At 46.6% G+C, this 141,468-nt stretch overlaps 3 protein-coding genes and 2 pseudogenes across 19 annotated transcripts; 2 read left to right on the top strand and 3 right to left on the bottom strand.

Moving 5' to 3' along the window:
• Positions 1-215: 215 nt before the first annotated feature.
• PPP2CA (protein phosphatase 2 catalytic subunit alpha) lies at positions 216-33,385 on the top strand. Its single transcript, XM_002744587.8, has 7 exons — positions 216-534; positions 23,015-23,224; positions 27,567-27,740; positions 28,891-28,980; positions 29,468-29,629; positions 31,110-31,228; positions 31,809-33,385. The coding sequence occupies exons 1-7, from the start codon at positions 433-435 to the stop codon at positions 31,879-31,881; spliced, it is 930 nt and encodes a 309-aa protein (XP_002744633.2). The 5' UTR covers positions 216-432; the 3' UTR covers positions 31,882-33,385.
• A 6,577-nt stretch (positions 33,386-39,962) lies between these two features.
• On the bottom strand, positions 39,963-40,846 carry LOC128931322 (small ribosomal subunit protein uS2B pseudogene; annotated as a pseudogene).
• Positions 40,847-44,786: 3,940 nt separating this feature from the next.
• Positions 44,787-45,822, bottom strand: LOC100895080 (vacuolar-sorting protein SNF8 pseudogene; annotated as a pseudogene).
• A 9,925-nt stretch (positions 45,823-55,747) lies between these two features.
• SKP1 (S-phase kinase associated protein 1) lies at positions 55,748-84,666 on the top strand. 5 transcript variants are annotated; one of them, XM_008991210.5, is made up of 8 exons: positions 55,748-55,860; positions 58,300-58,352; positions 58,772-58,868; positions 64,684-64,757; positions 71,861-72,004; positions 74,718-74,858; positions 75,840-75,901; positions 82,263-84,666. In XM_008991210.5, exons 3-7 carry the CDS (start codon positions 58,772-58,774, stop codon positions 75,873-75,875), a joined length of 492 nt encoding a protein of 163 aa, XP_008989458.1. In that variant the 5' UTR covers positions 55,748-55,860; positions 58,300-58,352; the 3' UTR covers positions 75,876-75,901; positions 82,263-84,666. The 5 variants fall into 5 exon arrangements, with proteins under 5 accessions (XP_008989458.1, XP_035146734.1, XP_078220960.1 ...); XM_035290843.3 differs by lacking the exon at positions 58,300-58,352; XM_078364834.1 differs by lacking the exon at positions 82,263-84,666 and having other exon boundaries at positions 75,840-76,742.
• A 618-nt stretch (positions 84,667-85,284) lies between these two features.
• Positions 85,285-118,328, bottom strand: TCF7 (transcription factor 7). Of its 13 annotated transcripts, none has more exons than XM_054251977.2 (12): positions 117,875-118,328; positions 117,643-117,709; positions 116,997-117,121; positions 95,147-95,255; positions 94,249-94,336; positions 92,437-92,529; positions 91,054-91,170; positions 90,472-90,634; positions 90,255-90,362; positions 89,724-89,772; positions 88,527-88,599; positions 85,285-87,252 (listed from the first exon to the last, which is right to left on the bottom strand). In XM_054251977.2, the coding sequence occupies exons 1-12, from the start codon at positions 118,121-118,123 to the stop codon at positions 86,955-86,957; spliced, it is 1,539 nt and encodes a 512-aa protein (XP_054107952.1). In that variant the 5' UTR covers positions 118,124-118,328; the 3' UTR covers positions 85,285-86,954. The 13 variants fall into 13 exon arrangements, with proteins under 13 accessions (XP_054107952.1, XP_035146728.2, XP_035146732.2 ...); XM_054251979.2 differs by having other exon boundaries at positions 87,138-87,275; XM_054251978.2 differs by lacking the exon at positions 85,285-87,252 and adding an exon at positions 87,478-87,619.
• Between the last annotated feature and the right edge of the window lie 23,140 nt (positions 118,329-141,468).

Here is a 141,468-nt window from a genome sequence, read left to right on the forward strand (position 1 = left end):
ACCCGCCCTCCGGGAGCCACGCCCTAAAAGCGAAGGCGACTGTTACCAGCCGGCTAAGTCGCGCCTGCGCTTTGACCCCCAGTTAGCGCCCCCAACTCCGGTAGTGCGGCCGCCGGGGCTGGGCATCGCAGTTGCGCAGCTCGCTCCCGGTCCCTTTTCCCGTCCGCTCCCCGCCACCTCCTAACGCCGGCGTGACGTCACCACGCCAGGCGGCCGCCATTACAGAGAGCCGATCTCTGGTGCCGGAGCGAGCGGAGGAGGAGGCGCAACGGCCGACGGCCGAGTATTGCGGTGAGAGCCAGCGGGCCAGCGCCAGCCTCAGCAGCCGCCAGAAGTACACGAGGAGCCGGCGGCGGCGTGTGCGTGTGGCCCGTGTGCGGGCGGCGGCGCGGGAGCAGCGCGGAGCCACAGCCGGCTGGGGCGGGAGGCATCATGGACGAGAAGGTGTTCACCAAGGAGCTGGACCAGTGGATCGAGCAGCTGAACGAGTGCAAGCAGCTGTCCGAGTCCCAGGTCAAGAGCCTCTGCGAGAAGGTGAGGTGTAGTCTGGGTTCAGGCAGCAGCCGTGGGGCAGACCCCGCCGAAGAAAGGGAGGCCGTGAGGAGGGTGCAACATGGCGGAGGCCGCCGGCCCGGGCCCCCCGAGTCACCGAGACCGGCGCCCAGCCCGGCCGGCGGCGGCACCCGAACGACCCGGCGCCCCCTGCCTCCCGCGCAGGGATTGGTTGTCGCCGCCAACGCCGCCTAAAATGGCGCCGTTCACCCGGGTCTTGGGCTTTTGAGTCTCCCGGCCTTGGCGCCAGACGAAGTGGCTGGGGTGGGGGAGCGGAGACCCTGTGGGTCAGCATCAGGGACGGTTTTGAGGGTGAGCGGGCTTAGATTCTGCGGCCTGGGAATGGGACCTAGACTTCTCCGGTGGGCTAAGAGGCTTTCCACTTGTACCCAAGGCCTAGTTAGGTCCAAAGCTGTCCAGAGGTACTGTCCCCAAAGGCGGTCTTGTTAGGCCATATCCCAGAACATATGTAAAGGTCACACATCTTTAGTACCCCTGGGTGGTTTGTATTAAACTCATCAAGCGGTCTTCTCCAGAAACCAAAGTGAGGGTGTCTTTAAGAATTTTAAAATTATTCCCTTAACCTAATTTCTACGAAGGTCATGGTAGTTGGAGGAGTGTAACTTATTTTTCATAGTTGGAAGAAATGGGGAATTTGGTAAGTCATAATACATGAGGAGCTTTTGGACTGGAAATCAAGTGTCAGTTGAATATGATTTATTTGCTGACTCAAAGCCTTCTCTAAGCTTAACACACTTGGCATTTTGCCATTTATTTTAAAAATCAACAAAATGGAAGAGCGGTAAATTTTGTATCTTCTCTTTGTTGCAAAAGTTAACTTGATAGAATTTTGTGGTTGCAAGTAGTAGTATTAGTAATAACTGTCGACTAAGATTGTATTCCAAACATTGTGCTTAGTGTTTAAATAATGTCTCACATGCATTGAAAATAGAATGTTGTAGTCCACTTAATAACACTTAAATTTTATATTTTGTATTAGCTAATTCTGTTTTGTTTTCCCCTGGGATTGGGGAAACAGGTAGCCAATTTAGTTATTAGCTGTATGTTGCATTTTTAAATTCTTGTAACTCAGTTTTCTAGAGTACACAAAAATGCTGATCTCTGCTGTGAACACTTTTAAACTTCTCTTTTCAAAAATAACTTTGCAGTATGTCACTTTAGTACAGAATAGTGGAGTATCATACTATCATTTTGTATTAGTGAAAAGAATTAATGGAGAACTATTATCCTGATTTGTTTGTGGTGTGATGTGAAAATTAGATTCATGAGTTTGGTGTATGTGTCCATGTTTTAGAAACCATGTTATGAACAATTGGAATTTAAGTACGTCGGATTTAGATTTATTTCTCCCAAGCATGAACAAAACTACTACTAGTTGATGAGGTAGCACATCATCTTGGAGATGTATTTTAATGGTAGCAAGGTATTGAATCTCCTGTTTCTTTACCAACCTCACATCAAATGAGGTTGGTATTTATTTTAAAGGTTTAAAATTGGCCTGAGATTATACAGTCAATTCCTTTTTAAATTAGTAGTGTGTTTAATATTGAGCACCTATTGAAGCTCCAAGATTGCATACTCTTTTGAGCGGAATGAAAATAAATGAAGACTAAGTATGCTTATTGTTGAGGAACTATGAATCTAGTTGGAAGGAAAAGCATGGTATGGAAATGTGTGGGAGATAGAGCATGGAAGTAGAGGGTTTGTGTTGGAAACTATGGAAGATAATAAGATAATACTGGATGCTAAAGTGGGGTGGGTGAAGCTAATGCATCGTTATTACTTTCCACATCTTTGTAAAACTAACATATAGTGAAGTAAATCTCCATTGCTTGCTCAGCTTACGCAAATTTTAGTTCTGAGTGCCAAAAAAGATGGAAATAATATTTGAGAGTAGATGTTAGATAAAAGTTTCCGTGGAATGGGTCCTTTTTGGTGGACATCATTATACGACCTTAATACTGTTTATAACTTGTAATTATTTCAACTTTCAGGAGCTTATTCAAACCAAATTAATTTGAAGACAGGTTTTTGGGTATGTGAAACCCATGAACTGATATTTTTTGTTCAAGTCTTTCTAGTAAAACAAAAGCTGTCTCTCACTGTTTATATTTGTGTGCCAGTGGCATCTCTGGGTGAAAGGTGCATATATGCTTTTTGGTGTGATTGCCTTCTAAAGAGTAATTTTGAAAATATTGAGGGCTAATTTTTTTGATTAACATATAATAGTAGTATTTTGGGAGGAAAAGATAGTTGTTTGAGAATAGTTGGCAATTTCTTCACTTACAAGAAGGAACGATAATATAAAAAAGCCTTCTACCCACCTAAAGATGCCTGATTTAAATGAAAGACTTTAATAGTAAAGGTAGATGTATACTGTGAGAAGTCATTGTTACTAAAAAAAAAATCCTGAGGCCATTATTTTGTTATCCCATCAACAATTAGTGTTACATGTTCAAACCGGGAGAAATCTAAGTATGCACTTATAGACAAAGGCAAACATGGTTTTTTATGTTATTGACTAGCTAAAAAGAATCTTAAGATGTGATTAAGGTTTATATAAAAGCCAAGGCTGTTAGTATATAGTAGATTTTGTCATCTCGAGGCTCATAATTTGTTGATAGTTTAATTTGGTGTGCAGTTTTGTCTCAGGCTCAGTTCTATAGTCAGTGTTACATCTGTATAACTGGTATGGCATGTTTCAATCTACAGATTGAAAGGAGTAAATAATATCAACTTGTTTTGGCATTAACTATAGTGAACAATCTTTTATTATGTGACTTCAGCTTTGGTTTAGCTTGAGTATGATTCTTGGCTTTGTGCTTACCAAACATGTGCAGAATGTTGTTTGATAGCCAGATTTTTTTTTCAAAGTTCTTTACCTAGGTATGCTGTTTTCCACTGCTCTGCAAGTACTATAAATAAAATGCTGTCATTAGTCATTAAACTGCTTGCTTCTATTTAGATGAGATGAAAGGTCCTTGACCAAGATGACATTCTTCAATGAAATGGGTAATATGTTTGTACATTTCATTTTAAAGGCTGTTTGGCTCATTTCCATAGAATTGATTTGAATTTTGAGGACAAACAGGTGGGAGAAGCATGTTACAGAACATTATTTGTATCATATTTTTGTGGGATAGTTATTGTCCTCAGTTATAGATATAAACCAAAGACTAAGAAGGTAAAGTGACTTGACTACAGGGGCTAAAAGTGAGATTGCCAGGGCTTATGGAGTCAAAGCCTAATGTTTTGGTATTGTTTCACAGATCCACTTCTCTTTTCAGAGGTAGTGTTAATAATGAAAGATGTAGGTGAATTGGGAGCAAGTTAAATTGTGAAGTCAACATTTTGTAAAATGAAACTTTTTTTTTTTGAGACAAGGTCTTATTCTGTCACCCAGACTGGAGTGAAGTGGTACAAGCTCACTGCAACCTCCACCTCCCAGGTTCAAGCAATTTTCCTGCCTCAGCCTCCCTAGTAGCTGGGGTTACAGGCACCTGCCACTGTGCCTGGCTGAGATTTGTATTTTTAATAGAGACGGGGTTTCACCATGTTGGCCGGGCTGGTCTTGAACTCCTGACCTCAGGTGGTCCACTCGCCTCAGCCTCCCAAAGTGCTGAGATTACAGGCTTTAGCTACTGTGCCAGGCTGAAACATTATTTTTATTTTAGTTTCTTGAAAGCTTCCTATTCATGTCATGTACTGTTGTCCCACTTTGTCCTGGAAACAGTAATTATTACTCAGTTTAGGATGTAGCTGACAACATTTGCCCCTCAAATAAGATTGGCGAGATGAAAACCCAAGAGCATTTCTCTTGTATTCTCAGTATAAATCATGATCCAGAGATGGAGCTCTAAAGTATACTAATAAAGTATAACTGGCTTTTTATATTGTTCATTGCAGCTTATAAAATGCCTCTTCGGCTGGGCACAGTGGCTCATGCCTGTAATCCTAGCACTTTGGGAGGCCGAGGTGGGCAGATCATGAGGTCAAGATATCGAGACCATCCTGGCTAACACGGTGAAACCCAGTATCTACTAAAAATACAAAACAATTAGCCACAGGTGGTGGCATGTGCCTGTAGTCCTACCTACTTGGGAGGCTGAGGCAGGAGAATCACTTGAACCAGGGAGGCTGAGGTTCCAGTGAGCCGAGATCGCACCACTGCACTCCAGCCTTGGGGGACAGAGTGAGACTCCATCTCAAAAAAAAAAAAAAAAAGCTTATTTTCATTCTCATAGCTTCAGTCAGTTGTCATGCATGTGTGTATTTGTTTCATGGTCTCCTAGGCAAAAAGCAGTACAGTTAGTTTGGGGTTGACTTCATGAGGTAACAGAAAAGGTGAACATTCCCACTCTTCAGATACACAGGTTCCCCACCCCTCACTGTGTTCTCCATTGGGCAGAATTCCATGTTTTCAAAAAATTGGCAATAGGACTAAGTTGAAGCTTGTGTACTTTAGAAAGAATGATGGACCCTTGAGGAGTATGTGGGATAACATTTGTACCAGACTGGTGTGGCCCTGTTTTATGGTGGCAGATATGTTCCCTGTTTCATTGTAAGTCAGGTCCGAGTTACCTGTGGGATATCCTTTGCTTAATTTGGAAGGGATAAGTTAGGAAAACCAAGAGGCTGGGTTTGGTGGAGTCTTTTATCAGGATGCTGAGGAGAGAGGCAAGGTTATATGTGACAGGGAGGCACTATTTACTCTTTATACTTTGACCCATTTCTCTTACTTCATTATCCTTGCCTGAAAAAGCTGTCAACCTCCATTCTCCTACACGAGCAGATTTGAGTTGGATGAGAACTATGAAGGGGGATGATTTTTGTTTTTGTGAGTGTTTTGTGTGTTTTTTTTAAGACGTAGCCCAGGCTGGAGTACAGTGGTATGATCTCAGCTCACTGCAACCTCTGCCTCCCAGGTTCAAGTGGTTCTCCCGCCTTAGAACTTCCCACGTAGTTGGGATTACAGGTGTGCACCATCACACCCAGCTAATTTTTGTATTTTTAGTAGAGATGGGGTTTCACCGTGTTGGCCAGGCTTGTCTCAAACTCCTGACCTCAAGTGATCCAGCCATCTCTGCCTCCCAAAGTTCTGGGATTATAAGCATGAACCACTGGGCCCAGCTTGTTTTTATTTTAAATGGCTTTTCTTTTGGCTTCTGGGACAGAAGTGGTAGACCAGGTGAAGAAGGGAGAGGTCTCTAGTTGCCAATAAATGGCTGGGAGGTGGAATTTGAAAGAATGGTAAAGAACAACCTGAGGATTAACTGCTTTTTTTTTTTTTTTTCCTTTTTTTCTGTTTTTGAGATGGGAGTCTCGCTCTGTTGTCCAGACTGGAGTACAGTTGCACGTTCTCGGCTCACTGCAACCTCTGTCCCCTAGGTTCAAGCAATTCTCCTGCCTCAGCCTCCTGAGTAGCTGGGATTACCGGTGTGTGCCTCCACACCTGGCTAATTTTTGAATTTTTTGCCATGTTGGCCAGGCTGGTCTCAAACTCCTGAACTCAAGTGATCTGCCTGCCTCAGCCTCCCAAAGTGCTGGAATTACAGGTGTGAGCCACTGTGCCCACCTGACTGCTTAATTTCTTCACAGTGCAATGTTATTGCTTATTTATATATTGGTCTGATGTGGATTGTGGTTTACAATGGATGAACAAGGCAGTGGCACAGATACGTGTATATCGGAATCTGGATATTTTCTAAACTACGCTTGACCAGTTGGCCAGTCTGTCTTGTACCCTGTGTTGCCACTTCTGCCTTAGTCATTTAATTACTTCTACAGATGGGAATTTTCACTCTCCTAGTATTGGGGCTGGAAGAAGGTTGCAAACCTCTGTCCTAGATTGTTTCTGGGAGACAAGCAGTAGAACGTGTTTACCTGGGCAAAGGCATGCAAAGTGTGGTTCACAGAAGTAATGGAGCGTCAGTGATGCTATTGTGTGACAGTGTACATTTGTTTTTGGAACCAATATTTAATAAACCCCCCATTGTATGCATTATTGTCACCATTGAGTTTTGTCTAAAAAGCGTTACATTATTCTCATGTATAAGGATTTCTTAGTTTGGTTTTGCTCTAATTAATACAGTGTTAGATTAGTCAGGAGATTGACTTTGTAGTTAATTCTAGATAGGGAATGTTTTGAAAAGCTTGAACCAGTCAGTGGTGATCAGGTAACTTATTTTTCTGCCACTCATCTGTAAATGAACAGTAATGCCCAGTATCTAATTCTTTTGGTTGGCTTTAATGTAATAGGCTTAAGAAAAATGCTTTAGGATGGAGTAGAATTTTAGTAATGGAATCAACCTTATAGACCATCTAGGCTAATTCATCTTATACAGATGAGGGAGGAAACTGAGACCCAGAGTGATTGAATCTTGTTCATGATGTATTATTGTGACAATTTTTAAATAACTACATATATAGCAACATTTCTCAGTTGTATAGTAGATTAAAATTTTTTTTTCCTATGCAGGAATGATTGGGAATATTTAATGCATTCACATATGTAGGTTAGGTGGTAAAGATTGAGGTTAGTCTTTTGTGTATATGAGACATAGGGCTTTAAGGATCTTTCCTTTTGGTCAGAGTTGAAGGTGATTATATTGCAGAAACAGATGGGGAAACTCACAGATTACAATTTTAGAATAATCCCTCATTCCCAACATTTTTCCTTCATTTAGGTCCTAAGCCTTAGAGCAAAACAGAAAATACTAGTTCCTAGAATATTACCTGGAGGAGTAAACTTTTAAAGTATAACCAGACTGGTCATAAAGAAGATTGAAATGTTTTATGAAATATTGCTGGTATCTGTTCAGTGTGGTTAATGAAAGACAAGTAGTTAATGCACTGCATAATGACATTTTGGTCAGTGGTGGACTTGTATATGATAGTGGTCCTATAAAATTACAAGGGAACTGAAAAATTCCTATCACCTGTAGTGACCCTGTAATGTCATAGTGTAACACTTCATATTGTCTGTGTTTAGTTACACAAATAACATTGTGTTAACAGTTGCCTACAGTATTCAATACAGTAAATGCTGTACAAGTTTGTAGCCTAGGAGCAATGGGCTATCCCATAGCCTAGGTTTGTAATCTATACCATCTAGATTTGTGTAAGAACACTTTGTAATGTTCGCACAACTGAATCATTTGATGTGAACTGGTGGTTAAACAACAACACATAATTAATATGAAGAATGGCTTGCTAGTTGAAGGAAATTAACTCAAGACTCATTTGCTTCCAGGGCTAGTAATGTGTCCTACGTTATTTATCACCCCACCCCTCAAACTCTAGCCCTGTAAACTAATTTATCGCAAATTTTAGGGTTTTTTGCACAGTCATCAAAATGACCTATCAAAGAAACCAACAACCTTTCATCTTGACATAAAAACAGTATGAGGCAAAGTGAAATTCTCTTGGGATTTTTTTTTCTTTTTTTTTTTCTGTCTGCTTTCAGAAGAATCTCTTGGGATATTGAAAGGTTTTTTTGCCTGTGAATTTAGTAATTTCACTTCTTAAGAGTTTTCAGGTCAGGCGCAGTGGCTCATGTTTGTAATCCCAGCACTTTGGGAGACTGAGGCGGCCAGATCACGAGGTCAGAAGTTTGAGACCAGCCTGACCAATACAGTGAAACCCTGTCTCTTTGAAAAATACAAAAATTAGCTGGGCATGGTGGCAGCCACCTGGGTAGGGAGGCTGAGATAGGAGAATCATTTGAACCCAGGAAGCGGAGGTTGCGGTGAGCTGAGAGTGCACCACTTAACTCCATCCTGGACGACAGAGCTCGACTCCATCTCAAAAAAAAAAAAAAAAAAAAAGTTCTCATTTGTCTTTAATTCTTAAACTGAAAAGTAAATTTCAAAAATTTATTGCAGCTGGGTGCAGAATTCAAGGAGAGAGAGAGAGAGAGAGAGAGAGATATTAATTGCTTTTTTCCCCAGCTTCTCTTCTATGTCTTTATATTGGTAGAAGTGTCAAACTATATGGTAAGGATATGAAATGTTAAATTTACTTGACCTAGAGTTGCAGTGAATGTTAGAATTAATCAGTCATTTATTTGTTTTGTTTGTTTTGAGACTGAGTTTCACCCTTGTCCCCCAGGCTGGAATGCAGTGGAGCAGTCTCAGCTCACTACAAGCTCTGCCTCCCAGGTTCAAGCGATTCTCCTGCCTCAGCCTCCTGGTAGGATTATAGGCACCTGCTACCACACCCAGCTGGTTTTTTTGTATGTTTAGTTGAGACGAATTGCCATGTTGGTCAGGCTGGTCTTGAACTCCTACCTCAGGTGATCCACCTGCCTTGGCCTCCCAAAATGCTGGACTTACAGACGTGAGTCATCGTGCCCAGCCAGTAGTCGGATTTGTAACAATAAAATTATGTTCAAAAATGGAGTTTCCTTTGTCAAATAGTACTAGTACTAACATTGTAAAGAGGTTATTTGTGTCTGTTGTTGAGTTTGATCCTTCAGGGGAGACACGTTAGGTCAGCATTGACATTTTTCCACCAAGGGCAAAATTTATGATATAAAAACTTTATTTCTGCCTAAGCATGGTGGCTCATGCCTGTAATCTCAGTGCTTTGGGAGGCTGAGGCTGGAAGCTTGCTTGAGACTAGGAGTTTGAGACCAGCCTGGGCAGGAAATACAGTGAGACCACTGTTTCTACAGAAAAAAAAAAAAAATAGGTTTTTTTAGTTAATTATAGATCATTGATCTGTGATGAAACTGAACGCTTTTCCCTCAGGATATTCTGTGTTTGAATATCTTTTTCTTTTTCTGGAAACTGCCTTTTTTTTTTTTTTTTGAGATAGTCTCAACCTGTTGCCCAGGCTGGAGTAAAGTGGCACGATCTCAGCCCACTGCAACTTCCACCTGGATTCAAGTGATTCTCCAGCCTCAGCCTCCCAAATATCTGGCATTACAGGCATGCACTACCATGCCTGGCTAATTTTTATATTTTTGGTAGGGGAAGGTTTCACCATGTTGCCCAGGCTAGCCTCAAACTCCTGACCTCAAGCCATCCACCCCACCTTAGCCTCCCAAAGTGTTGGGATTATGGGAGTGAACCACTGTGCCTGGCTGAAACCACTTTTAATATATTATATCTTTAGGAAAATACTTTTAGTTACATCATGATGTCTTTCACCCTAGCTAACAACAAAAATGAATTTTAACCCTAAAGATGGGAAGTAGTATTTGAAGCAAGTTATTTCTTGGTATACTTTAGTGCTGGAATTGGTACTGCTATATGATTAACTGTTTTTGAGACTAGAAAACATTTTGCTGGAAATCTGATTAAATTACCTTAAAAATCAAGCTTGGGGCCAGGTGCCGTGGCTCACGCCTGTAATTCCAGCATTTTGGGAGGCCAAGGCTGGCGGATCACGAAGTCAAGGGATCGAGACCATCCTGACCAACATGGTGAAACTCTGTTTCTAATAAAAATACAAAAGTTAGCTGGACATAGTGGTACATGCCTGTAGTCCAGCGACTTTGGAGGCTGAGGCAGGAAAATTGATTGAACCTGGGAGGCGGAGGTTGCAGTAAGCAGGAATCATGCCATTGCACTCTAGCATGGTGACAGAATGAGACTCTGTCTTAAAAAAAAAAAAAGAAAGTGGTGGTTGGGTGTTTTCCCTGGAGTGTAGTGGCAAGAGTACTCTGTTGTCCATCAGAACCACTTGCTGCTCTCAGATGGCCATGCTGTTGAATGGCATAATCTGATTTGGATGGAGTACCCAAGTCCTCCAGACTTGAAGAATAAGGATTGTTCTCTCAGTTTCATCTTTTCTCTGAGAAAGCACTTGTTCAGGAAATGTTATCTGTTTTCAAGGAATGAGAGTCTGCTTAGGAATTATTATATACGTTAAACATTGGTGAGCGGTTTTTAAAGAATTAGAGGGTAGGCCTGGTGATTTACGCCTTTAATCTCAGCACATTGGGAGGCTGAGGCAGGAGGATATCTTGAGCCCAGGAGTTCAAGACCAGCCTAGGTAACATAGTGAGACCTCGTCTCTACAAAAAAAAAATATATTATTTATTTATTGAGATGAAGTTTGCTCTGTTGCCCAGACTGGAGTACAGTAGCGTGATCTTGGCTCACTGCAACCTTTGCTTCCTATGTTCAAGTGATTCTCCTGCCTCAGCCTCCCAAGTAGCTTGGGACCACAGGCAAGCGCCAACATGCTCAGATTTTTTTTTTTTTTTTTTTTTTGGTAGAGATGGGGTTTTACCACATTGGCCAGGCCTATCTCGAACTCCTGACCTCTAGTGATCCGCCTCCCTCGGCCTCCCAAAGTGCTGGGATTACAGGCATGAGCCACCGCACCTGGCCCTACAAATAATTTTTAAAAAGAAACTAGCTGGGCATGGTGGCATGCCTGTGGTTCCAGCTACTCTGAGGCTGAGGCTGAGGATTGCTTGGATCCAGGAGAGATCTAGACTGCAGTGATCTGTGATCATGCTACTGCACTCCAAGCCTGGGCAATAGAGCAAGAACTTGTCTCAGAAAGGTAAATAAATAAATAAAAATTAGATACCTCTCAAGCCCTAGGTCCTATTTCATTGATTTTTTTTTTTATGTAGGGTTCCAGAATACTTCAAAGTCATTATTAAACATTTAAAGTTAATGTCATAATATTAACTATGCAGGTTTAAGATGCTGATATAAAAAGAAGCTTGAGTAGGGCCGGACGCGGTGGCTCAAGCCTATAATCCCAGCACTTTGGGAAGCCGAGGCGGGTGGATCATGAGAGATCGAGACCATCCTAGTCAACGTGGTGAAACCCCGTCTCTACTAAAAATACAAAAAAATTAGCTGGGCACGGTGGCGCGTGCCTATAATCCCAGCTACTCAGGAGGCTGAGGCAGGAGAATTGCCTGAACCCAGGAGGCGGAGGTTGCAGTGAGCCGAGATCGCGCCATTGCACTCCAGCCTGGGTAACAAGAGCGAAACTGTCTCAAAAAAAAAAAGAAGCTTGAGTAGGTGTCGTGTAATCCTAGGATTAAAATACAGATTTTAAAATGAAAAACTCTTTGAAAGTGGCAAGGTATGATAACTTTTTTTTTTAACAATTGTAGGAGAAAAATTACAAAGCATAAATGGGAGCCGGGCGCGGTGGCTCACGCCTGTAATCCCAGCACTTTGGGAAGCCAAGGCGGGTGGACCACGAGCTCAAGAGATCGAGACCATCCTGGTCAACATGGTGAAACCCCGTCTCTACTAAAAATACAGAAAATTAGCTGGGCATGAGTAATCCCAGCTACTCAGGAGGCTGAGGCAGGAGAATTGCCTGAACCCAGGCGGAGGAGGTTGCGGTGAGCTGAGATTGCACCATTGCACTATAGCCTGGGTAACGAGCGAAACACGAACTCAAAAAAAAAAAAAAAAATGGGCATAGAAAATTTTTGACTATATATTTTAAAAATGAGAGAAGCAGGCTGGGCGCAGTGGCTCATGCCTGTGATCCCAGCACTTTGGGAGGCCGAGGCGGGTGGATCATGATGCCAGGAGTTCAAAACCAGCCTGACCAACATGGTGAAACCCATGTCTACTAAACATACAAAAATAAGCTGGGCACGGTGTTACGTAGCTGAAGTCCCAGCTACTTGGGAGGCTGAGACAGGGCAATCGCTTGAACCCAGGAGGCAGAGGTTGCAGTGAGCCCAGATTGTGTCACTGTACTCCAACCTGGGCGACAGAGCAAGACTGTCTAAAAAAAGAGAGGGGAGAGAGAGAAAACCAAAAAAGTTACTTTAAGTAACAGTTTAAAATAGTTTGTGCAAATTCTTAAGAACATCATCTAGCTCTCAATGATTAGATGTTCAGAAGCATGCATGCATAACTTTTATAATAGAAATAACTGATAGTAAATAAACATGGAATAAAAAGTTTGTATTCAGAAATGAAAAATGCCAATTAAATTGGTGAGATCACATTTTGTATCTGAAATAGCTGAGAATAAGTATATTCTTTCATTTATTGCATAACAAATTGGCATAATTGAGTTTTGTAGTACACATGAAACAAAGTTAATGCTATTTTGCCCTGTCATCCCACAATTTAAAACTTTCTGAAATGAAATCATTCAGATAAGCAATAATACTGGACACGTATTGGTCTATTTAGGAGGATATAATGTAGTTTTAAGTAATCACTGTAATGTAGAAAGTTCAGTTAGTGAGTATGAAATTTTAGGACACAAAATAAGATGCTGACTCGTTATAAATAAGAGACCTCTGTGAGTAAAAACTGAAAGATAATAGAAAGGAGAAGAGTTCTGGTTGGTAAGAATAAGATAGTTACATATCTTACAGCTTTCATTGAAATAATCTCTTAATATTTTAATGTTTTCTCATCGCCCCCCCCCCCCTTTTTGGAGAGAGTCTTATTGCGTTGCACAGGCTGCAGTACAGTGGAACGATCTCAGCTTACTGCAACCTCCATGTCCTGGGTTTCAGCAATTCTTATGCCTCAGCCTCCCAAGTAGCTGGAATTACAGGCGTGAGCCACTGAGCCTGGCCTTTTCAGCCTTTTTTAATGCAAAGAATTTTGACATGGTTGTAATCATTTTGTGCTTTTATTTATTTATTTTGAGATGGTGATGTTGCCCAGGCTGAAGTACAGTGACATCACCATAGCTCACTGGAACCTTGAACTCCTGGGCTCAAGCGATCCTTCTGCCTCAGTCTCCCTAGCAGCTGGGACCACAGAGTACACCACCATGCCTAGTTAATTTTTATTTTTTGTGGAGACAGGTTCTTGTCAAGGTGCCAAGGCTGATCTAGTACTCCTGAGCTCAAGCAGTCCTCCTGCCACAGCCTTCCAAGTAACTTGCACTACAAGTGTATGTACCACTATGCCCAGCTAATATTTTACTTTTTTTTTTGTAGAGATGGGGTTTTGGTATGTTTCTCAAGCTGAGCAATAATTTTGAAAGGAATCTTTTTTCTGAGCAGTAGATCTCAACGATGAACTTAAAATATTCAGTAATCCATGCTGTAAGCAGATATGCTGTCATCCAGGCTTTGTTCTTCCATTTATAGAGCACAGACATAGTAGATTTAATGTAATTCTTAAGTGCTAAAAAACGGTTTAGCACTTGAGAATACTTTTCAGAATGGTGAACGAGCATTGAACTTCAACTGAAAGTCACCAGCTGCATTAGCCTTTAAGAAAAGTCAGTCTGCCTGTTGAAGGTTTGAAGCCAGGCATTGACTTCTCTAGCTAGTAAAGTCCTAGGTGACATTTTCCACTAGAAGGCTGTGTCATCTAAATTGAAAACCTGTTGTTTAGTGTTGTCATGTTCATCACTGTCTTAGGTAGATCATCTGGGAAACTTGTAGCTTCTGTATCAGTACTTGATGATTCATCTTGTACTTTTATGTTATAGAAATGGCTTCTTAAACCTCGTGAACCAGTCTGCTAGCTTCAAGCTTAACTTCTTCAAGCTTCCTCACCTCTCTTAGCCTTTATAGAATTGAAGAATTAGGACCTAGCTCTGAATTAGGCTTTGGCTTTTAAGTGAATGTTGTGGCCGATTTGATTTATCCACACCACTAAAATGTTGTCCATATCAGCAGTAAGACTGGTGTAGGGTTGATGGCCCCACAGGGTCGTGGGGTGTGCCTTATGCTCTGCTGAGGCGTAGGATCTGAGAAATAAAGAGACGGGACACAGAAGTAAAGGAAAACGCAGCTGGGCTTGAGGGGCCACACCATCTATGAGCGGAGTCAGGCAAGGCCCCGAATGTCCAGAAGCATGAGTATTTATTGTGTGTAGGTTAGGGGGCAAGGCAGTGAGTGAAATAATCTTTAAGAATAGTGATAGGGTTGTGAGCAATAAAACAAGGGTCCACCCCCATTAGGTCACCTAGGCTAGGAGGTGGACGGTGTGCAGCAAGGGGCCCATTCCCATGAAGGCAAGGGCCGTGTGCAGTAAGAGGTCCTCCCCCATTAGGTCACCGAGGCTTGAAGGTGGACCGTACGCAGTGAAGAGGGTGCAGTGTGCAGTACTTATATTTATGGGCAAACTATTCTAAGAAGATTTATGGGGGGGATGCTTTAAGTCTCACAGTAGTGACAGAGCTGTCAAGGTTACCGCCACCTGCTGTCAGCTTCCAATGAGTTCTATGGGAAGATACTTTTCAAGCAGCACAGTAGCAAGAGCTAATAAAGTTCACAGTCACCAAGGTGGATTGCTGGTCTGAGGGCAGCCTTCCACAAGAACTGGAGCAAGGTCCTACAACTCCTTTGTCAGGAGGAGTGGCTCTTGCCCCAAACCTGCCATACAGAGAGTATCTTTACAATACTGAGCGCTGCCGCCTGGGCCATGGATTCTTGTCCTGCTGTAACTGTTTTTCCCTTAAATCATGCTCTGCACTGTATCCGCTGTAGGCATTCCTCCGATTATAAGCTGCTTATTCCTTAATTCATGCTCTGTACTGTGTCCACTCTAGGCATTTCTCCGATTATGAACTAAGATATAATTATATGTAGGTAGGGAAATATTCTTTAGGCACTCATACTATCAACTCTTACATGATTATATATAGAGGATTATATAAAGGGATTCTTCAAGCCCTAATTTTATAAACTAATATATGGTTATATAAAGGATTATATAAAAGGAAATAGCTGAGTAGTAACACTATAAGTGAGGTAGTCTTCAAGCCCTAACTGTGCCAGGGTTCTGCTTAGGTCTCTTTCCTCAGTGCCCATATGGGGGTTACCCACAACTGGCTTTCTTACCATTCATGTGTTCACTGAACTAGCACTTCTAATTTCCTTCAAGAACTATTCCTTTGCATTTATACCTTGGCATTTTAGTGCAAGAGACCTAGCTTTAGGCCTGTCTTGAGTTTCCATGTGCCCTCTCCTTACTAAGTTTAATTATTCCTAGCGTTTTATTTAAAGTGGGAGATACAGAACTCTTCCTTTCACTTGAACACTTGGAGGCCATTGTAGTGTTATTAATTGGCCTAATTTCAATATTGTTGTGTCTCAGGGAATAGGGAGGCTCAAAGAGAGGAAGAGACAGAATGTCTGGTCAGCAGTAGTAAGAGTACACACATTCATTAAGTTTATTGTCTTATGGGCACAGTTTGTAGTAAAGTCCTCAGCGATGTCTTCTTTTGCTAGTGCCACAAAGCAATTACAATAGTAACATCAAAGATCACTGATCACATATCACCATAACAGATACAATAATAATGGAAAAGCTTGAAATAATTTTAGAAGTACAGGATGTGACAAAGACAAGAAGTGAGCACATGCTGGTGGGAAAATGGTGCTGACAGACTTCCTCCACATAGGGTGGCCACAAAGCCTTGATTTATAAAAAATACAGTATATGCAAAGTGCTGTAAAGTGAAGCACAGTAAAATGAGGCATGCCTATAGTTACTGTATGCCCTTAAGGAAATTACTATTATTACTATTTTTAAGACAAGTCTGTCACCCAGGCTGGAGTGCAGTTGCACAGTGTCTGCTCACTGCAACCTCCACCTTCCGGGTTCATAGGATTATCCTGTCTCAGTCTCCTGAGTAGCTGGGATTAAAAGTGCCTACCAGCATGCCTGGCTAATTTTTTTCTATTTTTAGTACAGATGGGGTTTCACCATGTTGTCTAGGCTGGTTTCAAACTCCTGACCTCAAGTGATCCATGTGCCTTGGCCTCCCAGAGTGCTAGGATTACAGGTGTGAACCACCGTGCCTGGCTGAAAATTATAAATAAGTGGTTGGTTAATCTGTTACTGGTTCATGTGTTTTTTTTTGAGATGATGTCTGGCTCTGCAGCCTCTGCCTCCCGGGTTCAAGTGGTTCTCCTGCTTCAGCCTCCCAAGTAGCTGGGATTACAGGTGTCCACCACTATGCCCAACTAAATTTTTGTATTTTAGTAGAGACAGGGTTTCACCATGTTGCCCAGGCTGGTCTCGAACACCTGACCTTGTGATCCGCCGGCTTCAGCCTCCCAGAGTGCTAGGATTACAGGCGTGAGCCACCATGCCTAGTCGGTTCATGTACTTTTCAAAATTGTGGGTCACTGGGCATGGTGGCTCACGCCTGTAATCCTAGCACTTGGGGAGGCCGAGGCAGGTGGATTACCTGAGGTAAGTAGTTTGAGATCAGTCTTGCCAACACAGTGAAATCCTGTCTCTATTAAAAAAAAAAATTAGCTGGGCATGGTGGTACACACCTATAAACACAGTTACTCAGGAGGCTGAGGCAGGAGAATCGCTTGAACCCAGGAGGCAGAGGGTGCGGTGAGCTGAGATTGCCATTGCACTCCAGCCTGAGTGATGAGCAAAACTGTGTCAAAAAAAAATGTCTTCCTTGAAAAACAGCATGGGCGATTTATGAGGTCTAGTTTAAGCCTGATTTGTTTGTAATTTCATGTTACTATGGTGATGATGATGGCCTGTATTCAAGAATGTTGAGTCTGTGGGTCATTTATCTTACAACTGATTGTTTTATAGTAGATTGGAAATAAAGTTACGGGATTTCTGAATCTAAACCAGCATGCTGAGAGGACATTGGTAATAAGATAGTGTCCTCTGTGGTATACATGCCTGTAGTCCCAGCTACTCTGGAGGCTGAGGTGGGAGGATTACTTGAGCCTGGAAGATCAAGACTGCAGTGAGCCATGGTGGTACTGCACTGCAGCCTGGACAATAGAGCAAGACCTTGTCACCAAAAAAAAAAAAGATTTAAAAAGTATCCTCAAAGATTGCTTTCCTTCAAGTGAATCTCCATATTTTTTGGATTCTAGGGCAGAATGTTAACTTCGCACAGTTAATTGTGATAAGATCTTATTAAGAGAATAGCCTAATTCCAGTGTTAACCTTGTTCTCAGAAGTTTGTACCAAATCTTGGTTTGCTTGAATTTGTTCATTTTAGTCTATACCATATGACTGAATTTCAGAAGGGTTCTGATAAATCGAAACCAGTATGGTACTAATAACATTCTTTTTTTGAGATGGAGTCGCGCTCTGTCACTCCAGCTGTAATGCAGTGGCATGATCTCAGCTCACTGGGTTCAAGCAATGCTCCTACCTAAGCCTCCGAAGTAGCCGAGATTACAAGTGTGTTGTCACCATTCCTGGCGTTTTAGTAGAGCTGGGGTTTCAGTACATTGGTCAGGCTGGTCTTGAGCTCCTGACCTCAAGTGATCCATCCTTGGCCTTGGCCTTCCAAAGTGCTGGGATTACAAGTGTGAGCCACTGACCTTGGCCCTAATTACATTCTTTTAAAAATGATTTTTTTCCCAGATGTTAATCATATTAGCTAAGATATTTGAGGTCCTGGAAAAATGTTTTAAGGGAAGCAAAAGGTTTGGTATGTGTGTTTTGCTTTTGCTTATCCTTTAGTTCATAACAGGTGACATGAGACTTTATAGAAGTCAAAGTGCCAGAGTAGAAAGGTGATTATTAAAAATAAAAAAATCTCAAATGTAAATTAAGTTGTTTTAAAAGTCTGGTTCTACCATTTACTTTGAATATTAAAGAGATTAAAGAGTTGAGATTGTATAGCCACCTTTGAAAATGATGGTTGCTAAAGGTCTGGAGGTGATCCATAATGCCACTCTTAATAGGTGCTTTCAGGATTTACAAGGCCTAACTCCTTGTAATAGCACAGCTATCTTTGTTTTATTAAAAAAAAAATATATATATATATATATATTTTTTTTTTTTTTTTGAGACAGTTGTCTACCAGGCTGGAGTGCAGTGATGTGATTATGGCTCACTGTATCCTTGACCCTTCTGGGGTCAAGTGATCATGGCTGACTGCATCCTTGAACTCCTGGGCTCAAGCAATTCTCCCAACTCAGCCTTTTGAGTACCTGAAATTGCAGGTGTGCACCACCATGAATGGCTAATTTTTTATTTTCTGTAGAGAGGGGTCTCATTATGTTGTTGCCCAGGCTGGTCTCTGAACTCCTGAGTTTGTGAGCAGTACTCCCACCTCTGCCTCCCAAAGTGTTGGGATTACAGGCATGAGGCGCCGCATTTGCCAAAATTACACACACACACACGCATATATTTAAAGGTGGAGTCTTGCTCTGTCACCCAGGCTGGAGTACAGTGGTGTGATCTTGGCTCACTGCACCCTCTACCTCCTGGGTTCAGGCGAGTCTCATGCCTCAGCTTCCCATGTAGGTGAGATTATAGGCATGCACCACAACGCCCAGCTATTTTGTATCTTTAGTGGAGACGGGGTTTAACCATATTGGCCAGATTGGTCTTGAACTTCAAGTGATCCACTCAACTCAGCCTCCCCAAGTGTTGGGATTACACCGCTCCCAGCCCAAAACGATCTTTTAAATGAATATTTGTAGGTTTTATTGTTGTAGTGTTCTGGTGTAGTCTGTTTTATTGTAGTAACTATCTGAGAGCTGGTAAGTTGAGACCATTAAAAAAAAAACAAACCTAAAATCATGCTTAAAACTGATTCTTTCCAAGGTTGCATTTTTGTTAAAATCTACTTAATAGTTGGCTGGGTGATTTTTTATTTTTATTTTTATTTTTTTCACTCTGTCCTGGTCTGAGGGATGATTGCTTCTACATACCACTGTTAGCGCCAGTATTTAATTATGCTTGTTCTGGTCTGTGAAGTTTGGTAGGAAGGGAAGAAAGAGCTTTGGTTGGCTGTCCTAGATTCACAAGTCAAAACTTTCACTTGAGTTAACTTTTTAATTTTATTTTAAAGGACAGTTTGCTAATTCAACATTGAAAAAGCAAACTACTAGATAAACTAGTTTACTCATAGTATCTTCTCTCAGGAAATGTGCCTGCATTTATATACAGAGGAGAAAATACTAGGGAGATATATTGCTGTAGTTTCACACCCCTCTGCTTTGTAATTGGTGAGGGGATACTCTGCATCCACTATGAGAAATTAACTAGCTCTCTCGATAAATGTTATATATTATTGAATATTGTTAGAAAAGCAGGCTGCTGAACAATATTGTTTCTAGTTTAAAATGCAAGGAAAACGATTGTTTTTGTAGACATGCATATATATATGTAAAATTTGTAAACAACGTTTTAAAAGGATATACAATCTCTGATTTTTCCATTTAATGATGGTGCGAAAATGATAGACATTCAGTATGCTCCTCAGTTTATGATGGGGCTATATCCAGATAAATGTATTATAAATTGAAAACATTCTAAGCTGAAAATGCACTTTTGATTTGCTTATATTTATGACAGGTTTATCTGGATGCAGCTGTGTTATAAATTGAGGAGTGTCTGTACATCAAAATTTCATTGGTTTCTTTGTCCAAAGGGGGTGGGATTGTATAGAGAGGACATTTCTTTTTTGTCTATGCCAAAATTTTTAATTGTTTATCATTATGATTTGCTTAAATTGAAATAAAAGTAACAGCAGTTAGACTTAATTTTCCTTTCATGATTTGAATAGAAATTTTGAGTCAATTGTAGTAAGGAACTTTCAGGCAGTCCTAAAAGTCAACTTTTTATTATTCATACAGAAAATACCCTTACAGGTAAACAGGTATACACCGATGTACATTAACATTTAACTTCTGATAGATTTAAATGTGAAAATTACATGATAGCAAGATTTACATGCTATGTAACCGTTTTCTTTTTCTTTTCTTTTTTTGAGACGGAGTCTTGCTCTCAACAGGCTGGGATGCAGTGGCGTGATCTTGGCTCACTGCAGCCTCTGCCTCCCAGGTTTAAGCGATTCTTCTGCCTCAGCCTCCTGAGTAGCTGGGACTACAGGCATGTGCCATCACTCTCTGCCAATTTTTGTATTTTAGTAGAGATGGGGTTTCACTATGTTAGTCACACTGGTCTTGAACTCCTGACCTTGTCATGATCTACCTACCTTGGCCTCCCAAAGTGCTGGGATTACAGGCATGAGCCACCCGCACCTGGCCTATCATCTATTTTCTTACGTCATGCCCTTTTAAGACTTCTGAATGACTTGAAGTTTCTTCACAGTGTAGGACTTACCATTTCATTCAGTTATTTTCATTAATACATAATAGGTGCTAAAAACACTAGATGTGGTATTAATGCCAGACAGATTTTGTAATGGAATATGCCTAGTGAATTTGTTTTTTAGTGATAATAAATCAGGGGGTGTTGGAATTACTCTGGAGAGAAAAATTTCAAAATGAAGTAGAATTTAATAATAATGAGTTGTACGTATTTCTTAAGAGGTATCTTGGACCGGGTACAGTGGCTAATGCCTATAATCCAGCTCTTTGGGAGGCAGAGGAAGGCAAATCACTTAAGCTCAGGAGTTTGAGAACAGCCTGGACAGCGTGGGGAAACCTCTTCTGTACAAAAAATTAGCTAGGCATAGTGGCGCACACCTGTGGTCCCAGTTATTCATGGAGGCCAAGGTGGGAGGATCACTTGAGCCTGGCGGGTGGAGGTTACAGTGAACTGAGATCATGCCATTGTACTCCAGGCTGGTCTCAAACTCCTTGGCTCCAGCCATCCACCTGCCAGAGCCTCCCAAAGTGCTGGGATTACAAGCGTGAATCACAGTGTAAGCCGGAAAAAAAATTTCTTTTTGAAGCACAGTGGAAATTTCTTCTAAACTTGGTAAAATGTTAGATCACTTTAGAGATGTCAGTGGTTCGTGAGTGTCTGAAATAGGCTCCCAAAAATGTTTGAAGATTTGAAAATAGTGGTTCTTTAACTTGGTTGCACATTAAAGAAAGGAGGGGTGGGGATGCTTAAAAATTATTATTGATTTGATATCATTCGCCAAAATTCTGACTTGATTAGGGGAAGGGATAGGCATTGGAGTTTTATTTTTGTTTTTTGAGACAGAGTCTTGCTCTGTTGCCCAGGCTAAAGTGCAGTGGTACAATCTTGGCTCACTGCAACCTCTGCTTCCCAGGTTCAAGCAATTCTGCCTCAGCTTCCCAAGTAGCTAGGACTGCTGGCATGTACCACCATGCCTAGCTAGTTTTCTTGTGTTTTTAGTAGAGACAGGGTTATACCATGTTGGCTAGTCTGGTCTCAAACTGCTGACCTCAAGTGATTCACCCTCCTCGGCCTCCCAAAGTGCTGGGATTACAGATGTAAGCCACTGAACCTGGTCGCCATTGGGGTTTTTAATGTACAGCTAAGATTGTATGCCACTGTCTTGAACCCAGTTCTTGTCATCTGTGGTTGTCCTGGCTCTTTAGCAACAATTCTCTGTGGTAATTTGTTTTGATATCTTATGTAAAATGGTCTCCTCCAGTTACCCTCTCCCTTTCCTTCGTGCCACTTAACACAGTGTACTTTTTGCTTGGTTACTTGTTTGTGGTCCTTCTCCCCTCTACTGCAGTAGGAATGAGCCATCTTGTTCACCACTCTATGTCCAGTTGCTAGCATGGGGCATGGGGCATGGCACATAGTAGTCACTTAGATGGTTGAGCACGTGATTTTCTCACAGGCATGAGCCACTGTGCCTGGTTAAAAACATGTTTTGTTTTTTTGTTTTTTTTGAAAAGGAGTTTCGCTCTTGTTACCCAGGCTGGAGTACAATGGCACAATCTCGGCTCACTGCAACCTCCGCATCCTGGGTTCAGGCAGTTCTCCTGCCTCAGCCTCTTTAGTAGCTGGGATTACAGGCACACGCCACCATGCCCAGCTAATTTTTTGTATTTTTAGTAGAGACGGGGTTTCACCATGTTGACCAGGATGGTCTCAATCTCTTGACCTCGTGATCCATCAGCTTCGGCCTCCCAAAGAAAAACATGTTTTTTAAAAGTTAAACAGGGCCTAGATGAGGTGGCTTGTGCCTGTAATTCCAACACTTTGGGAAGACGAGGCTGGAGAATCACTTGAGCGCAGAAGTTCAAGAACAGCCTGTGCAACATGGTCAGACCCCATCATCTCTACAAAAAAGTTTGTGAAAATTAGCCAGCCATGGTGGTGTGTATCTGTGGTCCCCGCTACTAAGGTGGGAGGATTCCCTGAGCTGGGAAGGTCCAGGTTACAGTAAGCTGTGATGATACCACTGCACTCCAACCTGGGTGGTGACAGAATGAGACCCTGTCTCAAAAAAAAAATCCTTGAGTGCCACATTGTATTTGAACTCTAAAGGTAAAGAAGTAGGTACCTGAATGACTTGTTCTGTTTTCATTGATTTTATATGATTGCTAATAATGATCTCGTTAGTATTTAATTAGATGGCAATTTGATAGGTTTAAAAAAAAAACCTCCTAGTATTGATGATAGGAATAGGTTGTGCACCTTTATGCATATTTGCTTTCCTAGCTAACGGTGAGATAGCTAATGGATTATAGTCATAACTCACTTATTGTAATGGGATCATAAATGCTGCAATTTTATCTTGTACTGAGTCTGCCCCTTAAGCTACATTAAGTGTAAGTAAACGTATCTTTGTTAATATTGTTTAATGCCAAATGTATTGCCTTATTTTTGTCTCCCATCTGTAGGCTAAAGAAATCCTGACGAAAGAATCCAATGTGCAAGAGGTTCGATGTCCAGTCACTGTCTGTGGAGATGTGCATGGGCAATTTCATGATCTCATGGAACTGTTTAGAATTGGTGGCAAATCACCAGATACAAATTACTTGTTTATGGGAGATTATGTTGACAGAGGATATTATTCAGTTGAAACAGTTACACTGCTTGTAGCTCTTAAGGTAATTTCAGTTTTATATTGGGGCATGTTGAAGTGGGTAAGACAGTCCTCTTGAATGTTTTTTCCCAGTTTTCTCCCAGATACAAATTACTTGTTTATGGGAAATTTTGTTGACAAAGGATATTATCAGTTGAAACAGTTACACTGCTTGTAGCTCTTAAGGTAATTTCAGTTTTGTTGGGGCATGTTGAAATGGGTAAGACAGTTCTCTTGAATGTTTTTTCCCAATTATTTTCTCTATCTGAATGTTAAATTTTAAAACAAAATTATACATTTAGGAAATATATATGTTTGGGTTTTGGACTTGCAAATCATAGGCATCTGCATTCTGAGTAAGGGGATGGTACAGAATCAAAAGGAAGGGAATGAATGTCTCAGTCACATTATTTGAAAAAATAGGCCAGGTGCAGTGGCTCATTCATGCCTGTAATCCTAGCACTTTGGGAGGCCGAGGAACGCAATCACCTGAGGTCAGGAGTTTGAGAGACCAGCCTGGACAACATGGTGAAATGCTATCTCTGCTAAAAATACAAAAACTAGCTGGGTGTGGTGGCACGTGCCTGTAATCTTAGCTACCCTGGAGGCTGAGGCAGGAGAATTGCTTGAACTCGGGAGGTGGAGGTTGTGGTGAGCTGAGAGTGTGCCACTGCACTTCAGCCTGGCAACAGAGGGAGACTCCATCTCACAAAAGAAAAGAAAAACGTTAGAGGACTGACCAAATAGATATTTAAGGTCAGTAAATTGGAATATGGAGAGGAAATGTAATTATATTTGTGTTTTTAGGTAACTTTTGAAGTATTATAAATATATAAACATACCAGATGTCAAAATGTGTACATCAGCTGGTCACAGTGGCCCATGCCTGTAATCCCAGCACTTTGCGAGGTTAGGACAAGGTGGGCGTATTGCTTGATGTCCAGGAGTTTGAGATCAGCCTGGACAACATGACCCTATCTTCAAAAAAAAAAAAAAAAATTGGTCGAGTGGGGTGGCACAGGCCTGTAGTCCCAGCTACTCAGGGGAGAGTTGGGGGAGAGTTGCTTGAGCCCAGGAGGTCATGGCTGCAGTGAGACGTGATCTTGCCACCCTACACTCTAGCTTGGGTGACAATGAGACCCTGTCTTAAAAAAAAAAAAACTGAGGAAGAAGTTCAAGAAAAATGGAGTTTTTCTGAGGAAGAAATTCAATAAAACATTTTATCTAAAATTTAACAGTGAATATGTACATAATGTTTATTTAAGTTGAATATTTTTCAGCCATTAACAGTGATGTAATAATCTAGAATAGACTGGGTGCAGTGGTTCACGCCTGTTATCTCAACACTTTGGGAGGCTGGGGAAGACTGGGAGGATCAGTTGAGTCCAGGAGTTCATGAACAACCCGGTTAACATAGACCCCATCTCAGCAAAAAGTTTGGGGAAAAAAACCAAAAAACTAGCCAGGTGCAGTGGTGCCCACCTGTAGTTCCAGCTATTCAGGAAGCTGAGGTTGGAAGGATTGCTTGAATCTGGGAGGTCAGGGCTACAGTGAACCATGATTGCATCACTGCACTCCAGCCGGATGGCAAAGCAAGACCCCTGTATTTCTGGAAAAAAAAAAAAAAAAAAAATCTAGAACTGAAGAAAGCAAGTTCCAGATTTACATGTGTTACATACCAGTTGTAGCTTTGCAGAATGTACCAATGATCTGGACATGAAGCAAAAAGTGGTAAACGGCTTTTAGGGACGCAGGTCTGTCGGCCTTTGCTTTGAAGGAAAGTGTTTGACTTTACCCAAAAATCTTGGGGAGGTTTTTTTTTTCTCTCCTTGGTAACAGATTCATTTTTATTAAAGAATATTCAAAATGATAAAATGGCTGTCACAGACTTTTCTAATATTAGAGAAGCAATGAGATGTGGATTTAGCAAGAGCTGAATGTATAGTGATGAATATCTGAATTGTGTAGAGTGCTACAAAACATTTTTGGAGGTCATTATCTTCTGCATCTGTAAAATGAAGGAGTTGGACTAGATGGTGGAATGTTTCTGCAGTGACACTAAATACTATGAAAGGAGCTAACCTGTGCTAAAAACCCAGGATGAATCCTAGTGCTCAAAGAGGAATGAATGTGCTACCTTTAAGAGTTTATGCAAGCAGCCTGGGCAGTCTAGTGAGACCCTATCTCTTCAGAAAAAAATTTTAGCCAAATACAGGGACATGTGCTGTAGTCCTAGCCGCTCTGGAGGCTGAGGTGAGAGGATTGCTTGAGCCTAGGAATTTGAGGCTGCAGTGAGCTATATCACACTGCATTTGAGTCCGGGTGACAGAGTGAGACCCTATCTGGAAGAAAAAAAGACTAATTCATGAAGGTGTAATTGGCTGAATTATAGCCCCCAAAATTCATTTGTCTAAGTCCTAACCCACAGCACCTCAGAATGTGACTGTATTTGGACAGTTAATTAAGGTAAAGTCGGGTCACATGGGTAGACCCTAATCCAGTGTAAGTGGTGTCCTTATTCGAGATAAGGACACTGGCAGATGGGGAAGAAGATAAGCCAGATGGAGAAGATAAGCATCCATAAATCAAGGAAAGAGGCCTTCAGAAGAAACCAACTCTGCTGACACCTTGATCTTGGACTTCTACCTCTGGAACTGTGAGGAAATAAATTTCTGTTGTTTAAGCCACCTATTTTCTGATTCTTTGTCGTGGCAATCTTAGCAAGAGTACCTGGGGAACGGATGTTCCTTTAAGTAAATGGTGCTGAAACAAATGGATCAAAATGTATGGTAGAACTAAACATAAGAGCTAAAGCTATAAAATTTCTAGAATAAATCAGAAAATCTTTGTCATCTTAGGTTAGGTAAGATTCTTAGATATAACAAAAGGATGATCCATAAAAAATGGAAAAATTGGACTTTATCAAAATTAAGATTATTTTTCTTCAAAATATGACACCAGAAAAAAAGTATTTGTATTCGGTTTTTTTGTTGTTTTTGTATTTTGAGATGGAGTTTTGCCCTGTTACCCAGGCTGGAGTGCAGTGGCATGATCTCCACTCACTGCAACCTCTGCTTCCTGGGTTCAAGCAATTCTCCTGCTTCAGCCTCTCAAGTAGCTGGGATTACAGGTATGCATCACCACGCCCAGCTAATTTTTTGTATCTTTACTAGAGACCGGTTTTCTGCATGTTGGCCAGGCTGGTCTCGAACTCCTGGCCTCATGATCTGCTGACCTAGGCCTTCCAAAGTGTTGGGACAGCAGGCGTGAGCCACCCTGCCCAGCCTCAAATACACACACACACTAAACTTCTATAGCTCAATAAAAGATAATTTTTAAATGGGTAAATGGGCAAAATATTTGAATGGATACTTCACCTAAGAAGATGATACATGAGTGGCCAATGAAGATGCTTGATATCATTCGTAATCAGGGAAATAAATACTAAAAACTGAGATACTCCTTCGCACATATTAGAATAGCTGTAATCAGTAAGGTAAATAATACCAAGTGTTGGTAAGTACCAGAGATTAAAGTCTTCATGCATTGCTGGTGGGAGTATAACATGGTCTAGCCACTTTGAAAACTTTTTGTTTCTCAAAAAGTTAAACATTACCACATGACCCAAGTGTTAAATTTGTAGGAATCTTTCCAAGAGAAATGAAAGCATATGTCCACAGGAAAACTTCCATGCAAATGATTATAGCAACATTGTTCATATTAGCCAGAAACCCTGGTATCTTACCTGTGAAGAGAGAAACAAAAGAAATGATATAGCCATACATGGAAGGACTGTGCAACTATGAAGAGGAACAAACCACTAATCTATGCTACAACATAGCCTCAAAAATATTTTAAGTGGTATTTATCCAAAAGATACAAAAGACTACATTTTGTATTCCATTTATATGACATTTCTAGAAAAGACAGACTAAGACAGAAAGTAAATCAGTGGTTGCCAGGAGCTAGAGTGGGAGTGGAGAGTGACTGCAGACAGGCAGGAGGGATCTTTTCAGGATAATGGAAAGGTTTTAAAACTGGATTGTGGTGATTGTTGCGTAACCATAAATTTTGGAAAAATTATTGAACTGTAAAGTAATTTATGTGTGGGGTTTTATATTCCATTGATTATGCTTGGTATAAAGTTGGTGATAGAGGGAGTTTGATTTTAGTTGAGATGAGGTGAGCAAACACCCCATGGGGATTTAAAAACTTTGTAGAGCTGTGGTTTTGGTTCAGTATGATAGAGGTTGTGTGCTGGTTCTTCAACAAAATTGTAATTCTAGATTTTTTTCTATAGAAAGTTTCCTGGATTGTCATTGGTTCTTGAAAGCTAGTTGATTATGTTTTCCATTTTGTTGTTTTAGGTTCGTTACCGTGAACGCATCACCATTCTTCGAGGGAATCATGAGAGCAGACAGATCACACAAGTTTATGGTTTCTATGATGAATGTTTAAGAAAATACGGAAATGCAAATGTTTGGAAATATTTTACAGATCTTTTTGACTATCTTCCTCTCACTGCCTTGGTGGATGGGCAGGTATGTGGATCTTAAAACTCCTTGCTGGTTATTTCAGACTCTGCTTTCTTTAATGTTGAGGTGCTCATGACCCTTTCCACTCTTTCTTTCTCTCCTTCCTTCCTTCCTTCCTTCCTTCCTTCCTTCCTTCCTTCCTTCCTTCCTTCCCTTCCTCCCTCCCTCCCTCCCTCCCTCCCTCCCTCCCTCCCTCCCTCCTCTCTCACCCAGGCTGAAGTGCAGTGGTACACACTCTGCTCACTGCAACCTCCACCTCCCTGGGTTGAAGCAATTCTCTGCCTCAGCCTCCTGAGTAGCTGGGATTCCAGGTCCCCGGCTAATTTCTTTGTATTTTTTTTAGTAGAGACAGCATTTCATCATCTTGGCCAGACTGGTCTTGAACTCCTGACCTTGTAATCCACCTGCCTTGGTCTCTCAAAGTGCTGAGATTACAGGTGTGAGCCACTGTACCCAGCTGACTCCACTCTTACACCACTTTGGGAATATAGTTTAGTAGAAATTGATAACATTCATTCAAACTTTAAAAAAATTTTAATCTGACAAATAATTGTGTCCGGTTTTTTAAGTGCATTATTATTTATATCAGGCACTGAACTATATGGTGGGATCACAGAGGTGGATGGTGTAACCCGTATATCCTCTCAGACTGTTTTTGGACAAGCCTGGGAGATGTAAGGAGCTAATTATTGGTTTAGGTAGATGTGTACACAAAAGAACTTACAAGAAAATTTTTTGAGTGTGAAGACGTTAGTGTCTGGCAGGGAGTAGGAGTAATATCCAAGAAGTTTTCTCAAAGGAGCTGTTAAAGGTGGAGTCTGGGTGTGACAGCAATGGTCTGTTAGGAAGAATGGGAGTGTACTCAGTAGTTCAGAGTGGGCTGGAGCAAAGATGTACCCTGCAGAGTCAACCCTCATTCAGGCAGAGCTCAGAAACACCAGTGGGGCCCAGTGATGGGGGCACCCAGCTCAGTTTTTTAAAATTTTATAGAGACACAGGGTCTTGCTGTGTTGCCCAGGCTGGTCTCAAACTCTGGGCCTCAAGCAGTCCTCCTCCCTCAGCTTCCGAAAGGGTTGCAGGCATGAGCCACTGTGCCCAGCCAAGAATGTTTACCAATTTTTTAGGTGAGGTTAACATTTTAAACCACTCGTTTCAGATATTCTGTCTACATGGTGGTCTCTCGCCATCTATAGATACACTGGATCATATCAGAGCACTTGATCGCCTACAAGAAGTTCCACATGAGGTATGACTTTTATTTGATAATACGTTTTCTGAAAAGATTTTAGGGAGTGGAGAAGTTTAATTGTAAGTTAGTTCATTATATGTATTCTCTCATTTAATTCTCAAAAACAACTTGAGGTGTGAGCATTCTTTCTGCCCTGTTCAGAAGAAGCTGACATTAAGAAATCTGCCAAGATCACAATAGCTATGGAGCTTGGTTTATTAGGACCTAGGTTGTCTGTTTCATAGCTCTGAAATTTGCATAATATAGGCAGATTAATAGGGCATGTTGCTGTTGGGTCCCATGGATGTCAGCTGTGTCTCATAAAGACTGCTAGAAAATACATCTTATTTGATGCAGATGTGTGACTTCAGTTGTACAATCTATTAGCATTTTCCACAAACATCACTCAAAAAGGGTGACTTAGGTGCTGCTTCTGTTAAATTACTCAAATACTGTGTTAACCATGTTTGTTAAAGGCAGTTTATAACTTGAAGTTACTTTTTAGGGTCCAATGTGTGACTTGCTGTGGTCAGATCCAGATGACCGTGGTGGTTGGGGTATATCTCCTCGGGGAGCTGGTTACACCTTTGGACAAGATATATCTGAGACATTTAATCATGCCAATGGCCTCACGTTGGTGTCTAGAGCTCACCAGCTAGTGATGGAGGTATGCTCTGTTCTTTGAAATACGACTTGCTTCTTAGTAAACTTAAGGAAAGATATTAGGGAATTTTAAATTAATGACTTGTGAGAAATTCCATTTATTCCTTCTGATGAGTTTGCCGTTACAGCCTGAGCCTTTTCAGTAGATGGCACACAAGAATTAAAAGCTCAAGCTTTTGATTACAATTAATTAACCATTAACATGTTTTCAGAGAATTCTGAATGGAAGTGCTTTGGGATTTAAGAGTGGGAAAGTAAGATGTAGGGAGTTGGAGTGTGTGTATAATATTTTATTATCCCACTGTTTATTCCATATATTTAACATGTATGTGTGTAGGAGAGACTGGAAAGAAATACACTAAAATGTTTTAAATGGTCCTTTGGTTAGTAGGATTACAGGTGATTGGAAAGAGACTAGTGTTCCTTTTTTTTTTTTTTGAGATGGAGTCTAGCTCTTTTGCCAGGCTATAGTTCAGTGGCGCCATCTCGGCTCACTGCAACCTCCACCTCCCAGGTTCAAGCAATTCTCCTGCCTCAGCCTCCCAAGTAGCTGGGATTACAGGCATGTACTGCCATGCCTAGCTAATCTGTGTATTTTTAGTAGAGACGGGGTTTCACCTTACTGGCCAGGATGGTCTCGATCTCCTGACCTTGTGATCCACCAACCTTGGCCTCCCAAAGTGCTGGGATTACAGGCGGGAGCCACCGTGCCTGACCAAGGCTAAGGTTCTTGACATGGCACACTGATGAGCATATTTTAAAAAATAAAGTCCTAATTAGTTTAATACTAGTATAACTCTGTGGGTATTGATAAAATCTGACTTTGCTAAAGATAAATTTGTGAACAGTACTAAACAAAAAGTAACAGAAGTAGCTCGTACATTCAGATGGATGGACTTTGAGGAAGCAAGGCTGGAAAGACTAGAGGCATGTCTCATTTGTTCCTGGGCAGTGAACCACACACTAATAGGCCTTTACCTATGACAAGAAAATTAGTGAGGTTATGGTCTCCAGGATTAGGTGTCTACCTCTCTAGGGAATGGCCACATAAATACTTATTCTTAAATCAGGTTTTAAGGCCACTGCAGTAGAAGAGGCTAATGAGACACTACCATTTTCAGCAAGTCAGATGCATAAGAAGCAGTTTATTCTTCGGTGGTTGGTGTTGTTTGTTAAAGGCTTTTTTTTTTTTCCTTTTTAGTACTAAAAAACTGAGTTTTATAATTAGGGGAAAAACAAATACATGTGTGTCTTACAGGTTGTATAAAAAGGGTTATTTACAGATTGTATAAGGGATATTTACAGGTTGTATGAAAAGGGATTATTATTACCGCAAATTCATAAGTCATCCAGAAAAAAAGCATTAATGTTTCTTAAGCCTCTTTGGCAGGGGTGGGAATGAGTAGAGATTTTCCCTTGAGTGAAGTAACATTTAGTTGTAAATAAGGGAGTAAAGTAAGATATTTATCTCATTTTCCTTGTAGGGATATAACTGGTGCCATGACCGGAATGTAGTAACGATTTTCAGTGCTCCAAACTATTGTTATCGTTGTGGTAACCAAGCTGCAATCATGGAACTTGATGATACTCTAAAATACTCTTTGTAAGTACTTCTACCTGCCTGAACAGTTGATTGAATTGGTAAATATGTAGGTTTTTATTTTGTTTATTTTTTGAGAGAGGGTGTCACTGTATTTACCCAGTCTTGTCTTGAACCCCTAGGCAGAAGTGATCCTTTCACTTTGGCCTCCCAGAGTGTTGGGATTACAAGTGTAAGCCACGGTGCCCAGCTTGAATACATAGTTCTAAATGGGATGTTTAAAGTTTAAGTGATTGTGCTATGCTAGATTCCAACTTTTATTTTTAAGGTTTGTTTTTCTTTTTAATGGACTTACATTGAAACACACCAACAGGAACTTACTATGTATAGAACCTAGTATAAATGACTAGGTTTTTCACTTTTGAAATCATGTTTTCATAAAAGCATAGTTTCTCTGACTGAAGTTGCTTGACGCTTTCAAGGGGAGTACAGTTAACAGACTATTATCATTAGGGTTCTATTACAGTGAGACAAGCTGAAATTTGATAGGAAGTATAAAGTGTGGAAGACTCATGTTCTTGATTTAAATTCTCAATACATGGATGTCTTAGAACATAAATTATGAATATGTCTTGTTTTTCAGCTTGCAGTTTGACCCAGCACCTCGTAGAGGCGAGCCACATGTTACTCGTCGTACCCCAGACTACTTCCTGTAATGAAATTTTAAACTTGTACAGTATTGCCATGAACCATATATTGACCTAATGGAAATGGGAAGAGCAACAGTAACTCCAAAGTGTCAGAAAATAGTTAACATTCAAAAAACTTGTTTTCACACGGACCAAAAGATGTGCCATATAAATATACAAAGCCTCTTGTCATCAACAGCCGTGACCACTTTAGAATGAACCAGTTCATTGCATGCTGAAGCGACATTGTTGGTCAAGAAACCAGTTTCTGGCATAGCGCTATTTGTAGTTACTTTTGCTTTCTCTGAGAGACTGCAGATAATAAAATGTAAACATTAACACCTCGTGAATACAATTTAACTTCCATTTAGCTATAGCTTTATTCAGCATGACTGTAGATAAGGATAGCAGTAAACAATCGTTGGAGCTTAATGAACATTTTTAAAAATAAGTACCAAGGCCTCCCCTCTACTTGTGAGTTTTGAAATTGTTCTTTTTATTTTCAGGGATACCATTTAATTTAATTACATGATTTGTCTGCACTCAGTTTATTCCTTACTCAGATCTCAGCCCTATGTTGTTCTTTGTTATTGTCAGAACCTGGTGAGTTGTTTTGAACAGAACTGTTTTTTCCTCTTCCTGTAAGACAATGTGACTGCACAAGAGCACTGCAGTGTTTTTCATAATAAACTTGTGAACTAAGAACTGAGAAGGTCAAATTTTAATTGTATCAATGGGCAAGACTGGTGCTGTTTATTAAAAAATTAAATCGAGTAAATTTTAGAATTTGTAGACTTACAGGTAAAATAAAAATCAAGGGCACTACATAACCACTCTGGTAACTCCTTGACATTCTTCAGATTAACTCCAGGATTTATTTGTATTTCACCTACTACAATTTGTCACATTGTTGGTGTGCACTTTGTGGGTTCTTCATGCATATTTACTTGTTTGTAAGAAAGAAAATCTGTGCTGCTTCAGTAAGACTTCATTGTAAAACCATATAACTTGAGATTTGAGTCTTTGGGTTTTGTTTTAATAAAACGGCATGTTTTCAGGTAGAGCTTAACAAACTAAATGATGTGTTTACTTAGTGCAGTTTCTGGTTATGAATATTATATTGCTATGTATATTATATGGACTCTTTAAAATGATTGACAGATTGGCAAATTTCTAACAAATCTTTGTACATTGTTAAGTCATATGTTCTTAGAGTTAAATCTGTCTCAGATAAGAAAGTTGTTAAAGCATTAGTCTGTGTCAAGTTCTTTGAGTGATACTAGTGAAACCAAATGGAAACTATTGTTGGATCATGGTTTAGTCTGATGTACATTCACCCAAAGACAAAAATGGTACTTGAAGTGGCAGTGTTCAGCATTTAACGAGTTTTTCCCCCTTTTATCCTTCGAAGAGGATTAGATATTAAAAACAGTTCTTCAGTGGGAACTAATACTTGATATTTTAACCTGCCAGAGTAAATAAGAACACTTAATCATACTTGTGAGTATAGTAAATAAAAATTTTCTTCCTTTGTGCTGTGTTGAATCTGGAACCAAAAGGGAAGTTATAGCATATCCACTTTCTAAGATGCTTGAGGAATACATACATATTTAATGTCTTTTCTGACCTAATTGTTAGTATTTTTGGTGGCTTGTGGAGTTAATTTTCCAAAGCAAAAGGCCATTAAGGTTTCTACATTTCATTTCATTCTTTTCCTTCACAAGAAATACATTGTGTGTGTGTGTGTCTTTTTGTTGCTCTCTCACTTTATGCCCTTTCTCCAACTGAACAAATAGCCTATCTGTGTGCAGTGGTTTTAATCAACGCCCAAGTAATCTAGACACCAAGCAGCTATTTTTCAGGTCCTATGATACCAGAATTGACTAAGGAATATGTATATTGTAATTGACATGTGGCGTAACGTCCAGGCACAAACTCTCTTAAATTTTGTGGTTAGCATAATGGGGCTTGTGACAAGAGTAACTTGGTTTTAAAATAGTTGTTTAATTATAGAGACTGACTGAGCTTTGGCTGTCTGAACTAGAAAGTGTTAGTACCCTACCTTCTTTTGAAATGGCTGTGGTAAGGAAAATGGTAAGTATGGTGATTTTCTTTAAAATACATATGGTTGGTTGGGAATCACTAAGTTGGGTGTTAGTTGTTGGTTTCTCAGTAGCATTAGAATAGGATTTTCATTAATAAACTTTTACAGAGCTTTATTCTTAGAAACAGGCCGGGTGCTGTGGTTTTTGCCTATAATTGCAGCACTTTGAGAGGCCGGGGCAGGCGGAGCACTTGAGGTCAAGAGTTCAAGACCAGCCTGGCCAACATGGCAAAACCCCATCTCTACCAAAAAAAAAATACAAAAATTAGTGGGGCGTGGTGGCATAGCACCTGTAGACCCCGGTATTCAGAAAGCGAAGGTGAAAGGATCACCTGAGCCCAGGAGGCGAGGTTGCAGTAGGCCAAGATTGTGGCACTATATTCCAGCCTGGGTGACAGAGCCAGACCCTTTCTCAAAAAAGGATTCTTAATCTGTATGGGTTTTTTTGTTGTTTCTTAAGATGGAGTGTCACACTGTCACCAGGATGGAGTATGGTGGTGCAATCCTGGCTCACTTGAACCTCAGACTCCCTGGTTCAAGCTATTCTGCCTCAGCCTCCTGAGTAGCTGGGATTACAGGCACATGCCACCACACCCAGCTAATTTTTATATTTTTAGTAGAGATGGGGTTTCACCATGTTGGCCAGGATGGTCTCGATCTCCTGATCTCAAAATCTGCCCACCCCGGCATTCCAAAGCGCTGGGATTACAGGCATGAGCCACCATGCCTGGCCTGTAATAGGTGTTTTTAAAATTTGTCAATATTAGAGTAGTTTCAAGAAGGACTTAGCTCAGGAAAAGAATAGTTATTTCTGAGGTTCTAAGCTTTGTTGCCTACAGAGATTCTGATTTAAATTGCTGGAGGAGGGCCCAGGCATAGGTAGGTATTTTTAAGTTTCCCAAGTGATTCTAATTTACATCTAGGGTTAAAAACGCAGCTGGGCACTGTGGCTCACTCCTATAATCCAAGCACCTTGGGAGGCTGAGGTGGATGGATAACCTGAGGTCAGGAGTTCAAGACCAGCCTGGCCAACATGGTGACATCCTGTTTGTACTAAAAATGCAAAATTAGCCAGGCATGGTGGCAGGCGCCTGTAGTCCCAGCTACTGGAGAGGCTGAGACAGGAGAGTCAAGTGAACCCTCAAGGCGGAAGTTGGCAGTGAGCCGAGATCGTGCCATTGCACTCCAGCCTGGGCAGAAAGCAAAACCCCACCTCAAAAAACAAAAGCACCTCACTGCTGTTTCCTAACTACAAACAAGGAAATTGAGATACATAGTGGTGGGTGGTGGTTCATGGATGTTGCTAAGGAATTAAAATGTACCATGTGACTCTCAGTGGTGACTTACCTGTTGAGTGTAAATGTATGGTTAATGTGTTCTTAGAAATAGGCATATAGTAACAGTAAGGCTTGTTTGTTTTGAAATAGGTTTTGGCTTGTGAGCTAAAGCTGTTTTTCATTAAAGCCTTAGCCTGCTCTTATTTTTTTTTGAGATGGAGTTTGGCTCTGTCGCCCAGGCTGGAGTACAATGGCCAATCTCGGCTCACTTTAACCTCCGCCTCCTGGGTTCAAGCGATTCTCCGGTCTCAGCCTCCTGAGCAGCTGGGATTACAGGCGTGTGCAGCCACACCCAGCTAATGTTTTCTATTTTTAGTAGAGATGGGATTTCACCATATTAACCGGGATGGTCTTCATCTCCTGACCTCGTGGTCCGCCCACCTCAGCTTCCCAAAGTGCTGGGATTACAGGCATGAGCAGCCTTGCCCAGCTGTCCTTACACCTTCTTTTGACATATTTCTAGTCTTCATAAACTTTTTTTAGTTTAGATTTTTTTTTTTTTTGCCTTCACAATTATGCATCTGTTTTAGCAAATAGCCCTATGAAAGTTGTAGATGTATTATTTTGCGCATTCCTGGTGATCTTTTTTTTTCCAATTATAGTTTAAGTTAAATTTTAGGAATATAAGTATATTTTATTTCTACTTTTTATTATATGTAATTGCACAAGTACTATTGTCTAGACAAAAATGGGATGTTGCTAACAGCATTGTTGGCTTGTAGGCAGTGCTGTCCTGTAAATAGATTGAAATGTATTTTTATCAGCTGGTATATAAATCTGAGGGAAGAAAAATGTGGATTGTGTTTGAATTGTTTAAAAGTTGAACATACAAAGAGATAAGTGGCAACCACGTAAGTGAGATACACAACAGACCCCAGTTTGATTTATATTTCCTGTCATGCCTGGACCCTCTTTTCCAAGAGTGAAAGAGGAAATATAGCTAATGAGTGAATTCTGAAAAAGGTCATATGCTTTTTTAAGGAAAAGTACAAACCCTCATGTCTGAGGTTGAATTTAAGTACAGCCAGCCCTTCATTCCTTATTCAAGGGTTCCCTAAGGATTCAGCCAATCGTGGACTGAAAATAGTTTTGGGGAAAAGGAACCAATAAAAACCAATACAGTGGCCAGGCATGGTGGTTCACACCTTAAATGCCAGCACTGGAAGGCTGAGGCAGGCGGATCATTTGAGGTCTGGAGTGTGAGACCAGTCTGGCCAACATGTTGAAACCATGTCTCTACTAAAAATGCGAAAATTAGCCAGGTGTCGCGCACGCCTGTAATCCCAGTTAAGCAGGAGGCTGAGGCAGGAGAATAGCTTGAACCTGGGAGGTGGAGGTTGCAGTGAGCCAAGATTGAGCCACTACACTCCAGCCTGGGCAACAGAGCAAGACTTCATCTTAAAAAAACAAAAACACGCCGGGCGCGGTGGCTCACGCCTATAATCCCAGCACTTTGGGAGGCCGAGGTGGGTGGATCACAAGGTCAAGATGGAGACCATCCTGGTCAACAAGGCGAAACCCCGTCTCTACTAAAAATACAAAAATTAGCTGGGCTTGGTGGTGCGCGCCTGTAGTCCCAGCTACTCGGGAGGCTGAGGTAGGAGAATTGCTTGAACTCAGGAGGCGGAGGTTGCGGTTAGCCGAGATTGCGCCATTGCATTCCAGCCTGGATAACGAGCAAAACTCCGTCTCAAGAAAACAAAAACAAAAAAACACGCTATTAGAGTGTAACAACTACTTACATGGCAATGGCAGTTTCATTGTTTTAGGTATTATGAGTAATCCGTAAAGTACAGCCAGCCTTAAGCATCCACGGGGTTGGCATCAATGGATTCAACTAACCTTGAATTTAAAATGCAGTGTTTTTTTTTTTCCCTCCCTGAGGCGGAGACTCTGTCACCCAGGTTGGAGTATACTGGTGCAATCTCTTGATCCCTCTGCCTCCCAGGTTCAAGCAGTTCTCCTCCTGACTAGCTGGGATTACAGGTGTGCGTTACTATGCCTAGCTAATTTTGTATATTTAGTAGAGATGGGGTTTCACCATGTTGGCCAGGCTGGTCTGAAACTCCCAACCTCAGGTGACCCACCAGCCTCTGCCTCCCAAAGGCTGGGATTACAGGCACAAGCCACCATGCCTGGCAAAAAATGCAGTGTTCTTGAATGCAGAACCCACTGATAAAGGGGACTGACTTCCAGACTTGAGTATCCACGTGAGGTGTCCTGGATCCAGTCTCCCAAGAATAGTGAGGGATGACTGGTTTGTATCCTCAACAGGCTTGGGAGAAATAGCTAGGACTTTGTTTACTCTGCCTACAATGCTGCTAACACAGCAAACCACTGCTCCTGGCTAATTTTACTACTTGGGTCTTTTGGGGATCTATCTTGAGATAGCCTCAGCTATGGTGTACAATGTCCTCAACCATTCACTGTTGTCCCTGGGAAGGACTTTAATGTGTTCTTCCCACTGGGTGCAGTGGCACACGCCTGTAATCCCAACACTTTGGGAGGCCGAGGCAGGTAGATCACTTGAGGTCAGGAGTTCAAGATGAGCCTGACCAACATGGTGAAACCCTGTCTCCACTAAAAATACAAAAATTGGCTGAGTGTGATGGCACTTACCTGTAATACCAGCTAGCCAGGAGGCCGAGGCTAGAGAATATCTTGAACCTGGGAGGCAGAGGTTGAAGTGAGTCAAGATTACACCACTGCACTCCAGCCTGGGTGACAGAGCGAGACTGTCTCAAAAAAAAAAAAAAAAAAAAAATATATATATATATATATATATATATATATATATATTTATATTTAAAAGTGTTCTTCCAATAAAAAGTTTAGCTGTTCTTTCTTAGCGTGGTGGTAGGCTGTTGCCACCAATAAGTGAACTATCTAGTGGTAAAGGCCAGAATTGTGGTGATAGGAAAGGAAGTTAAGAGTGTTTCTTGCTCCGTAAAACATTAGGAAGACCACAGTGAAAGCTCTCATTAAAGCTGTGAGAAATGCCCAAAGCTGTTGAGTACCTCTACCTTAGCATACCATCTGATCTGCGAGGAGACTTACCATCAGGCTTTTTGCAGTTCTAGAACTACATTGGAACCTGAAGATAGGAGCAAGAGCTAGTAATTAGGTTTGATAGGCCTAGTCAAGGGACAGCTTTAAGGGCAGGTATGTCCAAATGTTTCAGGAAGTAGGTTACATGGTGTGGTGAAATAAACCAGATGTAACATTTGTGATGCGCTCTTGCTGTTGAGTCCAGCTTTCAACATAAGTCCCTTTGCAGTGAAGGTCTTGGGTATGTGTTGCATACAGTAGGCAAAGGAGCAGGAGGAGAAGCTGTATAATGTATTTGGTCTTCAACAACATTCTTTGTTTTCCAGAACCACATTCATCTCTACCTTGGTCGAAATGCATAAAACTACCATTTTAATTTTAATATTTTCAATGATCTGTGACTAAGATTCAAATGCAAAGACAAACCCAAGACCTAGCTCACCGCTTCCTCCTCAGAGCTACACTGGAACTGGTTGTATGGCAAAACTGCTAGGGAGATGGGCAATTTAAATATGAGTCAGGGGCCGAGTGCATGACTTGTAATCCAGCATTTTGGGAGGTGGAGGTGGGCAGGTCACCTGAGGTCAGGAGTTCGAGACCAGCCTGACCAATATGATGAAACTCTGTCTCTACTAAAAATACACAAATTAGCCAGGCATGGTGTCATGGGCCTGTAATCCCAGCTACTCGGGAGGCTGAGACAGGAGAATCACTTGAACCTGGGAGGTGGAGGTTGCAGTGAGCTGAGATCATGCCATTGCACTCCAGCCTGGGCAACAAGAATGAAACTGTCTGAAAAAAAAAAAAAAAAAAAAACAGGAGTCAAGATTTTTGGGATGGCAGTATAACTCTCACAGCCTCTGGAAGGATCCAGGTCATGCACGACCTGGTATGGCCTCTTGGCCTGTTGCCACCACACCAGTTTTTGCCCTTAATTTTAGTCTTGGCTCTGGGTTTCTTTAGTATATTAGTGATTGCTTTATTGGTCTTTGGGTTTTTCTAGCTTCACCACAGATCCTAGGAAAAAAAACATACTCTAGAAGTGAGAAGCCAGGATTTTTAAAGTAGGTCTGGGAATATGAGTAGACATCTTTTGGATTTTCAAAATGTGTTTGCTTAAACCACCTTTTGGCGGCAGTTAGACATTTCTGCTATCAACCTGAGTGGCAGATGGCCTACAGCGTTTGGTATGTTAAAAGAGTACAGAGTAAGTGAGTCATGGCTTCTGAAATACATCGATTTGACGTTGCAGTCCTGAAAAGGCAATAGCTGACATATCCTGAACCAGCTTGGGTTTTCCAGTGCACTCAATGCTGAAACAATTGCTGTAAAGTGTTGAGTTGAATTCAGAGTGACTAGGAGAGTATAGCTACTGAACGTTCAATCTTTGAAATGACAGAAATAGCTGACGCTATTGTCTAGCACTGAGCATTTCCATGTGCCAAGCATGTTAACATGGATTATTTTCTTGAGTCTTCTCAACTCTGTTGAAAAGGGCAGAGGAGGTTTCGCTATTCAGGCATTCTGACCGCAGAGTTCCTGATTTTCAGGAAGCATTAGGTTTCACTTGCCTTTGCTGAAATTCTTTTTTTTTTTTTTTTTTAGAAACTTGATGTCTATTTTCCATGAATCTTATATGTTGTTTAAGAGGCCACACAAGAACAGCTTAAGACCATTCAGTGGTTGCTCCTACCCATTCAGTGGCCTGAGCAGTGGGAGCTGCAGACCAGTCTTCAGTAGGGAACTGCTGGATAGGCACAGAGGGCACCTGCACACCCTCAGACCAGTCGGCAACCTCAGGCTGAGTAGCAGTGAACTCAGGAGGTGGAGCAGTCCATTCACCCTGAAATTCCTCCTTGGTCACAGCCTTTTCGGCAGCAGTCTGCTTTACTTTTTCAATCTCTTCAGGATCTCTGTAGAAGTAGAGATCAGGCATGACCTCCCACGGGTGTTCATGGGAAATGGTGCCACGCATGCGCAGAACTTCCCAAGCCAGCATCCACCACATCAAACCCACCGAGTGAGCTCCTTTTTTGTTGCATGGGATGGCAATGTCCACATAGCGCAGAGGAGAATCTGTGTTACACAGAGCAATGGTAGGTAGGTTAACATAAGACGCCTCCATGACAGGCTGGTGGTCAGCCCTTGGGTCAGTGACCACAAGCAGCCATGGCTCCCAGAAGGCTGCCTGGATCTGGTTGGTGAAGGTTTCAGGAGTAAAGCGGCCAGCAAGTGGAGTGGCTCCGGTGGTAGCAGCAAACTTCAGCACGGCCCTCTGGCCAGTATTCCTGGAGGATATAACACTGACATCAGCAGGGTTTTCAATGGCAACAATGGCACGAGCTGCCAGGAGAAGCTTCTCCCAGGTCCTCTTCAGATTTATGATGTAGATGCCTTCACTTTTCCTTTTATAGATACACTGTTCCATCTGGAAGTCAAGGTTGGTGCCACCTAAATGGGTTCCTGCTGCCAGGAACTTAAGGACATCAAGAGCTCCAGACATTGTGAAAGTTTCCCTTTAAGTTACGATGGGAATCCAGAACAATGCCGTTTGGATCCCTCAGCAGGTAGCATGGAAAAGCTGAAATTCTTATTAATGGTGTTTGAAGTGTGGGCAAGTGTGTACACAGCTTTAAGGTTTAGATATGTGGCTCAGCCCTATTCAGGAAGCTAGGGTGTGATGGGCCCTTTGGGGAGTGTGGTGAGGAAGGCTTGCGTACTGGGCCTTTTGAGTGTTGGCCAAGTCAAGTAACCTGGTTACAGCATTCTCAGGAGTTCATGGAATGACCTTTGTGTCTCAAGGGCATTCATTTGAGAGTTTGAAGGGGAGTTAGGTGAGGTTCAGCTTAACCATCACAGCCTAACAATTACTCTTGAAGATAAAGGAATTTTCACAGTGGACCCAGATTAACAAATACACTAGAGGAAAACCAGAAGGTATATATGAAGTGGAACACCCCATCCCCAACTTTTAAAAGTTCATCTAAGTGACATAATTCCTCCATATTTTGTCTGAATGCCTGACTAAATTGTGGGTTTTCTTGTAGCTGAGGAATGACATAAGTTTTTTAGACTCTTTTATAAACTTCTGGGATTTTGTACAAGAGTGCTGGGAACTAGTCAGCTCTTTAGGCTGACAGTTGTAGTAATGAATGAAGTGTCTTCCCTAGAAAGCAGACTCAGATGGAGAAAAAAAAAAAGAATTGTCATGCTAGCCTGTCATCACCTATCTTCCCCTCCTTCTGAAGACCCTTAACTTGTAATCTGGGAGGAGCCAGAAGCCAAGACCAACTTACTTTCTTGTCTGGTGTCCTGATGGCCAGTTAACAAATTCTGATATGGAAGACTTGACCCTATAAACACTGCCCATCACTAATCTGTATGAATGCTCATTCTTTCTAAAACACGGATTTTTTCTACTTTTATTATTATAAAATACATACTTATAGTAAAGCAATAGAGATGAATATAAAAAAGTTTCTTCTCCAACCTTATTGGTCTGAGGTGGTTACTACTAATGATTGTGGATGTTTTCACAGTCATATCAGCAAGTGTGCTGTGTGTAGGGTGGTTGTGCTCTAGTCTTCCTTCATGATCATTTGTATTAAATTGCTCCTCTGGAGCAATATTCCTTGCCCTTTTAAAACAAATGGTAACAGACACCATTTCCATACATTGCATATTTTCATTTAGCATCTTGGGTATTAACCAGTGTGAGCTTTTATTTTACTAGTAAGTACTGAGTTGGTGGAATTATGATGCATTCCTGAAGTAGTTAAACGGGAGGCAAAACTAAGTAAATTCACCAGCTTGTTAATGTGTGGCTGTGGTTAGGCACAGCTCCAATATAGGGTAACCAGTTGACTGGGTTGCTTAGGACTTGAAGGTTTTCCGGGAAGCAGAACTTTCAAACCAGAACAGTTGGTCACCCCAATGTGAGTTCTCTGCCTATATGTTAATAGGCATAGAAAGAGCCTTTCCCACCATCATTAACCAGACAAAATCCAGGCTGTACTTTGCCTCTCAGCTGGATCTCTGTGGGGGAAGTGGTAACTGGATGAATTTACTCAGACCTGAGCTCTAAGACTATAGCTGCCTGGACTGCAGTCTTGGGTCCACAGGAACCAGTCTTTGCATTAAAAGCCTATGACTGAGGCCAGGCAGGGTGGCACACGACTGTAATCTCAGCACTATGGGAGGCCAAGGAGGGTGGATCACCTATGTTTGGGAGTTTGAGAACAAGCCTGGCCAACATGGTGAAACCCCTTCTCTATTAAAAATACAAAAACTAAATAAGCCAGGCCTTGTGGCGGGCACCTGTAATCCCAGCTACTCAGGAGGCTGAGTCAGGAGAATCATTTGAACCCAGGAGGTGGAGGTTGCAGTGAGCAGAGATTGTGCCACTGCACTCCAGCCTGAGCAACGAGAGCGAAACTCCATCTCAAAAAAAAAAAAAAAAAAAGGTCTATGACAGAGACCCCCAACTCCCAAGGTTCCAAGCCTTCTGCTGTTGTGTATCTGTGAGGATTCCAAGGCTTCTTAAGTCTCAAGGCAAAGAACAAAAAGGCAAAGATCTAAGAGGGAGAATGAGGATTAAATTGATAAGAATAGGAAGAAAGTGGTGAAGCAAGGCAGGTGTGTGTTGAGGGGTGAGAGGTTCTAGCAAGAGTCTCAGCCAGGGTGCATGTAGTAAGGGGCAGCTGCCATCTGGGAGAACACAGCAAGTGAGGGCAAGAAAAGATGTTGCCATGGTATTTGAGTAACTTCCACAGGGTAATTAAGGTACCACTAGGCACCAGCTGAGCTGAGTGGTATTCAGCAGCTACTTACTGTGCACCTGTTACGTGCCAGGTGTTATTAGGCACAAAATGAAAACAGTGGTGTACAAGACAAAGTGCCCTTGTGAAGTGAAGACCCAAGAGAGAGAAATAGAAAACTCCAATAGGAATAACGTACTCTGAAGAAAATGCAGGATAGGAGGCAAGAGGGTAAAAGGAGGTACCCTTTTAGTCAAAAATGTGCACATACTGTTATGCACATTGCCTACTGCCCAACTCAACTTTGTGAATTTTGACAAATTTTCTGGCTGATGGCAATAGTATGTCTTGATGTGGTAGCTGTTAAATGTTTAAAATAAGTTTAATATAAATGTAATGTACTATTCAGGCTGGCGGTCTCTGAGGAGGTAACAGAGCTGAGACCTAAAGGATGAGAAAGAGTTATTCTTTCTCACCAATCTGCATTAGATGCTGCTTATCACAAGGTGACAAATCACTTGTTTTGAAAGAGAACGCTGAAGTGTAGTTTGTAGAAAGGCACTTCATATGACCTGATAACCTTCGAGATTTCTGCCATCCAGGGCAGTCATGGGAGGCTCCTGGTTGGGAGACTACTATAGTCCAGGCTGAGCTGTTCTGACCAGAGCCTGCTGCCTACACCTGAGGGGCAGAATGTGACTAGAGGACTGGACACAGCTGTACTGGTGGGACTCACGCAAATGTCAGATGGGCCATAGTTACTGCCACACAGTCCTCTACACTTGCTGAGATTCTTGGGCTTCAAAAGGACTGATTAACACAGACTCTTCTGAAATTGCCACCTCCTTCCTGTACTCTAGAACACTGATAACCTTGCCTACATTAAAATTTCAGGGCACAATTGATAGTGTTCCTCTCTTCTTCCTGCCATCACATCCAACAACCTTTTATTTATTTATTTATTTATTTATTTATTTATTTATTTATTTATGAGATGGAGTTTTGTACTTGTTGCCCAGGCTGGGGTATAGGGCCATGATCTTGGCTCACTGCAACCTCTGCCTCCTGGGTTTGAGTGATTCTCCTGCCTCAGCCTCCTGAACCTCCTGAATAGCTGGGACTATAGGCAATGCACCACCATGCCTGGCTAATTTTTTGTATTTTTAGTAAAGACATGTTTTCACCTTGTTGGCCAGGCTGGTCTTGAACTCCTGACCTCAGGTCATCTGCCTGCCTCAGCCTCCCAAAGTGCTGGGATTACAGGCATGAGTCACCCAGCCCAGCCAACATCCAGCAATCTTTCTGCAGCTGTACCTCTAACCTTGGCCTCTTCAACTGGATAATTATTATCAGCATACAACATGGCTCTGTATCTTGAATCCTAAAGAGACTCTGACTTCACAGTCCCTTTAACTGCCTGTCGTTTTTCTATACTGCTCTTAGCAAAACTCCTTGAAACAAGTGTGTCCTCTGTCCACCTTCTCATGTCACACTTTTCTCAACATACCACCCCACCAAAATTACGGCTCTATCAAGGTGATTTTCCCATTGCCAAGTATAGTAGATATTTTTTCTGACTTTAATTTTGTTTTTAGCATTTGAAATGATTGACCAAAACAATTTCCCGGATATAGTTTCTTTCCTTACCTACGATTACATTACATTTGCTTGTTTTCCTACCTTTTTTTGTTTTTTTTTTGAGACAGGTTCTCCCAGGCTGGAGTGCAGAGGCATGATTATATCTCAAAGTGGCCTTGACCTCCCGGACTCAAGCAATCTTCCCACTTCAGCCTCCAGAGTAGTTGGGACCATAGGTGTGTGTTACCATGACCAACTAATTTTTATTTTTTTTTCTGTTTTTTTTTAATAAACAAAACTGCCCAGGTTTATTCGCCAGTAGGCCCTCCTCCTTCTCCCTGCCTGCTACTGTGTGCCCTTCCATGAAGTCAGGGGAAGGCTTCTCCGGCCTCCTCAGCTGTAATCTCCCGGGAGCAGAGGTCAGTGAAGAGACCTGGCAGCCGGTAGTGGGCCTCCCCTGGGGCCTGCAAGTCCAGCCACACCAGCCTTTCCTTCAGCAGGTGTTGCAGGACTTGCCGCACTCACTCGGTCTGCCATTTAAGACTGGCTTTGATCTTACTGACAGTCATGTAGCCATTTTTCTCTGGCAGATGCAGCACCACGGTGTGATCCATATTGAGCTCAGCTGGAACAGACTGAATGAGGTAAGTGCCACCTACAGGGATGATGCCTAAGCCAGTCCCAAGTGCCTTTAGTTTCCTGATGGCCCTGATCAGGTCGTCTTGACTGACATCCTGGGTGAACTTGCCCCTTCCCTTCAACACCTGTTGATGTAGTTCCTCCAGAGTTATCAGACCTCCCTTCTGATGCTTCAGCACCAGGCACACTTCAATAAATTTGGACATCTAGTTCATAAAAGTCCCCCATGTCCAGCATCTCAGACCAAAATCCTTTTCCAGAGGCCAAAGGATCCATGGCAATGGTTGCACACATGTCCTGGAACTGCATACGGAACTCATAATTCTTCCGGATCTCCTGCTTGTGCTTGCTGGCAAATTCCTCCAGGTTGGTCTTGAACATGTCCAACTGCTTTGACAACTGGGCTAGCTGGTTCTCAGCCAGGACCATCCCTCGCTCCTTATACTTGGCCTCTGCAAGTTGTTTTCTTGGCAATGGTGTCAGCTCCCACCCCGCAGCGGTGCATCCTTGCCCTGGGCCCTTGGGCCACCCAGCTGCCAGGACCCCACGTCTTGGTGTCCTGGACTCTGCCTCTGGCCAATTTTTAAATTTTTTGTAGAGACTGGATCTCACTATGTTGCCCAGGCTGGTTGTGAACTTTAGAGTTCAAGCAATCCACCTGCCTCAGCCTCCCAAAGTGCTGGGATTACAGGTGTAAGCCATGGCACCCAGCCCCTCCTAGCTTCCTTACTGCTGCTTTCCAGACTCCTTTGCTAGTTCTTCCCATTCTCTAAATATGGAAATGACCCAAGGCTTAGTGCTCACACCACTTTTTCTCTCCTCTTCCGTGTGAGCTCATCTAGCCCTGTCTATGCTAAAGAGTCCCAATTTGTATCCTTAGCCCAACTTCTCCCTTACGCTCCAGTTATATATTCAACTGCCTGCTTGACATGACAGATGTCTAACATGCATCTCAAACAATTCCTTATCTCCCAAACACCTTCCACCCCAAATCCTGGTGTTTTCTATTTTAGTAAATAGTACCACCATTCATGCAGTTATCCTTGACACCTGTTTCTCTCATCCTCCACATGTGGTCCATCAGCTACACCTCCAAATACATCTTTCTCCTTTATCTCTACTGGCCCTGTCCTAGTCCAAGCCTTCTAAAAGGTCTTGCTGCTTCTTTTCTTCCACCCACTACAATTCATTCAATCACAAGAGCGCTCTTTCTATACTGCAGAGCGGATCCTGCCTGCCACATGCTGCTTAACCTCTATCACCTGAGGCTACCACTTAATGAAAATGGAATGAAGTGTCTGGGCACAGTGGCTCACACCTGTAATCCCAGCACTTTGGGAGGCTGAGGCAGATGGATCCCTTGAGGTCAGGAGTTTGAGACCAGCCTGGCCAACATGGTGAAACCCCATCTCTACTAAAAATACAAAATATTTGCTGGGCATGGTGGCAGGCACCTGTAATCCCAGCTTCTTGGGACGCTGAGGCAGGAGAATGGCTTGACCCTGGAGCCGGATGTTGCGATGAGCTGAGATTGCACCACTGCAGTCTAGCCTGGGTGACAGAGCGAGATTTCATCTCAAAAAAAAGAAAATGGGATGAAATTCCACTTTCTTCATTCACGGGGCTCTTCATGATTTGGTTCTTACCTGCTCTTCTGCCCTTATCTGTTCTCACTCTCCCCCAATTCATTAATCTCCAACCATGTTAGCCATGCTGTTCCTGGAACATACCAAGCTCATTCTTAGAGACACTTCTTTTATCTCCTTCTGTGGCTGGGGCCTTATTATGCAGGTTTCTGGTTAAATGTATTGCCCTTCTCTCCCTTTCTAACCCTGCTTTGTTTTCTTCGCAAATTTATCCACCTAACATTCTCTTATTTGTGCATATCACATCGAAACCACTAGATGGTAAGCTCCCCGAAGGCAAAAGTCCTTCTCTTGTTTACCACTGTCTACAGCATGATAGGGAGAGGGTGCTAAACAAACATTCATTGAATGACTGACTGGCATAGTCTATACCAGCAGCTTTCTGGGCCTAGACTCAGAGATGCTCTCTGCCACTCAGTGGTCCCTTGGCAGACAGGCCTTTCTGACTGGGCAGTCAGCAATCAGGCACTCTACTTGTAGGACATACTCAGGTTACATTTGATTATCTCATTGATGATCCCAGTCTAGCTCCTGGGATGTTCAGCAACTCAGGGCCTGCCTGGAGCTCCATGGGTGGCTGACTGGTTGGGCTTTGCAGAATTTTTAAATTGCCCTTTCTCTCTAGTAGTCTTTGCTCCAGTGTGCTGGTCCTGATGACATATTGGTGCTGTGGTCCTCTGGGCGGAAGAGTAGAGAGACATAGTCGGTGATGATAGGTCATGCCTGCCATTGTTTTCTCGTCTGGGAAGAGTCCTTGCTGCATTGTACTGCACCGCCCTGCTCCTGTGACTTCCTGGCCCTGCTACCAGGTCCTGCATTTCACAGGCCTCTGTCAAACTCTCCATTTCACAGAGGGACACTGTGTCCCAGATGGCTGGAGGCTACTTCCATGGTCACACTGTGGACATGGGATTAAGAGGCACTAGCATTCAGCTTCTGGTGGCCAGACTGGGTTTCTGGACAGGACTCTTCATCCTGGAGGGGAGAGAGGGCAACCTTCGGAGGGGCCAGAGGGCAAGCCTGTAAGAGGGCAGGCTCAGTGAAGATGCACCCTTGGGACAGCCACCTGGCTCTCTGGCACCATCTGCTGGCTAGAGCCAATCAGTACTGGTAATTCTTGGGGGTTGACCTGAACGACAGACTAAAGCAATCCTGTCCCCATCCCTGCCTTAGCCTGGGCCCAGCATGACAACTCTGAGCACATGGTGGGCACCATGTATCCCCATAGTCGTTCCACATTGGAGAGAGGTGGGTGTAGCCCATGCTCCTCCATGAAGTCAGACTTATCTGTGGAGAGTTAGCCAGACCTAGGTTCAAATCCCACATCCCCACTTTCTTGCTCTATGGCTCTATTACTTAACCCATGTCAGCCTTGGAATATCTCCTGTAAAATGCAGATTATAATAGTAACTACCTCCTAGGGTTGTTGTGAGATTAAAAGATTATAAAGAAAGAGCTTAGCTGGGTAATCTGGCAGGCCCATGCTCCAGAAAGATTAGTGGTTGTGCTTAGAGCCATGATGATTTGGGAAGTATCACTGTTCCGTCCCTGCTTCATGGGTAGGCCCACTTTGGCTTGCCAAAACCCTCGAACCTAGTCTAGGCCCAACAGAGTCTAGGGTTCCTGATATCTGATGGTGTGTGGTACAGATGTGAGTCAAGAAATGTTTTCCTCCATCACTTAGGTCTAGATGCCTCTTCTGCCTAGAGAGTCCACAGCAGTTTCCCAAGGGCAGGTCCATAGTCCATCAGGAAGGTATTGCACTGGCTGGCTCTGATAGAGGAAAGGAAGCTATAGCTTTCTGTAGCTTTCTCAAAGGTCTTAGCTGAACTCTTGGGCCATGGGCAGATAAGTCCTCTCTGTGGCGTTGCAGAAATTCCTTACCTTCCTTCCCGATATCTCCTGTATTCCTCCAGCCTTGGCTGTGAAGAGTTGGGCAGCCATGTGAAGGAAACACTCCAGGGACTCAAACTTCCTTCAGGAATTGACACTGGCTTCATGTTAAGGATGTTACATGCATTCATACATTGTCACTTTCTCCCCCCAACAACTTTCTTTTTTTTAAAATGGAATCATACTCTGTCACCCAAGCTGGAGTGCAATGGCACAATCTCAGCTCACTGCAACCTCTGCCTCCTGGGTTCAAGCCATTCTCCCTCCTCAGCCTCCTGAGTAGCTGGGATTACAGGCACCCGCCATCATGCCCAGCTAATTTTTTTTTTTTTTTTTTTTTTGTAGAGATGGGGTTTCACCATGTTGTCCAGGCTGGTCTCAAACTCCTGACCTCAGGTGATCTGCCCACCAAAGTGCTGAGATCCCAGCCTCCCAAAGTGCTGGGATTACAGGTGTGAACCACCACACCTGGCTTTTGTCTCCCTTTTCTACTGAGCTGTGATTTACATGCAGTAAAATATATAAATATAATATATTTTTTATATATATATTTTTAATATATATATATTTTCATGGCTCAGTGAATTTTTTTATGTGCATACACTCATGAAACCACCATCTGGATCAAGATAGAAAATGTTGACCAGGCATGGTGGCTCACACTTGTAATCCCAGCACTTTGGGAGGCCAAGGTGGGAGGATTGCTTGAGCCCAGAAATTTGAGATTAACTTGGGCAACACTGGAAGACGCCATCTCTTAAAAAAAAAAAAAAAAAGCTGGGCACAGTGGCTCACACCTGTAATCCCAGCACTTTGGGAGGCCGAGGCGGGTAGATTACCTGAGGTCAGGAGTTTGAGACCAGTCTAGCCAACATAGTGAAACCCCGTCTCTATTAGAAATACAAAAATTAGCTGGGCATGGTGGCAGGCACCTGCCATGCCAGCTATTCGGGAGGCAGAGTCAGGAGAATCGCTTGAACCCAGGAGATGGAGTGGGTAGAGTGATCCCAGATTGTGCCACTGCACTCCAGTCTGGTCAACAAGAGTGAAACTCCGGCTCAAAAAAAAAAAAATAGGCATTGTGGTGGTGTGCACCTGTAGTCTCAACAACTCAGGTGGCTGCAGTGGGTAAATTGCTTGAGTCTGGGAGATCAAATGCAGTGATTGCACCGCTGCAAAAAAACAGAAGAAAAAAAGAAATATTTAACATTCCAAAACTTCCCTCATCAATACTTGTCACCTGCCGAAGGTAATCATTCTTTCTTCTCTCACAGCGGATTCATTATTGCCTGGGGTTTTTTTGGTCTTCGTTTAAATGGACTTACACGATCAATATTCTTGTGTTTAGCTTTTTCTGTTCAGCATTGTCCATGAGATTCATCCACAATGTGTTTATCAGTAGGTTCTTTTTCATTGCTGTCTAATATTCCATTAAGTGAATACCCTACAGCTATTTTTTTCATTTTATAGTTGATTTGTTCTTTCTTGACTCTTATAAATAAAGCTGCTATGAACATTGTTAAACATATTTTTGGTGGACGTAAGTACTTATTTCTGCTGAGTATATATCCAGAATTGGAGTTGCTGGGCACTGGGTACATGTATGTTTAGCTTTAGTAGATACTGTCAGTTATACAGTATACAGGGCCTCAGGACACATTTGTACTCCCACCAGCAATGTATGAGAGCTCTGATTGTTCCACTTCCTTGCTAATACTTGGTATTGTCATTCTTTTAAGTTTAGCCATTCTGGTGACTAAAATCATTGATTTTCACAAAAATCCTGTGATATGTTGGTCTTGTTATAATCCCCACTATACAGACAAGGGAGATGGGAATCAGCAAGGAGAAGCCACTTATCCCAGATCACACAGGACATTAGCAGCAAGCAGGCAACAGCAGGTCTGTGTGACTCCCGTACATCTGTGGCTGCAGTGTCTGCAGGAATTTTTTTTTAACTTTTTAACTTTTTTTTTTTTGCAAAAGTGTTTCACTCTGGTACCCAGGCTGAGGTGAAGTGGTTCGATCTCGGCTCACTGCAACCTCCACTTCCTGGGCTCAAGTGATCCTCCCACCCCAGCCTCCTGAGTAGCTGGGATAACAGGCATATACCACTGTGCCTGGCTAACTTTTGTAGTTTTTGTAGAGACGGGGTTTCGCCATGTTGCCCAGGCTGGTCTCCAACTCCTGGGCTCAAGTGATCTGCCCACCTTGGCCTCACAAAGTGCTGAGGTTACAGGCTGAGGTTACCGTGACTGACCTGCATGAAATGTTAAAGTTGGAATATTTGAGTGTGTCAAATATTCTCTTATTTTCATGATTACTTTCTACAGCACTTATTTCCGTTTGATCGCAGAAATAGAATCTGGTCACTTCCTGGCAAATTCAGTCAAGTCAGTGCATGATCAAGTCATTCCAGGGAGTCCTCAGTGGAGGGTTCTGTCCCTCCATTCCTATCCAGGGGCACGGTTACATTCTGTGGAGGTCATGTGGTCATGGCAAGGAGTGGGAAGTGAGGGAGTTAAGGTCGTCCAGTCCTTGGTCAACATCATCTTCCTCTACTGCTCAGGGAGGCAGGCCGACTTCACCTCTGTCAGTTGTGGGTTGTCATCTGTGGTTTCTACTGTGCCCACAGATGTCTGCATTTGTGCCATGGTCTCTGGCTTGGACTGTGGCTTTAGTGCTCCCTTTATTATGTTTATTATCCCAGAAGTTCTTTCCTGGTCATCTGCCCCATCTCAGCAACCTCATGTTGTTCTAGGGCCTCAGGACACATGTGAATGCTTTCTGGATTCTCACACATTAGGTGTGGGCCTGAGATGCTCCCAGGGCCCCCTGCTTAGGCACACCTGGCTGCCACTTCTACTTGACTGCTACTATGCTTTCTCATCATGGAAGATTATTTAGACCCTACCCACAGACAGCTTCTCCTCTCTCTCAGAACCTCCAAACCTATCTGGGATCCTAATCCCTCCTTATCCCTGGGTTGAGAGGATAGGAAAGTGAGAGAGAGTCCCTTCTCAGAGACCCACACTGGAAGCTAACTGCATGCAGTGTTCTCCCCACCCCAAGCCTGACATCATACCTTCTTTCCAACTCTTTGAACAGAGGAAGGTGAGGCCCAGAGAGGTGAAGTAAGTTACACAAGATCACATAACAGAGGCAGGTGGTCTGACTTCAGAGTGGCTATGCTTACCCCTGTATTACAGGACCAAAACTGAGAGAGTTGGCACACAGGATGCAGCCAGGGGACCCTTAACCATGTGAACCGAATACTTCCTAGCTTCAGCATGTATTCAGTTACTTCCTAACTGAATACAAGCTGTCCTATGGAACAGAACACATATCTAAGTCCAGAGTCTGTCCCATGGATGGGTGCATAAGAAATGGAATGCGAACGGAATTCTGGGCTGCAAAGTCCTGTTCATTTATTAATTTTGAGTTGGAGTCGTGCTCTGCTGCCCAGGCTGGAGTGCAGTGGCATGATCTCCACTCACTACAGCCTCTGCCTCCTGGGTTCAAGCGATTCTCCTGGCTCAGCTTCCTGAGTAGCTGGGATTACAGGTGCCTGCCACCACGCTAATTTTTTTTCTTTTTTAGACGGAGTCTTGCTCTGTCTCCAGGCTAGAGTGCAGTGGAGCAATCTTGGCTCATTGCAACCTCTGCCTCTTGGGTTCAAGTGATTCTCCTGCCTCAGCCTCCCAAGTAGCTGGGATTACAGGCACCCACGACCACATCCAGTTAATTTTTGTATTTTTAGTAGAGACAGGGTTTCACCATGTTGGCCAAGATGGTCTTGATCTGTTGACCTCGTGATCTCCCGCTTTGGCCCCCAAGAGTGCTGAGACTACAGGCATGAGCCACTGTGCATAGTCCAGAGTCCCGTTTAAGATTCACTGACAGGGTTGCTCCTCATAGGAATCCTCCTGTGAATGCTTTCGAGCAACAAATAACTCCAGGGAGTTATTAGATTGAAAGTGGACCCAGGAATCTGCATTTTTCTTGACTTGAGCCAATTTACTTTTAAAGTTAAAAAATTTGAATGTGTAATACATTCATGTGAACTGATACCCCAAAGGTAGAAAGGGATATAAGGTGAAAAATGAAGACTTATAAAGGGAGATCATTTCTGGAAATGAATTCATCATAAAAACTGAATTTTCCCATCTGGAATATTTGATTCCAAGGCCTTTAGTTTCCCTGGAGGTAGTATGCTGGGAACAGCTGTAAATTAGAAAATGTTCTTGCATTTGAGGAATGGGGCTAAGGTTCACTGCCTGGGCTGTGATGGCAGATATGTGGCTGGGGCTGGAGTGATGGCTGGGAAAGGCTCTTTGGTTTTCCTTCCTTCCTCTGTAGGACAAGGGGTTTTGATTACCCCTTGGTGTGGAGCATGTGGAGTGATTGGAGTAAGGGTGGAACCTCAGCTTCCTCAGGGCCAGCTCTGGAAACCTATGTGCCCCTGCCCCTCACGCTCACACATGTATCCAGCCCTACCAAGGGAACTCTGTGGTGGCCAGTCCTTTCTGACCTGGGCTGATCACTATGGATAGGTGATTGGAGATGAGTCACTTCCAGCCTGTCCCACAGTGCTGCAGCTGCTTTGGCTCTCCCAAGTGGAAGATTTGAGGGAAGGTAGGGTTGATCCAGAAACTGTGGAGCTAAACCAGTCACTTCCGACAAACACTGTTGGCTCCTTCCTGGCAGTCCTTCACCACTGAGACCCTACTAGAGAGGTTTATGCACTTACTCTGGGCTTGAGGATCACCTGGAGAACTTGTTTAAAGGGCAGCAAAACCTGCCCCTGGGGAGTTATTAGATTGAAAGTGGACCCAGGAATCTGCATTTTTCTTGACTTAAGCCAACTTATTTTTAAAGTTAAAAAATTTGAATATATAATACATTCATGTGAATCGATATCCCAAAGGTAGAAAGGGGTATAAAGTGAAAACTTATTCTCACCTGTCCCTTAGTGACCTAGTTCCCTTCCTCTGAGGTGACAAATTTCTTGTGTATCTTTCCTGAGACAATCTGTGCATATAGTATCATATACAAGCAAATGAAATACGTCTTATTTTTTTTTTAGACTGGGTGTCACTCTGTCACCCAGGCTGGAGTGCAGTGACACCATCTCGGTTCACTACAACCTCTGCCTCTTGGGCTCAGGTGATCCTCCCACCTTAACCTCTGAAGTAGCTGGGACTACAGGCACACACCACCATGCCCGGTTAATTTCTGTTTGTTTGTAGAGATGGGTTTCACCATGTTGCCCAGGCTGGTCTCGAACTCCTGAGATCAAGTGATCTACCCACCTTGGCCTCCCAAAGTGCTGAGATTACAGGCTCACAGTGAGCCACCATACCTGGCCCCAAAATCTGTTTTAAAAATGAGCATTTCTTAGTGATTCTAATAGAGGAGATTCTCAGACATATTTGGAAAAACATATCCCTACCTTTATGGCAGACCCTGTGCTGGGCCCCTGGGCGAGCTGTGTGACCTGACACTGCACAGTCCTGCTTAGGATGCTCAAGGAGAGTTTATAAGGTACCACCATGCATGCCATAGGCAGGGGAGCAAAGGGGCTCCAGTGGGCCCTGCCTAGGAGGCCTGAAGCTGGAGCTGCTGAGGGCACGGCTGTGCTGCACAGAAAAAGTCTGAGAGCTGCAGGCCTTTCATCTTCTGTCATCAGCTGTGGCACCTGGCAGACACTGGATACCACGGGTTGTAGACAAAGACTTGGTAACTCAAAGAGCTGCTTGGCCTTCCTACCCCGTCCTGTCCCAGAGGCACTGTACGTCTCTGGTTTCTTCAAGGGGCCCTGTGTGGAAGTATCTTTTGTCTTTCTTTTGTCAGGGATACCATCACGTGCCTGATGGCTAGGTGAGCCTGGCGCCCAGTCTCCTAGGGCGGGGAGGGTAATGTTCCCGAGCAGGGCGGGTTGGGGCTTTCAAACTACTCCCTTTCCTTTATAGCTGGCTTCATCCTATCATAGCTTCACCTCATCATAGCTTTCCTAGGAGCACCCCAGACAAAACAGTTCTGTCCAGGCTGGGCCCTGGCCGCCTGGTTCACTGAATCCCCAACACCACGCCTCGCATGCAGGGCTCAAAGTATGTTTAGTGAGTGGATACCTATTGCTAGATGGAGGCCTTCTCTCTAAATTTGTGGTTTCTCTACAACGATGGCTATTTTTGGCATGGAAGCCTCTTCAGAAGTCAGTAGGAGGAAATAAGGGCTAAGAGCACCTAAGTCTAAAGGTTCAAATCCTAGCTCTGTCACTTAACCGTTCCGAACCTGTTCCCTCACTGTAGATGCGAAAAAGCTATCACTATTTCACCTCGGAAGGTTACTGTGAAGATTGAAGGCTGGAGAAGATGTATCACTTCAGTAGTAAAACACACACAAGCGCCCCCACCCCAGGAATAAACCCCCGCGCGGACACACACACATACACTTCAGGAATAAACACACGCGCGTACACACACACACACACAGCCCCTCCAGGAATGAACACACAAGCGCGCGCACACGCCCCGTTTTGTTGTTCCCAGGAACACACACATAGGCGTAGGCACACGCCCCGTTTTGTTTTTTCCACGCTTTTTAACTAGGGTCTTTCACTTGGCTTAGGGCACCCCTGCCTGAAAGACCTTTCTAGGCCAGCTGGAGCTCGGCACCCAGTTGAGGAGAGAGCGCGGCGCTTTCAGGACTGGGAAAAGGCGAAAGCTCTCCCGGCTCCCCGGCTCCCCAGCCCTTCGGCCCGCCGCCTCCCGGCCTGGGCCCGCCCCGCCATCCCCGGCCTACAGTCAGGCGATGTCCGTGGCCAGCCCAGCCTCTGTGTGACGCCGCGCGCCCCGGGGTCCTTAGCGCCTGCGCGCTCTCCTATAAAGCAGACGCTGCGCCGCGCTTCTGTAGTGGCTTGGTCCCTAGCCTTTCTCTTCCTTCGGGGAGGCCTTGCGGCTCTCGTCAGCCTCCGGCCAGCAGTCTCCTTAACACCGAACACCGTGAGTAGTCGCCCGCTGAGCTGGAAAAGGTTGTGGCGCCCGGATTGCGTGCTGGTTGGCCTCACCATTGCGGTTTGGGCCTGCCTGCGGCGGGCGGTGACTGGGCCTGGCCTTCACTCGGGCCGGGTGGATCGCGTATCGACCCTGTTCTTCAGGAGACACAGTCGGGTCCCATTCACCCGCCCCGCCCCCTAGTCAGCGAGGCCTTCTGTGGCCGCGCGTCCTCACGGCGCTCCTTGAGTGTGAGTCGAAGCCCGGGCTGGGCCTTCTCTGCACCGGCCGTGCGTCAGCCGCCGCAGAGCTCAATTGCAAGGCCCAGACTGCGGTCGGAGGCCTCCCTTGGCCTTAGGCCTGTTGTCCTGAGGACCAGGGCGGGGGTGGCGGCGGGGTTGTGAATGGGGGTCCCTTGGCTGTCTTGAGCGTGGGCGTGTGTCGGTGTCTGGTTTTTGTTGTCGTCGGGAGGGAGAGCGGTGGTGGTGGTCTGAGGCCGCCCGGTTCCTGGCTCCCATCCTTTCACTCCCGTGTCTGGCGTCACTAGCTACCGGTCCTGGCTAGCCGTGTGCGGGCTCCGGGTCTCTGCACATAGCCACTTGCTCCTTCTAAATATTTATCCGCGTTATGTTGCCACTACTTGGAGTCGTTGAAATAACTGTTGTGATAGCAGATACTATCGTCATAGTGGTGTGACTTGTAGGAGCCTGTAAATTCGACGTGTCTGGCTTTTAAAGATATAGGACGTCTACCTGCTCTGGTTCACTTTTAATGGAAACTTCACGTTTGGGTTTTAGGGGCATGCATTTTTCGTCAGAGCGTCAAATAGAATGTATCTGTATCATAGAACAATACAGTCTCCTCCACTGCAGTCTAAAAAGAGGTGTCCGAGTTTCGGGTCACCTAAAACGCAGGTTCCCCCCCCCATGATGTGATAGAACCCACTTTATACTGGCCATGGAGAATTATTTACAAGTGCCAGGAGCCTTTAGGCCTCTTTTTTAGAATGGAATTGTTTTGAAAGCATTTCAAATTAGAATTTCATCCATTACTTAAAAATTTAGCACTTACTTTAGCACCAAAACTTATCTTTGAGTTTAGTCTAGTATTACAAAGTGCATCGAATTACAGATTAACCGATTGCCTACCTGCTGTTTAGTAAGATCTCAACTCCCTTAAGAGTAACCCAATCCACGAATTTGACTGTGACTAAGCACTTATCTTGAGTTATTTGAAAGAAATATGAAACGGTTGTCTTGCTTTTAGAGTAATTTTACCAACTTCATTGTTAGACGTGGTTCTGTACTGTTCATTTCAGTACTATGTAATATAAAAATTACACGTTTAAATGTTTTGTAATTAAAAATTGGGCCCACGTTAAAATATTTTCTTTTGGAGATACCTATTGTCTTGTCACAGGAAGGGTCCTCTACTCTGGGCCCTTCTCCATTGAGCGGGACAACTGCATTATTGGCAAGCACTAAGCAACATGGAGAAGCAGACATGTCTGTGAACTGCAAAGTGAAATCTGATTCTCTCCAACCATGGATGAGTGAGAGTAGGGTATTTTAGTGACTGGGTTTAAAACATGCTTTACTTTTTTGCTTCCTTTGCCTAACAGCCTGTCTGCTTTGGGATTGGGGACAATTGTCTCAGAGAAGCTGAATGAATATTTTAACTGATGTAATAGGTTATAAGTCTTTGAACATAAAACGGGTGTGATGTATGTTTTAAAAGCCAAATCATACACTTTTGTGAAAATATATGCAGTTTTTAATACATAACACCTAAAAAGCTTCAGAGGTGCTATAAGTTAATAGTGATATCACCGGATTATGAATACTTCAGAAGCATGGGTCTTTTGAAAGTTGTATGTGAATTTTAAGAGGCCTTGAATTAAGCTGTACCGGGTATTGCTATACTCTTGTTGTTGTTTGTATGTTTTCCTTTTTTTTTTTTTAGAATTTGAAGATGGTAAGAAATTGTTGGACTTTTAATTTTAAAACATAAAATTAAATTTAAAGCATAAAAGAGGTTATTAATACCTATTTTTAGATTGCATTCCAGCCTGGGCAATAGAGCAAGATTCCTGTTCTCTCTCCCCCTTTCTCTTTCTCTTTAAAAATAAATAAATAAATGCCTTTTTTTTTTTTTTGCCAGAACTTAAGTCCTTTGAAATTAATTGCTTAACTTTTCATGTAAGATTGTATCTTTTTCCTAATGACTCATCATTAATCTGAGTTAATGCATGCATTTTCAGAGCAAGTAATAGGTTGTTATTATGGAGATCTTGCTGAGAGATTTCAAAGATGGTTGCCTAGACAGTCAGTACTGAAAGATAAAAAGGGCCCTGAATTTAAGCTTCCTACTAGATTTAGGGAATTGTACTCACATCTGCTTATCTTTAAATTATTTTATTCTTTTGTATATGGTCTTGCATTGCCTCAGACATAAATGAGCATATTCTGATCTACTCTTGGGATCTGAACTCATTTTCACAGGTAGGTCTCACTGCAGGGGAAATTTCTATTTTATTTGGTAGCCTTGTTTATTTTCAACTGACCTTCCTTAGGTTTGCATGTGGTTAATTGTGGCAGTTAACTATTCAAATGGACTAGTTCAGTATTCAGTGGGAGATGAAAGACAGGCAGAAAGCAAATAAGTATGTTTTATTAAATTTATACCAATAGTGAGTTCAGTGGGGCAGGCCTTAAAAGCTGCTGTTCCTAGTAGTTTGAAAAAATTTCATAGAAATCCTTGCAGGCTAACCTGTGAATAACTACTGACAGCAGTGCTTTACAGGGTTATATATTGTAGGCCCTTAGAACTTTATGGTCAACAAGTTTAAGGCTTCTGATGGACTATAGTTGATGAAATATGTAGAACTCTCAAAATTTACATTTAATATACTCTTTTTTAGATGCCTTCAATTAAATTGCAAAGTTCTGATGGAGAGATATTTGAAGTTGATGTGGAAATTGCCAAACAATCTGTGACTATCAAGACCATGTTGGAAGGTAAGTTAATTGGAAAACCTAGGTGGGAGGAAATGTGCAGTTTGAGATAATTTGTGAATATCAAATTTATATGAGCAGCAAGCTGTCATAAGGTGCTTGAGAGTATGAACAGGTAAAATTTACGTTTTTTTTTTTGAGACAGTTTCGCTCTTGTTACCCAGGCTTGAGTGCAATGGTGCGATCTCAGCTCACCGCAACCTCCGCCTCATGGGTTCAGGCAATTCTCCTGTCTCAGCCTCCTGAGTAGCTGGGATTACTCATGCTACCATGCCCAGCTAATTTTTTGTATTTTTAGTAGAGACAGGGTTTCACCATGTTGACCAGGATGGTCTCTATCTCTTGACCCGCCTTGGCCGCCTCCCAAAGTGCTGGGATTACAGGCTTGAGCCACCATGCCCAGCCAAATTTACATTTTTTCTTTATAGTATAAACTACGTTTTTCTGATACAGGTCATCTTTTCTGCATTGTCCGAATTAGTGAGGTTTTTTTTTTTCCCCCTCATTTAATGGATAAAATCATAAGGTAAAAAACGTTGAAGTCATTGCCAAGCCTTAGGCTATGGTTGGTTTGTGTTCAAGTAAATTTGGATTCACAGGCTCTAGTGATAGAAATTAAAACCTTTGGAAAAAAGGTACCTTCCTATAATGGTAACTGAATAGAACACCTTATTTCAGTGGAGGGAATGAGCTCCGTGGATTGCTATGTAGATTTTATTTCTTTCTTTATTTGGGACTGAGTCTCACTCTTGTTCAGACTGGAGTGCAGTGGTACAATCGTGGCTCACTGCAGCCTCAACCTTCTGGGCTCAAGCAATCCTCCCTCCTCAGCCTCCCAAGTAGCTGGGACTAACAGGTATGTGCCACCACATCTAGCTGATTTTTTTTTTTTTTTTTTTTTTTTAAGATCTAGTTTCACTCTTGTTGTCCAGGCTATTCACTCTTGTTGTCCAGGCTAGAGTGCAGTGGCGTGATCACAGCTCACTGCAACCTCTGCCTCCCCAGTTCAAGTGGTTCTCCTACCTCATCTCCTGAGTAGCTGGGATTACAGGCATGTGCCACCACACCCAGCTAATTTTTTATTTTTAGTAGAGATAGGGTTTCTCCATGTTGGTTAGGCTGGTCTCGAACTTCTGACCTCGTGATGGGCTTACCTCAGCCTCTCAAAGTGCTGGGATTACAGGCGTGAGCCACCGTACCCGGCTGAATTTTTTTTTTAAACAAGCTTTCTGTTTTCTCTGTGTTATTCCTCTGAAACTGCTACAGAATTATATGTGCAGCACAAGGAAGTAAGTTAGAAAACAGGTCTTGAAACTTTCACTAGTTAATGTGGATCTCTTTTTAGTATTACCAGTGGGCTGATACAAATCAATGAAAAAAACTTAGTAGTATTGAGTGTTCTTTAGTATACTATGTACTAAAGAATGTCAGAGGGTTTTTTGTGTAGGGAAGATCTGCAGCTTATAAATGCTTAAAGAGGAGGGTTATATGCTAAGCATTGATGCTGGTGAAAAGAACGTAAGTGAGACATGACCTTTGCTCTTGAAGAATTTATAAACCAGGAGGGAGGCCAGACACAAACAAGGCAAACTTGTCACATGGTGTAATTAGTGCATTGATAAAGTTGTGTGCCAAGTGGCACCGTGGGAGCATCTTGGCTAGTGTTACTCTTCAATCTGGAAGAGATTGCAGTATGTAGTACTGGTGGGGTGCTTTTTTTTTTTTTTTTTTTTTTTGGGGGGGGGGGACTAGAGTTTTGCTTCCCAGGCCAGAGTGCAATGGCATGATCTCAGTTCACCTCAACCTTCACCTCCTGGGTTTAAGTGATTCTCCTGCCTCAGTCTCCCGAGTAGCTGGGATTACAGAGTAGCTACACCTGGCTAATTTTGCATTTTTAGTAGAGATGGGGTTTCTCCCTGACCACTGCCAGGCTGGTCTCGAACTCCCGACCTTAGGTGATCTACCCACCTTGGCCTCCCAAAGTGCTGAGGTTACAGACCTGAGCCACTGCACCTGGCCGAGGTGGTATTTCAGATGTAGTAAAATTAGGATGTTTGGGGAGATAATTCTGAAGTAAAGTAGACAGGATGTCCTAGGGAAAGTAAAATTAAGGTTTTTAGTTGGGGTGAGATGGAATTGTGATATTATAGTTGGTAGAGCTGAAATGGGTTTGAGAGGATAGTAGAGTAGGATTTGTGGAAGCTAAGGGAAAAGAGGGCATTTCTAGGTGACTAGGGTGATTGCCACATTTATATACTGTAGACTGGTCCTTAGAATTTCATAGTTAATAAGTTAGAGGACTTCTAGCAGCAGATACTTAGGTGTGGTAGAGGCAGAAGCTGAATTGCAGGGGCTGTGACTTCTGTTTTCTGGTAAAAGCTCAGAATTCTCTTCAGTAATTGGTACCAATCATGTGATCCTTAAAGTCCTGTATCCTGGTAACTTACCTACATAGATCACTTCTATTAAGTTGTAAACCCCTTGGCACATCCCACAGTGACTGTTCATCAAGTGCCTGTTGAATGAAGGAGTATGTTATGCTCACTAAAAAAAAGTAAAAGCAATCCGAGTGTCCCTAAAAGGCAGGTAAGTAAGGCTTTTTCAAGAAGATGTAGAAACTGATTAGAATTGCTCCCTAAATACTTGCTTTGGCAACGAAAGTGTTATTTATTTTATCTTGGTGCCTGAGACACTGATCTGTCCTGTGCTGCTTCAAAGAAGCATTTGCCAATTTAAAAAATGTAGGGCTTCTTGAAAACTTAGCATGCCAATTCGGATCACTGAAATAAGTAGACTGATAGGCAGTTAGCAACAATAAAATTATTCTTTTACTCCATCGCTGTTGGGAATCAGAAGTGAATGGTTTTATCCTAAGTACCAGTGGCTTACATAAGATTCTAGCCTCTTGAGGACTGGAGTCTTTTGAATTTGGCAGCTTATTTCTTTTCTTGTTTTCCCTCTGCAGTATCTCTGGTTATGGGTTTTATGTGACTTAGAAAACAAAATAAAACCTTTCAATCCACAGGACAATCAGAAGTGAGAATCTTGGCACGTTTACATGTGGATTAGGCGATTAGTTCAGGTCCAGGGTGTAGTATCAAGATACAGGTGTCTTTCAGAAGTCCCTGAAACTAAATAGCTTAAAGGAATGACTTGCTACTTGTGCATTTAGTCCAAAAACAAAAAATATTGCATATCCTTAGTTTAAATGCTAGAGGACTTAAAGAGGATTGCTTGAGCCCAGGAGTTCAAAACCAGCCTGGACAACATAGCAAGACCCTGTCTCTACAAAAAATAAAAAATTAGCTTTATGGTCCTTTACAGTCATAAAAGCCTTATTTTTAATGTGAGTTAAGCCTCATTCCAAATTACATGTGGATCTAAACAAGCTGGTCTTCTCTATGTTTCCTCTAATATCGTAGTTCTCCAGACAAAAGTGTTTTACATTTTATAACTTATTTCTCTCAACTGATTAAAAAGATTACATACTTGTTCAGAAAAGACATACGCAACTTGATCCACATAGAGCTTTACATGAGACATTGTCATTTTACAGTATTACTCTAAACTGAGATAGGATCAGGGATAGGAATTGGTGGGAGGGAGAAAAGAGGGGAGATGAGTGACTCCATCCATGCAAGATAACATGAATTATTTTTGAATCTACTCTCATCTTTAACATTCCACTGGAACTACTTGTTAAGCTCAGTGAACTCTGTCATCAAGTGCATTGTCTGCTTTCATTTCTTACCTAGACTTGTTGACATCATTTGATGCTTGATCATTCTCCTTTTTTTTTGTTTGTTTTTGAGGTGGAGTCTCTCTCTGTCACCTAGGCTGGAGTGCAGTGGCGCAATCTTGGCTCACTGCAACCTGCGCCTCCTGGGTTCAAGTGATTATCCTCCCTCAGCCTCCCGAGTAGCTGGGATTATAGGCGCATGCCACCACGCCCAGCTACTTTTTTGTAGTTTTAGTAGAGACGGGGGTTTCACCATGTTACCCAGGATGGTCTCGGTCTCCTGACCTCATGATCTGCCTGCTCTGGCCTCCTAAAGTGCTGGGATTATAGGTGTGAGCCATCACACCTAGCTGATCATTCCCCTTTTAACTTGGTTTCCAAGATACCACTTACTAGTTACCTCACACCCTTCTGTTTTCTGATCTTTAAAGCCTGCAGTACCCTATGGTTCCTCCTTGGACCGCTTCACTATATCTGTACACACTCATTCGGTTGATCATAGTCCATAGTATTATAAACCATCAATACACCAATTCCCAAACTTTCTTACAGTTCTGATCTCTTATCTTGATTTCTGAACTTGAATATACAGCTGCCCTTGGATATCTAATATTTCATATTTATGAAACTAGAGCTCTTGATCCTCTCTTACTAAAAATAATAGTTCCTTCAACAGCCGCCCCCTTATCAATTGGTGGCAACTTCATCCTTATCATGCCATAAACCTTAGTGTACACGGACTCTTGTCACATTCTATTGTCTGTACTTCCAAATACAGACAGAATTAGGTAATTTTTTACCACCTCCTTAGCTTCAAACCTTGTCCAGGCTATCATCTTGTGCCTGGATTATTGATAGCCCCATAATTGTGTCCCTTAACATATGTTCTTTAACTTCCTTACACATAATGTTAACAGTTTCTTGTATATCTTCTGGGAGATATATGTATATATAGAAGCATATTTCTGTTTTGTCAGTGGCTGCATGATCTGGTGTGTATGTATGTATGTATACACACACATCTGTGGGTTTCAGATTTGAATAGATTGAGATTTTATTACCTTTAATAGTTTTCATTATTTTACTTTTTAAAATACAGTTCATCTGGAGAATTTGATAATAAAGATTAAGGAAAGCGTCTATCTTTAATTTTTTTCAGATGGCCGCCCAGTCATTCAAGCCCAACTTACAAAATCACTTTTCCTTCTAATTAAGAGCTTTTATGTATTCCTTTATTGGTCTACTCACACAAGTTTACATAGTTTTGGGTGGCTCATGGACTCTATCGTTAGGAGCCACCAATTTTTAAATGCTCCTAAGAGAACTGTTCTTAGTAAAGTCCTTTTTATATTCTTTCAGACATGTCTTTTAAGTCCTCTCTTGGTATCCATGGGGGGATTGGTTTCAGGACACCCCTGTATATACCATAATCCACCAATACTCAAGTCCCTTATAATAAAACAGTATAGTATTGGCATATAACATATGCACATCATCTTGTATACTTTTTTTTTGAGACAGAGTCTTTTTCTGTCACCAGGCTGGAGTGCAGTGGCGCAATCTCAGCTCACTGCAGCCTTTGCCTGCTGGGTTCAGGCAGTTCTGCTTCAGCCTTCTGAGGAGCTGGGACTACAGGTGCCAGCCACCATGCCCTGCTAATTTTTGTATTTTTAGTAGAGGTGGGGTTTCACCATATTGGCCAGACTGGTCTCAAACTCCTGAACTTGTGATCTGCCTGTCTTGGCCTCCCAAAGTGCTGGGATTACAGGCGTGAGACACTGCATGGGGCCCCATCTCGTATACTTTAAATCCTCTCTAGATTACTTAACAATACCGAATACAATATAAACGCTATGTGAATAGTTGTTGTATTTTTTAGGGAGTAATGATAAGGAAACAAGTCACGTTCAATGTAGACATAGTCATCCTTTTTTCCAATATGTTTAATCTGTGGCTGGTTGAATCCACTGATGTGGATCTCATGGATATGGGGGCTGACTCTTGTTTTGAGGCATAGACTGGTTGGTATAAGTATTAAAATGGAATTAGGAAATAGTAACTGCCTTCTGGTTTTCTTAGATTTGGGAATGGATGATGAAGGAGATGATGACCCAGTTCCTCTACCAAATGTTAATGCGGCAATATTAAAAAAGGTAAGGTCTTTAAAAGAGTTTATTCTGCTTAAAATATAATACTAATTGATTAATATAAGTAATTCAACAATCTATATTAGAATTTATTGCTTAAAATTACTTTTAAATTTGAGTGATGTTTGTATGTTCTTAAAATACATAGAAATGTCTGCTTCTTTGCCACAGTTGACTATTGTCATTGATTGGGCATCTGTACTACGTATAGCTATGCAAACACTTCTCTAGGAAGGATATCTGGATCACAGATTGTAGAATATCTGGATCACAGGATGGCTTATATACCTAAATTTTGATAGATATTGTTAAATAGTTTTCTAGAAAGATACCACTTCTATAGCATGGTGGAATTGAATCATGACTACCTTTCTTAGATTTGTATTTTTGAAATGGCTAAAGTCAAAATAAAAGGAATATATAACACTTTGTTCCAATTTCTGCCTTCTCTATTCCAGTCCCCTTCGAGGTAGTGATTTATCCTTTTAGTATTTTGTAATACAGGTATTAACAAATAAGTATGTTCCCCCCCCATTCTTAAAGTAGCAAACTATACATTTCTGTGGGTTTTTTTTTTTTTTTTTCATATAACGAAAGGTGATTTGTCTATGTTAATGCATGGCATCTTTTTTTTAAATTTTTTTGAGATGGAGTCTCATCCTTTCACCCAGGCAGGAGTGCAATGGTGTGATCTTGGCTCACTGCAACCTCTGCCTCCCGGGTAGCTGGGATTGCAGGCATGCGCCGCCATGCTTGGCTAATTTTTTTGTATCTTTAGTAGAGACGGGTTTTCACCATGTTGGCCAGGCTGGTATCAAACTCCTGAACTTGTGACCCACCTGCCTTGGCCTCCCAAAGTGCTGGAATTACAGGCATGAGTCACTGTGCCTGGCCAGCATCCTTTTTTGTTTTTTCTCTAACTTTTGGTGTGATTATGACTCTGAGTATCTGTTGAAGTTTATTCATCCAGGCCCTATGAATATTTTAATTGTTAGTCTTGTACATTAGCATATTTAAATTACTGCAATACAATAGTACATGCTTAGCAAAAAGATAAAATTTTTATATTAATATTTTTCACTGAATGAGAGTGCCTTAAAAGGAGTGTAAGAATTATGTGTTTTTGTGGTTCTTTTTTTTAATTGATCACTTTACCTTGTGTTTGAGCATAATCAGTTCCCCGTATTGAATAGGATTTTAGTGTTTGAGGGCATACAGCTGTGTAATAGAGTGAGTTATTTCATTGGATGATAAAGAGCAGCCTTTTTCCACATTGGGGCAAAAACTGTCTAGACTTAGAACTGGGGATGTTCACCTCCGGTTGTCCCCTTCTTTCAGGATTTGTTAAAGGTCACTTAATGCTTTCTTAAGGACTTGAGAGATGCAGTTGCATTGCATGTTTTCCCATAGTCTTACCACATTGATTATTGTATTACCAGTCTTTTTAATTCTCCCTAGACTGGGTAAAAAGTGATTCTCTGTGCCCAGATGTTTTTGTTTGAGACAGAGTTTCACTCTAATGCCCAGATTGGAGTGCAGTGGTGTGATGTCAGCTCACTGTAGCCTCTGTCTTCTACGTTCAAGTAATTCTCTTGCCTCAGCCTCCTGAGTAGCTAGGATTACAGATGCCTACCACCATGCCCGGCTAATTCTTGTATTTTTAGTACAGACAGGTTTTCGCCATGTTGGACAGGCTGGTCTCCAACTCCTAACCTCAGGTTATCTGGCTGCCTTTCAGAGGTGCTGGGATTATTGGCATGAGCCACCATGCTCAGCCAACCTGAATTTTTTTGTTTTTGTTTTTGAGACAGGGTCTCACTCTGTTGCCCAGGCTGGAGCACAGTGGTGTGATATTAGGTCACTACAACCTCCGCCTTCCTGGTTCAGGCAGTTCTCTTGCCTCAGCCTCCCAAGTAGTTGGGATTACAGGCGCCTGCTGCCATGCCCAGCTGAGTTTTGTATTTTTGTAGAGATGGGGTTGCACCATGTTGGCCAGGCTGGTCTTGAACACCTGACCTCAGGCAATCTGCCTGCTTCAATCTCCCAAAGTGTGAATGTTTTTACGTGTATTACTGGCCATTTACATTTTCTGCATTGTCTGTTTTCATTTTCCTGTTTTCCTAATGGACTTAAAAAGTGGTAAAAATACATATGACGTTTATCATTTTCAGTTTTTAAAAGTGCACCATTCAGTGACATTAATTACACTCACAAGTGTTGTGCCGCTGTCACCACTAACCATCTTCAGAACTTTATCATCCCAAACTGAAACTCTGTATCATAACTCCGCATTTTTGTACACTCCCTTCCCCAAGTCCCCTAGATAATCATTATTCTACTTTGGGTGTCTGAATTTAGCTATTCTGGGCACATCATATATGGAATCATATAATATTAGTCATTTTGTATCTGGCTTATTTCACTTAGCATAATGTTTTCAAGGTTCATCCATGTTGTCTAATGGGCTTAAAAAATTGTGGTCAAATATACATAACAAAAGTTACTATCTTAACCATTTTCTCTTCTTTTTTTTTTGAGATGGAGTTTTGCTCTTATTGCCCAGGCTGGAGTGCAGTGGCATGATCTTGGCTCACCGAAACCTCCACCTCCTGGGTTCAAGTGATTCTCCTACCTCAGCCTCCTGAGTAGCTGTGGTTATAGGCGTGCACCACCATACCCAGCTAATTTTGTACTTTTAGTAGAGACTGGGTTTCTCCATGCTGGTCAGGCTGGTCTCCAACTCCTGACCTCAGGTGATCTGCCCACCTCAGCCTCCCAAAGTGCTAGTATTACAGGCGTGAGCCACCATGCCCAGCCATCATCTTAACCATTTTTTTTTTTTTTTTTTTTTTTTTTGAGAACAGAGTCTCACTCTGTTGCCCAGGCTGAAGTGCTGTGGCACAGTCTCAGTTCACTGCAGCCTCCACCTCCTGGGTTCAAGCAGTTCTCCTGCCTCAGTCTCCCAAGTAGCTGAGATTACAGGCATGTGCCACCATGCCCAGCAATTTTTTGTATTTTTTATAGAGTTGGGATTTCACCATGTTGGCCAGGATGGTCTGGATCTCTTGACCTTGTGATCTGCCTGCCTTGGCCTCCCAAAATGCTGGGATTACAGGCGTGAGCCACTGTGCCTGGCCATCTTAACCATTTTGAAGTGACAATTCAGTGGTATTATTTAATAGGCTTTTTTTTTTTTTTTTTTGGAGACAGTGTCACTCTGTTGCCCAGGCTGTAGTGCAGTGGTGCGATCTCACTGCAACTCCGCCTCCTGGGTTCAAAGGATTCTCCTGCCTCAGCCTCCTGAGTAGCTGGGATTACATGCGTGCGCCACCACACCTGGCTAATTTTTGTATTTTTAGTAGAGACAGGGTTCTGCCATGTTGGTCAGGCTGGTCTTGAACTTCTAACCTCATGATTTGTCCGCCTCGGCCTCCCAAGGTGTTCGGATTACAGGTGTGAGTCACCGTGCCCTGACTCTAATAGGCTTTTTATAAGAACTCTTTTAAAAAGTTTCTACCAGTTTGCTTATCTTAGTTAATTTATTTTATGATTTAGAGGGTTTATTTTATCTAGTTAGATCTCTTTTTTTTTTTTTTTTTTTTGAGACGGAGTTTCGCTGCTGTTACCCAGGCTGTGCAATGGCGCGATCTTGGCTCACCACAACCTCCGCCTCCTGGGTTCAAGCAATTCTCCTGCTTCAGCCTCCCTTGTAGCTGGAACTACAGGTGTGCGCCACCATGCCCAGCTAATTTTTTTGTATTTTTAGTAAGAGACGGTTTCACCATGTTGACCAGGAATGGTCTCGATCTCTTGACCTTGTGATCCACCTGCCTCAGCCTCCCAAAGTGCTGGGATTATAGGCATGAGCCACCGAGCCTGGCCAGATCTCATTCTTTATGATTTCTGAATATGCCTTACAAGTAACATTCTATTTTATACTAATGAAAAATGGTTCTAAAAGGATCTTTGCTTGTAGTCATTCAAATGCCAGGTACATTCAGATGCCATTCAAAAGCTGGGGGTATAGCAGTGAACCCAAAATCCTTATGGAGTTTATGATCTGAAGGGTTGGGGAAACATACAACATTAGAAATATATCAGATGGAAAAGCTATGGAGAATGAAGAAGGGAACGGGGAACATAAAAGGGTGAGTAGGTGAACAGTAAGCTATTTTAAAAATAAAGATAGGAGATTCCTTACTGAGAAGATGATCTTTAAACAAAGAAATGTGAATATGTGGCGGGGGAAGGATTCTTGGATTTGGGAGCAAGTGCAGTGACCTTAAGACAAGAGCATGCCCTGCCATTTCAGGAAAGACAAGGATTTTAGTGGAAGCTAGAGCACAGTGACCAAACAAGAAGGAAGTAGATAAAATCAGAGTTAAGGGGCTGGGTGATTTAGGGCCACTTGTGAGAATGAGAAGTGTTTGGTTTTTTGTTTTGTTTTGTGTTTTTAAGATAGGGTCTCACTCTGTTGCCTAGGCTGGAGTGCAGTGGTGCAGTCATGGATCATTGCAACTCTACCTCCCAGGTTCAGGTGATCCTCTCACTCCAGCCTCCTGAGTAGCTGGGACTACAGGCGCATGCCACCACACCTGGCTAATTTTTGTATTTTCTATAGAGGTGGAGTTTCACTGTGTAGCCCAGGCTGGTGTGGAACTCCTGGGCTCAAGTGATCTGTCTCCCTTGGCCTCCCAGATTGCTGGGATTATGGGTGTGAGCCACCACACCTAGCTAAGAAGTTTTTTTTTTTTTTTAAAGCCTGTTTGCATTGAATGTATATTGTATTTTGAATAATAATTACATGATGCCAAAACTGAAAGTGTACAGTAAAATTTCCCATCGTTGTCTCTTATCTGATGGGAAACTATTCCCCCCAGAAAGTAATGTGGCATTTTTTATTGTTTTTCTTTTTTACTGGCGCTACCCGTTGTGAACGTAGGCAGGCATTAGTTTCTTATATATCCTTTAAAGAGTTTTTTATTTTTAAATTTTATTATTTTTTTATTAGTAGTGGTAGTAATTTTTTTTTTTTTTTTTTGAGACAGAATCTCTTTCTCTCTTGCCCAGACTAGAGTGCAGTGGCGCAATCATGGTTTGCTTCAGCCTCAACTTCCTGGGCTCAAGTGATTCTTTTTTCTCAACCTTCTGAGTACCTGGGACCGTAGATGTACGCCACCGCCCCTGGCTCATTTTTGTATTTTTTAAAGAGACGGTTTCACCATGTTACCCAGGCTGGTCTCGAACTTCTGGGCTTAAGCATCTCTCCCACCTTACCCTCCCAAAGTGCTAGGATTACAGGTGTGAGCCTCCTCGATCAGCCTATTTATTATTATTATTATCATTTTTTTGTAGAGGTGGGGTCTTGCTACATTGCCTAGGCTAGTTTTGAACTTCTGGCACTCAGCAGTCCTCCTGCCTCAGCCTCCCAAATTTCTGGGATTACTGTGCCTAGCTTTAGAGTTTTTAAAATGCCCAGATAAGCAAATATTAATTGCCATTTGTTCCTTTTATATTATTGGAATACTGCTTAAGAAGTTTCATTAAAACCCTTTGCTGGTTAGGCATGGTGGCTCATAACCTGTAATCTCAACACTTTGGGAGGGCAAGGTGGGTGAATTGATTGAGTTTAGGAGTTTGAAACCAGCCTGAGCAACATGATGAAACCTTATCCCTACAAAAACAAAATAAAAAGATGAGCCAGGTGTGGTGGCATGCACCTGTAGCCCCAGCTACTCGGGAGGTTGAGGTGGGAGGATTGCTTAAGCACAGGAGGTCGAGTGAGCCATGATTACGGCACTGCATTCCAGCCTGGGTGACACAGTGAGTGACGCCTTGTCTCAAAAACAAATGAACAAAAAACCCTTGCTTGGCTTTGCCTTATTGAAACTGTTATTTCTTTCTTTTTTGTTTTTTTGTATCCTGGCAATATAATTTCTTGGCTCTACTATTTTCTCTCAGCATTGTTTATTTCTCCAACATTTTCCTATGAAAACGTTTTAACCATACAGAAAAATTGAAAGAATTACACAGTGGACACCTATACGGCCACTGCCTAGATTCTACAACTTAAAACACTTTAAGTATTGATTTTGGTCTTTATGTTGGTATGTAGGTAATCAGCTTCCTGAAACTTTATGAAGTCATTATTCTCTTATTAAGGGAACTTTGGGGCTTTTGCTGTTTTGTTGTTGCACCATATAGTCTTACAGATGTGTCTGGGGTATTTGGAATTTCCTGGTTACAGTATATGCACATATTCAGCTTTACTAAGGAGTGCTGGATTAGTATAAAATGGGTTATACCAATTTATACTCGAGTTCGTGTTTCCTTTCCACTATTGTCCAACAATTAGTATCAATTTCTTGATTTTTTTTCATTCTAGAGAAGTATCTGTAGTGTTAGTTTTGCTTCTAAGAAGTTGAGTGTTCCTTACATTTGACTACTCAGTTTTCATTTATTGCCTGTACATATCTTTAACCCATTTCTCTATAGTGACTTTTAAAATATTTTATATTCTCTAGGCTAATCATTGTTCTACGTTTTGGAGATATCCTCCAGTCATTGTCCTGTCTAACTTTTCTTTTTGCATAGAAACGTTTTTTTTTTTGAGATGGAATGCAGTGGTGCCGTCTTGGCTCACTGCAACCTCTGCCTCCTGGGTTCAAGTGATTCTCCTGCCTCAGCCTTCTGAATAACTGAAATTACACCGGCCACCATGCCCAGCTAATTTTTTGTATTTTTTTAGTAGAGACGGGTTCTACCATGTTGGCCAGGCTGGTCGCATCTATGACCTTGTGATTCGCCTGCCTCAGCCTCCCAAAGTGCTGGGATTATAGGCGTGAGCCACCACGCCCAGCTGCGTAGAAGCTTTTTAATGTGGTCAAGTATGGTACTCTGTCTACATGGCTTGCTTTTATCTAATAAGATCTTCTGCCTTCTAGGGTTATAAAGATTCTTCAAGCTTCATTTTTGCTTTTCAAGCTTGGCTGTTAATTGCTCAAGTCAACCTCTAGCTAGTTATTATCCCAACATAGAGATAAGTTGTCCCAGCAGTGGAATGAGTACCTTTGACAAAATGCCACTGAAGAATCAACTTGTTGTTGTAGGTCATTCAGTGGTGCACCCACCACAAGGATGACCCTCCTCCTCCTGAGGATGATGAGAACAAAGAAAAGCGAACAGATGATATTCCTGTTTGGGACCAAGAATTCCTGAAAGTTGACCAAGGAACACTTTTTGAACTCATTCTGGTAAGTTTTTTTGTTTTAATTTTTTAAATTTTTATTTATTTATTTATTATTATTTTTTTTGAGACGGAGTTTCGCTCTTGTTACCCAGACCGGAGTGCAATGGCACGATCTGGGCTCACCGCAACCTCCACCTCCTGGGTTCAAGCAGTTCTCCTGCCTCAGCCTCCGTAGTAGCTGGGACTATAGGCATGCACCACCATGCCCAGCTAATTTTTGTATTTTTAGTAGAGACGGGGTTTCACCTTGTTGGCCAGGAATGTCTCTATGTCTTGACCTTGTGATCCACCCACCTCGGCCTTCCAAAGTGCTGGGATTATAGGCGTGAGCCACCGCACCCGGCCTTGTTTTTTTTTGAGACGGAGTCTCGCTCTGTCGCCCAGGCTAGAGTGCAGTGGTGTGTTCTCGGCTCCCTGCAAACTCTGCCTCCCAGGTTTAAGCAGTTCACTCCACCTCCCAAGTAGCTGGGATTACAGGTGTGTGCCACCGTGCTTAGCTAATTTTTGTATTTTTAAGTAGAGATGGGGTTTCACCATGTTGGTCAGGCTGGTCTCAATCTCTTGACCTTGTGATCCACCTGCCTCAGCCTCCCAAAGTGCTGGGATTATGGGCATGAGCCACCATGCCTGGCATCTGGTAAGTTTTTTTTAACATATAAAATAGCTCTATTCCAGAGCCTTTAAATATTACTTCTTACAGATTTAAAATTTGCTAACTTCATTGACACTGAATTTTAATACTCTGAATTAAAATGTAATGCCATATTTAAATCCACATATCAGTAACACACTAAATGTAAATGGTCTAAACACAGTTAAAAGGCAGAAATTAACAGATCAAAAAAGCAAGATTAGCTATGCTGTCTGTAAGAAACCCACTTTAAGGAAATAGACACACCTAGGTTTAAAGAATGAAAGAAGGTAAACTATACTGACATGAATCAAAAGAAAGCTGGAGTGACTATGTTAAAATAGATGTGGAGGCAAAGAATATTACTAGGGTTAAAGGGGATTATTTTGTATCGTTAAGGGGATCCATTTTTTAAGAAGACATAACAATCATAAATGTTTATTTGCCTAGAAGAATTTCAAGAAGTGAAACAAAACCCAGAAGAACTCAAAGAAGTCCACAAATTTGCAGTCATAGAGCTTTCAGTACCTCTCTCAATTAATATAACAAGTAGACAGAAATCATGATAACTTGATATAACACTATTGACCAACTTAATGGACATTTATAAAACATTTTATCTATCTATATCTATATATTATGTATCTGTTTGAGACAGTCTCACTCATCACCCAGTCTGGAGTGCAGTGGTGCAGTCTCTGCTCACTGCAACCTCTCCTCCCGAGATAAGTGATTCTCCTGCCTCAGCCTCCTGAATAGCTGAGATTACAGCCACCTGCCACCATGCCCAGCTAATTTTTTGTATTTTTAGTAGAGACGGGCTTTCACCACATTGGTCAGGTTGGTCTCGAACTCCTGACTTCAGGTTATCCACCTGCCTTGGCCTCCCAAAGTGTTGGGATTACAGGTGTGAGCCACTGTGCCTGGCCTAAAACATTATATGTAACGATAGCAGAATACATATCCTTTTCAAGTGTATATTACCAAGATAGACCGTGTTCTGGGCCATAAAACAAGTCTCAGCCTGGAACAGTGGCTCACACCTGTAATCCCAATACTTTGGGAGGTCGAGGCATGTGGATCACTTGAGGCCAGCAGTTTGAGACCAGCCTGGTCAATATGATGAAACCCCTGAATTAGCTGGGTGTGGTGTCACACACCTATAATTCCAGCTACTTGGGAAACTGAGGCAGGAGAATCGCTTGAACCTGGGAGGCAGACGTTGCAGTGAGCCGAGATTGCACCACTGAACTCCAGCCGGGTGACAGAGTGAGACGGTGTCTCAAAAAGAAAAATCTCTATCATAAAAGGATTTACGCCATACAAAGTATGTTCTCTGCAATGGAACTAGAAATCACAAACAGAAAGGTAACTGGAAAAATCTGCAGCTTCTTTAAAACTAACACATTTGCAAATAACCTGTAAGTCAAAGAAGAAATAAAAAGAATTTGTATTTTGAGCTGAATAGAAATAAAACACATGAAAAATCTGTGAGATGCAGCAAAAGAAATACTTAGAGGGAAATTGATAGCATGAAATACCTATATTATTAGAAAAGAAAAGTTTCAAATCAGTGATCTAAGCTTCCACCTTAAGAAACTAGTAAAAGATGAAATTAAATACAAAGCAAACAGAAGAATTAGAATATATAAGGGCAGAAATCAGTGAAATAGAAAATAGGTAATAAAGTCAGTGAAACCAAAACCTGTTTTTAAAAATCAGATCACTAAATATAATGCTATAACTGCTTATTGAACTCTTTAAGTGTGGACAAATATTTTTGTCAAGATCTGATGTGGTATTTGTCAAGATCTGATGTGTGTCTGTACACACATACACAACAGTAGTGGCCATTAACATTTGAGCTAATACAGTTTGGTTAAGGAAGCAGAAGGATTCAGCATCATAGAGATGTAACAAAGGTCACATAAAAGTCTTTCATGGAGGAACTTATGAGTGATTTATTCTTCTCCCTTTAATAAAATTATCATTTTAAGCTTTATTAGACATGGAGTTTCAATCATTAACTTTAGATTTAGTTTAAAACATCAAGTATACTTTAAGGAAAACAACTATCTCTTTACAGGCTGCAAACTACTTAGACATCAAAGGTTTGCTTGATGTTACATGCAAGACTGTTGCCAATATGATCAAGGGGAAAACTCCTGAGGAGATTCGCAAGACCTTCAATATCAAAAATGACTTTACTGAAGAGGAGGAAGCCCAGGTAGGTGGCACACAGTTTTGTCTCTGATCGCATGCTCTTAAAAAGGGACTAAAGCCTGTAATACACCAGAAAAGAGGTGACTGTATCAAGTAGTCTTGATACTTGAGGGATACTAGGTAGTTTCTGTGTCTTAAACATACTCTTACTGTACTGTCTGTATGAGTCTAAACACTTACATGATACTGCATTTTTTTTTTTGAGATGGAGTTTTGCTCTTATTACCCAGGCTGAAGTGCAATGGCGCGATCTCGGCTTACCGCAACCTCCGCCTCATAGGTTCAGACAATTCTCCTGCCTCAGCCTCCTGAGTAGCTGGGATTACAGGCTCGTGCGACCATGCCCAGCTAATTTTTGTATTTGTAGTAGAGACAGGGTTTCACCATGTTGACCAGGATGGTCTCCATCTCTTGACCTCGTGATACACCCACCTCGGCCTCCCAAACTGCTGGGATTACAGGCGTGAGTCACTGCGCCCGGCCGATACTGCATTTTTAAGCATAAGAACAATTAGTTTTCAACAAGAGGAGCTCTTTCTTGTAAATGTGTTAACAGTTACTAGTTCTGGCATCTGCAGCTTTTTGTATAGACCATACATATCTGACTTCAGAAAAGCAGGCCCTAGAGAAGTGTATGCTAGGGCACTTGAGAGCAACTTAATGAGGGGAGGAAATGAAAAAATAGATCAGAATGATTTTGTTGACATGACTACAGACTGAAATTGTGTCAGTTAACTAACTGAATTTGCTCTGTCAACTTTAGTAAACTGCCCATTGTCTTTATTTTGTTCAGAATTTCAGCAGGGCAGAATAAAAACCTTGGGAGGCAAAAAAAGGAAATCCAGAAGTGTAGTCTCAGTCTGGTGTTCTGATTTTCCATCTATTCTACTGACTCACTGGCTATCGATGAATCAGTAGGTAGTATATTTAAGTCTTAGGAAACACTACTAAAGTTAAGGTACTTCCTTATATCCATCTCTTTTAGGTACGCAAAGAGAACCAGTGGTGTGAAGAGAAGTGAAATGTTGTGCCTGACACTGTAACACTGTAAGGATCGTTCCAAGTACTAGTTGCACTGCTCTGTTTATAATTGTTAATATTAGACAAACAGTAGACAAATGCAGCAGTAAGTAAATTGTATTAGCAGAATATTGTCCTCATTGCATGTGTAGTTTGAGTACAGATTCCAAATCTATGGCTGAGTTTCTTCTAATATGATTGAAAGTTTCTTTTTTCTTTGCTCTGAATAAAACTGAACTGTGGGTTCTCTATAAGTGGCATTTTGGGCTTTCCCTCTTTTTTGTAAAGCAGTGTCTGCCTAGTTTATTGTCCAGTTAACTTTAGTGACCTTTTAAAAGTTGGCATTGTAAATAAAACAACCTGCAAAAAAGTTATCTGGAATAGAATTAACAAAATATTATCTTTATTCATGAGTTGGAAACTGCAAAAGGCTTCTTGAAGTAAATGTTCTGAGTGGAGTTACTAGGATGTCTTTCAGCCTCCTGCAGGCAAGGAGTACCACCATATTGATTAGCCTGTATTTAGCAGGGCTCCTCCCTTCATTGCATCTGAGGACTTGTCTTCTTTTTCTTTAATTTTATTTTTAATCCTCTTAGCTTTAAATATATTGCCTAGAGACTCAGTTACTACACAGTTTGTGGTTTTTTGGGAGAAATGTAACTGGACAGTTTGTTAGCTTTTCAATTAAAGACACTTAACCTATGTGGGATGTCATCTTTTTATAATCAGTGTTCCCATGTGGGGAAAATTATTCACACTACTTGCATGTAAAAATAATTTAACTTTTAACATTAAAATATGTGGTAAAATTCAGAAAACATCCATCATGAATGCAAGATACTTTCAATAAAAAGTAAGTTATATTGTAGATAGTTAAGTTTGCTTTTGTGGACTTAAATGTGTCTCTTCACTTAAATGGGTTGAATTTGTATATATTTGTTTAGCTTGAAAAGAGTTTATATTTTAGCTCACTGGAGGCTGCTGACATAAGCATAACTTCTGTCTCTTCTAATTGTTATTTATATGCTTAACTGGAGCCAGTAGTTTAATTCTTAACACAGAATTACTCTGTCATTGTTTCCAGCTTGCCTTCTACAATAGAATGAAGTTTTTGTTGATGGCTTGAGATGGCTTACAAATTTTGATTTTTTTTTTAATTTCTTGTGCTCCCTTTTTTTCTTCTTCTTTTTCCAGTTAATGTCTGTATTCACATGTAATCTTGTTTTCTCTTCACATTCACTGAGTAATTTAGGCTCAGATTATCCCTTGGCAGTAGTTTGCCTTCATCTCACCTTTCATTTGCCCCAAATTTACCTTATTTAATATTAGTCCCATGTGTTGTCTCAATTTCCATTTGTTCTGTACCAGAGATAGGAAACTATAATGTATGTGGGTCAAATCAGGTCCATAGCCTGTTTTTGTAGTCTTTGAACTAAAAATGGTTTTTATGTTGTAAAGTGTTGTTTAAAAAACACACACACACAGCAGAAACTGAATTTAGAAACACACACACACACACACACACACATACACACACACACACGAGAACCTGAATTTGACCAAAAAGCCTAACATATTTACTATCTGGCATTTACAGAAAATGTTTGCCAACCCCTGTGACTACTTTTGGATTCCTGGTTCCCTTTACTCTTGGGAAATAAGCTTGTTTTCTTTAAGACAGAGTCTCGCTCTGTCCCCTAGGCTGGAGTGCAGTGGCGTGATCTTGGCTCACTGCAATTTCCGCCTCCTGGGTTCAAGCCATTCCCCTGACTCAGCCTTCTGAGTAGCTGGGATACAGGCACATGCCACCACACCCAGCTAATTTTTGTATTTTTAGGAGAGATGGGGTTTCACCATCTTGGCCAGGATGGTCTTGAACTCCTGACCTCGTGAGCCACTGTGCCTGGCCAGAAATAAGCTTGTTTTCTATTTGTCCTGGTTTTAGTGGGGAGGGTGGCAGTGTACGCTCCCAGCTGAATTGTCTCATCTACCAATTCCTTTATAATGATCAACTTCTGCAAAAACCTTATCCACCTCAAGTATCCTTAGCAGCTGGGCATGGTGCCTTATGCCTGTAATCTCAACATTTTGTGAGGACAAGGTGGCAGGAGGATCATTTGAGCCCAGGAGTTTGAGACTAACCTGGGCAACATAGGAAGACCCCTTCTCTACGAAAAGAAAAAAAAAAATTGGCCGGGCATGGTGGCTCATGCCTGTAATCCAAGCACTTTGGAGGCCAAGGCGGGCAGATCACCTGAGCTCGGGAGTTCAAGACCAGCCTGACCAACATGGTGAAGCCCTGTCTTATTAAAAAAAAAAAAAAAAAAAATTAGCAGGCATGTGATGCGTGCCTGTGGTCTCAACTACTTGAGAAGCTGAGGTGGGAGGATTGCTTGAGCCTGAGAGGTCGAGGCTGCAGTGAGCTGGCATTGCACTACTGCAATCCAGCCTAGGCAGCAGAGTGAGACCTTATCTCAAAAACAAACAAAAAGTATCCTTAGCAGTATTATGACAAACCCAAATCTTCACTGAAGGTCCAGGATTAGTGCCATATATCATGTTTAACTTGTAAAGGAGGTATCACCTTCTAAGAAACTGGAGCTTGTTGTTATTGCCATTTGATCTGTATAATACACAGGAGTTGTTAGAATTATAGGAGTAAATGTCACTATTTACAGTTAAAGGATATTGGATCTTTCAGAAAGATTGGATGGACAGACAATATAGTAGTTAAATTTTTGTTTCTTTCTTGACTTTCTGTAGTCTGTAATCTTTAAACAATAAACAAAAATTCCTGGTAATCTTAAACTTTTACATCAATAGAAATCGAAGAGAAAATAGGCCATTTGTGACCATTGTGGACCCAAATAAATCATGGACGTATTATTAAGAAGCCCTTTTCAATCTGGCTGCACCATTCTTATACTACCCTTTTTTTTTTCCTATTCCATGCTGTATTGCCTGTTATTTCTTTAATATATCTACTATAACTTTTCTAGGCTCTCACCTGGAGTGAGTGGTCCTTTCTCATTATCATAGCAGCCAAACCTCAGTCTTCAAAACTGTACTGATTTCTGCCTACTCTCTTACTCCCAGCCATTCTTCTAAACTAAAATTGTGGCATTAAGTCATACCTTGAGGCTGGAGTTTCAGTGTCTGTATGGCCTTGAGCAAGTTGGAAATAGTAGGTAGTATGGTTTTATAGATCTAGTGCAGTCTGCTTTATATTAGTTCCAATATTTAATTGGAAGTCGCTTGACAGCAGGATGTATCTTGTATTTAGCAGCACTACATGAATTTCAATATAAGTAACATAAGCGAAAGGTCCTTGTGAAATGCAGGCACAGGGCATAATGAAAAGAAGAACAGTTTTTAAAATGCATGAGATGGGAGAGCAGGTTTGGAGAGTAGTTACTCATGAATTAAGATGTTCTCTAATTACTGTTACAGTAGTAGAGGAAAGGAAACTCTTGATTAACCTTAAGGGTCAATTAGGAAATGACCTTTATTTCACCAGGAAAGAGAATTGAGGGGAAGAAGGTATTTGGCTGATTTGGGTGATTGAAGAATGTTTGTGAGGTTCCTCTGTAAACATGGAAAATGCATCCTGCTTCCTGCAGTGTACTGCTTTTAGTGATGAAGTCCTTTCAAGGACCTTATGTCAGTCCTTTGACTTCTTGCCTTTTCATTGATTATGTCACTTGTGATCTAAAACCAAAATCTTCCTGAATGTTAGCTTATGACTTTCTCCTTAACATTGTCATGGCAAAAGATGTGCCCCTCAAACAAATTATAATTTTTTTTTTTGGAGACAGTCTTGCTCTGTAGTGCAGGCTAGAGTGCAGTGGCGCGATCTCGGCTCACTGCAATCTCCACTTCACAGGTTCAAGCAATTCTTCTGCCTCAGCCTCCCAAGTAGCTGGGATTACAGGTATGTGCCACCATGCCCAGCTAATTTTTTCGTATTTTTAGTAGAGATGCAGTTTTACTATGTTGGCCAGGCTGGTCTCAAATTCCTGACCTTGTGATCCACCTGCCTCAGCCTCTCAAAGAGCTGGGATTACAGGTGTGAGTCATGGAACTGGCCCTAATAATTCTTAAGTTGTAGAGGCAAGTTACTCTTTTGAAATGCTGTTGTGTTAGCTTACTTTAATAAATCTCTTGATGTGTAAAATAGATAATGCTTTACAGTTCTTATATTTTTCCAAAGATTCACAAAATCATCCTGCAGCTCCCCATGCGAGATCATAACTATGACTTTTTACTCTATAACTGTTATAATATACCCACTACTGGAAGTAAGAGCTATATTGTGACTTGGTTGGATCGGTAACTGCAGCCCTGTAACATGACATCGTAGTAATGCTGAATTTATCTTAAAATGAGCTAGGGAGGGAGTAACAGTGAGTCACTCTGGGCATGTGACTTAGGGCAGGCAGATTTTCCAAATAACTTTCAATTTTACTTTAAAAATTGGCCAATCCTGTGGGTGTGTTCTGATCCCAACGTAAATTTTTTAAAAATTACGTAAGTTGCCTAGGCTCTCAATAAGGCAGTTTGGAAATATGAAGTGGTTTCCACCAGAAAAGAGAGATTTGAGAAAGCAGCAAACTTCTTGCTCTGAGCACCCTTTACAAGCTGAATTTTTGCTTGCCAGCATTACCATTGGAAGATTTTTTTTTTTCACTGCTCCTTGCAGAGTAGGGCTACCCCACAGGCATTGTGCCCAGAGCCTGAAGAGCTTTTTAATTCTTACACGAGACAAGGTCTCACCTCTGCCGCCCAGGCTGGAGTGCAGTGGTGTGATCACGGCTCACTGCAGCCCTGAACTCCTGGGCTTAGTCCTCCCGCCTCAGCTTCCTGAGTAGCTGGGACTACATGTGTGTGCCGCCACGCCCAGCTAGTTTTTGTATTTTTTAATTTTTTATAGAGATGAGGTATTGCCATGTTGCCCAGGCTGTTTTTGAATTCCTGGGCTCGAGATCCTCCTGCCTCAACCTTCCAAAGTGCTGGGAATATAGATGTGAGCCACAATACTCACTGATTTTTCTTTTTTCTAAATAAAGCTCAGTGTACATTTTAGTAGTAAGGAATCAACCAACTAAGTGTTCTCCCTACAAAGTTTGAGGATTTGAAAAGTTAATCTTCCGTTATCTGGATCTGAAACCAATGTGAATAACTTTTTAAGCTAGGAAGAATAAGAAGATTGCAAGCAAAGGGAAAGCTTATAAAATGGTTGAATCCTTATAGTTCTGACTTCTCCTTGGTAGAAAGCATTAGACATGCTTTCCCTCTTGGGAGCTGGGAGCTTTTGGTGTAATTCAGGAGACAAGGCATAAATACTGCTGGGAGGGAGTGGGTAAATAATAAAAATGTTGCTGTACAGAACAAGATTAAGAACAGAACTGAAAGGTGCTAGGAAAGGTTCTGTAAAGTTGGATTTGTTTGGGGGTAGAGAGATGCCATAGTGAGGAAAAAACAGTGCTCAGTCGGGAACTAACAGCAGAAGGTTGGGTATTGGTACATTTCCTTGAGAATATGGACTGTAAAGAGAAATTAGGGTGGGATTAGTGATACTACTTTGCTGACAGTAGTATTTTATCAGTGTTTATTCATGAGACCCACATTAGGCAGGGCAATTTTTGAGTGTTTGAATTAAATTCTAATTTTTGTTGTTGTCGTTGTTGAACTAAACCATTCCTTTGAATGTTGGGTCCTGATGACTTTTTCTTGTTTACTGTTGTTAAAAATCATTACCTCCAGTGGTCAAAGAGAATGGGTAAGAGAACTGGCTGTGCATATCAAGATGAAGTATGGTGTAAGAAATAGTTTAGAGCATGTCCTTTGGCCCAAGAAAAGTTGGGTAAATGTTAGCCTTTCTGATGAGGTGTTAGTGGAGATGATCATTGGTGGTGGCAGAAAAGTGTTGTTGAAGGTGTTCTTGCTTGACTCACTTCCAATGCAAGGCATAGTTTGAGTGATAGATGATTAATTCATTGATGATGTACTCGTTGCCTTGCAGTCTTGTGTACTGTTGGCTACCTCTGGTCTGTGTGCTAGTATAGAGTAGCATTCTATGGGAGGAATGTAGTTGCTCACAACAGTGTTTGCTTCCACATCTGTAGTTCTTGTAACCTTCTGATACCTCTTAACTTTAAATTTTCTGCCAGTATTTAAGTATATTCAGATGTTATGATATCTCTTAGCTTTAAATTTTCAACCTGCTATATAGCAGCCTCTGATTGCACACTGAGGATCAGCTTATTTCATTAAAGTGCTCTTATTTTGAATACCTCCCACCTATTTGGTGAAAATTCCTATTTGTCCTTTTTTTCCTGAGTATACCATTTCATAACCTCTAACTCTGCCTTCTTCAATTGCTTTGCAGATTTTTCTGTTCGAGGAAGCTTACTGAAAGGGGTGGGAAAATAGAGGAGCTGTACTCTGTACCCTGAAGCTACTCAAGCAGGGTTTCCAGAGTGGCTTTTTAAAAAATTTTTAATTTTTTTGGTGAGTAGAACCTAGCTTTTCCTCTTCCCTCCTGTGCCCCCCAAGCCCCCCACACTGCCTCCTGACATTGATTGCACATGCCTGAAAGAACAAGGCTTCAGATAAAAGAATGAGAACACCTGAATGAAAAAGGAAGACTTACTTGGTCTAGAGCCCCTGGTGAATATGAAAGAAGTGTTGGCCTGGACTATCTCCTGCGTAATTCACAGCTGCTCTCGTCTTCAGAAGTGAAACATCCCTTACCTTCTATTGCTAGTGACCTAACCTGTGAGGACTGCTAGGGGATAGGATAGTTTCCATCCCAGGACATCTAAGTTTTCCCTTTCCAGTTAACATGCCTAATCCCATGCTGTCTTGAAGAGCTTGAAAATCCTTCCTGACCTGAGCCAGGCTTTTATTTTGGGGACTGCCTATGAGAACATCCCTACCATCTGTGTTCCTTGTTTTCAGATTTCCTGCCATTAGAGTATTTTCACATGCTGCCAGTAATGGTTTGTTAGTAGCTCCAAACCATTGGAGAGCTCAGGAGTCTGAATTTGAAAGATGCCCACAGGATGATTTGAAAAGGTGATCACAATAAGTCGGGATTGGGGGAGTTGATACATGCAGGGTGTGCTTGGGTGGGCAGCTGTTTCAAAGACCCTTGGTGAACTCTTAAAGCCCTGAAGAGCTTAAAGAAAGCTCTGAAGAGATCTGAGAGCCATGCATAAGCGTCCTTTCTAACCCCAAAGAAAAGCCAACTTAGCCTTTTTATACAATTAACTAGATTTGGGTCTTAAATTCTTCTACTTTGATATATAGGCCTAAGAAGTAGGAGTTTCACATGGCTTTGTTACTCTTGCCCCTTCTTTTCTGTGCTGTTTTCTGAGAAATGGATGCAGGAGCTGATTCCCTTTCTTCCTTTCTGGAACAGGATATAAAGAACCATTCTGCTTCCCTTTACTTATGGCCTTCCTGGCCAGGCTTACTGTATACTGAACAGAGCTAGGCAGCCATGCTTCTGAGCCAGCAATTGGGGGTCCACAGCCAAAAGGAATGGGAGACCACAGGAACCATTCAAAAGATAGTTATGTGTCAGAATAAGAGTCCAGCTGTGGGGTTCTGTTAAAGGAGACACCTTCAAATTGGGAGACATAGGCTTTGTCCACTTGCTGGGCTGAACCCTCACCATATCCACTGAGCATAAAGTGGCGAGCAGGTGTACCAGGGGAGGGTTGAACGTGTTTCAAGCACATTGCAAGTCTGCTAGTTGTCTGGAAATGTTCAAGGGAGTCTAGGGTATCTTGTCCTATAATATCTCAGAAAACAGGGTTGGTTGGTCCTCAGCTGACAGTGAAGGGGGCACTGGTATGGTATTAGAAGTTGAACTTGTGAGGTTGCAGTCTCAAGTCACCCTCTGGCCTCATAGGAATGCACCAGGGTGATTTGGAAGAATCTGTTTCCTTTATGAAGTCAGATTTTTAAAAAACTGATTTGATTTAAACAACATTGCAAAGGCTTCTCTGCCAGTACACAAAGACTGCATTGTTCATGTACCCTGTGTACTCTAAGATACCAAATCAGATGCAGCAACCTGATCTTGCATAAGCCCTGGCTAGAATGTAGGTTTTTTTGTTTTTTTTTTTTAAACTAGGCCAGTAGCCAGAACAGAATTCTTTAAAATGGGACAGATGTCCAGAGAATGGCTAGTGTCCTCTAACACTCTCCCAGAAAGAAGCAAGTCTAGGGTTACAATGTCCAGTGGCCTACTTTAAATAGACACTACTCTGGAAGATTACTTTCTTTATAAATACCTTTAAACACAAAATCCAAAAAATATAACTCAGTAGAATGATAATGACAATGCAGATGGTGGCCCATGTGAAAACACTTCTTGCCCAACATTTATCATCTACTTGTTCACCTACTGAGATGCCTTCAAGACACCTTTTACATTCATGATAGATCTCAGGAAGATAGCAGTGTACTTGGTGGAAACTGCCATGTAAAAAGTGGGTTGTAGGGTGCTAAACAGTTAAGTACACATGGATATACGGAATGGAATAGACATTGGAGACTTCAAAAGCTGGGAGATGAAAGGGGGATGAGGTATGAAATTCTACCTGTTGAGTACAGTGTACACTATTTAGGTGCACGGTACACTGTTTGGGTGAGGGGCACACTAAAAGCCTGGACCTCACCACTACACAATATATCCATGTAACACAGCTGTATTTGTACCCCCTAAATGTATACAAATAATGTAAAAATAAAGTGCATATGGTGGCTCTAGTGTCCACCAACAGTGTGTATGATTTTTTAAAAAGCGGGTTGTAGATTTCTCAAACTTTAAGGCTTGTGTGAAAATATGAAAAATACTTTGTGTCTTAACAGATACAATTGGGAGGAAAGGATGCTATTAAAATATCCTTTAGGATTTTGTGGTGCTAATAGGTTATAAAAGACTCCTATTTGGTCTTGTTTTCTTTGAAATAGGATATGCACTTGTGAAATGTTTTCTCTCTGCCCCGAGAGGAAAATGGAGCCTAGTGGTTAAGTGTACCTATTTCAGGTGGGACTGTCTTTTCAGGCTGCATGGGCGGCAGTTTCCAATTCATTTATTATATTAACACTGGGGAACAGGCTGGCCTATATCATTGTGGAGTCAGAGGATGGGGGGGTTTAAGAGCAAAGCTTGGAATGGGAGTATGGGCCTAGCTATCAGGGGTGAGGCAGGCAGGGCCCACACCCCTTTAGGGGAAATGACAAGTGTAATCCTTGGTTTCTGCAGGTTGAAGGTTTGGAAACGTGCACCCTAGGGAACAAACTCCAAGTTTCCTGACTGGAGAAGAAAAGGAAAGAATACCATGTTCTGTTACTTGAGACAGCTTATTCCTCAGCGTCAGGTTTTGAAAAACAAACCCAGTAAAAAGTTATCTTTATTCCCATGTTTAAAAAAGTTTTTCTATGATGATGCATTAACAATACAAAAATACTTTGAACACTACAATAATCTTTTTTTCTCAAGACTTCTTGCAGTGTTAACACTAGAATATGTGGTCTTTGGAGTCTGAGAAACCAGTGGCTAAAGTAGGAACTAAAGGCTTTTTTTGAGGGTTGTATGAGTACATGGACAGCCTTTTTTTTATTTGTAAGACGGAATCTCCCTCTGTTGCCCAGGCTAGAGTGCAGGTGTGTGATCTTGGCTCACTGCAACCTCTGCCTCCCAGGTTCAAGTGATTTTCCTGCCTCAGCCTCCTGAGTAGCTGGGATGCCAGACACACACCACCATGCCTGGCTAATTTTTATGTTTTTAGTGGAGATGAGGTTCTGTTGGCCAGTCTGGTCTCAAACTCCTGACCTCAGGTGATCTGCCTGCCTCGGCTTCCCAAAGTGTCGGAATTACAGGCGTGAGCCACCACACCTGGCTGGACAGCCCTTTTTTCTTTGGATTCAGGCTACACAGGGTGAGGAGGCAAGAAACAAAAATTTAAAAACTTGTTTTTCAAGGCTCAGGGTTGAAGCTTGGCTCAAAAATGAGTTAAAGTAGGCTGTGATGAAGACCTGTTGTCCACCACTGGAGGTTTTCTGGGCTCCTTGATTTAGCTGTAATGGTCCTCTGTCCTGCGGCCCCATGGGGAAACTGCAGCTGGCCCATGGACTGAATGCTGGAAGACAGGCTCTGGCTGTTGTGAGGTTTTGGGTTTGCTGTCTCACAGCCGCCCAGGAGCTGGCTGGACTGCCATGGATGAACTGGAAATGGAATTGTGAAAAAGGCTCTCTGAATGGGGAGGGGTGCACACTGAATTTGGGCCATGACTTCTCGTAGCTGTTGGTGACAAGCCTGGGACCTTGGTATCAGAGCTTCTTAGGCTAGTGAGTTTCTCAGGAAACATTTCCAAGTAATTTGAACGACAGCCAAATTACACCCTCCGCTCCCCAACTTGCCTGAGAAGGTAGTGTCAGGTTATTTCTGTTACTTAGGTTGACAGGCCTAAACTTAACCTATTCAATCTGCCTCCCGACCCCTGCTTCTTGCAAGCTCCTGAGAACATAGAAGCTTCCTCTGGTCCAACTTATGAGTAGCAGCTGGTTTTTTATAAATAGAGCTTCTCCATTTCCTTAAAAGAGAAGGGTTGTCATCTTGAGCTTTGTGTTAGATAAACCAGCTCATTCTTGGTCCATGAAGTATCTGTATGGGGAGGATGTGGCAGTGGGGGATAGGGGAGATGGGTAGAGAAGGTAGCTAGGCTCAGTTCAGCCCATCTCTGACCTATAGCGGAAAAGCTAGGGAGGCAGAGGCTTCTGGCTGGCAAGACAGATGGTAAAAAGAATAGATGCAGGCAGCCATAGCTACAAGATATGCCCTTAATTAGGTGACACATCAACACAGATCTGATTCCTACCACTTGGAGCAGTTTGAATCGATGATGTCAGGTTCAGGCAGAAGTTGTGCAGCCTCTGAAATCTTCAGGGTCTGGACCCTGAAATAGAGTTAACAGGACCCCTGGCTGATATCCATGCAGTCTGGGTCTCTCTTGCTTCCTCTCAGTGGGTAGGCTCCTGGAGGAGGCCAGGTGTCCTGTACCTGCTAGGCCGCCTGTCTCTGAGATTCCTGTTGCTGTACCTGTGTACTCTGCAAGGCGCTGCGGGGGGCCTGTGGGGGCCCTGGGGCTGGGAGGCTGAAAGCAGTGGAGAGATCTGGGGATGTAGGTGCCGGCTCCGCAGGGCTAGCAAGCAGTTCTGTGGGAAAGTGGGGCAGCAGATGGTATGAGGGTGAGTCCTGGGGAGCTGGGGACCTGGGACAGCCTAGAGCACTGTCATCGGAAGGAACGGGGCTGGGGTAGCGGCCTTCTCCGGGTAAGTACCGAATGCATTTCTTTTTCCTCCTAGGAATAGTGAAGAGAGTTATCTGTAAACAGAGGGTGAATTCATAGTCATACACACAACCAAAAAATGCTGCCTTTGCATAGGCCTGGCTGATTTATTGTCGTCTCTTCCTATGACTCGTGTGATAAGTCAGTGTCCTCAGACTGCCAGCCTGGTCGGCCTGGCCCAGACCTAGGACAGGTGCAATTCCCAGAACAGCGGGCTTTTTGTAACTAGGGCTGTGGGACACCTCCTGTTTTCTAGGGGAGTCATCTCCCAGTGCCAGCCTTGAGCTTCTCCAGGTTTGTGGGAGTCAGATCTGCACTAGGTCAAGGGGCTGCAATGCCTGTGGCTTTCTTGCTCAGCCATCCCAGTCCTCAGGCTGGGCTAGAGGAAGAAGACATGCGCAGTGACTCCTCTTGTCCATTACCATCCTTGAGTTCTTTGGGCCAGTTTGTCTCCGATGGAATGGATGGAATAGAACTTCCTCTGAAGACAGGGTTGTTTCCCACATATGTGCATACATATGTGGGTACACAGACACACTCCAAACTCAACTCCTCTTTGCTCTCTAATAGGGAGTGTGATGGGTGCTCTGAGGGCCTGGACAAGTGTTCCTTAGAGCCAGTGGCCTTACTGCCTGGAGTACCCTCTGTCTTAGCTCTGCCAGGCCTGGCCTGAACCTGAGGAAACTTTAACCACTTGGTGGGTAAACCTTGTCACACCCACAAGTATTTCTCTGTTGTACAGTGAAACACATGGGCATAGTGCCATCAGGCCCATTTCTCAGACAGCCCAGGGTACCCTGGCTCTTCTTCCCCAGCCTCCCCAGCCCTCTGGTCTCAGTAGGTGCAAGATAGCAGGTCACAAGGATGCCTAGCAACTAGATAGTTCTGTATTTTCACCTTGTTTTCAGATTAAGGGCTCAAGATGGTACAGGCAGGGATCCCACCTTGAAGTGAGGGAGCTGATGGGCCATGATAACTTTGAGGCCTGGGAGTGGACTCCAGGCCCCCTGAGTGGTGTTTGAGCCATCTGTTTGCTACCTTCTTGAGTCTGTCCTTCCTTTCTGGAACATCATGTCTTTTCACTTCTGCTGCACTTAGACCCAAGCGGTCTTCTCCATACACTGTGTTCAGCATTTACTAGTAGTAGGAGGCCTGAGCTCCCCAATATGCTAAGTGTGCTAGTGGGCTGAGGGGCCAAAGGAGTGGGCTGCAGGCCCAGTGGAACATGTGCAGAGTCAGGGAAGCAGCTTAAAGCAAAGGGAGAACAATGGTGGGGACAAACCCACCTGCACGGACCACACCAATCCGTCTGCTGGTTGAGGCCAAAGCGAGCACGGCATTTCTTAGGCGAGCCAGGGTCTGCTCACAGCCATGCCAGAGGGGCAGAGCAGGGCAGAGGGCGAGCAGGCAGCGGGGCAGAGCAGGGCCCAGAAAGAAGAGGTAACATCAGTGTTAGCCAGTTACAGACACCCTATAGCCCCCATAGACAGAGTGGGCCTCTCCATGGCACAGCCAGCCCCAGTGGGAGCCCGAGAGCTCAGAGCCAAGATGTCAGGAAAGGTGGGCATCCAGCTAGACAGTAGAGGCAGTGGGAAGAATGGGTAGGAGGGGGTCCTGTCAGTCTGGCTCATCTCCGTGGCTTGTGGGGTCCTTGCAGCATGGAGGTTACAGAGGGGCCCAGGGAAGACCATGGAGATCCAGCCTCTTCTGCCTTAGGGCTACCCACCTCCTCCCCAACTCCCTACCCATTTTATCCTGTTTTTCTTCATTCTTGACCTATATTCCCTCAAGGGATAAGGCTGAAGGCTGTAGCTGACGCCTGTTCTACACACTTCCAGATGGAAGGAAGGGCCCATTCTTTGACTTGGAAAAGGAACTCTGCTCTGCTTTGTCCCAGTCCTTGCCTCCAGCTTCCCCATGTGGGGACAGCATAGCTGAGAAAATCATGGATGTGGAGTCTTAAGTTACCCCAGGGGCAGGAATTCACCCACAGGAAGGAGGCCTGCAGCAGGGTATGGGCTTCTCTACACAGAGCACTTTGCACAGCCATGAAAGATGTTGGAGTAGGGGTGACAAATTGCCAGGCTTCAGCCGGCAGGCTGTGTGACTACTAGGCCTAGTCATGGGGCCTGGCTCAGCCTCTCCCAATCTCAGCAGAACTAGCTAGGACACTGGGCTAAGCATCAAACCATACAGTCAGTTCCTTGCTACTTCTCTGGTAGAGTCTAGCTGTGAGTGGAGCTAGCAAAGGTGGTAGGGGCAAGGCAGAGGAACACATCTACCTGTATTACCCTGGGACTTGGTGTAATACAACTGTTTCTTGCATGGGAATTTGACTTGTGATGCAGGCCTTATTTTCATAGGGCCCAGGCCCTGAAGGTTCTTGGCTGGGTACCCTGCTCCTCCCTTTGGGTCAGAGGAGGGATGCTATTGAAATGGGGACATGGAGAGGAGCCTCCACTACTGCTGAGGGAAGGTCTCACCTGTGGTGGATTCTTGGTGCTTTTCCCTTGATCGCCTCTTTTTCTTCCCCTGCAGGGAACAAAAGGAGGGATGCTCAGATTTGGAAGGCAGCTACTGGGATACCCACAGCCTGCCGCCTAGCTTGGGTACCCCTGGGATTCTGGGCATACAGGCCCCTCCTACCTTGGGGGTGCTGGTGTTTCTTGATTGCTCTTCTTGCTACGCTGCTATGGAGTGCATTTAGAGGCTCTTCCCTTGCCCCAATTGGGTCTCCAATTTGAATGGAGGGATGTGACTTCCAGACCGCTTTCTCCCCTTCTGCCCATGTGGCCCAATCAAATGTTGGGGAATAGCCCATGTGTGAGCGTATTGTGGAGTAGTAAATAGGATGTGGACTTGGCATCTTCTGAGCCAGCCATGGGAGGCCTTGGACCCTCCATGCCCTTCCTCATCTGTGCCTTCACCTGCCTTCCTTGCTGAGATGGTGCCTAGGGGCATGGTTTCTCAAAGGGTCCCCTCCCCACCCCTGCTGTGTGTCACTGGCCACTCACATAGTTGTCGCGCGCCGACCAGCCTGGGTAAAGCTGCATGTGCAGCTGCCTCTCCTTGCGGGCCAGCTCGTAGTACTTGGCCTGCTCTTCTCGCGACAACGCGTGCCACTGCAGTGGGGAAGGGGGGCGGGTGGGGTGCATCAGGGAGTCAGCAGGCTGCACCAGGCTGAAGATGGTCTGGGAGCATTCCTGCCAGCCCACTTGCCCATGGTCTCACCCTGCGGCCCAGGATCTGGTTGATGGCAGCGCTCTCCTTAAGTGTGCACTCTGCGATGACCTTGGCTCTCATCTCCTTCATGTACAGCATGAAAGCATTGAGGGGCTTCTTGATGGTTGGCTTCTTGGCCTCTTTCTCTGCCTTGGACTCTGCTTGTGTCTTCCTGAGGGGCAGAAATCCAAATTGCTCAGGGGCCCCCCAAGTGCCCACCTAATGGCAGGCCCCTCCTCTAGTGTGGGCCTAGTGTGTGGGTAAGTGTATGTATGATACCAGAGTTTTCTAAGTGGGATCTTTTCTAGCTGCCCCCAAATGGGTGAGCAGACAGCTAAGTATCTGTTCCTTACAGGAATACTACAGCCAAGTGGGAAAAGCATGCGTTAAGGACTTCTGAGCCTCTCCTCTGTTGGCTCAGAGAAATCCTTGTTTCCCCATCCCACCCACCCCTTCCTCTTTTAAGGATCAAAAACATGTAGCCAGAGACACAAAGCAGCTTGGCCAGGGACCCTGTGGTAGTCCTCAGGCCTGGTGGGAAGGCATGTGTGTCCTGGCTGACACACCCCCGCCATCATTGTCTTGACTCACAGGTTGCGGTCGTAGGGCTGCAGCTCCTTCCCTGAGGCGGGCACAATGGTGGGGTGGGGGATGGCTGCTGGGTGACCAGGTACACCAGAGCCGAGCATCAAGGATGGGTGGGTGAACCTGGAGGCAGGAAGAAAGTTAACACTGAGCCAAGAATTATGGGCCAGACCTTGGGACACACATGGAGGCCCCTGCATAGTACATGACTTGAGGACACAGATAGTCTACCCCTACTGGCCTGGACGTAAGTACACAGATAAATACAAATACCTGCTCCCAGCACACTACACAGACATACTGCAAAAATCTACATAGATTGTCATTCAGGTTACTAATAGGTCCCAAGTAGCTTTTGAATCTGTCCCCTTCTCATGTTCTGCCCCCACCAACCAGCCTCAGGAGCCTGTGGCTGCCTTATGAGGCCTCAGCCCTCTACTGCTTGGCTTTTCCAGGCCTCTCTCCACACAATAGCCAGAGTGACCATTAAAAACACCTGAATGTTCCTGGCCTGCTGCTGCTGAAATTCCCCCAGCATCCACAGAATAGAACCCAGGCTACTCCCAAGGGCCTGCACAGCCTTGCATGAGCATCCCTACAGATGTTTCTACCTCTTCTCCTCCCCTCTGCTTCTTGCTGCTCTCCACTCCCAGTCAGCCCCAGTTACAGCTGTTCCCTTTGTTTCCCTCTCACTAAAGATCTATTACTCTTTTCACGAAGGTCTCTCTGATCCATCAGGCCTGGTGAGGTCTCCTTAGGGCTTCCGTATCACTCAGCTGGCCCATTCAGCTGCTGGTGCCATGTCTACACTTGCTGTGCTGGGCTGTGAGCTCCAGTGGGCTAAAAATGTTTGCAGAATCCCCTGCTATTGCATATCTGGCACTGAGTCTATCACTGAGGGAGTGAGCTAAGTGAAGGGATACATGTACACACATTTCCCACTTCACTTTCTTGCTGCTCTGTGGAGACCATTCTGCCTGTTACTGCTTGCACAGGTGTTATCCGTGAGCCAGCAGCCCACTGGGGACTTAGTAAAGGATGCTGTCTCAGCTTGGGCAGAGCTCAGGGGATGCCCAAGAGAGTCCTCCTAAGTAGGGATGCAGAACAGAGGTGAGTGCCCACCCATCCACACACAGACTGAGCCACATGTGCCTGTGGTGTCCTGGCCTCTGTGGCACTCTGCTGCATGGTGTGGCCCGGGCTGAGGCCTGTTGGCACTTGCACTAGCTTCATTCTCAGGCACAGGACAGCAGGGGGCTGCAAAAGGACAGACAGACAGATGGACAAAAGACTAACATAGGGCAAGCACTGGCCTGGGCATGGCCTTGTGTGGGCACTGAAGCCTGGGCAACAAGAAGCAGGAGCCTGGCTGCAGTGTAGGGGACTCACCTGGGGTAAGGGGCGCCAGGGGCTGCAGTGGGGGCAGGGAAGTGCTGTCTATATCCGCAGGAAGGGGACAGGGGGTAGAGAGGAGGGCTGGGCCTGTGGTTAGGAGAGACAGCTGTTAGCAGTCTGGCTGCTGGCCAGGCATGGGGAAGGACTTCCCTACCTTGCTAGGCCTTGACCCATAGTGTGAGACAGATGGGTCTCGCTGGAATTTCAAGCATCTGCCACCAGAGGGCAGCTTGTGCTGCACCTGTTTCCCTCTATAAACTTGTGTGGCTGTTTGAGGGATGGAAATATTATCCTTCTCCTGGGACCCAGCTTAGCAGACCCCTGGGCCCCTCCAGCCTGCTGCCTGTTTCTTCGACGATACAGGGCTGATACCTGTCCTGGGTATCAGCCATTGCATCCACTGTTAACATTGGATTGTTTTGCCCCACTTTGCCTGCTTTAACTCCTGGTCATCCTTCAGGTTTTGCTTGGCTACGTGACCTTTTCTCCTCAAATCCCTGAGATTCCACGCTGGATGAGGTACCCCTGTGGGCTCCTACAATCCCTAATCAAAGCATTACCAACAGTGCCCCATAACTATGCTTCTTGCTGGGGTTGCCCACTAGGTGGACTGAGTTCTGAGAAGGCAGGGACCTAAGGATCATTTGGCTTCAGCAGTGCTTCCCTGGTGCCCAGAACCCTGCCTGGCACACAGTAGGGCTCAGTGGAGAGATGGCTAAAATATCCCCACTTCTTTCCTCACAGCCAACTGCTACCAGGTGGAAGCCGAGAGCACAAGCCTGCCTAAAGTCCCCTTCTTAGAGCCTTGGTGGGTAAACATGTGCTCTAGGCTCAAGTCTGTTGGTCTTCAGTGCTGCTGGTCATGCTTTTGAAGGGTGGGCCCACAGATTTGCATCCACAGAACCCTGGTCTAGTGCAATAAGGCTGAGATCTTGAGCATCTTGCCACACTTTGATCCTAGGGGTATTCATGGGGGTAGTCTTGATTAGTATTCAGAATGGATTGTTCAAGGAGAATCTGGAATGGAGGAGGGTGCCAACTGCAGGTTGGGCCTCTGACCTGCCCAATCTCCTTGGGAAGCCAAGTGTTCCTGCTGTTAGGTGACTGCCACAGCCCAGCTCTCTGAAATAGGCTAGAGACCTGTGCAGCTCACACTGTTGTTGGTAAGTAAAGGGCCAAGTAGCCTGCGAAGGCCCAACTCCAGCTGAGGACAGGCCCTTTGGCCCACAGTCAGGCCTACTGGCTTAGGGGTCCAGGCTTCCTTTTCCTGGCCCAGCCAACTCTCCAAGCAGGCTGGTTGGAGCCTTGGGCTCAAGCAGGCACCACAGGGGCAGGGAGGAACACTGCCCCTAAAGCAGCTCAGCCAAGGAAGGGACCAAAAGCAGTAGGCACTGAGGCCAGTGAGCTGAGAAGCAGCAGCCTCTCTGGTAGCCGTTCATGCTGTCGCCTCCCTGCTCAGGTCCACCTTTCTTCCTCACGTACTCATATGGCCCTGGAGGTCCCTTAGTAGCCCAGCCTTCTCCCATACAAGGGGACCTCTTGGACACTGAGGGAGACAGGGCTGGGACCAAGGACCAGCTCTTCTGCCTCCCCAAAGGGAGTATATCAGGCTACCTGGGGAATGCAGGCCAGGGGGACCCCTAGCTCACAGCCAGGTTAGGACAGAGCTCCTGGCCAGCCCCTGGCATCTAAACAGAGCTGGCAGCAGGGTGGCCAGCCAAGAGAGATGGAGGAGGAAATGGAAGGGTAGGCAGGTCTTGGTCCAACCAGCACATGGTACCCCCTTCCCATTGGGCCCACACTCACCAGCTCACAGTGTGGGGGAGCTGTCCCATGCTGCCTGAGGTCAGGGAGTAGAAGCCAGAGAGGTCAGGGGTCTGCAGAGGCCTAGGAACTGCAGAAGAGAGAGGCTGAGTGAGTGGGCTAGCCTGATCTGGCAGGCCTCACCCGTTACTGCATCCTAGAGCTGCTTACAGGGGCCTTAAGACGCCACCAGCTTTGCTAGAGGACCAGACATAAACTGGTTTATTGAGGACGATCCCAGTATGAGAACAGTGTACCTTTGACAGACAAGGAAACTCAGGGCAGAGGGCTGGGTGACTTGTCTAAGACATCAGCTGGCCAATAGGCAGAGCTGAAGTCATTCAGGCATGGAGGCCAGGCCTCCTGGTCCACGGCTGGGGCATCTCTGCTGGGGGGACTCCAGCCTAGCTTTCTGGGTAGGAGGCAGGTCCTTGGTCTAGGGGAGCCCAGCCTGGGTAGCCAGGGCTCCACTTGCCCCCCCAGGGTTGAGTCAGCAGGTTTCCCACAGCTGACAAGGAGGGATTTCAGAATGACTTTGCCTGAGGCTGAGGTGAATCAGCCATCACAACCACCACTTTCCATTTTCTCACTGAGGGGAGGAAAGGCTACAGTTTTACAGTTCTCAGCAATGCTTCCATATTGGCAGCAGCAGGGTTACCCATGGGATTTAGGCTTCTACCTCAACCTGAAGCTTTCACATTTTGACCTAACACCCACTTTTCCAGTCTTCTGGTGCCCTCCTACCCCCAGTCCCTCTTTCTGGAATTTTCTTTGGGCACTTAGTTTGCACAGCTCCAGGTTCTCCAGTTATAAAATGGACCCAGCCATCTGGTCTCAGAAACTGGGGACTTGGCCCTCAGGCTCTGATTTCACTAGGCCCCTCCCCATTCCAGGCTTGTACCTTGCTTCTGGCTGATGTCCACAGGTGCAGGGGTGGGGTGTGGGCTGCTGAAATGTTCGTAGAGAGGAGAGAGTTGGGGGACACCATGGGCAGGCTGACTGGCCTTGTGCTGAAAAATGAGAAGGAGGGTGGGTGAGTGTGGGGAGTCCTGAGGGAGGAAGGCACTAGGGTGAGGGTGTGTATATAGGCAGGGTCCTAGTAAATTGTATGCACGAAGCCCAGCTGTCAAAAGTAGAAGTGACCAAAGCCAGAGGCATCAGGGAAGGAGATACCACTCAAGCCACCCTGTGTCCAGTGCTCCTGCCCACTAGCCTGCAAGACTTTACCCAAGCAGTCCCACCCACTAGAAAGCCTCTTGTTTTTTCTAGGCACTCATTTCCTAGAGGTGCATCTCCCTGGTCCAGAAAACCCTTATTGGCCTCATCTCAGATTTGGCTTGTCTGGGGGTTTGCTTATAGTCTCCAGCCCCCTAAACCAGGGCATGGTTTGAGGACCTACGCCTACCCCAGCATAGCCTGGAGCTTTCTTTCTTCCTCCTTTAGCCCCCAATCTGGGGATCCTGAGTCTGACCATTTGTCTTGGCTCAGGCCTGACAGGATTTGCTGGCACAGGGAAGGGTCCTCCTCAGTCCCCTAACTCAGGGGAGATGGGGCCTGGCTTCCTTCAGGGCCAGCCTACCCAGCCCCTGTACTTCCTGTTTTGTCAGCACCGCAGGACTCTTACTTTTCTTTCCTTTTTGAGACAGAGACTTGCTCTGTGGCCCAGGCTGGAGTACAGTGGCACAATCTCGGCTCACTGCAACCTGTGCCTCCCAGTGGTTTAAGTGATTCTCCTGCCTCAGCCTCCCGAGTAGCTGGGATTACAGGCACCCGCCACTGTGCCCAGCTAATTTTTGTATTTTTAGTAGAGGTGGAGTTTCGCCATGTTGGCTAGCCTGGTCTTGAACTCCTGACCTCGAGTGGTCCACCTGCCTGAGCCTCCCAAAGTGCTGGGATTATAGGCATGAACTGCTGCACCTGGCCAGAACTCTTACTTTTCACACTAGTTGCACTGCTCTATCAAGAGATGACTCAGTCAGCAGGCTGCAAGAGGGGCTCCCCAGGGAGACTTGGCTGCAGGGAGTCGCTGCCAGGGCCAAGGCCCAGGTCTACAGTATTCTCAGTGCACATCTGCATGGGTCACGGCCTTGGAGACATCATCTGCAACCAAGGTTCAACTTCCCACTTCGAAAAGTCCGTCTTCAGGGATGCTGCTGGCTAGGAGTTTGGATGAGTCATCTCTGATCCCTGGCAGAGGGAACAGGACATCTTTGGGGCAAGATAGTAATCAGGGCTATGGCCTGGGTTCCTCCCCACTCTGTGGGTACAGTTTTTGACTGGGTGAATTTAGCCAGACTCCTTAAGAGCTTCAGGCTTCTCTCCTGGTAGTGAATGGAGTTCATGGCCCCTTTATTTCTGGGCCTGGAGAAGGGTGCCTCATGGTGAGGGGGCCTGGCAGTCTCTTGGCACTTGATTATTGGAGCCCAGGGCAAGCCCAGATGGAAGGCTGGGAATAAGCCCCACTGTAGCCAAGGCATGAAGCTCCCAGCTGGGCACAGGCCCCCTCACCTACTAGCAACAGCTGTATTGCTGGCATCTTCCCTCATATTCCTGCCTCCAGGCTACAAGCTTCACCCTTCCCCTCTGGTCTTGGGGAAGGTGCTGACACTGCCACCTGCCCTACTCATCTGTCTGCTCACCAAGAAGAGCCTCACATAACAGGGCTACCCAGGCTTCCTCCTTTCCTCAGGCAGACAGAGTATGATGTCCCTATAGGTGGCTGGCAAGGAAGAGGGGTGGCTGGCAAGGAAGAGGAGAGGCTGGGGCAGCTGCAGGGTGTGTGGACACGTGAACTCCTTCAGGTATCTGGTACCTGCCATGTACCAGGGACTGTGCCATGCACTTTGTAAACTCTGTCTCATTCCCATCAGGGTAAAAACTGGCTGCCATTTCTCCCATCTCTAAATCTTCCCCCAGCTACCTACCACCTCCTGTCTCACTCCCGTTTACAGAAACCTCAGCAGACCTGTCCACATTCACTGCCCGTAGTTCTCAGCCCTCATTCTCTCTTCAACCCAGCCAGATGGTGTCTTGCCCCATCCCTCTACCAGATGACTCTTGTCACAGTCCCAGTAACTTCCGCAATCCTGAACTCAGTAGTCGATTCTCAGTTGTAATTTTACCTGACCTCTCTGCAGCATCAGACACAATTGGTTTCTCCCACTTCCTTGAACTAGTTTCTTCACTTGGATTGCAGAATGCCACACTGCCTGATGTTCCTCCAGCTTCATGGACCACTCCTTCACCTTGTTTCTGGCTTCCATCTTCCCCTCATTTGGGTTTACAGCTTTAAATATCTTCATGTGATGACTCCACATTTCTATCCCAGCCCCACTTCTAGGAACTCTACTTTCCAAATGCTTACCCGACTCTACTTGGTGGTCTGAAATGCCTCCCAAACTCAACATATCCAGATCAGAACCTCTGACTTCCTGCCCCAAACACTCCTCCCTGTCTTCCTCAATTAATGGTAACTTTGTCCTTTCAGCTGCTTAGACTAAAAATCTTGAAGTCATCCTTGACTCCTTTTTCTCTGATACTCCATATCCAATTTGTCAGCAAATCCTAATGCTCTACCTTCAAAGTGTTATCTAGAATCCCACCACTTCTTACTTCTTCTTTGTCCTCCACCCAGTCCAAGCCACTATCACTTCGAACCTGGATGATTGCAGCAGACCCTCCCTAGACCCCTCCTTCTCTCCTGCCAGTCCTCAATCCAGCAGCAAGAGGAATCAGATCATGTCACTCCTACCTAACGTTTCCAGTGGCTTCCCACGCTATCTCCTGACCTGGGGCCTACAAAGTTCTATGTGCACTGGATGCAGTGGCTTCAAGCCTGTAATCCCAGCACTTTGGGGGACTGAGACAGGAGGATTGCTTGAGGTCAGGAGTTCAAGACCAGCGTGGGCAACAGAGCAAGGCCTTGTCTCTACTAAAAATAAAAATAACTAGCTGGGCATGGTGGTACATGCCTGTAGCCCCAGCTACTCAGGAAGGCTGAGGCAGGAGGATCCCTTGAGCCCTGGAGATGGAGGCTGCAGTGAGCCATGATTGTGCCACTGCACTCCAGCCTGGGTGACAGTGAGATGCCGTCTCAGAATAAATAAATAAGTAAACCTCTGCGTGATCTGTCCTCTGCTCCCTCTGTAACCACAGCACCTTCTACTCTCTTCTTTGTTCACTATGCCTGGGACTTCCCATGGGTGCTTTAGCCTCCAGCATCCTTCATTTACTCCAGTGATAATTTTGTAAACGTGCCATGATGTGAGGTAGGTTGGGAAGCCCAGCTCTAGGCTTGCCTTTTCACTGACCTTTTACTAGAGGATCCTGGGCCATTCTCATCCCTTCTCTGAGGCTGCATTTTCTCCCCTTGTAAAATGGAGATGAGAATACCAGTCCTGCTCACCTCGCTGGTCACAGATGTAAAAGTTCTGCTTTGTCTTAAAGTTCTGGGGAGAAAGAGCTAAGGGTCTGTTAAAGTAGGGAGTTTCCTGGAAATCCCTGAGGTGTTTTTATCCTAACAGGTTCCTAGAATAGTGCCAGACAGACAGACAGACAGCATCAGCCCTGACCACGCCCTCGTGATAGCTGAGGATGGAGACTGAGCCTTAGGGCCTACTCCTTCAGGAACACTGGATCCTGGCAGAAAGCATTTCACCATTCACCACCTTAGGGCACAAATGCCTGGAGCATGGGGGGCTTTCGAGTCTAAGCTTCTGCTTCAGAGGAGGCCTTGCTATCCAGCCTTGGTTCTGACTCTTTGACCCTTGGGATGGACTGAGGGCCTGGCTAGTGGAATAGGCAGGGGTCCACGGTGCCAGCTCCTGGAAGACAGTCCCAGAGTCTCTGCTCTGCCCAGAGTTGGGGGTCTGCTCCAAGGTAGTGAGAACATGGCTCCATGGCAGGTTCTCAGTAAACTACCCTTCCCCTGGGAGTGGGTAGTTTACCAAGAAACTACTCACAGGAGTTTTGGCCAGGAAGCCATGGAGAGCCCTCTTGTCGGGGGCAGGGAAGCCAGAGCTGACCTTCCTTGGCCATGCTGGGTCTGGCTTGGGTCCAGCTTTGCCACCTGAGCCCCACGTTGCTGCACAGCTCAGGCTGGGACTAGGAAACCTCCAAGAGAATCCAGCCCAGCCTGCAGCTGCTGGCCTGGTACATATACATGTGATGGCCAGTGTTGCGGGGTGTTGCCTGACAGGCTGTGGGCTCCTTCTGTCTACCAGCCTTCCTTGGGAACCAGGAAAAAATGCATTAAACAGGAGTTGGCTGTCAGACCACAGGAGAAGTGCTAGATGGGCAGGGGTGGGGCAGATAACCCACTGGCAGCTGGAGGTCCTGGGGTGGCCAGGGCTCCAGGGCAGGGCATCAAGATCCTGGCCAGTCCCTCCCACATTCATGCAGGCTGCCTTTTAGCCTCACTCCCCAGCCCCCTTGGTGCCTCGTGGTAGTAGTCAAGGGAAACTGTCTGGCACAGGGCCTATCACCCATGTCCCCCTTGCCCAGTGGAATGTCCCACTCCAGGGCCTCAGCACAAGGCTGTCTCAGGGCCAGGCTGCCTAGACAACAGGGTGGGGTCACCTGGGGCCTGGTATGTGTATGGGGAGCCCAGTGACTGGAGCTCCCCTCCCCTGCTCCCCCTGATGATGACTATGCCCAGCTCCTGAGGAAAGGAGGCAGGCCTGGGTTGATTGTCCCCATCGGGCCCTGAGCATCTCAATGACCCATCTTCATCTCTCTTGCCTTCACCCTTTGGCAGCAGAGTACCAAACATAGAGCTGGGTTCTCAAAGCATGCTAGGATGTTTAAATGTGTGGATGCCTTACCCACAGCCCATGCTGCTTGATCAGCATACCCCAGACCCCCATTCGTTGCCTTTGCCTGAGCCCCTCTGTCTCCTCCACCAGCCCAGACACCCCAGAGCTACCCTAGAGTCATCTCTATCCCATCAGTGCCTGTTCAGACTTCTGCAGGATGCCTGGTGACAGGGCTTACTCCCCGCAGATGTGGTCCTTCCTGCCACTGCATTGCTTACTACTCAAAGACTTCCTCAGGCCACTCCAGTCCACTGTCCCGCAGGGGCTCCTCGCCCTTCTGGGCTATTTTCTGAGCCCATGGCAAGGAATTCCTCATTTCAGTGCTTCCACCATGCCCTCTTGTTTAGCAGGGGGGAGCCCGGAAGAGGGCCAGGCAGGACTAGGCAGGAGGAGGTGGAAATAGGAGACTCCTGAGGTAGTTCTCCTCTGTTCTGAAGTCGAGCTTGGGCCTGGCTTGGCATCCCCCTTCACCACCACTCCCCAACCCCCCCAACTTCCTGCAGGCTCAGGTGAAAAATAAACACAGTCGGCATTTTCCCTGCAGACCGCAGCGGTCTGCTTGCAGGCTGTGTGCACACTGACAGCCCTTGCCACCACCAGCAGAGAAACTCCCTCGCCTCTGACAGTTGACTCTGAAAACCCCTAAATGCTTGAGCCCCACAACACTTTCCCAGCGAAGAAAGTTGCTGTTTCCTCTACACTCAAGCCCGAGGGGGTAGGGGATAGGTTAGGCCTGTTCAGGTTCTCTCAAGAACGCCTCCCAGTGGCAGGGGACTGTGCCAGCAGAAGCAGCCCCCCAAGAGACCAGGATGCTCAGCTGGTTTCTATTGGTACCATTCGGTCAGGGTATGTTGATGAGCTTCTATTATGTACCAGGCAAAAGAATGCTTCAGGCCAAGAGAAAAGCGTGTACTAATGTGAGTGGAGTGTTTCCCATGTGCTAGACACAGTTCTGAGCACCTTGCAGAGTTTAGCTCAGATACTCCTAAAACAGACCTATGATAGCAGGTTGACTACTATGCCCACCTGACAGACGGGGAAGCTGAGGCACAAGGTCACACAGCTAGTAAGTGGCAGAGCTGGGATGACACCCATGACACTGCAAAGGGCCTATGGTTATTGTGCGCAGAACAAGGTAGGGGGTTGGGAGGAGGCTGTCCCAGTTCTAAACCCAATCTCTCCCTTTGCCAGCCTGGCTGGTCAGGGTTACTTGAACGAGTGCTTCCCTAACCTGAAAAATGCCCCAACAAGTTTTGAGACCCCTGGGATGGGGGTTCTGGCTGCACTGGCAGCCTGTCTGGTGGCAGCAGTTGAGCATGGCCCCAAGGCCCCAGCCATGTCCCCTGCTCACCACGGCACAGTCATGCCAGCCTGCTCCTCCGGCCCACGTGCCTTCCCCCACTGCAGTGTTCCATACTTTCTCCTATTCTGGACTAGGCTGGCCCGCTCTCATCCTGACCTTAGTCTAAGGATCACCTTGTGGAAAGGCCTGTGACCTGCCTTGGGGTACCACCAGCCTGGCTGGCAGAGGTTGGCCTGGGGGTCCTGGAGGGCAGTATCTGCTTGTTAGTCATCTCTGTCTCTCTGGGCTCTGCACTCAGCAGACTTGTCGCATGAAGCCCTCTAAATCCCGGTGCTTCCAGAACCTGTGCATGCCCCCTTCTCAGCCCCAGGGCTGTAACTTCTTCCCTCAGGCAGAAGGCTGCTCCTGATGCCTGGTCCAGAGCTGGGAGAGGCCTTGGGGAAAAGCCCATGGAATGAAGGGCAGATCCCCACTTTGATCCTTGTGCTGCTTCCAGGGCAGAGGCTGACCAGACAGAAAGGTGGGCTATTGCTGTGGTTACTGTTCTGTTTGCCAAGCACACAGAGGTGATTCTGAGTAATGTAAATACCATAAGTGACAACCCACTTGAGGCAGGCCTCAAGATTCTTATAGATTCTTCCCATTTCGCACATGTGGGAAGCAAGGCTCAGTGAGGTTGAGCCTCGTGGCCCTTCAGCCCCCACCAGGCCAGTGCCAGGACCCTTTATGGACGCTCTGGGTCTTCAGTGGCACCAGCCTCATCCTTTCCTTCTCCATGCTCCGGCCACGTGGGTACACTGGCTCAGAGGGCCATGATATTCCCTCTTCCTGGAGTACCCTTCTACCACTTGGCTTGGCAAACTCTAATCCATCTTTCAGGACTCATATAAATAGACTTCCTCCTAGAAGTCTGTCCTACTTCCTCATCTGTGGAGGGGTCCCTTGCCATACCTTCATCCTTAACTCCTTCTGGAGCACTGATCCACTGTGCTATAGTTGACTGTTCATCTATCCTGCCCTTGTGGTCTGGGATTGTGCCCTGACTTATTTATAATGAATATATTAGAGTTGGGCCCTCAAAATTGAGTCCAGTGCAGTGGGGTGGGAGCCATTAGGGAGCCAGTGATTAGGGAGAATGTGTCTGTACTAAATAAGGCACCCTGGCTGGGGCTGGGCACAGGGTCACCGCAGTACAGGCTAGGAAGCTGGGAGGAGCTGGGGCCACTACTTGGACTCAGGACATCCTACTTGGTACCTAAGACCCTTTGGCCTCCTCCTACCCCTGTCCTCTCCTGCCTGCCATACTTTGGGAGTCAGAATGACCAGTCAAAATCAGGGCTGCCATTAATTCATATGGTGCATTTGTGCTAATCAGAAAAAGCACCCCTTCTTCTGGACAGACACCTGGGCCATGCCAGGGCAGTGACTTGGGAAGACACCTGGGCCAAGCACAGTGCAGGCTGGTCTCAGCCCTTGGCCCAGCTCCCCTGGCACAGCCCCTCTGGTTCTCACTTTTCTTCTTTGCACTGCTAGGGCCCACCTGGCAGCCCCACAGCTCCCCCAGGCATCTGCATCTAGAGCTGGGGCCCCACTGACCAGCACCAGTGGTGCTTTAGTGCCGAGGAGTCTGCCCAGTTGCTGAGCAGGATGCCCCCCAAAGCCTCAGACCGTAAGAATGAACTTCCCAGGGGGTGGGCCCCTCAGACTTTCCAAACAGGGCTCATCTGCATATGGACCAAGCCTCAATTTGTGGGCTTTTGCAGATCCCACCTCTGCAGATATACTCCAGTAGGGCTGGGATACTCCAGCAGGGCATGCCCTGCTCATGCCCTTTATCCCTAGGCCCTGCTCCAGGAACTGCCCAGGACACGGTACTCTCCAAAGATGGCCTGCAACCTCCCTACCCACAGCGTGCTGGATGCCCTGTGCCTTACGCCCACCACAAAGCACAGAAAAGCACAGAGTGTGGCTGCGTGGCCAGCTGAGCTGGAAGGGCTGGGGGCTGGCAAGGCCACATCCTTCTGGACCAGGAGCCTTCAGTCCTGCCTGCTGGCACAAGCTCTGGTCACAGTTGCACAGAGCTCTGCTAGGTGCGTGTGGCCAGTCCACCCACTGCTTGGCCTTTACATCAGATAAAGGGGCCTGCCACCGCAGAGGTGGGGACTGGAGTCCCTGCATGTAGGCTTGGCAAACCACAAGCCTGCTCTAGGCCCGGCCTGACCCGAGGCATACTCGCTGAGCCCCACTTAGCTGAGTGGCCTGGCCCCTGGCCTCCAGTGGTTTCTATGCATTCGTTTACTTGTGTTTTCTTTCCTCTGTTTTGAGGTGAACGCCCCTTAGGACAGGATGTTTTTAGAGGAAAATATAAGCTTCCGGGAGGTGCTGCAACTGAGCTGCTAGTTGATGCCACCAACACAGCACAGAGACTGCGCAGCAGCCCTGAGGCTGGCAACCCCCAGCCCAGGCAGTTACTCATGCAGCCCCTCCTCAGTGCTCAGGTGCCCAGGAGCCCACTGTGGATCAGGGCAAGGCACAGCCTCATAGCTCCACTGTCTTTGGCAGTAGGGAAAGCAGGGATCTGGGGAGGGAGGTATTTGAGGAGTTCTGAGGCTGTTTTCCTGGGGGCTTTGCAGAAGAGGCAGAAAAATACCAGAGGTATAGATTTAGAGACGGCAGCCCCCACTGGTAACAGCTGACTGAGTGTCTCGAAGTTTGCAGAGCTCTGCCCCTGCTGGAATCCTACCAGTCTTCCCAACCACTTTGTGCTGTGCATACTTTGCAGATGAGGAACGTGAAGCACAGAGAAGACTCTTGCTCAAGGTCTCATAGCCAGCAGTGGTGGATCTGGATTTGAATCTGGCTCTCTGGTGTTCTTGGCTACAGATCTTTACCATTCAGTGAGAGGCCTCATAGGCAGAACTTCTGCTGGCAACAGCCTGCCAAGGATCTTTTTTTTTTTTTTTTTGAGATGGAGTCTCACTCCGTCACCAAGACTGGAGTGTAGTGGCATGATGTCAGCTCACTGCAACCTCTGCCCGACGGGTTCAAGTGATTCTCCTGCCTCAGCCTCCCGAGTAGCTGGGATTACAGGCGCCTGCCACCGCACCTGGCTAATTTTTGTATTTTTAGTAGAGACGGGGTTCACCATCTTGGCCAGGCTGGTCTTGAACTCCTGACCTCGTGATCCACCCACCTCAGCGGGTAATCCCAAAGTACTGGGATTACAGGTGTGAGCTACTGCACCCAGACAAGAATCTTTCTTGAAACAAATTAGCTAGCAGTGTGGCTCCGACTTCCCCCAGCCCTCAGTGAGGGCACCCTGTCCTTGAAGGAGGTGATTTTAATTCTGTCATAAATAACCAAAAGAAACGCAAGAGGTCATCCCTCCCACAGGGTCTGGCTGGTGCTCTGTGGCCCCATGTGTGAGGACGGGTGGGGCAGCCACTGGAGGCTGGGGTGCTCTTGCAGGGGCTTGCCTAGCTTGAAGCTGGGGAGTGAGAACTGAGAGCCCAGGCAAGTCCCAGAAAGGCAGGGGCTCAAGGGTGGAGGGAGAGAGCCAGGGAGAGAGCCTTGGAGATCACCTCCCCAGCCTTGGCCCTGCAGTCTTGCCCATTTTAATCCAGCAGCCTCTGAGGAGCAGACAAGACAGGGGTTCTGTTCTGTTCTGTTCCAAAGCTTGTACCAGCCCTTAGGACAGTCCTGCCCTGAGGCCACAGTCAGGAAGTGCTCACTCTCCCAGCTATGGCCAGTCAAGACCCCTGGGGCTCTGTCTGGACTGTCTAGCCATTTATCCACAAGGTGTGGAAAGGAGCTCCTGGAGGTGCCAGGCCCTGGTGTGCTACCACCCGAGGGCCACACACCCAGTGTGAGCAGAGGGAGGAGGCTGGGCTTTGCCAACTGCACAGGAGCCTTAGGAGAGCCCCTCATGAGGCAAGTGAGGGAAGGTCACACAAAACTGCTGCAGACAACTCTCAGAAACACACCTGGATGTAGCATCATGCAAACAGGGCAGAGGGTGAAATAGCATAGTCCTGGGGGTGAGGAGTGGGAAGGAATGGAATAGGGGAGCCAGGCACTGGGCTGTGGCTGCAGCACACATGTGCACGGCCAAAGACGCAACAGAGTATAAGGGGAGGGATGGCAAACACCAAGTCAGATGCCTGGGCTCAAATCCCTCCTCCACCACCCACTAGGCACAAGTCTCTCCATTCCTGGGAATCCCCATCTGTAAAATGTCCAGGCCTCATGGGGTTGCTATGAGGTTTAGAGATGAATTAATATTTGCACTTTTTCAACTTAATATTCCTTTTTTACTCAAGAATAAAGTGAAACAAAAGGAGAATAAGCAAAAGCAAGTATGTCCCAAGACAAGGGCTTTTCAGGAACACCAGCTTTGTGCCAGGTCAGGGTGGCCAGCCCTTGATTTCCTCTGGACCACTGCCAGATTCCTGTCAGGCCAGATCACTGGGCTCCTGACTGGCCCGCAATGATCAGAGTGAAAGGGTGGGAGGCAGCAGGCAGCAAGAGAAGAAGAAACTGCCATCAAAGGGCCCCAGTGGAGCTGGCAGTGGTTCCTAAGTGGCTCTGGTTCCTAAGCAGCTTTCCCATGGGGGAATAAGGTGGGCGGGCGCACCCATACCCTGGGACTCCCTCAGCTACTTCAGTCCAGCCATTTCCCATGACTCAGAGCCTATGAAACCCCACAGCCCAGCTTGGGACCACACAGGAGAGTGCCTGGCCCAGAAGTCTTAACAGTGGGCCCTGAGCTACATCAGGACCAATACTAGAGAGGAAGTGATTTACCTATAGACAGGTCTTAATTGTCCTTCCATCACACACCAAATCGGAATCAATACTAAATATCCTTTACAGATACTTTTCCATGTAACATTTGTTCTGGAAGGCCTGGGCACATGCCTTTCAACTAAGAAAGACAGCCCTTTTGGCTCTGGGAGCCCTGAATTTGCCAGGTGTCTGAGGAGGACAGGGGCCATCCCTGACCCAGGCCCAGAGCTATGAGATGTCCCTGGAAAGGCAGTGAGAGGCATGGCCTTTCTCTGGGGCCAGAGGAATCCAGCTGGGTCCAGCTTATGAACCTGGGAGGGTGTTGGGGGTACCACCTAGCTTCTTGGCCCGCAGTGCCCCATCTCCACACATTCTTCAGCAAATCAGATACAGCAGTGAGGAGTGTGGGTTTCAGGATAAAATAGACCAAAGTTCAAATCCTGACTCTGCCAGTTATTAGCACATTCCTTATCTCCTCTAAGCCCCAGTTTCCCCATCTGCAAAAGGGAAGCAACAGTAGTATCTACTTTCTTGGCCTGTACGGATCTTGGTATCACGAGTAAAAGCCCCTGGCACAGGCCTGGCACTTGGGAAGTGTTTGACACGAACTGTTGAAGTTGTTATTCTTTCAACAACTGCTTACTGATGGCACCTACTGTATGCTAGGCCCTAGGGTGGGCACTGAGAATCCAGTGGTGAAGTGAACAGATGTGGCCTGGGCCCCACAGATCCTCCCCAGCCCTTTCTGATCCCAACTCCATCCCTGAAACCACCCCCCGGCAACATGGCCATCAACCTTGTGGCCTTGGCTCTCCCAGGTTCATTTGTCTTCACACTCCATGGGGCTGCCCACCATAGCCAGGCTGCCAGTGAGCTCTGGGGTGGCTGCTGCGGCCAGGCATCCACTCGGTGGCCAGCCCGCTTGGACCTTGGCTGTACCCAGCCAGCAGAGACCTCACTGCTGCCACCGCCGCAAGGCTCTCCACAAGCTGCCTCTCAGCCTCTCGGAGGGCCCACCCACCTCTGCCTTCCTGGCCACCAGGCCAGCCACAGAGCCATCTGATTTGAATGAAACTTCAAACTTAATGACTTTCATGCTGGTTATTTAAAACACAATGTAATTTTCTAAAACACCCTATTATTTCCTTTGATAGCTACAAAGCTTTCCCCAATCCCATAAGCATGTTTATTTTTAGGGAAAAGAGTGGTTTGCAGTTGGTCATAGAGACCATAAAGAGAGGGAACCCACAGACAGCAGGGCAAAGAGTCAACCCTAGAAGCTCAGAGTCCTGTGCTGCCCTGCTTCCCGCTTAGTGGGTTCTCCGATGGACACCGGGGGCTCCCAGACAGGCCCTGCCCTACTCTCACAAGCACGTGGGCAGTGACTCTTGCATCCAACATCAGACACTGGCCAAGTAAACATCAGACTAGGGCCCCTCCCAGTGCTTCCATCCTCAGGGCCTCTGTCCTCTTCTGTAAGATAGTTCCACTAGCTTTCCAGTAAGCTTCCCCCCAGGATTCCAGGCATGGCAAGTCTGGGGAAGGGTCCCAAAGCCACCACCTCACCCTTAGCAGCCTCCTCCTGGCTCTCTCAGACATTCTGCCCTGGGTACAGCCACAGGGCCTGAAGCTTTGACCAGCTGAGTGAGATCTATGCCCAGATAAATTGGCCCCAGGCAGTGGCTGCCCACACTGGGAGGGTGAGTGGGTGGGGCCCTACCAGTCGGGGCTCCCTGGTGAGGGAGGTGGTTTGGTGGTGGGTGTGCGTGCAGAGGTCAGCTGAGCCCCACCAATGCGGGGCGTCCTCTGGGAGCAGCTATTTTTAGGTCCCAGGCTTTCATGTGGCCAAATGATGTGGAGTTTACAAAGCATCAGTAATGCGTTTCAGATGGCGGCTCAGCAGGCCAGGAGGCTGGGCCCGCTGCCACCAGAGCCAGGTCAGAGTTAGTCAGAATCCCTCGGCCTGGACTCCCATCACCTGTCCCTCCCTCCCCACGACCACTTCTTGCCTGATGGGGAGGCTGGCTCTGGAGCAGTGTTTGCAAGGAGCTGCCCAGCAGACCCCAGCTGAGGCCCACCCAGCACACAGGCCCCTCCATGGCCAGGGATTCCCACCCCATTTTAGATGAAGAAACTGAGAACTAGAGAGGTTAACAGATTTGTGTGAGGTTACACAGCAGGGGAAGTGATGGCTTCCTTCCTATCACAGCTCCCTGCCCTCATGAGAAAACTAGGTTTCCTGGGAGGAGGTAATTTGCCACCACTGGCACCCAAACCAGCTCAGACATGGTGGAGTGGGGTCAGCCCTAACTGTGTAAACCCCCAAAGCCTATGCCCACTCTCCCCTGCGGCCACGTCCTGCCCATCCATGCCTAGAGCCTCTGGCACACACTCATCATTTGGAAGCACACAGTGTGGGGCCCAGACAGCTTTCCTGCCCTTGAAGAGAAAGCTGGTTGTTTTAACGGGGAGGGAGGGGTGTTAGGAGGAAGCTTATTTGGCAGAGCGTCTGTTCCTCTGATCTCCAGGGAGTTCTGGCTGTGGAGTCAGGGCTGTGAAGTGACGGCGAGTCCCCAGGCTTGCTCAGCCGCTAGGGTAGTTTGCTGGCAGGGCCCAGGAGAGGGCCAGACTCAGGCTCATCCCAGCTATGCCCCAGGCCAGAGGCCCTACATGGCAAGGGATGGAGGCCCTCTACTCCCTGGGGAACTAGCCAAGAGGAGCCCCATGTTCCAGCAGAAAGGAGGGGAAGGGGGGAACCCTCTGAGGAGGACAAGCCCATCCACAGCTTGTGTGCAGTGGTGGAAGTGGGCCACACATTTTTAAGGGAGGGAGGCAGTTTCCCAGGTCCAGACCCTAAGCATAACAGGTCTGGGAGACAGGGCAGCAAACTGCCTAAATGAAGAAGCTGACAACGTCCTGGTTTCTCAAAGACATCCACCCTCCACCCCCGCCAAGGCCCCTGGGACCATGGAGCTCTGCTAGAGACAATGCTGGTCAGAGATGCTCTCTACACCCTGGCTGAGTCACCAATGGGCCCTGGGACCTGAAGGAGCCACTGACCTCTGAGGTAGAGTTCCCCTCAGTAATCAGGAGGCCAGACCCTAGGCTCCCAAACCCTGAGAGCATGAGAGTCAAATGGAAAGACAGGAAAATGGAAACTTCCCACCTGTAAGGTACCCTTGCCTTGCACTGCCCAATATCCATGGGTCTTCTCTGCCCAAAGCCTATCCCTCCCTTGACTCTGCTCGAGTTCCTCCCATAATCCCCATGCCTCCTAGCATTCACCCTGTCCCAGCAGCTGGCTCTGCCCACCTTTGCCCACCATATCCAATTCCCACCATCTGTGTGTGGGCACCGCCTTGCCCTACCATGATGCCAACATGCTGCATGTGCCCACCAGCCTCTCCTAGGCTCTGGAACCAGCACTGCCCCAGCACCAAGGTCACAGCCTGGGCCTTTCTTCTCCAGCCTTACCACATGTCCCTCACGGACCCCTTTGCTGATGGAGCATGCTGGCCTCCGCCTCTCTCCTCCTTTGTTCCAGCAGGGCCCCCACCCAGAGTGTTCTCCGCCTCTCACCTGTGCAGGCCCCTCTCTCAGAAGCCTCCCCTGCTGCTCCCATTGGCCTTTCCTTCCTCGGTGCCCTTTTTCCAACTCCAGCAGAACCTCAGAGCCAACTTGGAGGCTCCCAATGAAAGTCTCCTTGTCTCCCAGGACTGAGCTCTGGAAGGCCAGGGATAACCTGTAATGTGCTGAGTCAGGCCAAGTATACAGAAGGGATTCAGTCAGGGTATGGACCCAAGATTACAGCACAGAATGTGTTGTCTGTCGACAGGCTGAGGGCCTAAGGGTGGGGTGGGCTATAGGGCATTGCCCCGAGAGCTGGGAAAGGGAAGTGTGGCCAAGGCCCTAGTGCTGCCTCAGCTTTTGGAGCACTCACACTCCTGTTACAAGCCTTCCCTCCACCACCATACCTGCTCAGGAGGCACCTATGTGTGCTGGCTCTTTCACATACACTGCCTCTTTCCACACTGACCCAAGCAGGTGAGAACCCTCATTATCCTCAGTTTTAGATAAGGAAACTAAGGCTCAGAGGGGCTGACTCACACAGGGCCACCCAGCCAAAGAATGGCAGATACAGTGTCAGAGCATTGTGCAGACTCAATGCCTTCCCTCTGTCTATTCCTCTAAGGGGCCTTGGATAAGTCTCTTCCCTGATCTGGCCTCCCTGTCCCCACCTGCAGCAGGAGGATCTGTGCACTGTACCATTGGGGGTGGGGGCCCCTGTGACCTGATAAAACACCTGTTTCCTCCAACTAAGCCTTGTTTGTACACAGCAGCAGGAAGCATCAGTCACAAGGTATGAGGGGTGTGACTGTATGGCTTTGGGACCGCAACAGCCTGAGGAGGCTCAGAGGAGCTGTGGCTTCCCTTGTACCCCCAGGAGGCTCTGGGCCTACCCCTGACCCATCTGACCTCAGCAATTATGTGACTTTAAACCAGCATCCCTGGAGCCTTACTTATAGCTCAGCTAAACCTCCTTCCTTGGAGGGGCAGGGGATAGGGTATGGTCTCCAGAGACACAGAAAGGGGGCCACCCTCATCCCTCTCTGCTTCAGCCTACTCACACTTGAATCTCAGAGCAGCTGGGGAGGTGGCAGTGCTGGTATGAATGCTCCCGTGTGCTGTGTGGAAACTGGCTTGGTGGAACCTGGTAGAGCTGGTGGAAGGATCCCAGGTCTTAGCAACCAATCCACAACTCTTTGCCAGCCCTGGGTTTTGGGACGGTCTTCTTTGCCCTGCTGAGCTAGTACTCACCCTGACTTTCCAGAGGAGGGGCATGCCACCCTGAATTCCCAGCCATCCCTCCCTGCCTTAGGACAGAGTGGGGCAGGAAGCCTGGCTCTAACCAGGGGTCTGTGGGATTGGCCCTCTTCATGGTGCTCTCCTGGCTTTGAAAGGCATCAAGACTTTGAGGGAGCCATGCTCAAAGTCTCACCTCACAGCCCTTACACAGCCTTCCAAGGAAAGAAATGTAATTTAAAATAGCTCACAGTTGTACTGCCCACCACAAATCTATTCAATGAAGAACTCCATGTCAGCTGTGCTGAGCCACTATAAGCAAGGGACAGTCACAGCTCTGAACCTAGAGCAAACGGGGCACCAGGGAACCAAAATGCCTCGATTCTTCCTACCTCTTGACCCATACTTCTGTTTGGGTATTATGCTTCAGGAACATAGGCAAGGTGGAGTGATGTGTACAGAACATCATTCACACTGGGAAAGAAGGCAGCTGTGGAGGCAGCCCACACCCGCGCACGGCATCATGGAAAGAGTGAGGGGCACGCACAGGGCAGCCAAGGCTTCCCAGGCTGATCACCATGAGGCTTTTTTGCCATTTTTTTTTGAGAAGGAGTCTGGCTCTGTTACCCAGGCTGGAGTGCTGTAGCACGATCTCGGCTCACTGCAACCTCTGTCTCCCGGGTTCAAGTGATTCTCCTGCCTTGGCCTCTGGAGTAGAATAGCTGGGATTACAGGCACGTGCCACCATGCCCAGCTAATTTTGTATTTTGTAGTGATGGGGTTTCACTATGTTGGCCAGGCTGGTCTTGAACTCCTGACCTCAAGTGATCCTTTGCCCACCTTGGCCTCCCAAAGTGCTGGGATTACAGGTGTGAGCCACTGTGCCCAGCCAACCTTTTTTTTTAAAAAAAAAACAAAACAAAACAGCTTAAGCTTCTAACATCTCATGTAAAGGAGTGAAGAAGGGGAGTCTCAGGTCAATCTTTGTGGTGGTGGGCAAGAATTCTTAGGAAGGAGTGAGTGGCTGTGGCTCCCAGCTTGGTCCCAGGGATACCACTTCCCCACCCAAGAATCCTGGGTCAGGCAGGGCAGTGAGTGGGGGACCTGTCCCGAGTCCCCAATCCCAGGATTCAGACCTCCAGACTACTCCAGCCCCAAGTCCACATGGGGCCTGCCACTGAGCCACCACTGACCCCAGGGGAGCCAGGCCAGCAAGGGACAAGGGTTCAGTCATGGTTGACTCCCCCGGCCAGGCTGCACTGGCACCTCCCTGGTCCCCTCCCTGGCACTGCTGCCGGTCTTCACTCCAGCTTTGGGAGGAGGGCTCACCACTCCCATTGTGCAGAGGAGGAAACAAACAGCCAGGGCTTTCTTTGGGTTAAGCATGGTGAGTGCATTGTAAAGTAGTGCCAAGCGCTTCAGCCTGAAGAGCTGCCAGGGCGGGCAAGGCAGCTGGAGCTGGAGGATGAGGAAGGACCCACAGGGATGGTCAGAAGGGGCTCCCTGAGGCAGAGACGTCTGAACTGAACCCTGAGTGAGGAATGGGAAGGTGGTGGCTATGTGCAGGGCTGGGGAAGAGACTTCTGAGTGGAGGGAAGCAGGGCAGGAGTCCTGAGGTGTAAAGAAGTTGCTGGCTGCAAGACCGTGCCCCCCAGGACAGGGATGGGACTGCTATCAGGGACAGAGCGAGAGGCTGGTGCAGGTGACAAGGGGCAGCTGGCGGGGGCCACCCAGGCACTCAGCTCTGGTGAGTGGCTTGGACTTTTTACTCCAAGAGCATTGGGAAGCTAATGCAGGGTTTAATCAGATGAGAGCTGTAATATGATTTCTGTTTTAAAGGACCCCTTTGGCTGCTATATGAAGCCTGGACTGTGGGTTAGGATGGGGGTTAGTGGGTGAGGGAGGGGGCCCCTGGGGGGGTTGTTGCTGCTGTCTGGGTGAGAGATGGCGATAGTTTGGGCTTCAAGTGCTGACTGCAGAGAAGCTGGATGTGTTCAGAGAAGCCTGGGCTCTGCCAGTCCCTCCCTTGTCTTCATCTGTTGGATACCCTGTGGCCTTCAGAGTGCTGATCAGTGGGCTCTCCCTCACAGCAGGGGCTGGGGCTGGTGACGGGAGCTTCTCCTGCCAGCTCCTGCTTCAGGTCTCTATCTGTCTCCTCCACTCAGCCGGGCACTCCCAGGGGCAGATCCTGCTTCCAGTGTGGGGGCCCAGTACCTGGTACTCAGCCTGGTGCCAAATTTCCTCCTAACAGGCTTCACTCCAGCCAGGGCTGGCGCTCAACACCAATCACTAACGCTTCCCAGCAAGGCCCACGGCTCGCTCTGTGGTTTGTGGAGGCCGGCGGGTGCTCCTGCACCTACTCATCACTGCAAAGTGCCTCGGACAGGCTGGCCGTGCGTCAGCAGCACTTCCTTCCTCTGCTGGAACCTTGCTCATACCCTCACCTCCTGCTCCCCCAGGCACACACTGGACCTGCTGGGAGCCCCAACATGAGTCCACTGCCTGAGCGAGGCTCTTTCCACTGGACCTGATACCTGATGCCTGACCCCCTGGCTTGGGGCATGCCCAGGGACCTGGATGGCTGTGGAGATCAGGGACAGGGAAACATGACCCCAAGTCTGCCAACAGCTAAAGGCCTCAGCCTTTTTATTTAAATTGAGATGTAATTTACATATCATAAAATACATCGTTTTAAAGGGTATATAATTCATTGGCTTTTGGTATATTCATAAGGTTGTGCAACTGCCACCACTATGTAATTCCAGAACGTATTCATCACCCCAGAGAGTATCCCCATATCCACTAGCAGTCACACCCCGGCCCCTCTTCCATCAGCCCCCAGCAAGCACTGATCCTCTGTCTCTATAGATGTTTATTCTGGGTATTTCATCAAAATGACAAAAGGCTCAGCTTCTGTCCAAGCTACAGACTCCAAGTAGAGCTCATAGGAGCCACAGAGCAACGCTGCCTCACATCGTTTTTGGATATGACCAGACTGACTAAGCTGTTGTGTGCACCCAGAAGCTTGCATTTGCCTAAGGAATAATGCCTTACTCATCCCAGAATCTCCCCCAAAGTACAGCCTAGGATCAGCTCACTATCCTCCTGCTCACTGCCTCCACCAACTCTCAGGTCTCAGAGCAGAGAAGAGAAAACAAAACCAAACCGAAGCCCAGGCAACACAACAAGATCCCCTTGCTACAAAAAACAAAACCAAACTTACCCAGGCATGGCGGTGCATACCTGTAGTCCTAGCTGCTCAGGAGGCTGAGGTGGGAGCATTGTTTTAGCCCAGGAGTTCGAGGCTGCAGTGAGCCAAGATCATACCACTGCACTCCAGCCTGGGCAACAGAGTGAGACCCTGTCTCTTAAAAAAAACAAAAACAAAACAAAAAACCCTAGTTACTGGTTTAGGCCAGTAACTGCCTGCAAGCCTACACTCATTGCCTGACAGTGTTCATGGAATGAACTTTGACCTAATTTCTTCTTCCTCAAACAAGCTTAAAAGAAGCCTACTACCAAAAAGAAGGAACTTTTTTGGAAGAAAAAAAAAGTGTCCTGTGGCAGTTGGCTGTGGGGTGGTCATTCAGCCCACTGCTCCTGGTGAGGTTCGAAGTGGGCTGTTTTGAGGTCTCTAACACAGCAGCCGCATGGGCATCCCACACATGGGCAGAGCAGTCCCTGGTATAGGCTTTTCCTGCTCTCAAGGGAAGTCCAGTGACTGGCCTCGGGCATCTCACCGTAAGTGCTGACGACTTGGATGCCCTCAGAGAGGGCCAGGCAAAGGGCAAGGTGGCAGGGCCTGAGCAGCAAGTTGTCTGTCTTTTAAAGATGGGCTTGGGAAAGTGACCAGCTTTGGAAAAATTTTCCAAAGGTAGTTTTTCCTCAGGGTCCTTGCAAGGGTCTCCTGACCCAAGATAAGAGGATCATTCCTGGTTCCAGACACATGAACCTTGAATGCAATGATAAATGTGCTTCTAAAATGTGGGGGATCCATCCACTTTGCTTGGTAAAACCCAACCACATTTTAAATGCCCACAGGTGTTCAGGTAATGCAAGCAAATACTCTGACTTGCTACGTATTTGTAACTGGCAGGTTTGCTGAAAGAGGTTCACCTAAATTCACATACATCTTCCTCACCCAGTGTCACTCCAACTGAGACCTCTGCCCCTGTCCTTTTCTGCAGCCCCACAGAGCAGCTGAGGCCAGGACACAGAGAGTCAGTGTCAGAGCCCATCTTCCTCTTCCTGTGTGCCTAGAACCCAGACAGTGGGGAGGAGCACAAGGGGGTTTGTACCTATAGGAGCGGGTGTGATACATAGAAATGCATCTGCTGTAGCTTGAGAAAGACCAAAAGGTGAAAAATAAATGACCCAGGCCCATGGTATTGTGCCTCCCCCACTATCCTGACTGTTAGAGGCTACTCTTGACCTGTGTAGCCAAAGGACACCAAACAGTCCCATCACCCTTCTCCCGACAGCAGAACGAGGTCCTCCCTGCTCCAGATAATCTCCCAGCACTTGCCCACACCACAAGATGAGCTCTGAAAGGATGCCTTTTCCCTGTGCTGCTATGGAGCCCCGGGAGGATGAAGTGGAGCCTTGGGCCTAGGCCTTTTGTCTAATCATGGTCCCACGGTGACCCCGGCCCCCATGCAAGCAGATCACCTGCCGGAAGTCTGGCACTGGTGAGTTATGTCAACCTGGTCCCAAATCTAAGGGTTTGCATTTTGTAGGGATCCAAATGCATCTTTGTTAAGCATGGGCTCATGTGGAGTGAGTTTTCTGGGTACAGTCACTGCACAGGGGGAAGGCTGGTGGGCAAGCCCCTCACCTCACAGACTTGGAAGGAAGTGAACCACCTCATACACCAAGCCACCCCAGAACAGAAAGTCGGATACAGAGACTACTCAGAAAACATGCTCATTTTGCAGATGAGGAAATAGGGGCTCAAAGGGCAAGAAGTTCATTTTTAGCCATACAACAGGTTTTCCAGCCTGGGCTTCTGGAGAGAAGCTGGATGTCTTCTCACTCCCACCAGCTCAGCATGCAGCAGCTCTCAGAACCACCCTCTTCACTCTTGATCTGAAACAGCCTAACAGTTACTCTCTCCTCCCTCTGGTGACCCTGCCATAGCCATGTGAACCTTCAGCCTGCCAGCCCCACCTGCACTGGGGTTACATCCACACCCAACATTCGCTCACCACAGTCATCCAAACCTTCCACATACCCTCACCCCAACTTGGGCCAACTGAGAAGAGCGTGAACACAAATAGGAATTTCTTTAAAAGAGCAACTGTACTGCTCCAAAGCACTCAGAATAGGTTCTTCACACTAAGGTCATTTGCACCAGCAGGCATGGTTTGTAATGATCATGAAATCTTTTCAAAGCACTGGGTACTTAAAAATATTTAATTCACGAATTCATTAAACTGGTCCCTTCTCAACATCACTGATTTGTGGCATCTTTGCCAACCCTTCTTGGTGTGTCTGAGACCAAGCCAGTTTCCTAAGAACCCACTTTCCACACATGGTGTTAAGGGTCCTTCTTTGGCAAGGGTGCACGCACACGGGTAAGGACACAGTACAGCACGTTTCTTCTGTACAACCAGGGGAGTTGAACAGATAAGCTTTGCCCATTCCTCCAAGCCAAGGAGGCTCAGGGCTTCCTGGGCTAGTTAGAAAGTCAAATGCAAAGCTCTGAGCTCAGATCAGAGCAGCGAGGAGAGAGGGTGGTCTCATCTCAAAAGTTAGAAGACCCTACCCTGGCATCACCCAGCACCAGGACAGAGCCTGCAACTGCTTATGCGCAAGCTAGGAAGACAAAAGCCAAGAGCCAGAGGGCAGGGGGGTGCCCCAGGGCAGCCCCTCCTTCTTTCAGCAAAGTTCTCCTTTTGGTTCGGATCCCACTGGATGTGTATGGGAAAAAAGACCAACACAGGAGTTTCGTCTGTTTTGTTCCAGGCAGAAGTCTCTTGCCGGTGCCTCACCTACCTGGTCAAGGAGGTTGCAAGCAGAGGGCGGCACTGGCTGCTGGAGCCACTTACCAGCGGGGGCTGCGGCTGGGGGTGCTGCCCTGCTCCCGAGGCGGGTGGGTAGTGCATGAGCAGATTGAAGGCGGAGTAGACGGTCTCTTTGTACATGCCGCTGGCGCACTCCGGAGCCTTCAGGCCTGGAAAAACCACAGCTGGGTCAGACACACCAGCCCTGGCGGCGGCTGGGGTTGAAGGCTGTCTGCTCTTGAGAGAAAAAGAATTGCCAAGGGGTCCCCTGCAAGTTCCTGACTTGGAAAGGAACGGGCTGGGAGTATCCGCAGTGCCAAGTTTTGGGGGAAGGACCTGGAGTGCAGGCCTCCCCGAGGCGGCCCCTACTTGACCCCCCCCCACCCCGCCCTCCAACCAAGGAACCTTGGCCAACTCTGTCTCCTGAAGGCGGCGGATTAGTCAGTCACCTGGGCAGGAGGGGAGGCGGGGATGGCGGGGGTCTGTTTACTCCTATAAAGGTCAGGGCACCGGAAGTGACTCGACCCGGCGGCGCCCGGGAAGCCCGCCCCCCACTCCCACCCCCGGGTTCTGCCGCCTCCCGAGCTGCGGTGGGGGAGGCACCCGGCTCCCCACGGTCCTCGGCTTCCCGGTCCCACCGAGGCCAAGGCCTGAGCGCGAGGAAGCGGAGCCGGGCAGGGCAGAAACTCACCGTCCTCCAGGGGCTCTGGAAGTTTGTCCGGGAAGAGTCTCTGCGCAGCGTGCTCCCGCCCGAGAGCCTGGAGGGAGAACCGGAGAGGCGTGAGGGGCGCTGGGACCGCGGGGGTCGGGGCCAGAGCCCAGACAGGGGCGCCCTGCACGCTGGAGACCCCCGGGGCCGCGCGCAGCGGGGGCGGCGGGGCGCGGTGACCCCGTGGGAGGAGCTGGCGCCGGCGGGCGCTCACCTCGGCCTCGCCGCGGGTCCCGGCGCCGGTCCCCGGGACCCCCGGGATCCCCGCGCCGCCAGCCGCGCCCTCGGACTCGTTCACCAGCGACGACTTGAGCTCCGCCAGGTCGCGCTCGGGACCCGCGGCGCTGTCGCGGCTCTTGTCGTCCTGCTCCTCGCCCTCATCCTGGAAGGCCAGCAGCTCGTCCGGCGCTCCGAGGTCGTCGCCGCCGCCCGAGCCGCCCCCGCCGGAGTCCAGCTGCGGCATAGTGCGCTCCGCCCGCCGGGGCGCGGGGCGTAGGGAGTGAGGGGCGCAGAGCCGGCCCGGGGGGCGGCGAGCCCGGAGTCCGAACCTCCGAACCCGAATCGCGGCGGCCGGAGCGCGGGCTGACTCCGCCTGGGCGGGCTACAGGCGCGGGCTAGGGCGCGGGGCAGAGCGGCTCCAGGAGCTGGCGGGTCCGAACATCAAAGGCGCCGCCGGCCTAGGGCCGGGGGCGGGGCGGGGCCGGCAGGGGCGGGGACACAGGTCCGCTCCGCCCCTCCTCTCCCGGGAGAGGCCAGGACGCGCCCTCTGGCATAGTCTTAAAGGGCTCGCGCTCCAGGAGCTCACCGCGAGCGAGAAGTCCGCGGAGCCTGAGAATCATCACCCTTCTCCCGAAACGCAGAGACTCTAAAGGCAACTCCTGACCCCACTTACCTACAACCAGATATTAACCCCGCATCCTGCGCCCAGGTTTCCCCTTCAGCTTCGGAGGGGAGGGGTCCCCTAGGCCCTTGGGACTTGGGCGTGGCTTACCACCGCAGCTGCGGTGTGAACTGTATCGCGCCCGGGCTCCACGGCGCCCTGTGCTTTGAACTGGGGCTTCCTAGAGCTAGCGGCTGCTTGAGGCTGTGCTCGGACCGCAGGGAAACGGCAGCGTTGGGACTCCGCGGCGCTGTCGCGGCTGTTGCCCGGTCCTCTATTCCGCCTGCAAACAGCGCGAATACAAGCATACCCCCTCGCACATTTATTGAGCTCCTGTTGCATGCAGAGCTTATACATCACACATCTGTGACGGGCCCCTCAGCCAGGACACGGCTCCGAGCCACGAACACATAGCCAAGACCATCAGGAGGAAGGACCTCAGCCGATCCTTCAAGCCCCGGCCCCCACGGCTCTCCCAACTTGTTTCCATGACTAGAACCTGCAGCCCGGAGACTCCGAGCTTTGGGCAGCCACGTGGGCCGCGGGATTCCGGCGTAGGTCCCTCTTCAGCAGCAACTCAACCCGAGAAGTAGCATTTAGAAGTTGACCCTGGCTTGACTAACCCTCTAACTTTCGCTCGATCCAGATTGAAACTTCTAGGTTTGCGGAGCGCGGGGACGTGCGTAGCTTCCAGCGCATCTGCATGGCACCCAGCTCTGCGTCCACGGAGGCCTCCGAGGCACGCTTGGCCTGGCTCAGCCACTACATCCATAAAAGACACCGGCCCTTTGTATCGCGATGCAGTCAACCGCAGCCCCCTCCAGCAGGTTTCTGTGCTGGATTCAGTGTAGACGCTCCCGCCTCTTCTGAGAACAGTTGGGATAGAGGGTATTTGGGGGAGGGCCGGGTATTGGACACCTCTCCCGCTGAGGGCCCCACAGTGGTGCAAAGCCGGGTCGGAAGACAGCCGTGCCTCCCTCGGGTCCAGGCCCGGCGTGGCTGGCTGCGGATCAAAGAACCAGGGCAGTGCTTCCCTGTGTTCAGATCCTATCTGCGCCCGCCTAGCGGGGTCCTTCGGATACCACCCCTTCCCCCTCCCCCACCACATCCAGGCTAGGGTGCCTACTTTTCCTCCTTTCCCCAGGCTGGGTCTGGGGGATGACATGGGCACTAGTGCTCAGCTTGGTGATGGAGATGAGGGAAAGACCCTGCCCATTAGGTCTTCCCAGCCTCCTCCCAGGTTGGGCTTTCTGCTCAGTCTGGCCTCATCTGCTCCAGATTGGCCGGGAAGCAGGAGCTTGGCCCTACCCTGAGGGGAGAGGCACAGGGACTGGGGCTCAGAGCCTCCCCCACCTCAGCTCCTGAGGTTATGGGGTCTGGCTTGAGGTGGACCTCCTCTGGGACAGCTGAAAGGGAATCCGGATCTGCCTAAGCCAAGGGCTTTAGGGGTCCTCCTGTGTTTGTAGGGAACCCTGGTTCAGCAGGCACCTCCTCCAAACAGATGTCCCCAGACCCATGAGTTCCCCAGACACAGTTCAGTGGAGGCTGACATTATTTTCTCCAGTCCTTGGAGAAAGGAGAGATGTCAGAACAGTGAGGTTCTTTTTGTTTTGTTTTGTTTTCTCCATAAGGTTAAGATTTCCAGATTTTAATCAAAGAGTATTACCTTAATGCTTTATTGGTGTGAAAACATCCTTCACTAAAATCATGGTAGGACAAAGTGTGTGTGTGTGTGTGTGTGTGTGTGTGTGTATGTATGTCCTCATTTGGCAAAAGAAAATAAGGAAAACATTTTTCCCCATCTGTTAACTCCCCTACCCTCAGGTTTCTTTGGACATTTTATAGTCTGGGAACCACTGTCCTATGGGGTCATAGCTCCAACTCCTCACTCTGCTGATTGGAACCGGAGGAGAGGGTGGGTGAGTAGGGAGAGCAGGCCTGTGAGGAGGAGTGAGGGAGAGAAGGGCTGAGTCACAGTCATCCACAGCCACACTGAAATCAGTCTGAAGGCTTGCTAAGGGATCATCTACTGTGTTCCTAGCCCTGGCTTGGGCTGTGGAGAGGGAAGGGACAGAAGTGTCCACCTTCCAGGAGCCACTGGCTGCTTTGAGAAGCTGAAGAATTATTAGAGCCTATTTAGGTGCTAGAGTAGTCCATACAGACAGTGAACAGAAAGAGCTCAGAAATGGTGAGATCAATGTGGACTGGAGTGGTTAGGGTGGCTTCCTGAAGGAGGCAGATTTCATGTGGACCTGGAAGGCTCAGGAGGATTTGGAGAGCTAGAAAGGAACAAGAGCTCCAACTGGTTCCCCAGAAGGTGTTGCAGCCCCACAGGAGCCCCTTGTCGCTTCAGCATTGATTCCTTCGCCACCATCTGCACAGTGACCAACCTCATATACTGAGTGATTACTATGTGCCAGGCATCCTGTCAAGAGCTTCACATAGATTATCTCGTTTAATCATCACACCAGCTCTATGACATAGGGATTTGTATCCCCATTTGACTAATGAGGAAACTGAAGCTCAAAGAGGTTAAGTCACCTAAGTTCTCACAGCTTGAAAACGAAGGTGCAGAATTCAAAACCCAGGCAGTCTGACTCCTGAGTCCACATCCTATCACATTGTAGTAGTTCATTATGATCTCTAAAATTCCAGAGGGAGTCCTTATTTGCTCTGTGGTCTTGGCAGACAGATGCCGACAAATGAGCTGTCACTAATACGGAGCCCTGACTTTGTGGGTGGCTCATATTGCATGAAAGGGGCCATCAACAGGATTAGGGAATCAGCTTGGTGGTCTGTATAGGGTGGCCCAAGACCTTTGCTGGCAAAGAGAGCCTAGAACCTCTCCCTTGAGCCAGACAGATCTCAGTGTGTACCATCTCTCTCCTGAGCCCACCCGAGGCCATCTCTTCTGGAATTGGCTCAGATCACATTCAGATCACATACAGAAATGATAGACACTGGGGTTCTTCCACAGGGTAGTGAGTAGAATTTGCTGTGGTTGCTCCCTCTGGAGGTGACCAGGGAATTTCAGGACCAGGATCAGCTGCAAGGAGGCCCCAAAGTCTTCTGAATTCATCCAGACCAGGCCGGAGCTGGTGAATTAATAAGGCTTCATCATCATGCAAATGAACTTGCATTCCTCAGATGCTGGAAACAGGACTAAGTCAGAGCTCCCAAGGCTTGAGGGTTGGAGCAAGAGAGCTCCAACTTTAGATTTGGACAATCTTTTTTTTTTTTTTGAGACAGAATCTTCTTCTGTCACCAGGCTGGACTGCAGTAGTGTGATACCGGCTCACTGTAACCTCCGCCTCCCGGGTTCAAGTGATTCTCCTGCCTCAGCCTCCCGAGTAGCTGGGATTACAGGCACGTACCACTATGCCCAGCTAATTTTTATATTTTTAGTAGAGATGGGTTTTCACCATGTTGACCAGGATGGTTTCAATCTCTTGACCTCGTGCTCTGCCTGCCTCGGGTTCCCAAAGTGATGGGATTACAGGCGTGAGCCACTGTGCCCTGCAATTTGGGCAGTCTTAAGTTTCCATTCCTGCCCTGCCACTTACAGCTGTGGGACCCCAGGCAGATCATTGACCCTCTCTGAGCCTCAGTCTCCCTTTAGGTGAAATGGGTATCATATTCGGGCCTGCCTTGCTCTGTTGGAGTGCAGTTGAGATGAATCACTGTACCCTAGTGAAGAGCTTAGCACAGCGCCTGATGCATTCCAAGTGTCTAATAAATAGGTGCTCTTGAGTGAGCTATTTTTCGGAAGTTGTTAGGCTAATTGGCTCTTCATGTAACATCATGTAAATCATCTGAATGTTCTCATGTCCTGAGCCCATTTAATCGTGGCTAAAGCTGAAAATATACATTTCCTTTCCTTTTCTTTCAAGCTCCTTTAACATGAAAGGCCTATGTGAACTCTGACCCTTTCTAACAGGGAGACTCTTGAAATGTGGCATTTCAAGAAAACGGCTCAAAGGAGCCCCAGATGGATTTAGTAAATTACAGCAAGGAGAGGTAGTGAGCGGCGTCTCTTCCTGCTCACCAGCCCGCCTGGCATCCTGTTGGGGCTTGCCCAAAGCCGCCTGGAGGCTGGGCTGCCAGCTCTGGGCAGGGGCACTTCCCATGGAGCATCTTCTCAGGGCAAAACCCGGTCACAGGTCCTTGAGGCAGACTGTGGTTTGTTACTAGAAACACAGTTTGCTTTCTGGAAAGTCTGTGTAGTTTCACTGTGTTTGTTGAGGCGTGTGTGTCCGTGTGTGTGCCTGTGGGTGGCTGTGACCTACAGAAAGGCAAACACACAATTGCTGGGATGTCGCTGCTCTGCATCAGGTACCAGGCAGCTGCTCTTAAAATGAAACAAGGGGGCTTTGGAGTCAGTTCTTTCTTCATAAGGAAGGAAGGACTCTTCTGTGGGTTCTCCTATCCCGCTCCATCCCTTGGACTTTATGCAATAACCAAGAATTGTTATTAAAATAAAGACAATAATGAAATTGGCTGTTCACATTTCCTGATGAAATCTTAAGGAAATTTGGGCAAATTAGCTTGAGAGGTGATGGGCAAATTTTAAGAACAGCTGCCCCAGAGGTTCACAGGGCTTATTAGGACTGTTTCCCATGGGTTGTTTTCCCGCATTGTGCCAGCCATTGTTCCCGATGAACGGGATTGGGGTTCCCTCACCAGAAGGAAAAATTAGGCTTGAATTTCCACAGGAAAGGGTCTAGGGTCAGAGACACCAAGGTGATGGCAGCAAAGGCAAGCGTGGAGTGGCCACTGTGTGCCAGGTCCTATGCTGCCAGGTGTACCAGTGGTTCAAGGAGTTGCAAGTGCCAGCCTGTGTCCTGGTACCTGACCCAACAATGGATTTCCAAGTGAACCGAAGTCAGTCCTCTGCCTTCCTTGGGCCCAAATTCACCTGGAAAATGCAGGTGCCCCTAAGTTCTAAGGATGCCATAAAGAGCTTATGGCCATGAGACCAGAGGTGAGACACAAGAGGTGTCACAGCAGGAGGTGGAGCACAGAAAGACCCAGGGTTCACGTGGGAGTCACCTGTAGCTTCACAGAGGAATGTGCCTGCATTAAATACTATTCGGGCTGTGGAGAGCCTCAGACACTTTGAGAGAGGAATGTCTTACTGGGAAAGAACTGTTCAATATTGTTTTTTGAGACAGGTCTATACAGGGCTCTGTTGCTTATCCCTAGGGACTTGCACAGAACTGGCAACCCACAGTGCTCAGAAGTTTTGGATGAATGGCTGAATAGAGGTGTGGATTATCCATAGAAGTGATCACTTCAAATCCAGGGAGCAGTTAGCAGGCCCAGTACCTGCCATCAGGCAACTCACCATCTTGTAGAAGGTATCAGGCCAAAAGAGGCTCTGAGAACCTGTGGTTCAGAAACCCTCCTGGCTGTTTTATGCATGTCATGGCACACAACATGGCAGTCAGGGCGGGCTTCCTGGAGGAAGGAGGTCTGCCTAGGAGACAAGAGGGATTAAAGAGGATGTGACCTTCTTCAGGTAGGGCAGTAAGCCATACTGGGTGATGGTGGATTTGGGGTCCCTGGGACCTAGGTGATGTAGGTCCTGGGGCAGAGTTTGACCTTCCATTGAACCTTGCGTAGAATGGCACCTTTTCATGTCCCAGTCCCTGCAGTCCTCCAACCCCTGCCACCTGGGACATTCCTCCAAGTATTCCCTCCCCAGGACACTAGCTCTCCATGTCTGCCCCTTCTCCTCCCCAGTATATGACCCACTGCCTTGCAAGGGGCTTCAAGACTTCCCTGGTTCAGTGCCCCAGGGAAAGCTCACCCTCTTAGTCCATCTTCACCCCTCTCCAGCCCAGGGCAACAGGGTTAGTGGGGGAAGGAGCGATAGGATGTGGTGGGCAGGGACTGTTTGAAGAGGACCTGTACCAGATCCTACAGCCACTGCTCATCACAGCTCTAGGCAGGCCTCCCTCCTGCCCAAATGGATTCTCACTTTGTGGGATCATGGCACCTTCATCTGTGCCCTTGCTGAGTACTAACAGGGCCCAAGCATACTGTGGCACTTAATAAATGCTTGCTGCTCAGGGGATGGGGCTATTGCATAATGGTCCAATGTGTTTTCTCAGGCTCCAGGGGTGGGGGTTGGGAGTGAGGACAGAGGGGTTTTCAGTTTGTTTGTTAGCTGGGCATTCTGCAGCCTGAGGTGTCTTTGTTTTTTCAAGGCCCATCTCTGGTCTCTCCCTAATCCAAGAAGCCTCCCCACCTCCCCAGGTCCACAAAGATCCTTTCTCCTTTCTGGAGTCCCATTGCCTTTAGAATTGAAGTCACCATCATATGCTGAGCTGTTGGTCTCCGTTTCCTGTGAGTGAGTCTCCTGTCTCTCTGCTTCTGTGTCTTTGTTTTCTGTTGGTCAAGAGCTGAGCTTGACGCTCACGGCCTGGGCGTGAACTCAGCTTCTCTACTTACTCAGTGTGAGCGGGACCATGGGCAAGCCACCTCCTTCTTGGAGGCTTCTTTTTGTCATCTGTTAAGTGGGGGTGAGAATAATACTTGTCTCAAAGAGCTGGGAAGATGGGATGAGTTCCTGCTTGTAGAATACTTAGCCCACTGTCTGGGGCAGAGTAGATACTTGCTGAGTGGTGGCTGTTGTCACTTATTATTATTGTTCCCAGGGAACAGGGCTGAGCTCAGGACCAGGCCTGTCATGGTGCTTAGCATTTGCTGCCTGAGCAAGCAGCTGCCTTTGCAATCCTGCAATCTTGCAGGTTCATGGGTGGAGAGTGGGGACCAGGTTGGGGAGGGCACCAGGAATCCTGCTTGCCAAGGCCAGGCCAAGGCTGCCAGGATGTTCAGCCTGAGTGGTGACTCCTCTTGCCAAGAGATGGCCATCTCTAGATATCTGCAGGCCGGAGGAGCCGGCTAGCCATGGGGGGCCTGGAGGCAGAGACAGCACTAATGGGAGGAAATTACACGGAGAGATTTCATCTTGGCTGGAGGAAGCATGTTCAGGTGGCGGCTGTGGCCTAGGGTGTTCTGCTCACTCTCATTTCCTGGTTCGTTCCAACAGGCTGTCTTGGTCTTGCTCATGAATGAGTCCCCTGGGCAGAGCCAGGGCCTGGCAGAGAGCAGATGTCCAGGAAATAGCTCTTGGCCCCAAGAATGACTCGGAACACTTGTGCAGCACTTCACTGTTTACAGAACACCTTCCTGTGTGTTGTCTCATCCAATCCTCACAGTAACCCAGAGAGGTAGGTCTTTTAACCCCACTTTACAGACGTGGAAACTGCGGCTCAGAGAGCGGAAGTGACTTGCCCAGGTCATACAACTCAAACTTTTGGGCTCCAAAGTTTTGGGGCTTCAAACTGACTCTAGTTCTGCAGCCTACCAAGACCTCGCCCTGCTTCTTGTATGAGGATAGTGGGGAACAGCAGGAACCCCAAGTTGTTGGAGGCCTCCCCTGGCCTCCTTTAACACAGAGGAGCTCCTTGGAGGTCACGAGGGGTGGTGCTATCAGCCAGCAGGGGGAGAGAGCCTGGGGCTGCAGGACTTCTGGTGGAGGTGGGGCATCTCAGGGTTGCTGGTAGTCATCCATTCACAAAGCCAGTTCTTTCCCAGCCTCTGCTGGGTGCCAGGACCAGACAGGGCCACTCTCTCAGGAGCTCTCGGGAGGTAGGCTGGATGGGTCCCAAGGCACTTGCTTGGAATAGCATACCGTTTACAGGAGATAGCACCAAAGAACCGCCTGGGACCCCCTGCCCCAAGCCTGTAGCCTCTGGAGCTGTCTGGATTGGGCGTGACGGGCAGCTCCTCTGAGTGAGCGCATCCGTTGTGAGCAGTGAAAGTATATCCCCTCACCTTGGGGTCACTGGTGGGCCCCTGCGGTTTTCCTTGTCAGCTCTGCTGTTTTAGTGTTTGTTCACTGCTCTGTTATTACTGATATCTTGAAGGGTTTCCCCATCGTGGTCAAGTTGGTCTTTTGTTTTTAGAATTTGAGAGCTTCTCTCCTTTTCTGCTCTTTCTCCTCCTGGCCCATGGTTTTGGAAAAAGCTGAAGCGGGAGGTAGGTGGGGGAGGAAGGTTAAAAGCAACTCCCCCTGCATCCCTTGTCTCCCTGTCCCTGCCCCCAGCAGGCCTGAGGGCCCCCTGGAGTGGACCTACCTTGGAGGGCAGCATCTCAGGGAGACGGCATTCTTATAAACTGGGGATTCTTTTTCCTGTTCATGCAGAGCTTTCATGCCTCTCACCCTGCATGTGCAAGACCCTTTGTGCTGTGGTCCCTCCATTCTCCCTCCCTCCTGCATTCCCACTTCCTCAGGACTGCCCACCCGCTGACTGTGAGCAAGGCATCTCCCTTCTTGGGGCCTGTAGTGCCCTGGGAAAATGGGCACATGGCAAAGACAGATGAGGGATGAGGGGAAGGGTTTGCAAGGGGCCCCTCTGCTCATCCCTGATTCATTGTGGGACTAGTTCTGTGGCCAAAAACTCCCTTTCTGAAATTCACAGTCCCTTTGTTGGGGTGGGGGTTTTCTCAGTTGCAGCAGGCTGGGCCCTAGTGATGTAACTTCCCATTGTGGTGGATTTTGGGACCCAGGTCAGGGCCCAGGTTGGGCCCTGGGGCTGATACCTGGCTTCTGGTTCTGAGAAGGTGGGAACTGCGGAGCAGAGGTAGCCCCAGACCCTCAGAGATGAGCCTGCCTTTCTACCTTTGCCTAGGTGACAATTAGTGCTCCTAGTGCCTCTTGCTGAGCCCTGCTCCTAGGACCTCAGATTGGGGAGGGGCGGAAGTCCCAAGGCTTTTTGCCTCAGCTCCTCCTTCTACAAGATAGTGCTGTGTTCTGGCCTAATCTACTCACGCTTGTGTGGCAGCACTGGTAAACGTTTCATTTTATGTTTGAGGATGAGATTCAACTCTGCAGAGGGAAGCACTTAAAAACCCTTTGGCTGCTGGGACCTGAAACAGACTTATAGTGTGTCTGCATTTCCAAGCGTGAGAAATGCTGTCTGGGCCTTTCCTTTGCGCCCACAGAAAGTCTCGAACTACTCAGAGCACTAGCTCAAAGGCTGGCGGGAGCTAAACTATGAGGCGCGCGCAGGGGGGATTAGGCCTGTCTTGCCATGGCAGGTGCCAGAGCACCCAGATAACCAATGGTGTCAATCGGTGTGAAGTTAAAGAATGACACCCACCTGGCACAGTGGCTCATGCTTGTAATACCAGCACTTTGGGAGGCTGAGGTCGGAGGATCACTTTGAGTCCAGGAGTTGGAGACCAGCCTGGGCAACATGGCAAAACCCTATCTCTACAAAAAACACAAAAAGTATCCAAGTGTGGTGGCACATACCTGTAGTCCCAGCTTCTCAGGAGGCTGAAGTGAGAGGATGGCTTGAGCCCAGGAGGTGGAGGCTGCCTTTAGCTGAGATTGCACCACTGTACTCCAGTCTGGGTGGCAGAGTCAGACCCTGTCTCAAATAAATAAATGAATGAATGAATGCTGAGCATGGTGGCTCACACCTGTAATCCCAGCACTTTGGGAGGACAAGGCGGGCGAATCACCTCAGGTCAGGAGTTTGACACCAGTCTGACCAACATAGAGAAACCCCACCTCTATTAAAAATACAAAAAATTAGCCAGCATGGTGGCTAATGCCTGTAATCCCAGCTACTTGGGAGGCTGAGGCAAGAGAATTGCTTGAACCTGGGAAGCGGAGGTTGTGGTGAGCTGAGATCACGCCTTTGCATTCCAGCCTAGGCAACAAGGGCAAAACTCCGTCTCAAAAAGAAAAATAAAATAAAATAATAACACCATCTGGACAGGGCGTGGGGTCATATCCTGCCTGGAATAGCAGAGACTCTGAGCTGAGCTGGCCCTCAGAGGTGAGGGAAGACAGTGAGGGCTCCTGTGGGAGGGGCAGAGGCCTTGGGAGCAGAGGCTGGGGTTTGCTTCTCCCTGTCCCACCTTCCCTGGGATCAGCCTTGAGCACCAAAGAAAGAGACTCTGACAACTCGCAGAGAACTCAGGGAGACTCAAGAGAACACCAGGACTTCCAGACATGTACCCAGGGGAAACTGAGGCCCTCCTCTGCCTGTAGCCCAAACTCAGGAAATTTTGAAACATACAGCAAAGTAAAAACAAACCAGCAAACCCAGAGCACCCATGTAATGTATTGACCATGAGTTGCTTTCGTAATTAAAAAAATATATATTTAATGTTATTTTAGAAATGCAGGTGGAAATAAAGACTTTGGAGTGTGGGGTAGGGTGGGGCTGGCTGGGGAGTCTGCTCCATTCACAAGCCATCAGCGCACTCACTGTCCTGGTCCCGCGTGACCCGGTGGCCCGGTCCACAGCCTCCTCCCCTCAGCCCTGGAGAGGCCCTGAGTACCCACCGGGCGGCGGGCTGCTCACGGACGCCCCCTTGTGGCTAGATTTGGAAGAGGCCATGAAGAGGCCATGCCTTTGAACAGCAGGAGTGGGAAGTAACCAGGGTGATGTTTGGACCCCGGGACCCTCAAAAGGAAACCCCTCTCCCGTGACTCCCGTCACAGCTGCTGCCGCTGAATAGTAGAGGATGGGCATGCTGTCTCGGTCCAGTCACCAGGAAGCTGCGACCGCGTTCTCGCCTGGACTCCGAAGCAGGCCTGGTGGCCAGCATGTTTATTCCCCGGACTTCTAGAAGGGCATCTCTTGGAATGAAGTCGCTAACACGGAGCCTAATGGGAGGGCCAGGCTGCACCTGAGCCCTGGCAGCTGCTCAGGCATTCTGAGACTCCCGCTGGAGCCCCACCTCGGTGCTGGTGACATAGCTGTGATACACAGCTGGTGAGGACCCCAGTGAGGAATGACACAAGGTGTCTCTGAGAGTGACCCAGTCCCTGTCCATGCTGGATGGGAGACACAGCACTTTCTTGGAGGGTTCTAGAGTGCTGGGCCATGGCCAGGGCTTTTTAAAGGAGTGAAACAGAGTGGGAGCTGGAGGGGATTCCCCAAGGGAGACTCAGCCGGCTCTGGTGTTCACACTTCAATTCTGCTTCTGGTCCTTGGTGTGAGTCACATGTGAAAGTACCTTGTTTTGCTAGGCCTGTGTCGGCTGCTGTCACCTGCTTCACAGGAGCTGCTACCTCCAGGCAGGAGGCCGCAGGCTGGATCCCGGGCTGCAGGGAGCCCAGATCTAGATGACAGGCAGGACCCCCTGTCTGTCACAGGGTGCTGCCGCTGTGGGAAGAAAGTGTTAGAGACTGTGATCTTGGGGCTAAGCACTGATGGGATTTTCCATTCTTTGCATCACATGCAAATAAAATGTAAATGTATGTAAACGAGGGGGGTCCTCTCAAAGCTTAGTGGCTGGGTAAGATTTGAAAGGGAGGTAGTTTTGGCTGATTTGTGCCTCCTCTGCTCTAAAAACATGTAACCCCAGCTGGCTTTCAGGGAGAGCCCTGACTGCCTCCTCCTCCTGGAGACTGGCCCGGGCCACAGTGCTAGGGTCTATACTCCTGGCACTTAGTGCTCCCTGAGGGGCCTCCACTCCTTGTGAGAAGGAGGCGGGGCATCAAGCTGAATGAACAAATACAGAGCATCCTGCTGCTTCTGCATTCTCTGCCTGTGCCTATGCACCGGGCCAGCCATGCGGGGCTGGGCACACGGGGCGTGCTTGGATTGACCCCACACCAGCCAAGGGGCCAGTCTGTACCAGTGAGGTCTGGGGAATGTGGGATGGACCCCTTCCATTCTGCCTCAACCCTGGGCCTGGACAATGGATTCTGGGGAGATAAAGAAGGTAGTCGGGGGGCCAGGCCATGGTGGCTCACACCCATAATCCCAGCACTCCGGGAGGATCACTTGAGCCTAGGAGTTTGAAACCAGCCTGGGCAACTTAGGTAGACCCTATCTCTACAAAAAGTAAAAACGTAATTAGCCAGGCATGATGGCATGTGCCTGTAGTCCCAGCTACTTGGGAGGTTGAGCTGGGAGGATTGCTTAAGCCAAAGAGGTCAAGGCTACGGTGAGTTGTGATTGCACCAACTGCACTCCAGCCTGGGTGACAAAGCAAGACCCTGTCTCAGAAAATTAAAAAAAAAAGACGGTGGTTGAGAAAGGTGAAAAAGGCTGCCTCCGGGAGGCTGTGTAGCATGCTCACCATGACTCCCCGCATGTGCTGCTCTGACCCTCGCAGCTGTGCCAGATCAGAGCATGAGCCAGAGGAGGAAGTGGAAGGAAGCGGGTGAGAGGGACCCCATGGGCTCCAGCCTCCTCTGGCATCCCCAGATGGCACCTTTAGGGCCCTGAGAAGCAAGGGGTCTTTCTGGGAATGTAAAGGGCTGGTCCCATTGAGGGACAATTCCGCAGCAAGAGGGTAAGCCAGAGCCACCCTCCCCAAGCCAGACCCAACAGATGCTGGCTGTTTCTGACCGCCCAAATCACAGTCCACCCAAAGCCCGACTTCTGAGAGGCTGTGCTCAACCTGAAGCACACAGGCTGTGAGCTGGTAAGTTTCAACGAGTTCCGCCTTTCCTGCCTGTCCACCTCGCTGCCCATCTTCCTTTCCTCCTACAGTGCCTCTCTAGGAGTCTCTGTTTCTCCTCTGTGTCACAATTCATTACTTGTGCAGCCCCAGCGGTGCCTGATCTCCCTGCTCATCACTCCTTCAGGATCGGAGCTTGGAGTCCAGCCTGGCTTGCCCGCTGCTCCTGAACAGGTACAGTCACCAGAAGCGTGACTTTGGATCTGGTGCAGCTGAGCTGGTTTGTCTTCCTACCCATTGTGGACTAGAATTTGGCCCCTTTGCATTTTGCTTCTCCAAAAGTGACTCAGCCCTCTGGGAGAGCCCCTCAGGGTGAGAGCAGGAGCTGGGTAGGCCCTGGTCACCATGGCCTTCTCCCCCTACTTGAGCAGGCTGCAGACAGAAAAGACCAGGCCTAGCTCGTGCAGAAGGCCTCAGGGGCCTGGGGCCAAGGGTCTTCATATTACAAAGATGGAGCTGGTTGTCAGGGCCACCTGGACACCACCACCTGTCCAGGAGGTTGAGAGGGGAGCATTATCAGAGGTTAGCAGAGCATTGGTCTGAAAGAAAGGAATCCTTGGCTGGACGGGGTGACTTACCCCTGTAATCTCAGCACTTTGGGAGGCCAAGGCAGGCGAATCACCTGTGGTCAGGAGTTCGAGAGCAGCCTGGCCAACATGGTGAAACTCTGTCTCTACCAAAAATACAAAAATTAGCTGGGCGTGGTGGTGGGCACCTATAATCCCAGCTACTCTGGAGGCCAAGGCAGGAGAATTGCTTGAACCTGAGAAGCAACAGAGATTGCAGTGAGCTGAGATCGTGCTACTGCACTGCAGCCTGGGTGACAGAGCAAGACTCTATCTTTAAAAAAAAAAAAAAAGCAGGGCATGGTAGCTCATGCCTGTAACCCCAGCACTTTGGGAGGCCGAGGCTGGCGGATCACCTGAGGTCAGGAGTTCAAGACCAGCCTGAGCAATATGGTAAAACCCCATCTCTACTTAAAAATACATGAATTTGCCAGGCTTGGTGGCGGGTGCCTGTAATCCCAGCTACCTGGGAGACTGAGGCTGGAGAATCGCTTGATTGCAGTGAGCCGAGATGTTGCCACTGCACTCCAGCTAGAGCAAAACTGCATCTCATAAAAGAAAGGAAAGGAAAGGAAGAGAAAGAGAAAGAAAGGAAGAAAGGAAGGAAGGCAGGCAGGGAGGCCGGGCATGGTGGGTCACGCCTGTGATCCCAGCACTTTGGGAGGTCGAGGCAGGCAGATCACAAGGTCAAAAGATCGAAACCATCCTGGCCAACAGGGTGAAACCCCGTCTAAAGAAAGAAAGAAAGGAATCCTTGTGTTGGCAAGACTTGTCCTGTGAGAGTCTCAGTGGAAAAACCTTCAGAACCCTGAGCTGCAGTTGTAGGAATAATTAGACTTCTGGCTCCTTCTATATCTGTGGTCCTCATTTTGGGAACATACACACTCCTATTCTCCCCGCCATGCTCAGAGAAGCATTTCCACCACCTTCACCAGCAGCCCCTCCACCATGGGTGTGGGCTACAGGACCAAGCACCTTCCAGCCATTGGAAAGACCTCTGCAGGGTGAACCGAGGTGGCCGAGGGCTTCCAGGAAGAGGCTTCCCGATGCCTGTGCCCATCTGTGATCAGGAAACATACTCTCGCCATTTCATCAACCGAAGTCTTTCTGAAAGCGTTTTGTGTTGTGGCTGTTCTGGATGAAGTTCTTGATGAACTGATTTTAAAAGCCTTTTTTCCCTGGTCCCTCTGTGAGTTGCCATAGAGATAAGTTAGAGGCAAACAGAGCTAATGAGCTTGGTTGGGTCTTTTGTGTTCCTGAATGTTTTCCATTCTGAGCCCTTAACATGTAATTAGAGAGATTATTTAGTGAGGACTTTTTCTTTTATTGTAAATTAATTTCGAAACCAAGTTCTGAGGTTAAATAATGATTGTATTTGTTAATCAATCCAACCTGGTTCCTTCCAAAAGAAAACAGGATGCCATTATCAAAATGTTGCAAACAGGATGTTTGAGACTGTGGGGGTTCATTAATTGCAGCGATGTGAAGGGTCCTGACAGCACTAACTGGTTTAGTTATTTCTGAGAATTTTTCCATGTCTCTGGGCTTGTCTCCCACTATCTCTAGAACCTAAATGAGCGCCATTCCTCCAGAACTTTCTTCAGTGACAGAAATATTCTTTGTATTGTCAGTACAGTAACCACTAGCCACATGTGGCTATTGAGCGCTGACAGTGGGGCTGGTGTGCCTGAGGAGCTGCACTTTACATTTAATTGAATTGCAGTTAATTTATATGTAAGTAGCCACTCGTGACTGGTGGTGCTGCCAAACTGGGCAGTGCAGTTCTAGGGTCCTGTGCCTCAGCTCGCCTCTCCCAGCTCACCAGGCTCCTTGGGCAGTGGGAGGGGACGGCAGCATTAGGTATAAAAGAAGGCCACCCAAGGATTCCAATAAACCCCAGTCTTATGGTAGTCTATGAGAAAAAGTTAGATTACATCTGGCAAATAGTCCACTCTGTCCTCCTCTTGGATTTATTTATTTATTTATTTTTGAGACAGAGTTTTGCTCTGGTTGCCCAGGTTGGAGTGCAATGGCGCCATCTCGGCTCACCACAACCCCTGCCTTCCAGGTTCAAGAGATTCTTCTGCCTCACCCTCCCGAGTAGCTGGGATTACAGGCAGACACCACCCCCCAACCCTGGCTAATTTTTTTGTATTTTTAGTAGAGATGGGGTTTCACCATGTTGATCAGGCTGGTCTTGAACCTCTGACCTCATGATCTGCCCGCCTCAGCCTCCCAAAGTGCTGGAATTATAGGCATGAGCCACCATGCCTGGCCTTATTTATTTTTTGAGACAGAGTCCACTCTGTTGCCCAGGCTGGGATGCAGTGGTGCAATCATAGCTCACTGCAGCCTCAATCTCCTGGGCTCAAACAATCCTCCCACCTCAGCCTCTTGAGTAGCTGGGACCATAGGTGCCTGCTACCACACCCAGCTAATTTAAATTTTTTCGTAGAGGTGGGGTCTCCTTGTACTGCTCAGGCTGGTCTCAAATTCCTGGCATCAGATCCTCCTGGCTTAGCCTCCCAAACTGCTGGGATTACAGGTGTGTGCTACGGTGCCCAGCCTCCTCTTGCATTTTTGAGATGCATATTTGCATGTTAAATAAAGGCACTGAGATATTCTGCTCAGAAAACAATCATTTCGTTTTATTTAACCTCAAATTTTCCAAATGTGTTTGACCACACCACCTTTTTTACATGGCACATCTATTGGTGTTTTGTGGAGTTCCCCTTGGGAAATGCCAGACAAGGAAACTGGACATGTGGAGGAACTGATGCTCCCAAATGGGGTGACTCCAGGGTCCTGCAGCATGTATGTGGGAAACTCAGAGCTGTTGGTTAAACTGAAGACATTTCCTTGGGTTTCCCCAGGCCTTTGCAGTCGGAGCAGGAGCTCAGCAGTGGCCCTGGGAGCCTCGTCACTGTGTACTCTTCCCTGGACATGGCAGCTGTGGGGCCCAGGGCAGCTCCTCCCTACTCTGCAGGCTGCCCGTTGGCATTAGGGCCTCTCACTGGGGAGCACAAAGGCAGCTGCCCCATTTCATGTCTTTTCAATCTGTTGCTCCTCGGACCAGTTTGATCTGGAAGAAATTCTGTCGTCATTCCAGTACCTTGGCTGGACCCTGATGGGAAGAGAGACGAGGCAGGGCAGATATCCATCAGGTGCTTCCTGTCTGCCCAGGAATGCAGTGTGGAGGCCAGGGCCCAGGGCTGCCTGCAGCATGAATGACCTGCACCTGCAGGAAGAATCCACGCACTCCGGCTGGAATAGCTTCGTGCTTGCTTGGATGAGGCAGTGCTCAAACCTGTTGACTTGCATTAAGCCAAGAAGCAGGGCACCTGCCTTTCACCCACCCCTCAGTGGCCCCATGGAGTCCAGGATCACACAGCTCTGGTCTCTGGGGTACTTCAGTGGGGTTGGTGCTACAGATTGCAGGAAGGTAACAATTACTCTCAGATGAGGCAGATAGGAGACTCACAGCTGAGGGACCTTCAGAAGTATCTCACAGTACTTCCCAGAATAGGGAATGGCCCACCAGAGAGGGGCTGCCTTGGCCACTTTCTGTCCCTCTCTGGGAAGTATTGGATCAGCAGCCTGTTTCTTCCTGGGCTCAGTCCTCTCTGGGCAGCAGAAAGTGGAACCCTCACCCCCCACTCCCTTCAGAACTCTGCGGGTACAGGTGGAGCCCTGTATGCTGAGGACTGATCCAGGAGTCCCATTCCGTACCCAGCGCACTGCTTTGAGCCTGATCGAAGAGCCTGGACGGAAGAACTGGAACGCTTCTCCCTGCCAACTCATGCTCTTGACACCAGTGTATATCTGAAGTCTGGGAAGCCTGGTCAGACCCCGTGGAAAGACATTACCAGCCAGCTGGGCAATTACAGGTTTGATGGGCTTGGTGAGAGATGAGATGCTCAGCCGTGCATCATGAGGGGACAGCCTGCCCTGGCCTGAAGTGTGTGGTCTAGACTGTTTTTCTGTGAACTTGCTATAGACATGTGCAGGGCTACCATGTGGCACAACTCTGGGATACTGCTCTAAGGAACACAACATGGGCCATTCTGGACATACTCACACACTTAAATGTGTGTGTGTCAGTCTTGCCACACCTTCCTCACCATACCTCATACTCCGAATACATCAGTGTACACAACTGCACTCAAAACCCAGGCAGTGGTATTACCTATTCTAAGAAGCCAAGGACTTCCCCCAGGGCATTTGAAATGAGGTTCTCTCTACATCTAACCTTTCAGGACCCATATCCAGCTCTATCAATTGAAATGCACCTGTGCCAAATGACTCACAAGTACCTGCAGGCTTGCCAAGGGCCAGAAAGCTACTGTTCCCAACTGCAGCAGATTGCTGGTAGATTTATGACTCAGGGTCATGAATCCATAAATCACCTTTTTCCCCCTGGAAGGGTGATTGTGCATTAGCTTGAAGGAGGCCTTTGTTGCAGGTGTCTTTGACAAACCTTGGTCAAGGCTGTGCACCACCAGACAAGGAAATTCTAGTAGCTCCAACTGGTCCTTGAGAAGTGGCAAGGGTTGCAATGGAGAGAGACTTGTGTGCAAATCTATAGGAACCTAAGCCCTAGGAGCAAATTTACTGAGCTGTGTGTCATTTACATAGTGTTCCATGGCCAGTTTGTGCCCTGGCAGCCTCTCTGATCTGGACTTTTCCAGTAAATACAGTATCTTTGTTCCTTATCTGTGGGGATCACTGGGGTTTTGGGGTAATCTGATACCAGTGATTCCAGAATCAGTGTCAGAGGTCACCAGGGAAATGAATACATCTTCTAGATGAGGAAACAGATCCAGAAATGTCAAGACACTACAGGATTCAACAGCACTTGAGGGCCAAGGCCAGGACCCCACCCTTATTCTTTTAAGGCCTGCTTGTGCCCTGGAGCTCTTTTGCACACCTCCCTCTCCAAAACAGGGAGAAGCCCAAGACAGTGACTCAGAGCCCCCTTGGCAGTTTTGTTGATCATTTTTTTGTTTTGAAGTGAGATGTTCTGTCTCTATTAAAGTCTTTAGGAAATTATAGTGATTTTGACTCTTTCAGACATGTTTGAATTACTCACAGTCTGGAATTCCCAGGCAGGGGGTAAGGTTTAGAGAGGCCTTAGAATACAGAAGTTAGGGGCATAGAATTTGGGAGCAGGGGGATCTGAGTTCAGATCCCCACTCTGCCACTTACAAACTATGTGAGTTCATCACACTGAGCCTTGGCTCCTCATCCGGTTTTGATGACAAACAGCAGGACTTAGTTCAAGGGTTGCTGGGGGCCTAAATGAAGCAATGAGCAGAGAGTGTTTAGCCCAAAGGAGACCTGAGTACATGGGCACTGGGGTTATTCCCTGGACACCTGCCGGAGCAGGAAGGCCAGAATCTGACTTTTCAAGCACAAACCTGGCCTGCATGGAGGCTCAAGTGCAGCCTTCATGGGCTTGTTGATCAGGAGCTGGGCTTCACGGTTTCAGATCTGGCTCTGTCACTAATCTGGGGTCAAAGAACCTCCCCTCTCTGAGGCTCTGTTTCCCTCCAGGAAAAATGTGGACAATGACAGCTCAGTCCTGTTGCCAGGACCCTCGTGGGTGGTGCTTAGAACAGCGCCTGGTACAGAGTCGGTGTTTATAGATGATCCTTTGGTCACTGTCCCTGTTTTTCCTTCTTGTACCTGTGTTTCCGGCAGGCAGCAAGAGCTCATGTGTCTGCAGACCTAGTGGGAGAGTTTCCATACTTCCATTTCTGCCAAACGTGGAGAGCATTTGTGCTTTTCCTGTTCAATGTGGCCTGGCCTCTGCCCATGCTGTTCCTTTTGCCAGAAGGCCCTTACTTCTCTGTCCCCATCAGTCAACATCCTTCCAGTGCCCAGTTCACAAGGTTGTGTGGAGAACTTTCCATCTGCCCAATCAGATCTGATCTGACTATGTAAAACGATTCTGTGGTATTAGGGGAGAGGCAAGCTGGGGGAAAACTTGGAAGGTTCTAAGCGATTACCCTAAGTTGGAATAGTGGTAACCTTCAGTGAGGAAGAGGGAAGCATGTGGGTGGGACATGGGCATTTCCAGGAGACAGGCCATGCTCTATTTCTTGGTTTTCATGAAAAGTTCAGCAAATACTTATTGTCTCTGCTGTCCAGGGACTGTGCGAGAGTTAGTGCCTCCATTCCTCCCATTTCTGTGCTGGAGCCCTGATTTTATTCTGCTCAACCCTATAGCATTAATTTTTCTCCCTAGAGTGCAGACAGTAAAGGGCCTTATAAACTTGCATAGTGGCCGGGCATGGTGGCTCACCCCTGTAATCCCAGTTCTTTGGGAGGCCGAGGCAGGTGGATCACAAGGTCAGGAGTTCAAGACCAGCCTGACTAACATGTGAAACCCCATCTCTACTAAAAATACAAAAATTAGCTGGGTGTGGTGGTGCACACCTCTACTCTCATCTACTTGGGAGGCTGAGGCAGGAGAATCGCTTGAATCTGGGAGGTGGAGGTTGCAGTGAGCTGAGATGGCGCCATTGCACTCCAGCCTGGGTGACACAGCAAGACTCTGTCTCAAAAAGAATAAAATAAATAAATAAACTTGCATAGTGTTCCATGGCCAGTTTGTGCCAGTTTGGCAGTCTCTCTCTTCTGGACTTTTCTTCCTGACCATAGTTCGGGAGCAGGACCAGGTGTGTCAGTCTCCAAGCCACTGCTGATGGATCTGAGCATGCTCAGAAAGACCACAGGTTACCACCACCCAGCTGTGGATTCAAAATCCTTGAGAGGTAGACCCCAAAGGAAGATGAAAGCTTTAAACTGTTATTGTAAGTATGTCTTCTCCTCCGTGGGTTGCATGGAGATTAAAGCCCGAAGGAAGTAGAAGGTTGCTCTCTGACAAAAACACCGTATTTTTAGAAGCATTCAGTGGTTTAGGATGTTTGCCCCAATGCTGCCTTTCAGTGGCAGGGGGTGGGGCTGGGGGTGGAGGCCAAGGGCTGTGACCTTGAGCGGAGGTTGGTGGGAGCAGGTTTCCTGGCACAGGGCCCAAGGGTGGAGACTGAGGGTAGAAGGACAGCCGATTGTCACTTGTCTTTCCTGAAGACCAGAGATCCAGGCCAAAGTGTTTCAGGGTTTTGGGGAAGGGGGCTCATGGAGTTTCTGTGCCATCTCCTTCTTTCAAAGATGGAAAAACAGAGGCCCAGAGAGGACCAGAGGCTTGGCTTAGCTCCACCTCCACCATCTACGCACCCTCCCCATCTGCGGATTTGGGGCTTGCACATATGAAACTGTTAGAGAACAATGCACGCATTCTGTAATCAGGGCTAATTGGTGTGGTTCAGAAGAGGAGGAATGCCAGGCGTTTGGGGGCAGGACATCAGTGGGTCTCTGAACCAACCACCCAGGAATATTCCACAAAGAATTAGAGTAGCTCCTGGGGCCTGGGAGGGGTAAACCTTGGGTAGGTGAGAGGACATACAGGCAGCATGGATAGAAGCTCAGAGGTGGGACCTAGCTTGGCCTAAACGTGGGGACTGATGGAAGGAGGAACTGGGGCAGAAATTTGGGTCCTCCCCAGACTGAATGAGGCCTGAGAATGAGCACTTCAGCACCCACCTCACTAATTCCTACTCAGCCATGTTTTCTTTTTTTTGAGACAGTCTCGCTTTGTCACCTAGGCTGGAGTGCAATGGTACAATCGAGGCTCACTGTAACCTCCACCTCCCAGGTTCAAGCCATTCTGCCTCAGCCTCTTGAGTAGCTGGGATTACAGGCATGAACCACCCCACCTGGCTAATTTTTGTATTTTTAGTAGAGACAGGGTTTCACCATGTTGACCAGGCTGGTCTCGAACTCCTGACCTCAAATGATCCGCCTGCCTCAGCCTCCCAAAGTGCTGGGATTATGGCGTGAGCCACATTTTCAAAGGTGCCTGGGAGAGGTGAACTGGCTACTCTGCATGCAGAAAGGAGCAGGGAAAGGCATGTTGGGGGTTTGCCTGGCTCCCCCACCTCTCCTCAGTGCCTCTACCTTATAATCAGGGTGGCCCTGCCTTCATGTTTATACCAATATCCCAAACAACCAGGCTGGGATGGGGAGCTATAATTTCTATCATTTTTCATAAGGGTTTAGGCTCCTTCAAATGGGAACCACATTGGATAAGGAGCAAACCATAAGGGCAGGATGTTGAGAAATATGGTCCTAAGAAGCCACCTGCTTCTCATTTGGGATGTGCCCCAGTTTATTGCTTGGTCCCAGTGCCCAGCTGGTTTCAGAGCTGGCAGAGCAGCCATGGATTAGTGTCCTCATCAGTCATCTGCATTGAGGCTGTATCGGGCAACTCAGAGCCCCGGGTGTGCCCCCAGGAAAGCTCTGCCGAGGCAGTCAGGAGCACTCTGCCCTTCGTCCTCACCTGTCTCTGCAGGTGGCCATCTGGAGAAAAGCAAGTTTGGGCAAAGCTCCAGAGCCTGTGGGGGACCAGGCACCCCTGGCTGGTGCAGGCAAGAAAGGATTCTGGGCTCCCCAAGCCTTGGCTTCTTGCAAACTGAGAATTAGGGCATCAGTGTAGGCAAGGGGGCCAGCTGCCATGACGATGAAGGAGCCATGGCTGCAGGCAACAACACGGATGAACCTTCAGCACCACGTGTGGAGCGAAAGCTGAAAGGATGGATGTGATCGAGTCCATTCGTATGGAGTTCACAACCAGGGAAACTGTTCCACAGTGTTAAGGGGAAGCAGGCTTGGGGGAAAACTTGGAATGTTGCAAGTGATTACCCTAAGTTGTAATAGTGGTCACCTTCAGTGAGGAGTGAGGGAGAACGATGTAGGAGGGACATTTCCGGGGGACAGGCCATGTTCTATTTCTTGATCCTGGAGGTGGCTACATGAGTGTTCACTTTGTCATAATGCATTAAGTTATACATTTATGCGTTAGGTACTTTTCCTGAATGTTTTTCTTTTCACAATAAAAAGGGTTAAGAAAACAAAAACAGTGACTCACACCTGCAATCTTAGCACTTTCAGAGGCTGAGGTGGGCAGATCACCAGAGGTCAGGGGTTTGAAGACCAACATGGCAAAACCCTGTCTCTACTAAAAATATGAAAATTAGCCGGGCGTGATGGCACATGCCTGTAATCCAGGTACTCGGGAGGCTGAGGCAGGAGAATCACTTGAACCCAGGAGTGGAGGTTGCAGTGAGCCAAGATCGTGCCACTGTACTCCAGCCTGGACGACAGAGACTCCATCTCAAAAAAAAAGAAACAAAACCAGAAGCATTGAATGATTGAGCCTGGGACTTTCTTCCCCAGTTTGCCTTCTTCCTCTGTCTCATTTTTGCCCACTGGCACCCCTGGAATGTTCTCCCTCGCCTCCTCCATGCCTGTGGTTAACCCTCTCCAGCTGTCGCTCCCAGCCTGGCTCAGGCCTAGGCCTGCCTTGGGACTGATGGAGTCACAGGCTACTGAGTTCCCTGACCCCCAGAGAGGTTGGAAGCTCAGAAGGCCTTGGGGGCCCCCTTTTCAGTAGCACCTGGCCCACTCTGTGCCTCGCCCAGCACTGGGACCTGTGATGGGGCTCATTGGGGCTCTAGATACAGGGTCCCTTGCTCAGAGATCGACTCGTCATTGAAGCTGCTTGCTGTTTTGTTTGGATGTGTTTGAGACAGGATCTCATTCACTCTGTCACCCAGGCTGGAGTGCAGTGGCATGATCTCTGTTCACTGCAACCTCTGCCTCCTGGGGTTCAAGTCATTTTCCTGCCTCAGCCTCCTGAGTACCTGGGACTACAGGTGCCTGCCACCATGCCTGGCTAAGTTTTGTATTTTTAGTAGCGGCAGGGTTTCACCATGTTGGCCAGGCTGGTTTTGAACATTT

This window comes from Callithrix jacchus, chromosome 2 (genome assembly GCF_049354715.1).
Source record: "Callithrix jacchus isolate 240 chromosome 2, calJac240_pri, whole genome shotgun sequence".
Taxonomy (NCBI): Eukaryota; Metazoa; Chordata; class Mammalia; order Primates; family Cebidae; genus Callithrix; species Callithrix jacchus.

What these genes read in the sequence shown, in the direction of transcription:
- TCF7 (XM_054251977.2), bottom strand. Translation starts at nt 118,123, where the DNA reads ATGCCGCAGCTGGACTCCGGCGGGGGCGGCTCGGGCGGCGGCGACGAC. An exon ending in GGACCCGCGGCGAGGCCGAG is followed by an intron (nt 117,710 to 117,874) that starts GTGAGCGCCCGC and finishes TTCTCCCTCCAG; the next exon opens with GCTCTCGGGCGGGAGCACGC. An exon ending in GGACATCAGCCAGAAGCAAG is followed by an intron (nt 94,337 to 95,146) that starts GTACAAGCCTGG and finishes TCTCTTCTGCAG; the next exon opens with TTCCTAGGCCTCTGCAGACC.
- PPP2CA (XM_002744587.8), top strand. Translation starts at nt 433, where the DNA reads ATGGACGAGAAGGTGTTCACCAAGGAGCTGGACCAGTGGATCGAGCAG. An exon ending in CTCACCAGCTAGTGATGGAG is followed by an intron (nt 29,630 to 31,109) that starts GTATGCTCTGTT and finishes TTTTCCTTGTAG; the next exon opens with GGATATAACTGGTGCCATGA. An exon ending in GATACTCTAAAATACTCTTT is followed by an intron (nt 31,229 to 31,808) that starts GTAAGTACTTCT and finishes CTTGTTTTTCAG; the next exon opens with CTTGCAGTTTGACCCAGCAC.
- SKP1 (XM_008991210.5), top strand. Translation starts at nt 58,772, where the DNA reads ATGCCTTCAATTAAATTGCAAAGTTCTGATGGAGAGATATTTGAAGTT. An exon ending in ATGCGGCAATATTAAAAAAG is followed by an intron (nt 64,758 to 71,860) that starts GTAAGGTCTTTA and finishes TTGTTGTTGTAG; the next exon opens with GTCATTCAGTGGTGCACCCA. An exon ending in CACTTTTTGAACTCATTCTG is followed by an intron (nt 72,005 to 74,717) that starts GTAAGTTTTTTT and finishes ATCTCTTTACAG; the next exon opens with GCTGCAAACTACTTAGACAT.